The sequence below is a fragment of the Ictidomys tridecemlineatus genome, chromosome 4 (genome assembly GCF_052094955.1).
Source record: "Ictidomys tridecemlineatus isolate mIctTri1 chromosome 4, mIctTri1.hap1, whole genome shotgun sequence".
Lineage (NCBI taxonomy): Eukaryota > Metazoa > Chordata > Mammalia > Rodentia > Sciuridae > Ictidomys > Ictidomys tridecemlineatus.
Genome location: NC_135480.1, coordinates 30,499,044 through 30,634,259, shown reverse-complemented (window position 1 = coordinate 30,634,259; position 135,216 = coordinate 30,499,044). Strand labels below are relative to the sequence as shown.

The 135,216-nt window shown below is 39.5% G+C and overlaps 1 protein-coding gene, 1 long non-coding RNA gene and 1 other non-coding gene across 5 annotated transcripts; 2 read left to right on the top strand and 1 right to left on the bottom strand.

Moving 5' to 3' along the window:
• Positions 1 to 40,997: 40,997 nt before the first annotated feature.
• On the bottom strand, positions 40,998 to 94,280 carry LOC120889985 (uncharacterized). Of its 2 annotated transcripts, XR_013437630.1 has the most exons (6): positions 93,820 to 94,280; positions 83,552 to 92,481; positions 79,413 to 79,515; positions 56,165 to 56,214; positions 50,628 to 50,753; positions 40,998 to 42,386 (listed from the first exon to the last, which is right to left on the bottom strand). It is a non-coding gene; the product is annotated as an uncharacterized LOC120889985 (long non-coding RNA). The 2 variants fall into 2 exon arrangements; XR_013437631.1 differs by lacking the exon at positions 50,628 to 50,753.
• On the top strand, positions 70,631 to 70,698 carry Trnav-cac (transfer RNA valine (anticodon CAC)). The gene has a single exon. It is a non-coding gene; the product is annotated as a tRNA-Val (tRNA).
• On the top strand, positions 93,573 to 133,652 carry Caprin1 (cell cycle associated protein 1). 2 transcript variants are annotated; one of them, XM_005327422.4, is made up of 19 exons: positions 93,574 to 93,755; positions 94,274 to 94,489; positions 108,905 to 108,967; positions 109,071 to 109,157; positions 111,357 to 111,595; positions 111,692 to 111,774; positions 115,304 to 115,441; positions 116,977 to 117,029; positions 117,110 to 117,199; positions 119,584 to 119,739; positions 119,825 to 119,933; positions 121,993 to 122,054; positions 123,650 to 123,760; positions 123,947 to 124,096; positions 125,151 to 125,301; positions 129,043 to 129,237; positions 129,719 to 129,819; positions 130,162 to 130,225; positions 131,771 to 133,652. In XM_005327422.4, the coding sequence occupies exons 2-19, from the start codon at positions 94,274 to 94,276 to the stop codon at positions 131,833 to 131,835; spliced, it is 2,133 nt and encodes a 710-aa protein (XP_005327479.1). In that variant the 5' UTR covers positions 93,574 to 93,755; the 3' UTR covers positions 131,836 to 133,652. The 2 variants fall into 2 exon arrangements, with proteins under 2 accessions (XP_077902379.1, XP_005327479.1); XM_078046253.1 differs by lacking the exon at positions 117,110 to 117,199 and having other exon boundaries at positions 93,573 to 93,755.
• The last annotated feature ends 1,564 nt before the right edge of the window (positions 133,653 to 135,216 follow it).

Here is a 135,216-nt window from a genome sequence, read left to right as displayed (position 1 = left end):
GTTAAGATTAGCCAGGCTCCCGTATGTGCTGGAGAGGCCAATGATTATGGATTTAGCAGCCTAATGCAGTCATTTAAATCATCTGGCCGATGCCATAATCAGACCGGAGTGAAACGTTTCTGTTAATAACCGGACAGTCTGGCTGGGGTTAGGATTCGTTGCTAGAACTCAGCAAAATTGCCTTTGGCCAAGTTTGTGGCAATGCCAGCTCCTCTTCTCCTTGCTCTCTCCACCACTTTATGTGCCCCTGATCATCTTCCATCTCCAGTGCTCAGATTACTTCTTTCTTTCCCTCTCCGGCCTCCCTATCAAAACCTGCTTTCAGATTCTTCATTTATAGTTGGGTGTTATGATCCGATAACAGCTTTAAATGTTAGTGATCACAGCTTCTAGCTAAGAGATGAAGCTTTCATTATGGAATTTCAGACATTATCCAACAGGCTCAAGGGACAGGGTGGACAGTTTGGAGGCAGGGAGCTTCTCAACATCCCTAAAACTTTATCCAAGGGAAGTGGCCTGTTTTACTTGACTTACAAGGTTAACCCACTTGGCCGAACCCCATTGTTGGCCGATAGGAGAGACATCTCTGGAGGTCTTCACCAACTATAGATGTTGAATGGCCCAGGAGCTCTGGCATATTTTGTCTTAGCTTGGCCATCTTCTCTGCCAAAGTTCTAGAAGGCAATTCACAAATAGCTTTTCATCCTAAAGACACTGAGGAGAGAGCTGCTCATGGAGTGGGCGGGAGCACCTACATCTTTAAGCCTTCTGCCATTGTGGGTAGTGGACAGAATTATTCAAACAGCACAACACTCATTCACATGCAAATTTTATACATATAGATAGAGATGTGTGTGTGTGTGTGTGTGTGTGTGTGTGTGTGTGTGTGTAATTAGAAACAATAATTGAGCTTGTTGTCAAGGGCTCTCCTTGGCTTGACCAGCATCCCTGTCCCCCTTTTCCATGACTACTCTTACTGACTTTGTCAGGAACTTCTGGCAGCAGAAGACCATACCGTTTTTTCCCACTTTTGTGGGCCTTGTCCAGTTTCTGTCCCCTGCCTGTGCTCCTTTCTCTGCATGAATCCAGATCTCTCCCATCAGATAAGGTCAACCGGACTCCAATTTTTATCCTCAAAGACACCTCTGGCCACATGGTCTCCTACTCATCTGAATTCCTAAAGCAGTTACTCTTCAACCCGCCTTAGTCAGCAACTACCCTCCACGTGTCCAGTTTTGCTATTTAACATGGTGGGGGAGGGTAGGAAGCATTGTAGAGGGTCAGCCTCCCTCCCTCCGCCCTATAGACATTTGAGTCAGAAGGGGACCCTGGTCAGCTTTTCCAGACCAGAACGAAATGAAGTTCCTGTCTACGGTCCCACCCTTGGGTCCTCACAGGAATTTCCTGTTAACCAACCACCCCCCACCCCCCTGCCATTTCCTTTCCTCCAGGCCTCACCTCTGAATCATGAATTTCCCTGCTGCCTTCTCCATTCTCTCTCTCTCTTTCTACTTTGATAAGCATTACAAGGCTTTCCCAAAGGAAACCTTAGGAGGTCCCCTCATAGACCCAAACAAGCCACCTAGAGACTTTTTACTCTGATCATCAGGGAGATGTGGGGCAGCGACTATAACCCTTAGGTTGTCAGTCTGGTGTCATTCATTCATTTGTTCATTCAGAAAATATTTTCTGAACCTATCCACGTGTCATTGCCTATGCTGGTCCCAAAGGAGACAGCAATGAACAGATAGCCAGCCACTGCCCTCCTTCTTCAAGGTGCAGGTGGTCCAGCGCATGATCCAGGTAGGTCAATGAGCAGATTCTGTACAGTGGTGATGAGAGAGGGCTAATGTCTCCCATGCCCATGAAATTCTGTCTTGTTACCCAGTACCTGTCCAAAATAGGGCCCATAGTACTCTTCTGTAGCATTTCCAGAAGCTAAAAGTTCTTCAAAAATCTCAGGTTGTGGGGCTGAGGCTGTAGCTCAGAGGTAAAGCGCTTGCCTTGTGTGTGTGTGTGTGTGTGTGTGTGTGTGTGTGTGTGTGTGAGGCACTGGGTTCAATCCTCAGCACCACATCGAATTAAATAAAGGTACTGTGTGTTCATCTACAACTAAATAAATATTTTTTTAAAAATCTCAGGTTGTTCCCATTACCTGTTAAAATTAGCAGCAGTCTTAAGAGAGGGAAAAAAAAAGGTGTTGGTCACAACACTTAGAGGATTCTTCATGGATTTCAAGACAGTAATTGGGTCATGCATCCAGCCTTCTGCCAGGTGCTTTAACTGCCTAATGTTTAAAATTAGGTGACAAAGGCAGTAATTTGAGCACTAATGCTACAGCTATCACTTACTAAACACGTGTGTGTCCACTGTGGAGAACTTTGCATAGGTCCTAACTTTCACTTCTCATACAGGGCTAGCAGAGAGGGTCTGATTCAGCATATACTGGACCAGACACCTCCTTTGGGGCCTCTAGCCCCAGTTCGTCTACCAGTGAACTCCATTATTTTTGCCTCATCTGCCCCCACACCCTCCTCTTCGGGTGCCTCACTCACCTGCTTTAGATACAGACCATTTCACTGTCCTGTCTCCCTTTGGCCAGAGGGGAAATAAGTGACTGGAACTAGACACAATCAATGTCCTCTCCCTTGACCTTGAGTTCTGAGAAGCTTGGCTGGTGCTGATCTAGCCTCACTACTGAGTTCCAAACAGACTTTCCATTATATCTTCCTTTGCTTACGTCCACACAGTTGATTTCTGTTGCTCGCAACCAGCAAACCATAACCCAAACTGTCGCTAATTACAATGTGATGCTGACAAATACAAACCTCATCATTCTTGTTTTGTCCCAAAGAGAGAAAGCCTATGCTGTCCAGAATTTGCAAACTCCCCTTCAGTGCTTTGTGGGAAAAGGAAGGATCTGGCGCCAGGGCCGTGGACCGTGCAACGTTAGAGAGAAGAACTGCCTGACAAACAGCCAATGTGCCAGATGAACGCTTTCAGGGGAACAAGGGTTGCCTGAACACTATCCATGGTTCAGGCTGGGAGACTGGTTGTGACAGCTCGGCCTGCTCCCTGCGGGTAACACACCTCCTTGTCAGGCCTATTTTCCAGCGTCAGCTGGGAAATGGGAGACTATTAAGGAAGCACCTTATCAGGAACCAAGCTCAGCGTCACTGGGGAGACGGTGGCAATTAACATGATGGAAGCTGTGAAGCCACCCAGCTCCTCCTGGCCAGGTGCAGAAGAAATTAGCAGGAGGCTTCTTAACTGACAGGTCAGCGTAGGCTCCAATAAGGTAGGGGCCCTGGGCAAACGCTGCTGCTCCATTTTCTCTGACTGGGAAGATTCCCACCTATTCCTAGCCATCTTGTGATCTGCCTCCCACACACCTTTGCTGGTATCTATCTATATCACCCTGGTCCCAGTTGCAGAAGCAATAGTAACCTCTGTCATCTAAATGGTGCTCTCACAATTATGCCAGGCATACAGTGTGATTAAGGGCCCCAGCTTTGAAAACCAGAGTGTCTGGGACAGATGGGTGAATAAGAGAGACACAGTCTTTACTGGTGGGGCTTTCCAGCTAGAGGAAGCTGGGAGAGAATGTGTGAGCAACCTGTTTTGAAGAAATTCTCACACAAGTGTCATTGCTTCTGTACCCTCCCATTCCAAACACATACGATATAAAGGAAATAAAAGCTCATCTACAAACTGGGAGACCCATTTCCTGCCCTGCAGGAATTCACAGTGTGACCTCAGAAAAATCCCTTTGCCTCTCTGAGCTCAGGTTTTTCTGAAATATAAAATGAGGCAATTACTCGCTGTTCTCCGACTTAGTCTTCCTCTCCTAAGAAGCAGATGCTAAGAGGGGATTGGACGTGTACGGATGTAATGAGGGGAAAGGCCCGTGGGGAACTCAGAGAGTCGAAGATCTGAGAGAGCCTCAGACCATGACATAGGCCTGACTGTGAGTCACAAAGAAAGAAGGGGTAAGTGGAAGCACCTTAGACTGTCCTGTAGATGAAGAAAGGTTCAGCAAGGCTACCAGGGAGACCTTAAGCCAAACCTCAGAGTTCCCCTGCTGCACCCTGTGGTCTGCAGCAGCCAAGCAATGTGTGGCCTCTGAGCAAACACAGAGCTAGGTCTGGAGACCTCCTGTAGTTAGAGATCTGTAGGACGCATCCCTTTGGTCACCCTAATCTCTGTACTTCCTGGATGCTCTGATGTTCGACATGCCGACAGACCCAAGACCTATGGTGGCCTCCAAGGGTCTGACAGCTCACTGGCCGGTGGGTGAACTCTTGACCAGCCCCTGCAGGGCAGCTGCTCTCGGGCACTCCCTGATGGCAGAGTTGGCAGGATGTTTATGTTCACTTGACACTTTGGGATCAAATGCTTCCTGTCTCTACTATTTTGGGCCTGGCTTTGGTCTACAGAGAAGGGAAGTCAGGGGCTTTAGTTTTCCTCCTGTCGTCTTTGTTTGAAGTGAAGCCAAACAAAAGAGGCCCTTCCCAGAGCCCCCGAGCACCCCACCCCCAAGCCCTGCAGCTCCCATGAACGTGTTCACACGTAGGAACGTCCAGATGGGTCTGGGTCAGAAGAACCTGGACTTGGGTTTCTGGTCCACCACGTCTAACTGTGGAACCCTGGACACATGGCCATCTCAGTGAGGCTTCACTTTCTCATTCATAAAACAGACCCCTAGTCCCTCTCTCATAGAGGCATTTTGGAGATCGAATAAGGCCCAGAACATCTTTAGTACATGCTCAATGTACCACTTGTCAGTGGTGGCATTTCCTACATACTGCCTTTCCGTCTGATCATAATTACCTTCAATATTATCTGAGATGTTGCAGTCTCAGAAATTTCTCCTGTCCGTGGGAAGCGTGCAGTCTAGCACAAGAATACACACTGAGATTAGCTGCTGGGGTTTGGGGGGCTGGCTTGGAGAAATTTGTCACACTCAGATCCTGCCTCGTTCCTTTCTCAATTTCTGCAGGACTTTTCTCTCGTGTCTGCACCTCTGATCTCCTGTGCTCATCTCAGACCAGCACACGGTACCGTGTAGAAATGGGATCAAGGGCACTAAAGGTACAGGAAAGTGCCAGATAGGTCAGGATAGTGCCAGATAGGACGCATGACAGACAAAAGAGGAGCAAGAGGTGGGCCCCCAACTCCAGGTGATGAAGGGCCTTGTCCACCACAATAAAGAATTGGACTTGATCCGAAGGTAAAGGGGGTGCCGTGGATGGGTTTTGAGTAGGAGAGAGTGATGGCATCAGATTTGTCCGATGGCTTCAGGACAGTTTGCCAGTGTTAGCTCCCTGTCCTGAGGAGAGCTTGTTCTCTGGAGAGGAAAATATGAAGACAAAGTCCTGAGGCTGCCCCCACCCTTTAAAACCACTGCCTGCTCAAACTTTCCCTGACCTGTCCCATCTGAACAAAAGCCCCTGGGCCAGCTGGAGAGGAGCCTCGTTGATTACTTGTTGATGACTCACGATTCCCTTCCCGAGAGGACGGGCGCTGATGTGTTTTCTCTTGATAACTCTGGCTCCTTTCGAGCAATAGGACTTCCTGTCTGATCTGAGAGCAATTGCTATACCTCAGAGGAGAAAACGCTTTAAGCAAATCCAGTGATAACAGAGGCATTTGCTCAACCATTAGCACTGGGTTTAAGAATGAGCCTTGGGGCCCCTCATATCCAGACCAGTGTCTCTAGATCCATTTGGTGAAAGATTGCAGTGGCCAAAAGGAACCTTTCCCCAGGGAAACCAGGACTCACGCCCCTAAGCACTCCTGGCTCCTCTGATCCCACCCCCAGAGGCCAGCTCCAGGGGCCTGTGAACAATAACCCCAAAGTTTGGTCTTCCTGAGGCAAGTCTGAGCTACTCGGTTCAAACTGTGCCCCTGGATCTGTCTGTGTGCATGGGCCTTCAGGAAATCTGCATGAAGACAACAGCAGAGTAACAACTGTCTTTTTCCCTACCTTGAGAAATTTGGAAATAGAAAATCCCACCTCCAGCCAGGCACAGTGGCACACACCTGTAAACCCAGTAGCTCTGGAGGCTGAGGCAAGACCAGGAGTCCAAAGACAGCCTCAGCAACTTAGTGAGGCCCTTAGCAACTTAGCAAGACCCTGTCCCAAAATAAAATATTTAAAAACGGGCTGGGGATGTGGCTTAGTGGTTGAGTACCCCTGGCTTCAATTCCCGGTACTCAAAAAAAGAAAAAAGAAAATAAGATAACTGTACCTTCAAATGAGCATTTCTACCAGAGACCATTAGGTGCCAAAACTGTAAGTTTCTGGTATCTTCTAGAATATCCCTAATTCTTTGCTTGCTATGTTAAGACTGAGAAAAAGAGGGGGACAAGAACATTCATTGAACTTGCTTGGCAATATACCACTGTTCTAAGCTCTGTGCATATGTATGCTACAGCATGTAATCCTCCTGATGATCCCACCATACAGGTACTATTATTATTCCCATTTTAGATGATCCCACCATACAGGTACTATTATTATTCCCATTTTAAAATAAGGGAACTGGTCACAGAGGGGTTAAGAATCTTGAAGTTTCTAGAAGGCAGGAATTGTCACCTCACTCATCTCTGCCTCCTTGTCAATTAGCACCTAGTTGAAACTCAAGTATTTGCTGAATAAATACTATGATGTGCTGACCACTGACCAGACACTTGACCCCCTCAGGGTCTGTGAGCCCTGTTAGTAGCACACTCTCTCTCTCTCTCTGTTGCAATCTTTGTGCTCATTACCATTCTCACAAGTGACCCTTTGTGTCTTAAGGGGAGACTGTAAGATTCTGTGGTCTTCTTTAGCAGGAAGTTCTGTCCAAAATTAGATGCTTCGTCAGTGCTATTATCTGATTTTTATCCATTTTCCTTCATTCTGGGTGTGGTGAGTGAAATAATGCTCCCCCAAAATGCCCTAATCCACAGAACCCATGGATGTGCTGTGCTATATAGCAAAGGAAGATTACATGGAGAGATGGAATTAAGGCTGCTACTCAGCTGACCTTGAGCTGGGAGAATCTCCTGGACAAGGGTGCTTATAACTGAGCATTAAAGTCAGACCTGAAGATGGAACATTGCTGACTTTGAAGGTGGAGGAAGGGGCCATGAGCCAAGGAACTTGGGCAACCTCTAGCCTGCCTCCCAGGGACTTCAGAAGAGTGCAGCCTCTTATACCTTAGTTTCAGCCCCATGAGATCCATTTCAGTTCCAGAAGCCAAATACTTTTGTAAGAAAATAAACTCGTGTTCTTTTAAGCTGCTAAATTTGTGATCGATTTTTACAGTGGCCATAAAAAATAAAAATGAACACACCGCTACTGAATATATAGTGGTGAACAAAATACACAGGGTCTCTGTCCTTAAAGACAGCTGTTGGATATTCCCAATGTGTAGGGACCCTGACCTGGCAACAGTGCTTTAGGGACTGTTAGGTCCAGGAGCATTTCTGGGGCAGTGAGAGATCTGCCCTTTCTGGAGCCAAGAGCCTGTTGGTGGCATCAGGGTTCCCCTAGGCCTACCCAACTTCCCTACTGGGGCTACCATTATTATTTTCTATTTGGGTGAGACCACACTGAGTGTTTTGCATACATATCTAATTTCATCCTAGTCACCGTGGCTCTGAGAGAGAGATTTTAATTTCCATTTACCAATTAAGAAACTGAGGCTCTGAGAAGAAAAGTGGCTTTCCTAAGAGCATACAACTGGTAGGTAGCAGGTGTGAACCCAAGACATCTGACTCTTGAGCCACACAGGCAGACCAGCTCCTCTCGGCCTCCCCACCCCCATTCCCATCTGTAGGCAGTTGCAGGGCCCACTTGCCAGTTCCTGTAACAGGGTGGAGTCCTTTGTTTGGGCAAAGATTGTTCCCACCCTTGTGCACAGAGGGTGTTTTTTTTCCCAGAAGCACAACAGAAGCTAAGATAAGCATGATTCAGGATAGTTCATTGAGGGGCTGTTTCTGGATAAAAACAGCCTTGGGTAGAGTGGGTGGGCCACGGCAGCACCCAGCGGTATGGAAAGGCATGCCAAGCCTGTGACCAGGGAAAGGGGTTCTGTTTGTGGGAGCTCTGGCCCAGGGAATGGCCTCTAAGGAAGCCGAGACTGGGACCTACTCCTCACCCCAGGCTTCATGGCCAGCCAGCCTCATCCTTCCCCTGCCCTCCTCCGAGTAGAGTCAACCTGATCCAGCCCTCGGTAGACTTGCTTTGGGGAAAACAGGAGGGAGTCGTTAACAGTAGCAATGCCACCAATAAGAAGAAGAAGAACCACTATTTATTAAATGTTTATGCACATTAAACTAATTCCATTCAATCCTCATAGTCTCTGATCCTCCCCACTTGATAAATGGGGAGACTCAAAGAATGAACTTCCCAGAATCACACAGCCAGCGAATGCAGGGCCTGGTCTCCTTAATTCCAAAGCACATGCTGTCTTGGCGTTGGGGACACACTTTGGATTGCTCATATGAGACATGTAGGAGGGTGCTCCATTTCTCCCTCCATTTCTCCCATAATCCTGGGAGGCTCTGATTGCCCATTTGAGAACCTTGCTGTGGGACTTGGGACTCTCTGGCCAGCAAAGGGTGCCTGTGACTATGGGCTGAGCCACACTATCACACTGAAGTGGAGTGGAGAGGAAGTGACTCAATCATCAAAGGCCTGGTCTTCCTCGGGGAACTGTCCCTAATCACAATTATCCCACTACAATAATACCGTTTCAGAGAGGCTGCGAGCCGGGGCACTATGTAGCCATGTAAACTGCTTCCTGTATCTGCCAAACCCAACAGCATTCAGCAATTAATAGAATCCAGCTCGGCCAACTTCTCTGATAAGACCAGAGCCATGCTGCGGCCGGCCTTGTTGTTCTAATGACGAATCGCCCTCGTGTTGCAAAGTCATTCTCAGCAGCCTGGGGGGGTGGGGAGGCCAAGAAGAGCCATGCACATTCCGTTTGGTTTTGAAATTTCATGGAGGTAAAAATTATTTTCATCCTCCTGCTAAAGAAAGGTCCTGACTATGTGGGCCATCCCCAAGACCCTGGTGTTGAATGAACCCTGGGATTGAGCAGGACTTCTGCAGCCTAGAACACACACCCAGTCTTCACGAGGGGGTTCCAGGGAAGAAGGAGTTAGAACAAGTGAATACAGTGTGGCCTCTGGATTGTACCTGGGACATTCAGGATCCTCATCGTAACCTGCTTTTCAGGGCCTAGAGAAACACTGGAGAAAATGACCTAGCCCCACAAAAATTCTTTGTGGCGCTCTGGATGCAGTTGGAAGGCCACTTTCCCACAGTTAGAGGGCCTCATGGAATCTCCATTGGTTGACTAAAGATGGCAGCCGGGGGCGACTCTGCTGCCCAGAGTTCAGGGTCAAAGCTGGTGTGTTACTGCTACTCTTCCCACTTTCCTATTTTCCTTTGGTGACCAGCGCCCTCATTTCTTGTCACTGGGTGGGGCATTCTCATTTTCTTGTGAAGGGTCAAATGTCTACATTCTCTGGGGGGGGGGGGCAGCTGACTAATTAATTTGACTCGATTCAGACCCCGAGATCACCTTCCCACCAAGTCACGCCTGGTCGAGCAGAATGAGGGGTGACTCTGCCGGTCCTCTCAGGGCAGCTCTCAGGGGGCTAGCTCACTTTCCCCTCCAGAGAACAATGCAAATGAGGGCGAAGGGATTTTTGCCTGAGCGAGGCCCCAATAACCTTTGGGGAGGAGGGCGAGGCCCAGAGGATGTGGGTGTTTTAAAATTGGCCCTGGCTCTGCCGGAAGACTCTCTTGAAGTGATTTGCAAATAGTACCCAAGCAGGGTAATTTCCTCTGATTTAGGCCTTTTGTGTTGCTGTTCTGTGTTGAGCCCATTCTGATGAATTTTCTTGGTAGAAATCTCTCTTTTAAACTCTTTAGTTTTTCTGCCCTAGTAGAAAGGATTGGGGAAAGAAAGCAGAAGTAGGAGGACTATTTTTTTTTAAAATTTTTAGTTGTAGATGGACACAATACCTTTATTTTATCTATTTATTTTTTTGTGTGGTGCTGAGGATTGAACCCAGTGCCTTGCAAGTGCTAGGTGAGCATTCTACCGCTGAGCCATAACCCCAGCCCCTAAGGAGATCAATTTTGCATGATGAGAAGTCATTTGGCTGTTAGGATCCCAGTCTTGTGGATGTCCAGTGCTTTTTTTTTTATTTTTTTATTTTGATATAGGGCCTCACTAAGGTGCTTAGGGCCTCAATAAATTGCTGAGGCTGGCCTCAAACTTGAGATTCTCCTGCCTCAACCTCCTGAGTCATTGGAATTACAGGTGTGTGCCACTGTGCTCAGCTCCACTCAGAATTTTTGAGAGTGTCCTTTCCTGAAGTTGGCCATTCTCATTGGAGCCTGTCCCCACCCATCAATTTCATGGAAGGATGAGCAAGATCAAAGAAATCAGAAGACTCATCCAACTTTCTCAGCACCTAGCACTTGAAAGGCGCTGGGTTCAATCCTCAGCACCACACACAAAAAATAAATAGATAAATAAAATAAAGGTATTGTGTCCAACTACAAATGCTTTGAGAGTTTCATGTGTTTTATTATGGAGGAATCTCCGCTCCTCTGACAATCAGTTGGAGGTGACTTATGGGAGCTAGTTCTGGAGACCAAGCCCACCCCAGTGCCCCTTGATGGGTGGAACATTTCCTTCATCAAACGTACTGGACGGAGCTTTGATAGAAAGATGCAGGGGCTCTCAGAGGTAGGGCCGTGGCTCTGCTCCTCCAAGGCCAGAAGGTTGGGCCAGATAACAACTGGGTAGAGGCTTCAGGGAGCCACAGGAAGAGGAGCACTAATCTCTCAGGCCAGGTTGTGTGAGCAACTGGAAAGGGATCTGGAAAGGAATACTCTGGTCTTTGATGCCCTCTATTTGAGCCCAGAGGCCCTCCCACACCCTTCTTTGAATCTAACAGTTAGCTGCCTCTGAGAATGATCTTTAGACTCTATCACACCAAGTTCAAAGAGAAAGCCTGACTTTATGTTGCTACCTAATGAGAATTGCAGTTCAAATCCCTTGGTTTATGGTCATATTAAGCAATCATTACTATCACACACATTAGTGCCTTAAGTTACTTTGGTAACTTAACCTTAAGTTACTTTTTATATCCTGGGCACTTAGAAAAAAATCTATCCATCCATCTATCCAATCATCCACCCATTCACCCATCCATCCATCCATTTACTTATTCAACAACTTGCTTCTGAGTTCCCACTGTGTAACAGATGCTGTGGTAGTAGGCATGGGGTATTACAGTGAGCAAAACCAGACAGATTCCTGCTCTGACAGAATTTAAGATCTCTAAGTGTTGGAAACATTTATCAATCCAATAAGTATTGAAAAGTGTACAGAACAACAAATCAAATGAAGTGTTCTGAAGAAAAGAGACAAAGTTCTGAAGGAGCTATTCACAAAGGATCCTATGAGGTTGTGGGAATCAGCAAGGGTTTTGCTGAGAAAGCCCCCAAGGAGATGGTGTGTGTCTAATTCACTCATTTCCCATGTTTCCCAGAGTGTCTGGAATAGTCTCAGAACATGGTGGGTATTTGATAAATTTTGATGGTGCAGGAGTTCATGCATGTGTTGGCCATGTTGCTTGTTACTATGATTAATAGGCTGAATGAAGTTTATATCCATGTTACTCTCTAGAATTTATATGTTTTCACATGCATAATCTTTTGATCCTAGAAAGCCCCGGGTAGTAGGAAAGATGGGTATTTTTCTCCTTGTTTGATGAGTAAGAGAACTTACAAATTCCCCTGGGGTGGGGGAGTAGGGTGGATAAAATTGGTTTCTGAATATGTCTCTGAGGGTTTTGGTTTTTTTTTTTTATGAGATTGATGTATGAACTGGTTAAAGCAGACTAAGTAAAGCAGATATCCCTCTCCCATGCAATGGGCCTCAGCCAATCCATTGAAGGCCTCAACAGGCCAAAGATATAAACCCTCCTGAGAAGGACAGAGAACTCTTCCTGCTGACTGCCTTCAAACTGGGTCGTGGATTTTTCTCCAGCATTTGGACTGGAACCACACCATTAGCAACCCTGGTGTCGGGTCTTGACACTCACACTGGAACTCACACCATTGGCTCTCCTGTGTCTCCACCTTGTTGACTGCAGGTCATGGGACTCGTCAATTTCCAAACTTGTATAATTGTATAAAATAATTCCCTCTGACCTGTGTGTTTGCCCTCTCGCTCTCTCTCTGTCCACACACACACACACACACACATACACACACACACAATGGGTATATAATCTCTATATCTCCATATGTCTCTCTTGTCTATAGCTATCTATCTCCTACTGGTTCTGTTTCTTAGGTAAGTCCTAACTAATTTCCCTCCCTTACAGATAAGGAAAATGATGCCCAGCTCTTTTCAACCTATCCCAAACTCAACCCATCATCTTCCCTCCCGGCCACACACCCCTGGGAGCTGAAGGTAAGCATCCTGCCAGCCTCCCTGAATTTCTCTGATCTCTTAGATTTTGACATTATTTGTACTCTTCGGGGTTCCCCTTCCTCTTTTCGCTCCTGCTGCTGATCCCCACTGCCAGATCCTCAGCTCTTCCCTCTGGGTGGAGGCAGCATCAACTGAAGGACTTCCATAGCTGCAGACCCCCCTGACCACTCACAGTCAGAATCATCCTGACCCAGCTCCTCCATCTCCAGGTCTTGCCAGCCATCAGGGGCTTCGAGTACCAGGCCCAGGGCCAGAAGTTCTTTGCGGGGGCCCAGGGTAATGTTTTAGGTCTCAAAAGGTGTGTTTTAGCTGACACCAAACATGAAAAGAAGAATTGACATTAATAAATGTTCAGACAGGACTGGGGCTGCAGCTCAGTGGTAGAGCGCTTGCCTTGCATGTGTGAGGCACTGGGTTCAATCCTCGAACCACATAAGAATAAATAAAGATACTGTGTGTTCATCTACACCTAAATAAATCTTAAATTTAAAAATAAATAAATAAATAAATAAATGTTCAGACAATGCTGAAAAAAACTAATTTGCCAAACTTTATAAAATTTCACCTTAATAGAAAATAGGTTCTTTTTTTATCACTTTGAAAGAATTTCTGAGCATGCATAATGATTATTGAGTCGTTACAGATATATGTAAAAGAAATGTGTTTGTAAGTAAATAATTTCAAGAGTGACAATCACCAAAATCTTGTGTGCTTTTCCTACAGGAAACAAAAACATTTAACATGAGATGCAACATTCCTGGGGCCTCTTTAAATGCTCTCTTCATCTCCAGCCTTCCCTGCTTCGATACCTACTGCCATCATTCCTGCACACCCTGGGCCCCTGCAGATTTGCACCCACCTCTGGTATCCAGGGTCCTCCATAGTCCAGCCCCTCCTGCCCTGTACCATTCATTCATTCAACAAAGTCAGTTAATACTTGTTGTCACTTATCTTCTGACTTGGGCCTGGTTCTAAGAGGGATACAGCACAAAGCAAGACCAACATGTTTCCCACTCTGCAAAAACTTGCACTAGACTAGGGGGTCTAGAAGGGGGGTAGGACCAGCCAATAAGCACATAAACAAATAATGAGAAAAAAAACTATCAAGCTTATTTGAAAGAAAAATAAATAAAGGAAAGGAACTTAGGTTTGGTTAGAGGGGCAGGTGCTCTTTTTGCAGTGGGTGGCTAGAGAAGGTCTCTCCAAGCTTACCACCCTGAGGCCAAGACAAGGATGAAATCAAGGAAACTAGCCAGGCAAAGGTCTGAGGGGAGAGAGTTCCAGGCAGAGGGCACAGCCAGTACAAAGACCCGGAGGTAGCTATGGGTCTGGCAGGTTGAGGAAGAAAGAGCCAGGCCGCCAGGGCATCTGCAGCCAGAGTGAACAAGAGGCCAGTGTTTGGAATTGAGGTCAAAGAGCTGGGGTGGAGGACTCTGGTCAAGCCTCAGCTCCCCTGCTCTCCAGTATGTTCCTTCAGCTGCTCCACTCGCACATGCTGCCATGGTGTGGGAGGCACTTTAATGGCTGACTGGTTCATTAAGCAGCAGCAGCAGTTTGCAGAGCCACAGGGCATCATGGATCTGCCAACACCTCCCTGCGGCAGGCATCTCTGTGGGCTGGGCTAGCCAGGCACAAATTACCTCACTAAACAGCCACCACCTGCCAATTCCAGCGAAGGCTTTCATGCCCCCCCCCCTTGGCTTTGTTGCCGCAAGAGTCCCACTTGACGCCCACTAGTTTCCTCTTAAATGCCAATTGCCCCCATCGTGTCAGTCTTCACGACTAGGAGCCGGATGTCTTTTGCCTTGACTGGTATCACAGCAGACAGGCCCAACGTGGCTCCTTCACAGTCATATTCTGACTTAGTATTCGTGATTCTTAATATGTAGCAGGAGTTAAATGAAAGCAATAGAATTCAGCGCTCTCCTAGTTTAGAACTCTGTGGGGACTTGTAAATATTTTTTCCCATGGATGGAACACATTTGGCTTCTATCGAAAGGTGTCTGGGGTTGGCTGAATTGCAGCTAAACTTGACCAATAATATTTACAGAGCACCTCGGTGTCAGGCACTGTTTGAGACACCGGTAGAACAGTGACCATGACACACCAAATCCTTCCGGAAGGAACTTTCACACAGAGAGGGAGAGAAACAGCCAATGAACAAGTACATAATAAATGATGAAGCATGTTTCAATAGTGATAATCCCTGAGGGGAAAACGGAATGAGATGAGAGAGAGGCTGGAGAGTGGGGGCTGCCAGAGGTGTAGGCAATACTTAGATCCTGTGGCCCAAAACAGCCTCTTCCAGAGGATGGCCTCCCAGAGAAGACCTGAAGGAAAACAGAGAGCCAGCCATGGTCAAGACTCAACTCTCAAGGGACAGAAAGTACATACAAAGGCACTGAGACAGGAATGGATTAGCCCTCGGGGAACAGAGGGCCAGTGTGATTGGAAGGCAGTTAACACACAGGAGAGGGTTAGAGAGGAATCTGGCATGGGCACCCAGGGCTGGGTTGTGTAAGGTGGAGTGGGCAATGGTAAGAGGCTTGGATGATTTTATTTTAAGACAGGGTTTTGCTAAGTTGCCCAGCCTGGTCTTAAACTCCTGGGCTCAAGCCATCCTTCTGCCTCAGCCTCCCAAATTGCTGGGACTAACAGCATGGGTCACCTCACCCAGCTCGCATGATAAGGCAAGAGAACCCCTTGAGGATTTTTAGCAGATTTAGCTTTTAGCTTAGTGGTTTAAACAGTCTACTATGGCTTCCAGGTAAGAAGCCACCAACAATTGAAACTTTTATTCTTACAGTGCTTTATTATTTACAGGGACCTTTCGTGTTTGCAGTGCCATTAGCATCACATTACAAATGAGATGAATAGAATTCTTTCTATTTTATAATGGAAAACTGAGGCCCAGAGAGCTTTATGTGACTAAGCCACGTAAGAGAGCCAGCAAGTGGCAGAACTCAATCAAAAGTACTTAGTGCAGTGTCTGCTTCTTAGGAAAAATTCCATGGATATGGATTGGAAAGAACTTGACAAGCAGTGACAGTTCCACCCATCTGCTCTTTTACTGTGGCCAGAAACAGCACAAACATGACTGCCTTGTTCTTTTTGCATGGCTTCAGCCAGAGGAGCACTCTCCTCTTCCAACCAACCACCAGAATGTATATCAGGATGCTTAATCATGGTTCCATGGAAGATCCTTATACTTTATATCATAACCATGTTCTGCAGATGCCCATCCCCTCAAATTGTTAGTACCCACAAACACAAAGCTAATTCCTGGGCTATAACTGAGCATGTAATAGGCGTTCATATAAAACAGAAATCTTTCCAATGAATTAATTATCATTTCCCGAGTACTTCCTATCTTCCAGGCACTGATTATTAGTATCGTCCCAAAATTATTTCAGTTAATTCTAACAGCAACCATCTTTGAGAAAGGGACTATTATTATCATTTTATACATGAAGAAACAGAAGCTCCAAGATGTTAATAAGGCGCAAATGAGTCCAAAGCCCATGCTGTTAATCTCTGTGGTACTTCCTTCTTATTCGAGGTATGGTATCTCTGTTTTTTCAGCCTTGATACTTGGAACTTTAAGTGTTAGAAGTAGGACTCCAAAAACAAACAAAGTGTTTTCTGCTGCAAACACATGGAGGAGTACTGTGAAACCCTCTGAGATTAATCATCGGTCTACACATCTGTCCATCCATCCATCCGTCCCAGTAATCACCTTTCCCTCTAATTTATGTCAACACTTAGAAGAAAATATAAGAACATCCTACAGGGGCTGGGGTTGTGGCTCTGTGCTAAAGCGCTTGCCTAGCACGCATGAGGCACTGGGTCCTATCTGTGGCACCATGTAAAAGTGAATAAATAAAATGAAGGTATTGTGTCCACCTACAACTAAAAAAGTATTTTTTAAAAATAAGTACACCCTACAGATGGGGGGGGGACCACAGGGGAAAATTGAACAAGGTCTGATTCTTTCATACCACTTGCTCCTTCCTAAATTACGCCCGTTGCACTGCAGAAGAAACAGAAGATGGGTGGCAGCCATGTTGAAAAAACAGGCTCTTGACCTCCTCCTCTCATTATTACTGCTCCTGTCATCTGTGGGAGGGGTCTGTTTAGAGCCTCTGCCTAATTTGTCATCCCAGGAAGGCCAAGTGTATCTCAGAAGCTCACACTCAGACGTGCAATCTGTTGCTCATCTGGATCAGTGGCGCCCGGAAAAGCAGAAAGGCACACAGGTGCAGTGCAGTGCAGAGGGTGTCCAAGGACCTCATGGTGTCCTCCTCCTGCAATGCACCTTGACCAGCTCCTAACCTCCCAGCTTCAGTTTCTTCATTTGTTTAATAGACTATTAGGTCCGGATTTTCTTTTTCCCTCATCTCCTTTATTTTCTCCAACACAAAGCCTCTGAAATGAAAGAGGAGTTCTTGTAAGATAAAAATAAAGATGGAGGCTTTGTTAATAATGAGTCAAAAGGAGACAAAGATAAGTAGGAGTAGGCAATATTAACGAGAGGCAGGTTTGTAGATCCTGTAGGTTTGTATTCACCCCTAGACTCAAATGAGTAAATCAGAGGAAACAAACTAAAACATCTGGAAAGACCAGGCAGGTAAGAGAAATGAGTAAGAGTCATGACTGTCCACACAATAGGGACTTGTGAAGGCGGCATGGGAGATGTGACTAGGTAGGATACAGTACTCACACCTGCAGCTCAGTTCCAAGATTCAGTGCCATACAAGGAAGCCAGCTCAGTGCTGATAGATCATTCTGGCTTTTCAAGAAAATTCCTAGATTCTGATTGTATGTAAAATACCTTTTTTTTTTAACATTACCTGGTAAATCAACTTTTAAAACATGATATGGGTCAATAAAATATGATGTATTAAGGGAAGATACTTACTCCCTTCTTGATGACTCTTCATTAGAACAGACTCTATAAAGGCAACATTCCTGGCCTCTCCTGATCCTTCACTCATCCCTCTCCCAATGGGGAATAGTACCTTATGATTGGTGGGTTTGGCAGGAGAAACTGGCAAACCCTAACCCTAACCCTAACCCTAACCCTAACCCTAACCTAACCCAACTCAACCCTAACCCTAACCCTAACCCCTAACCCCAAACCCCAAACCCTGAACCCTGAACCCTAACCCTAACCCTAACCCTAACCCTAACCCTAACCCTAATCCTAACCCAGAGTGCCTTCCTCACCCCTTCCCTCTGGGTCCTGCATGCTCCCAGGGGACATGAGGTAAGCTCTGATGAGGGCAGCCTACCCCAGCCCAGCATGGGTAAGTCTGCCTAATTCTGGGATTCCACATTCAGAATACTGTTCACCTACAGCTGCAAGCTGTGTTTTCCAATATTTGTTTTCTTCCTGGCTAACTATCACCTCCATCAGATTGCTAGCTAGTCTTATTTCTGAGTTGTTTCATAATTAAGGCAGAGAAAAGGGGCTCTAATCATTGGCTCTACCTCAAGACTCCAAGAGTTAGCTCTGGAGAGGGAGTGTGTGGCTGGGGTTGTGGCTCAGCAGCAAAGCACTCGCCTAGCACGTGAGGCACTGGGTTTGATTTTCAGCACCACATATAAATAAATAATATAAAGGTATTGTGTCCACCCACAACTAAAAAAAAAAAAAAAAAGTTTTTTTTTAAGAGTTAGCTCTGGTCTCAGGTCATAAATATGTTCCCCATGGCTACAAAAAGAAACTTTGGATGCATAATCATAATAAGGACCTGTCCTCATCCATCCAATCATGGCAAACACAGAAGTCCTGCTTAGAGCTTTGAGAATCTTTTGGTGATTCTCCAGGATGGACCTTGGAGGGATGGGGTAGAAAAGATCCAAGAGATTGTGTAATATAGGAAAAGAAAAAGGGGGAATACAAAAAGGACATCAACATCTAGATAGCTATCAGAGAAGGACATTATATAGATTAAAAAATGACTTGTTGGACAAACAAAAGAATGTTTAGTTCCATCTCCTGAACATCTCACATATTTGGGATGACCTAATAATGTTATTTCCTTTTAAGTAATAGTCGATACCTATGCACCCTTCTTAAAGATAACATTAAAATAGTCACATCTCCCATGCCGCCTTCACAAGGTGAAAGGATCAAATGAGTTACCTTTCGAGAATCTGATCATAAAACCTTTGTTATCTGTTTCGTCAATAAAATAATTCAAGATGCCAAGAAGAGTCAAAATCACTTCTCCTAAAACTCACTTTCCAAAACCCCAGAGCCCTAAAATCATATGTTCTTTTCTTGAGATAATTTAACTGCCACTGGGAACAAGAGAAACTAAGACCAAGAACAAATGTTAAATAGCAAAAAAAAAACCATTTTGAGACTGATTCATCAGACATTTATTGAGCATTTACTACGTGACTGCAGCAGGTCGGAGAAATGGAGATGCAAAATTGAATAAATCCCCTGAACAAAGAGTTTAGAGCGGTGGCAATTTCCGGCAATTCAATGTGGTATGTTTTTGTTTTGTCTTATTTTAACTGAAAGTATATTTTTAAAGAATGTTTGGGAATTATAGCCCTACAATAAAATATGTTTTGTTTCGCTTCCTTTAGCTGTTATTTTATGACAGCACTGACCTTCTGACCAAAAGCAAAGTTCTGGCCTTTCTAAATATCCCATATTGGCTGGGCTTAATGGGTTTTCAAAATAAATGGATTGGATTTTTCAACCTGTCAAAATACAGAGCACAAGGGCTTTTTAAATTTGAGAGGCCTGCTCTGAGTGCAGATTCAGGGTCCACCCATCTGCGCAGGGGAGCGAAGGGCCAGCTTATCAGCAACCTGTTATTTTTGATGGTAGCAGAGGTGACCAGAACAAAGAAATGAGCTCAGGGAGGTCAGACCAACTTAAACAGGATGTCACCTGGGGTAATCAAGGCGTGAGATGTCCTGGACTCTCTCAGAAGGGAGTTTAGGAGGATTTTAGCTCAGACAGAATCCTAAGCTCCTGATAGCTCCTGCAGTACCAGCCCAGGAGGGGCCCAAGGAGGAGCCCGGGAAGAGGGGGGTGAGGCCGCCAGGAAGGTGATCTCAGTGCCCAGTGCACCTTAGATGCTCTGCGTTGCCAGCAATGGAGGGATGGAATTTGTACCCTAGCCTCACTACTTTCTAGCCACGGGGCCTTCAGGAGAGCCTCAATTTCTCCCTCAGTGCAGTGGAGCTGATAATAGTCCCAACCTTCTAGAACTGTCGAGATGGCCAATAGAACAACCAAGTAGGATAAGTCCTCCCATAAATGGACACCTTCTAACAGCCCAAGTGCTCCATGATCATGTCCAGGGCCTCTCAGAGGTCAAGGGGCTCTTTACAAGTGAAGAAACATAAAAGTGGGATCAAAGGGAAATCGTAATGTTTTAATGGTTGAATTCTGTCGGTGTGTCTTTGTGTCTGCATCTTAAGTTCATTTAGACATCATATATAGGACTCAAGATACAGCTCAGTTGGTAGAGTGCTTGCCTAGCATGCACAAGGCCCTGGGTTCAACTCCTGGCACCACCAAAAACAACAAAAAAAAAGTTGAATCTGGGGCCACTGGAAAAAGCCCCTCCCACCCTAAGGCCCTCTTTTCTCCTTATATACGAGGGGGCTTTATGACTCTTAAGTCCTCTTTCCTCAGATCTCCTCCCGCCCCCACTACCATATTTGCTGTATAATTTTTAAAGACTTGATTCCAAAGTACATGGAAAAGAGGAGGAGAGGATTCCAGAGGTCATTTATAATACCTCAAGGGACAGAAAAGCCTCACAAGGAGGGAGCCTCCTCTGCAGGAAGTGCCTTGACCCGTACCATTAACAAAGGGAAAGGCAACTCCTTCTAGAGCATATTTCTCCCTCAAAACCACAGGAGCTAGACCTCTCTGCTACCCTGAGGTTAAACCCCTTGCTCTGAATGAATTCTAGGAGCCAACTACTCTATGACCGTGTGCTTCCTCTGTTGGAACAGACTCAATGGTACTCTTTTTCCCCTTTCCACGTGGGCAAGGACTCTTGTCAAGATCCACGGGAAGAATCCTACTTGATGAAGACCTAGAGTCTTCATAAAGCGGGGTGGGTAGGGGATAAACAAGCCAGACAAAAAGAGAAAAAGGGAGGGAGAGAGAAAGGGAGCCAATTACTAACTCTGTCTGGCCACATTTAATAGCTCCTTCTTGCCAAATGGGTTGGGAGATCAGGAGCACGTTTCAGAAGGAGGCTCGTGAGAATCCTGCTCAGACTAGGCAGTGTAGGGGGTACAAGAACCCAGCAGGACAATCCCACATTTCTATTCTGCTGGCTCTGGGTCCTAGCAGATCATTAAATGAACATCAAGAGCTGTCCCAGGTGTTGGGAATTATGGGACAGAAGGGTTTCCAGCCAGGATGCTACATAAATCAGGGAATGGATGCCCACAAACAAAGGGAAGCACCTATCAGCGCTTGGCCAGTGAACAACCTGGGAGCTAAAACGGCATAAAGCAGAGAAGGTTGATGTTGCCAGTTTTTATTGCTTCTGTCTAACTGTTACTATGAATTGCGGGCCAGGGAGCAATGTCAGGAGCATATTGAACTAGAAAAGCATAGTCCATGATGCTCCCAAGTTTGTCTTCTTTTTATTCTTTATTATCCTTATCACCTTGACCTTCACCAGGAGCACGGTTATCATCATTATTGATCATTTCTATCATCATACCTTGCTGTGCACAATCTCTCACAGTTTATAGAGAACTTCTTCATCCACAATGACAATTTGATCATCACAGTAACTCTTTGAAGTGGAAAAGGCAGTATTAGTATCCCCATTTTCCCAAAGTGTAAACCAAGGCTTGCAGGAGGCAAAAGGCTAACACTAAATCACACACAAGTTCAGGTCTTTTGTAAACACTGACCATCTACAACACTAAAATTTTACTCTGCGAACATCAAAATATTTAACAACTGATAAGGTATGGGTACCAATCAATCAGGACAAATACCACGCACAAGTCATGGATGTGGCCATTCTGGTTCATGTACCTGAACGTCTCCCAGATGTTTGACCTGAGACCACTCCTCCAAACGCTGCCATAGTGTGTCTTTGGGTCCAACTTTCTCTGCCACTTGACATAAGTTCCCAAATTGAATGGCAAGATGAGGCATTAAGAGGCAAGAGAGTGGGTTATCCTAATAAAGAGGGGCCTTTCAGTCTGTTCTCCTTGACAGTCTTTGGACCAGGGAGTAAGGGAGGGAGGCATGTAGAGGGGGAGGGTAAGGTGGCTATGTCATGGGTCTTTGAAGTCTGAGTTCTTCAGAGCTGCAAAGTTGAGTTCACACCAAGCCTTAAGAGTGCCCTGAGGGAACCACAGGGCTTCAGACAGGAGAAAAAGCCAGGAATCCGGAGGCAGGTAGAAATGGGATTGGAGTGGGAGCCAGTCGGGAATGAAATGAGGAGCCTTTTTCTCATGGGAAAGTAAATCTGCTCTTGCTTCTCCTGGATCTAGAAATTGGATAGATATATTGATCTGGCTCAGATACAGGGATGTGGGTGGACAATAGGTAGTCAGCACTTTCATCAAAGCCAACAGAGAATGTGCACAGTATGAACTCAGAAATGACCGGAAGATAGTCAGCTTCAGAAGCCACCCCTGTTTTCCATTAATGTTACTCATTCTATTTTTATAGTTAGTTTTATCAACTCTTCCTATGTATATTCTTTGAAAAGGGTCTTATTCATCTCAAAAGTAATATATATTCACAGTGAGAAAAATTAATATAAATAAGCAAAAAAAAGAAAATTAAAACCATCTATAATTTCTCTATCTAGAAATAACAGCTTAATATGTTTATAGACATCCTTTGAGACTTTTCCCCATGCATAAAACGATCATCATCATTTTAATGATTTACAAAAATTTAGCTATTTTGTGCCTAATGTCTTGTCTACCTACTGTACCTGAAGTTTAGAGTCATTATCTTTCTTTGACAATGTGGACTTAATACCAGGAATCTGAAAATATTTTATTGCTTGGGTATCTTATTGATATCATAAAATCAGAGGCAGAATAATATTTATTAGAAATATCCAAGCCCAGGGCTCAGAAACAAATCGCTTGTGCCTGAGCAGCATTCTGTGTTTTCAAAGTGGCCATGTAAAACTCAAAGCTCAGTGGAACCATATATCACGACTACATAAACAATAATAACAATTCTTGATTTATATCTTCATATTTTCTGCCTTGTTCTTGCAGAAAAGTTGGTAAAGGCTGATTAGACTGTTACACCTACTTTTTTTTAGAAGATGGAAGATAGGAGAAAATATTACCACAATGAAAGGAGGAGAAAGCCCAAAGGAAAAATCTGTTTTTTAAAAATCGAGAACTTGTCAGCGTGATACACAGCTCTGAAGATTAGAGCAAAGCAAAACAAATGTGTGAGTTATTTCTCAGATCAAAAGTTTCAATCATCTTTTGGGCTCACTTCTTAGATATTTGGATATCTGTGAATGATAAGCAAGATGGCAAAGTGAAAAGAAAATTCCAGAATGAGCCGTTCAGGTGAAAGGGTCTTTAACCATGTTTCCGGCTGCGGTCTTCATCAAAAGCATTTCTCTCAGTGGGAGGGAAGTGGAGCTTAACATTAAGATGAAGGTGCGTTCCTCTTTTATGATGATAATCCTGCGAAATTGATAGGAAGCAGAAATGTGTGCAGAGATATGTCACCAAGTAAAGGGCCCCAGCCTCTCCATGTAAGCAAGCAGTCACCTGGAAGAAATTATTCTGCAGAGTTTTTTAGAACACATTATTATGTGATGACTTCTCAGAGAATTTCTACACAGAAAGCATTTGTTAATTTGGTTAATTCAATTTAGTTTGCCGAAGGGTTGTAACAATTTCCAAATCCATTTATTTGGAATTTATGACAATTTCAGCAAAGCCTACCTGAGTCTTAGTGACTTTTTTAAAGTGTTGATGATAAACCCCCTGGTATTTATTGGTGTTTGCTTGTCCTGCACTCAGCCAGTTGCTCTCTGAGGTGAAAAAAGAAATTCGGTTTATTCTGCATCTTCATTAAGCAGAAAAGTCTTACTCATAGGAAAATGTAAGAAAAGACCAAAAGAACGCAATGTTTAGTTTCTACTGAGAAAGTTTCAGAAAAAAAAAAAAAATTGGTGAGGGCTGAGGAGCTGAATCCGATACTGATTCTTACATGCTAAAAGCAATAAGGAGAGAAAAGAAAGAAAACTTTAAAAAAGCCAAAATCAGTTCTCTACTCCATTGTTTCATATCCCAGGAAAACAAGCAATAAAAGAAAACTCAGGCAAAAAAATCAATGTCGGGGGAGGCAATAGAATAATAAAAATCAAAAAAAGTGGGAAAAGATGCTGTGAATAGAAGAACCATTTGTGATGCTCATTAAAACAAATATTTACTGAGCACCTATTAGGTACTAGTGCTAGGCATAAAGGTGAAGGAGACTGGCATGGCCCTGGGCCCTCCCATGAGTGGGAGGGACACAAACCAAGTAAACAAATTTGTAGACAAGGTGAACATGGCCTTGGTAATTACAGTGCACCAGTGCATGGTGATGGGGAAGAAGAGGCAGAAGGGAACCTACTTTCAATAGGGTGGCTACAAAAGTCTCAATAAAGAAGGCACTTTTAAATCTAAAGAATGAGAGTATCCCCCGGCATTCTTGTTTTAGGTACAGGGAATGGCAGTGCAAGAACATCAAAGCAGGAAGGGGGGAGAAAGAAGACCTTGCAGTGAGGAACTTGGATTTTGTTCTAAGAGAAGTAGAATTTAGTAAAGAATTTCAACAGGGAAGTTCTGAACCTGGTTTGTGTTTTTAAAAGATCACGTGGCTCTACATCATACCATATGCATAACTAACTCAAAATGGATTGTAGGGGCCAAGCATGGTGGCACACATCTGTAACCCAGTAGCTTAAGAGGCTGAGGCAGGAGGATCCCGAGTTCAAAGCCAGCCTCAGCAACAGTGAGGCACTAAGCAACTCAGTGAGACCCTGTCTCTAAATCAAATACAAAATAAGATTGGGGATGTGGCTCGGTGGTTGAGTGGCCCTGAGTTTAATCCCCAGTACCCCTCCCCCAAAAAATGGATTGTAGACCTCAATGTGAGAGCTAAATCTACAAAACATTAGAAGAAAATACAGGAGTCAATCTCTGTGATCTTCGGTTAGGCAATGGTTTTTCAAATATGTCATCAAAGCTCAAGTAACAAAAAAAGAAAGAAATTATTATTCTCAAAATTAAAGATTTTTGTATACCTCACAGAAATGAAAATAAGGCCCATAAGATAGGATATAACATCTGAAAATAATATACCCGATAAGGAACTGTATGCAGAAAATTTAAGAACTCTTACAATTCATGGTAAAAAGGCAACTCAGTTTTAAAAATGGGCAAAGAACATCAGATATACAAATGGACAATAAGCACATGAGAAGGCGTTCCATGTCATTAATAATTAGGGAAATGCAAATCAAAATCACAACATAGCACCACTTTATACCTACTAGGGTGACTATATTAAGAAACACAGACAATAACTAGTGTTGGTAAGGATGTAGAGAAATTGTAAAATGGTACAACCACTTTGAAAAAAGATTTTGGTAGCCTCTCAAAAATGTCAAACATAGTTAGCTGGGTGTGGTGTTGCAAGCCTATAATCCCAGCAGCTCAGGAAGCTGAGACAGAAGGATTGCGAGTTCAAAGCCAGCCTCAGCAATTGTGAGGCACTAAGCAACTCAGTGAGACCCTGTCTCTAAATAAAATACAAAATAGGGCTGGGGATGTGGCTCAGTGGTCGAGTGCTCCTGAATTCAATCCCTGATACCAAAAAACAAAAAAAGGCTACATGGTCACTGAGGGGTAGGTGGAGGGAAATCATGGGATTTCAGGCTGGGTGGAGGGTGGTGCCATTTACCATCCTCCATCAACTACAGGATCAAATTTGGGTCCAAACAAGAAAACCTATATTGAATCATGTCCTTAGCCCTAAGAGGTGGGTATATTTATCCCCATTTATGATTTAATATACGTGGCTCAAAGAAGTTAAAATAAATACCCTATAAGCATCGGTACTGTGACTCCATTGTTTCATTGTTTCACACCTGATTCTGACATTAGAAATGGGGAGAGATTTTTAAAAGAGAAAAAGTAGGGAGAGAGAAAAAAAGGAGAGTTATACTAGAAGGAAGACCAACAAGGAAAGGTCAGGCATCTGTCTGGATCACTTTTGCCTCTTGGTTTTGGCCTAAACCTTGCCCACGTTGTTGCCAAGAACCAGAGGACCCAACCAACTTTTGTCCTTAGCTTCTAGTTTGCAGCCAGAGGCCGTTAATAAGTCTTTGCTGAATGAATCTTCAGTTAGTAGAAGATGGTTACTCATTTGTTCAACAAATATTTAAGGGCCTTCTGTGTGGCCCACACTGTTCGGGTGCTGGCACAAAGCAAGAGTCAGTCAGATGTTCAACCTCGCCCATGGTGAAGAACCCCCCTCCCTCTACATTCCCAACAGATGGCCATCCCACCTCTGCTTCAAGATGGAAGGTCACTGCACTAAAATGTAACACCTTTTAATTTTAGACAGCAACATCTTTTATTTTTAGATAGTTCCTAAATTCTTTTTTTCTAAAAGAGAGTGGCCTCCTCCAGTTTTCTATCTGAAGACACAAAAACCACCAGCAGTGATGGCCCATGCATTAATCCCAACAGCTCAGGAGGCTGAAGCAGAAGGATCATGAGTTCAAAGCCAGCCTCAGCAGCTTAGCAAGGACCTAAGCAACTCAGTGAGACCTTGTCTCTAAACAAAATACAAAAAGGTCTGGGGATGTGGCTCAGTGGTTAAGCACCCTGAGTTCAATCCCCAGTAGCAAAAAAAAAAAAAAAAAAAAAAAAAAGATACAACATTGTTCTAAAATTTCCTGCATATGACAACTTGTTGCATATTTGTAGATGATTCTTATGTCTCTCTGAGGTCTTTCTTCTAGTTTAAGCTAAATTCCCTTGGTTCCTGCATAAGTTCATGCTCTGATATTATTTCTACAGGAGACACTTTTCATTCTCTCATTCATTTAAACTTTACCAATGATTTGTTAAGATACTTCGATAGATCTCATGAATGAAAAAATGAAGGGCACTGTCCCTTCCCTCAACAAATGCACGTTTCCCTGGGGGAAAGAGGCATTTAAAGAAACAACGTGAACATGTCCTATTTTTATGGGGACACAGTGCTGCTGAATGGAACAGATGAATTTTAACCTGTGCACTATGGAATTGTTCTGTTTTGCTGCATTCATATTGCATAATGACCACCAGAACTAAAAGGATGGTAGGAATTTTTTTTTATATTTATTTTTTAGGTGGATACAATATCTTTACAATTATGTGGTGCTGAGGTTCGAACTCAGGGCCTCATGCATACTAGGCAAGCACCCTACCACTGAGCCACAATCCCAGCCCCAAAGATGATAGGAATTCTGAAAAAGAATACCTTCACCACCCAGATCTGAATGTTGTAAATCTACAGCTACAGACCAGGACTCTAATTAGTCAGTCCTCCAGTATCCATGGGTTCCACATCCTTGGATTCAATCTTCCATGGATCAAAAATATTTGAAAATAATAACAGTACAACAACAAAAATTATAAAATATAGTATAACAACTATTTATTTATTTTTTTTAAAGTTCCCACGGGCGCCAACTCTCCTGTGGGCGCCAATATTTCAAATCTCGCTGGCCGGGAACTTTTTTTTTTTTTTTAAAAGAGAGAGAGAATTTTTAATATTTATTTTTTAGTTTTCGGCGGACACAACATCTTTGTTTCTGTATGTGGTGCTGAGGATCGAACCCGGGCCACACGCGTGCCAGGCGAGCGCACTACCGCTTGGGCCACATCCCCAGCCCTATAACAGCTATTTACATAGTATTTGCATTCTATTAGGTGTCATAAGTAATCTTGAGGTGATTTAAAGCAACAGGAAGCTATGCACAGGTTACAGGTAAATACTATGCCATTTTACACAAGAAACTTGAGCAAACATAGATTTTGTATATGCAGGGGGTCCTAGAACCCATCTTCTATGGCTACCAAGGGACAATTTATTGAGCAGATGGCTAACTAAAAAAAAAAAAAACCTGATATTAATTTCATTAACTGGTATCAGGCCCATCTTGTACTAATGAAATGAGAGAGAGAGAGAGAGAGAGAGAGAGAGAGAAAGAGAGAGAGAGAGAGAGAGACCGACCGACCAATTATTTTTCATTTATTTATTTTGGTACTAGGGATTGAATCCAGGGCGTCTCACTTAGAGATATCCCCAGACCTTTTTATTTTTTATTTTGGGACAGGGTCTCACTAAGTTGCTTAGGGCCTCACTAAGTTGCTGAGGCTGGGTTTGAACTTTCGATCCTCCTGCCTCTGCCTCCCAAGTTGCCAGGATTATAGGCAGGCATCATGGTGCCCAGCCATTTTTTCATTTATTAATCTCTGATAAATACCTTCTCATTTTAGTCTGGCAAAGCTCTCAGATATAATACCAGGCCTCGGAACCAAGGTTCAGTTTCAAGTTCTTCTACTTCTACCTTCAGGACCTGCCTTATGATCTGCTCAGGGGATTAAAAGAAATAATAAATAAAAATATCTGGCATATTTTCCAGTCCCATGGCTTAGGGTCAATAAATGCTAGCAGTGCATATACATGGTTTATTGGTTCTTCACGATTCTTTAAAGCCTGGGTCTGGATACCCAGTGCGAGAGTTGGTGCCTCAGCTTCTGTCAACTGCAAACCTCAAGTGCCTTCCCATTTTCAATCACTCCACCCCAACTTGGGCCTCCTGGCATCTGCTTCCCCTCAATTCCAGGCTTTTCTTGGCCCACACTTAGGGCTCTCAGAAGGTCAACAAACCAGCATCGCCACCTGGAGGACAGCATGAGAATCTGGGTAGGAAAACAGTTGCGTGGCACCAGATAGAGCAACTCAGCTGTTTTGAGCTGGCGCTAACGAGGCCAAGTTCACAGGTTCATCCCCAAAGGGGCCAATTAACTTTACACTGAGAGACTCTTCAGAGCGCAGCCCCAGCCTCTGCCCTTGGCCCCTGAGTCACACGTGTGTGGCTGTTGCTTAGAAAGTGGATTCGTCAGGCTCAGACCATTTTTCATAATTTCTTTAAGAAACCAATTGTAAAGCAGAGTGGAAACAACCAAAAACGAACAAGACCCGCTCCCTACTCTTAAGGAAGCATTAGGCTACAGTGGTGTTTCCCCCAGAGTCCTACGACATTAATAAGAGTTATGTGAATAAATGGCTCCAGTGTTAAATTAGTTGGGAAAACATTGATCTAATCCAGGTCGGAGCTTTTGACATGCTTTTTACATGTGTCCTGCTAATTTTCCAGGAAGGAAGTATAATGTGCAAGTCTCCCAGATTTGGACAGCCACAGGCATCACCCCCCACACACTAATTATTAAAAAAAAAAAAAAAAAGAATCATTTGCCCAGAGCATGGCTATTTCTACCAGAATGTCTATTTTAAGAAGCAACTCATCCACCGGGAAAGGTTCATGGTCTATTGCTAAGATTAAAAGTTTTAAAAAGCAGATTATAGAACAGTATCCCATTTTGAAAAGATAGAACAAAGATCTATGTGCACTTGGGAAGGAAAAAAAAAAGGGGCATAAGTTGAAACGTTAATAGTGGTGATCATTTTGTTGGAGTGGTTGTTATTTTCCCATTTTTTCCCCAGTTTTCTGCAGTGAGCATGCATGTAAAGTTTACAATAACGCCACAAAGCAGGCATTCTAGGACAGAGTGCTATCTTCATATGATTATTACTATACAACACTCTAACATTTAGTGAACGATAACTAACCCATGAATTACCAGACTATCTCATCTCAACTCCTCATTTACCCAATATGCATGCTAGCATTTTTTGCCCCCAATTTAAAAATAGAAGAAAAAACAAGAAGAAACAGAAATAAACCCTCTAGAGCCAGAACTTGCACCCATTACATGCCTCTTTGTCATTTGCTCCCAAAGCCCAACAGCCATAAATGCACATGCACATACATATACACAACACAAAGAAAGGTGACATTGTTCCTCCAGGAGAGACAAGACGGGAACAACAAGATGGCCCTGCTACACGACTACTCACTGCCATTTAGTAAATGCTCATTCATGCCACAAAGTACTCTTCTTTGACATATATGAACATGTAAATAGATAACAGCTGGGCTCTCCTAGCTCCTTAAGATCTGCCTTCTGCAACATTGCTTGGGGCGCCTCTCTCTTTTCCTTCCTTTACTAGCCACCCAAATCCCCCTAGAACTATTTATTTCCCCCAGATCAATTCAGCCCTCTCCAGCCTCTCTGCCCACAGTCAGCTCCAGTCTCCCCTTGGTACAGCCCAACACCATCACTGTGCTCTGTTAAACAGCCGCTCTTGTACCCAAGCATATGCTAATTCCTCCCACCCCTGACTTTCTATCAATCTCTGGGGAAGGGCATAAAGAAAAATTCTATTTCCCTACTGGTATCAAGCAGGCCCACCTCCCTTAAAAGGCAGAAGTAACTATTGTCAGTTTTGGTTTAAAATGCTATTTTTCTTTTCCGTTACACATACCTTATGCAAGTAGATTCTTTCATTAATTCCATTCTACAGCTGAACAAACTGAGGTCAGGTAACTTGCCTATGGCCCAGCACAGGTTCATGGCTGGATCATTGTTTGAACCTCATGTCTCCACATATTACATCCTCAAGATATAGAGAACGAGGACATTGAGCTTCGGGACACAAGATGTAGCTGTTATAATATGAAAAATTCCTCGGTCGACTCATTTTCTTCAAAATAAGTTAGGATCAGCCAGTTGGGAGAGACCCCAAGTGCAGCAAGCACACAGCTCTTCAGCCTTCAGGTCCCACAGCCCAGTTTTTAAATGGTTATTTATGGTTTACCTCACTGACATAAGTGACCCATTAATAGAAAAATCCCTGCTTTTTCTTCTGCCCTCTGCCCTCTAACCCTATTCCTGTTTCCCCATTTGGGGGAGGGGAGTCATCATATCCAGAAGTCATGCAAATTCAGTATATTTAATTTTTTTTATTTTTTTTTAATGAGAGATCTTTTACTTGGCCCTTCTTGGGTCCAAGCAGAGATGGTTACCAGGCCCTTTCCTTCACTGTGTGTGGCACCTTTCACCCAGTCCAAGGCCCCAGATTCCTACAAAGTTGAACAAGCAAGGTTTTTTTTGTTGTTGTTATTGTTGTTTTTTTGTCCTTCCATGCCCTCTGGGTGAGCTTCCAGCCGACTTTTCCCATCAGCTGGATCTTAAAAGAGTGAGCTGGGCATGGGCAGAAAGCAGCACAAAGCCATCCTAGACAACATGTGTCATTACATCTGCAAAATGCCACCAGCACCTTTGACCAAACGCTAATACTGCATGACTTTGACATCTCGTGATGTAGCCGGAGTTTGAGAAATAAGGCTGGGGGTTGATTGGGGTCCTCAAAATAAATCTTTTCTATTGCCACGAAGCAGTTACAGTTGCACAACTGAAATACCAGCCCTTCGGAAAAGCTATCAAACCCACTCATGCAGTTGGGTAATAGCATCATCCAAGGCATTTTGTGGATGCCTGGTATTCGAAGCACAGTACAGACTGAGTTAAACAGACACAATCCATTATGTGAGACATTTCCAAGACAGGATATATGTTTCTGGTGCTTGCAGTGAAACGGGCTCAGACAGATGCCAAAGTACCCCTCTCAGAGGCCAACATGGTATATTATAATAATAACTAACATTTATTGGGTCCCTTCCATTTGCCAGGTCCATGCTACATGTCCCACATATATTGTCACATAATCTCAGAGCAACCTTTGAGGAAGGGGCTGTTATTACTCCTGGCTTACAGATGGGGAAAAGCAGACTGCTAGTTGTTAAATAATCAGCCCAAGAGGACAAAGCTAGTAAACCCTTGAGCAGATTCAAATCCAAGTCCCGGCAACCATGGTCCACACCTTGTTCACAGCAACACACCTGTATGATTCTGGCAGAGTGGCTCCAGAGTGAGCTTCGGAGTTGGATGGCCACGGATTCCAATTTGGGCCTCATGACTCCAACAAACCACATATATAATCTCTCTATGTTAGTTTGCTTTCTGTTTCTGGAAAAAATACCTGAGACAAATAGGTGGAGAATAGGCTTCAGCCCATGGTCGGTTGGCCCTCTGGCTTTGGGGCCTGTGTGAGGCAGCCCATCCTGGGAAGGAAGTGCATAATGCAGCTAAGCACTCATCCTCTGATTGGAAAAAAAAGAGAGAGAGAGAGAAAGGAAGGAGGAGGGTCCCACTGTCCCCTACAGGGCATGCTCCCCATAACCAGAAGACTTCCCAGTAGGCCTCACCTCTTCAAGTTTCTACCACCTCCCAATAGCACCAAGTTGGGGACCAAGCTTTTATCACATAGGCCTTTGGGGGACATTCCAAATCTAAATCATAACACCCCCTAAACTTTAATCGCTTTTTCTGCAAAACACGGTTACACTGATGCCTAACTTGCAAGGAAGTAAGCAAAGAGATATTTTTGTAACCATATTAATCCAAAGACCCACGTGGATCTTTCCCAGAACCAAATCCTGTTTTAAGTGCATAGCAGGATGAAAGAGACTCCTATGTCAAAAATTGTTGTTTTGCTTCATTTATTAAAACCTCTAATCCACAATAGGCACTCAATTATTTGTAGCTGTGATAATTCTTCTCTTTTTTCATTTTTTTAATTTTTAGGTTAAATCTTTAAATAACCAGCCCAACCCATCTAATTGAACCATTCTACATCTCCTCCACCATCTTTTCAGAAACTATATTTCTCCTCATTTGTGTCAAAACAGAACGGGGGATGGGTAGCAGCAATTCCACCTTGGCAGCCCCAAGCCATGTTTCTTTTCCTGTCCTGTGCACTCATCTCTCTGGTTTCTAGTCCTTGACGACACCTTGGATTTCAGCAGAGTTTCTGCCTTCCTCAGCCTGGAACCTGTTTGGATGTCACTGTCACTCAGCTCCCACTCAACTCCTGGCTCCACCGTTCCCTGGATTTCAGCACCACTCATACCTTTGCTTGAGAGACACTTTCTCTGTCATCCCGGGCTATTTCTCAGTGAGCAGGGTTCTGTTTGGGGTCAGCCAGCCCATGTGGGAACAGCATTGTACACTGGCCCTCTAAAATACAAGAAGACTTCCCCCTAAGAAGCCCACTTGGACCCCTGTGCCTCAAAGCAGCTAAAGCAAAAATAGAAATTTATGTCACTCTAAGGGGAAATTTATGTCACTGAAGAATCGCTCTTCTCAGTGATTTTTCCACATGCCAGGCAGCCAAAATCCACTGGGCTATCCAGATAACTGGACTTTGGGGATGTGGCTAAATCTTGCCTGACCAGAGAAATTGTCTCGCCCTGGAAGGATACTTCTTCCTCATCTCCATGGTGGCTCTCTAAGCCAGTCTGTCATGAGTGGGCTGTAGCTTGTTTCCTGCTACACAAAGAAAGCAATGAAGGTCAACCACCACTGCTACTAACCTGTATCAAACTCCACACTCAGTACTAGGTGTCAGGGCTCTATGTTCATCATCTCACTTAATTTTCACAATAAAATTAAGGTAGGTATTATCCCCATTTAACAGATGACAAAGCCAAAGTTCAGACTCAGTTGAAATAATTTGTTCAAGGTCGTATAACAAATGCACAGGAGTGTCTGAACTTCTGACTCCAAAACCCATGCCCATAATCCTTATGGGCTTAAGTATTTGGTTATGGGTGCCTTCACACACCCCATGCACACCAAATCACAGACTGCTTAAGGACCAGGACTTTTTTCTTGTTCATCATCCAGGAACTGACACTTAGATGGTTATTTTGTAAAAGTATTCCTAATGGTATTACATTAGTGTTATAATTTGTACACAACATAATTAATAGATTAATATATATATCCATTGTCATAAAGATACTCCGGTTATTGATGACTAATTCTGCTCCCTCATATGTTGAAGTATAACATTAGAGAAACACGCCGAGGCAAGCATATAAAGCAGGGTTTATTTAAACAGGGGTGACATAGACTTCTCCCGGGAGGGAGAAGGGGGCCATAGCTTGCATCCTGGAATCCCAAGAAGCAAGGGTGTTTTGCCTTTTTATATGTCCTAGGCTTCCTTTGTTCTCCTGCCCTCTTCCTCTTATCTTTTATGACTAGGCCTTGGAGATGCTCCTTGGGATGGCCAAAAGGTGAGAAGCAGATGGGGGGGAGGGCGCAAGTTGGAGTGATCTGGACAGGAAGGGGGCGTAATTAACAACTCCCTGTAGGAAGGGGCAATTCCTGGGACAGGTTACCTCAGCAACAGGTTGGAGCAGGGGCAGGTTCTTGATAAGGTTGGAGAAAGGCCTCTGAAGGAATTAGCATTGCAATCCCTCCATTCTCTGGATCTGACCCTTGCCTCTCTGCCTGTCTAATTCTGGCTTTATTAACATATCACTGATGGCTTTCCTTACTACTGGCCATTTAGACTATTTCCAATTTTTAGGTTTAATAGCTAATATATTAATTGGTTCTTACTGGAACATGAAACGGAGTGAGAAGTAGAAGATGAACCTAATAAGAGAGAAAAAAAAAATCTGCTTATTTCATGAAACTGTTTGGGGTGAATCCAATTGAGTTATATACTAATTACAAAAAAAAAAAAAAAGATAGAGAAACAGTTCTGAAATCATGATGACAAAATTACCTTTTCTGGTAAACTTAAATATCACAATTTTCATGAGAAAAATACTCACATTTAATATATTGTAAAATGCTCACATCCCTCTCTCCAGGCAAGATACAAAAATTGTTCACAAGAGAGAATGGGTCTACAAATTAGAAAGTGCAATTTGGTGGTGGGGGACATGGCCATTTTTTAGTAAACTAAATTTGATTAGTAATGTTCCAGAAGAGGGAGGGGGGGAGGGAGACTATATCACTTTAGATCTGTGGTTTCTAGCTCAGATTTTTTAATTTGGTTTCACGAGTGCTTTTGTTAGATAACTCTCAGGTACCCTCTAGTGGATGAGATGAAGAACACTTTGAAGCCAGAGGAACCATCTGTGCATTGTATGCCTCAAAGTAACCACAGCTCAGTTTCTAGGCTTATATATGTGAAGGAAACAGGAAAATTGATTATTTTAAAGAAAGATTTTATATGTTTATAGTTATAGCTGATGGCAGCATTTGATTTTAGACTTATTGATGTGAATAGGCTTTGGGCCTGTCAATTTTAAGTAACTGGTACTAAAAATTTCCCTTTGTCACAGCAATAATTAATACAGCAGAAGGCATTGACACATCTATTGTTTGATGTTAAGCCAGACATGATACATGATTGATATAATGTTTTTACTGATGGAAATTGCTTATCATACTATCCCTTTGTATTGTAACAATTAACACTAGATATCAAGAGAGGAACTAAGGACCTAGTCTACTGCTGTATATTATTTGCAGACACTGTTGCTATCCTTGGGCTCCCCCCTCAATCTGTGAGGTACTAGTCACATAGAGGGATACTATAAACTCATAAGGTAGAAACTCCACAACATCAGATCCATCCAGATAGATGTGTAGACACACAAACAATATGAAAAAACAAGAGAAAAAAAAAAACTATCTCAAATAACCTAGACTGCTTCAACAGTAGACTCCATTGACACCACAGTGGAAGAAATGTCAGAGATGGAATTCAGAACATTCATGGTTAAACTCATCTACGAGGTAAAAGATGACATAAGAAATTAAATCAGAAAATATAAGAAGTGAGAGATTATTTCAACAAGGAGATAGAGATCCTGAAGAACAATCAGTCAGAAATCCTCAAAATGAAGTGATCAATAAACTAAATAAAAAATTTAATGGAGGCCAGGCATGGTGGTACACGCCTGAAATCCCAGTGGCTCAGGAGGCTGAGGCAGGAGGATCGCCAGTTCAAAGCCAGCTTCAGCAACTGCGAGGCATTAAGCAACTCAGTGAGAACCCTGTCCCTAAATCAAATACAAAATAGGGCTGGGGATGTGGCTCAGTGGCCGAGTGCCCCTTTCAATTCCTGGTCCTGTCCCCCAAGAAAAAATTCAATGGAAAACATCACCAATAGACTAGACCCCTTGTAACAGAGTTTTAGACAATGAAGACAAAATATATAATATAGAAAATAAAGCTGACCATGGGAAAAAGATGTTAAGAGACCATGAACAGAACTTCCAAGAAATATGGGATAGCATGAAAAGACCAAACATGATTTATTGGGATAGATGAAGGATCAGATATACAAACTAAAGAAATGCACAGTCTTTTCAATGAAATGATATCAGAAAATTTCTCAAACTTTAAGAATGAAATGGAAAACCAAATACAAGCAACTTATAGGGCTTCAAATACGCAAAATTACAACAGATGCGCACCAAGACACATTATTATGAAAATGCCTAACATACAGAATAAGGATAGTATTTTAATGGCTGCCAGAGAAAAGCAATAAATAACATCTAGAGTGAAACCAACCCAGATTTCAGCTGATTTTTCAACTCAAGCCCTCAAATCCAGAAGGTCTTAGAATAATATATACCAAGCTCTGAAAGAAAATGGATGCCAGTCAAGAATACTATACCAAGCAAAATTAAGCTTCAGGATTGACGATGAAATAAAAACCTTCCACAATAAACAAAAGTTAAAAGAATTCATAACTGGAAAGCCTGCAGTATAAAACATATTCAATAAAGTATTTCATGAAGAAGAAATGAAAAATAAAAGTGAAAACCAGAAAAGGGAGAAACTAGAAGAATAGTCAATCAAAGGAGAGAAACTAATTTAAATTAAAAACCAGAAATAAATCAAAATGACAGTAAATAAAAATCATATCTCAATAATAACATTGAATTAAATGGCCTGAAAGATGTAGACTGGAAGATTGGATTAAAAACAAGACCCAACAGTATGCTATCTCTAAGAGACTCACCTCATAAGCAAAGACATCCACAGACTGAGAAGGTAAAATGAGGGGAAAAAACATATCATTCACATAAAAAATATATCATGGATCTTGGAAACAAGCAGAGGTTTCTATCCTCTTATCAGATAAACTAGACTTCAAGCCAGAGTTAATCAGAAGGGCCAAGAAGGACATTTCATACTGCTTAAGGGAATTATTCATCAACAAGAAATAAGTCATAAATATTTATGCCCTAAACAATGGAGCATCTTTGTATATCAAACAAACCCTTCTCAATTTCAAGAAGCAAATGGACCACAACACAATAATACTAGTGACTTTAAAATGTCCCTCCCATCAATAGATAGATCCTCCAAACAAAAACTAAATTAAAAAGCTATTGAACTAATAAATACAATTAATAATTTAGGCTTAACAGATATATATAGAATATTTCATCCATCAAGGACCAAATACACTTTCTTCTCTGTAAAATAGCCCATATCTTATGCCTCAAAGCAATTCTTAGCAAATATTAAAAAAGAGATAATACTTTGCATTCTATCAGATCATAATGGAATGAAATTAGAAATCATGACAAGATAAAAAGAATAGAAGCTACTCTAACACCCAGAGACTAAATAATACACTATTGAATGACCAATGGTAATAGGAGAAATCAGGATGAAATAAAAAAAAAAATACTTAGAGGTAAATGAGAATTATGACAAGACTTATCAAAATCTCTGGGACACTATGAAGGCAGTGCTAAGAGGAAAATTCATTGCACTGAGTGCATTCTTTAAAAAAAAATAGAAAGTCTCCATATAAATAACCTAACATTTACATCTCAAAGCCCTAGAAAAAGAAGAACAAATCAACCCTAAAATCAGTAGAAGACAGGAAATAATTAAAATCAGAGCCAAAAATCAATGAAATTGAAACAAATAAACAGGGGCTGAGGATGTGGCTCAAGCGGTAGCGCGCTCTGCTGGCATGCGTGCGGCCCGGGTTCGATCCTCAGCACCACATACAGACAAAGATGTTGTGTCCACCAAATACTAAAAAATAAATATTTAAAAAAATTTTAAAAAAAGAAACAAATAAACAAAAGAAAATAAAAAATAGATAAAACAAAAAGTTGATTCTTTGAAAAATAAATAAAATCAATAAACCCTTAGCCAAGCTAACAAAGAGAAAGAGAAAACTCAAATCATTAAAATTTATGATGAACAGGAAATATCACCATGGATACTATTGAAATTCAGATGATAATCAAAAAATATTTTTTAAAATCTATACTCCAATAACAAAGAGAATCATGCTGACATGGACAAATTTCTAGAGACATGATCTACCCAAATTGAAACAGGAAGACATGGAAAATTTAAGCAGATCAATTTCAAGCAATGAAATTAAAGATGCCATCAAAAGCCTACCAACAAAGAAAAGCCCAGGACCAGATGGATTGTCAGCCAAGTTCTACCAAACCTTTCAAGAAAAACTAACATCAATGCTCCTCAAATTATCCCATGACATAGAAAAGGAGGGACCCTTCCAAACTCAATTCTATGAAGCTAGTATCACTATGATATCAAAACCAGACAAAGATACATCAAGAAAAGAAAACTTCAGACCAATATCCCTCTTGAGCCTAGATGCAAAAATTCTTAATAAAATCCTGGCAAATTGCTTACAAAAGCATATTTAAAAGATAGTGCACCATGATCATGTGGAGTTCATTCTAGGGATTCCGTGTCGGTTCAATGTACAGAAATCAATAAATGTAATTCATCACTTCAACAGACTTAAAGAAACACATGATTATCTCAATAGATGCAGAAAAAGCATTTGACAAAATTCAGCATCCATTCATGTTCAAAAACCCTAGAAAAACTAAGGATAGTAGGAAGATACCTTAACATTATAAAAGCTATATATGCTAAATCCAAGGCCAATATTACTTTAATGGAGAAAAATTCAAAGCATTCCCTCTAAAACCTGGAGCAAGACAGAAATGCCCTTTTCATCACCTCTGTTCAACATAGTCCTTGAAACCCTAGTCAGAGCAATTAGACAAAAGAAAGAAATTAAAGGGATACCAATAGGAAAAGAAGAGCTCAAACTGTCCCTATTTGCCAATGACATGATTCTATATTTAGAAGAAAAACACTCATCAAAAAGCTTCTTGAACTCAAACAATTTCATCAAAGTAGCAGGATTAAAATTAACACCCATAAATCAATTGTATCCTAAACACCAATGACTTATCAGCTGAAAGAGAAATTAGAGAATAGAGAAAACTATCCCATTCACAATAGCCTAAAAAAAAAAACCAAAAAACCCTTGGGAATCAATCTAACAAAAGAGATGAAAACTATAGAATAGTAAAGAAAAAAATTGAAGAAGACCTTAGAAAATGGAAAGACATCCCATGTTCTTGGCTAGGCAGAATTAATATTGTTAAGATGGCCAAAATACCAAAAGCACTATACAGGTTTAATGCAAATCTCATTAAAATTCCAATAAAATTCTTCATAGAAATAGAAAAATCGGTCATGAAGTTTATTTGGAAAAATAAGAGGCCCAGAATAGCCAAAACAATCCTTGGTAAGAAAAGTGAAGTAGAAGGCATCACAATACCAGAGCTTAAACGTATTGCAAAGCTATAGTAATAAAAACTGCATGGTATTGGCATCAAAATAAATATGTGGACCAAAGTTACAGAATAAAGTACACTGAGATGCCGGGTTTCTGTTCTCTTGACTAAAAGGTTTAGGGGTCACTCTAGTTAAACTGGACTAACTGGGCTGCACGAAATAATCACACAAGAGACACAAATACCTTTTTCTTTGGGGTTGTTGTGATGGCTCCTCTGACCTTAAGGGTCCACAGAGAGAGAGAGAGAGAGAGAGAGAGAGAGAGAGAGAGAGAGAGAGAGAGAAGAGAGAGAGAGCATGCATTGACCCCTTTTATTGAGGAGAAGCTATTCAAATGAGGCAAGGGGTCAGGTATCAGGGGGCTGAGTCTATCTTCATGATGTCCACTGTCAGCAGGTTGACTGACACCTGGGTAGGTCACACCCAAGGGCACAGTAAGAGGAGGGGACACACACAAGGCACTTCCACGGAAGATTCTATCCTAAACAGGGCAAGGGGTTATATTACAAAGGAACAGGTGAGCATAGCTTCACCCATAGGGCTGTAGCAAGACACATCCATTTCTGTGACTGAGTGCCTCAGCACCCAGCTGGGAAGTGTAACTCAGTCACCCGTAAGGTTGGCCTCCCACACTGAGACAAACCTACATAAATATAATTATCTCAATTAGGCAAAGGCACCATAAACATACATTGGAGAAAAGATAGTCTCTTCAACAAATGGTGCTGGGAAAACTGGATATTCACATGTAGTAGATTAAAATGGAACCCCTATATCTTACCCTGCACTAAATTCAACTCAAAGTAGATTAAGGACCTTGGCACTACACCAGAGACCTGTGCATACTAGAAGAAAAAGTAGGCCCAACTCTCCATCATACTGTCTCAGGAACAGACTTCCTCAAAAAGACTCCTAAAGCACAAGAAATAAAATCAAGAATCAATAAATGGGATGGCATCAAATTAAAAAGCTTCTTCATAGCAAAGGAAACAATCAAGAACAAGAACAGAGAGACTACAGAATGGGGGAAAATTTTTACCACCTGCACCTCAGATAAGAGCATTAATCTCCAGGACATACAAAGAACTCAAAAAATTTAATACCAAAAAAAAACACAAACAAATAACCCAACCAATAAATGGGCAAAGGAACTGAACAGGCACTTCACAGAAGAAGAATTATATATATGTATGTGTGTTTATATATGTGTGTATGTGAATGTATATGTGAAAAAATGTATATATATGAAAAATGTTCAATATCTCTAGCAATTAGAGAAATGAAAATTAAATCACTGAGATTCCATTTCACACTAGTCAGAATGGCAATTATCAAGAATACAATAACAATAAAAGTTGGCAAGGATGTGGGAGAAAAAACTCATACATTGCTTGTGGCACTACAAATTGGTGCAAACACTCTGGAAAGCAGTATGGAGATTCCTCTTGGAATGGAACCACCATTTGACCCAGTTATACTACTCCTCAGCTTATACTCAAAGGACTTAAAATCTACATACTACAGTGATGCAGCCACATCAATGTTCATAGCTGCTCAATTCACAATGGCCAAGCTATGGAATCAATCTAGGTGCCCTTTAACCGATGAATAGATAAAGAAAATGTGTATATATATATATATATATATATATATATATATATATATATATATATATACAAAAATGTAATATTACTCAGCTGAAAAGAAGAATGAAATTCTGGCATTTGCTGGTAAATTTTGGAACTGGAGAATATCATGCTAAGTGAAACAAGCAAGTCACAAAAAAACAAAGGTCGAATGTTCTCTCTGATATGTGGATGCTAACACATAATAAAGGAAGATAGTGAGGGGAAGTATAGAAGTTCATTGGATAGACAAAGGGGAATGAAGGGAAAGGAGGAGGGATGAGAATAGGAAAGACAGTAGAATGAATCAGACATAACTTTCATATTGTTCATATATGAATACCGCTGTAACACCACATGCATTCAACATACAAGAATGGATCAAAATTGTAATGGATTGCACTCCATGTTCATATAATATGTCAAAATATACCCTACTGTCATGTTTACCTAAAAACAACAAATAATTTTTTTTAAATTTCCCTTTCACCACTCTTTTAAAACGTGAGTAAAAGATTAATCGGATGCTTTTAATCATTTAAATAGGTCATGAAGCATCTTTTCAAAGGACTCATATGTAGGTTAAAGAAAACTATTTTCATCCAAATGTAAGGGAAAAAAGTAACAATATAACCCAGTTATAATTTGTGTATTAAGAAAATGACATAGAGAAGATCAACAAAATGTGATCTGTAAGATATTTGTCCCCAGATGGTATGTTCTCTTAGCTGAGAGACTACAGAAGATTAACTCACCCCTTCTGTTTTGGTTTCACACTCAGATCATGAACTTCTAATAATATGTCTTTTTGTGGTAGTCACTCATGGGAAGAGAATGTTCTGGGCCACAAGGCACAAGATTTCCAGTTTGCTTTATAGCTCAGGTTATATTTGTGAATTTAAATGTCAGTATTCTTATTTATGCAAAAACGTGTTCTTGTATACACATTTGCTTGTTTAACTAGCTAGTTAGTTAATATAGTCATAATAACCACACTCAACTCTTAAGCATGTGTGTTTTTCCTCCCTTTTGGGGAGAGGGGCATGAGAGTGAATAACACAGGGAACTTTATATTTTCTCTAACACTTGAAATTTTTTACAACAGTCATGCTTAACTTTTAAAACCATAGATGCATTTAATTGCTGTATTCAATTATAAAAATTGAGAAGTTAAAAAAAATTCCTCAACAAAGTCCCCAAATGCATCTCTCAATATCCCACATGCCCAGACTAGCAGAAAGAAATTTAATTTTCCTAAGCACAGTCTATCCACCGGAACACCTATTTCTCTCCAAAAATCCCCTGCCTGTGCTGATATCCAGAGGACAAGCCCTGGCTCGATGCTCCTGAGTCCCTAGTACGGAAGCTTTGAGTGCCCCCTTGAGGCTTAAGTACTCCACAGCACTACCCAGCTCTGGCTGTTTGAGAAGATGCAACCCACAAAGGTGACTTGGTGTCACAGCTGAGACCGGACAGTTCCTTGAGATCATCTTGTCACTGCTGTTTTTGGTGACCTTTAAGTTCTTTGTGAAAATCGTTTCTCTCACTGGAAAAAAAAAGAATATAAAGGTCATCCTCATCAAACACTAAACTTCTACTAGTTCTCCCCCTCCCTCCTTCATCTCTCATCACCCTCCTTAAGCTTGTCACCCTCTCTCTCTTCTTCCCCCTCCCTCCTCCACACACATCATTGTTGTCCAGTATTGTAATCACACCGTCTAATTTATAGCTTCACCCTCAGCATGCTGACAAAAATCAGATTTCCACACCTACAGAATGAAGACCAGAGCCCAGGTCAGAACTAACTCATCAGAGTAAATGCCATCCCCTGGGGAGCTGGGAGCTGGGCAAATTCTCCTTGTGACATTCTCCTTGTCTCAATGTGCAATGAGAATCTAATCTCCAGGACGTGGTAATAAGCTAACATTTATTGAACATTTAACATATGCCAGGAAATGTTCTCTGAATTTAATTTTATATATAATTCATTTAAACTTTACAACATCCCTCCCTGATAGGTGCTATCCCTCTTTCCATTGTATGGATGAGAAAAACCGAGGTCCAAGGAGCCTCCAGCCAGGCCTTGTGCTCTGGTACAGGTTGATGCCACATGAGTTCTCAGCTTCTTATAAGAAAGGAGCATGAGAGCCAGGCACAATGGCACACAACTGTAATCCCAGTGGCTAGAGAGGCTGAGGCAGGAGAATCGTGAGTTCAAAGCCAGCCTCTCAGCAACTTAGCGAGGCCCTAAGCAACTCAGTGAGGCCCTGTCTCTAAATAAAATATTAAAAAAGGGCTGGGGGGCTGGGGATATAGCTCAGTTGGTAGAGTGCTTGCCTTGCATCCACAAGACCCTGGGTTCAGTCCCCAGCACCACACACACACACACACACACACACACACACACACACAAAAGGGTTGGGGATATGGTTCAGTAGTTAAGCATCTCTGGGTTCAATCCCTAGTACCAAAAAAAAAGTGAGGGGGCATGATATTTGTATGGGGTGATTCTGTCAAAATCACCTGCTACCTCTCATGCATAAGGCCCTGGGTTCAATCCCCAGTACCACAAAAAAAAAAAAAAGAAAGAAAGAAAAAGAAAAAAATCACCTACTAAAGAGCTCTGCAGTCTGTACCTAGAATAGGTTAAGTCCAGGCTTTTCATGCTGGGCTGCACATACTTCCTAGACAGGCAGAGTGCCATGGATTAGCCATGCCAATATGGTGCAATAATATGCATTATTCAGGAGTATCCAGGAGTATCAATTTTCCTTCAAGCTTTTTTTTTGAGAATTATTATTTTATAGTAAAACCAATTGATGAGTTAAGGAGTATAAATGCAACATTTTGTGTTTTTAAAATAAAAATAAAGGAAAAGGAAAGTGAAAACATCCCCCTGGTGAAGGGTTGTATCATGGAATCTTCTAGGACTTCTAGTTAACTTGCATTCCTGCAACTGTATCACCTGCTGGCAGGGTTGGCTTCATGGGTATGAGACCTGCGTAACTGTAAACATACTTACCATTTTGAAAATCTTTGAATTTTAAACTAGGGGCTGTGCATTTTCATTTTGGATTGGGTCCTGCAAATTAGACAGCTGATCCTACCAAGGGATCTTGTTAATTTGAAGGTCTTGATTGAGTATATTTAGGGTAAGGTGGAGTTTCTGCAATTCTGACAAGCTCTTAGTCATGCCTGCTGTTGGTCCAAGGACCATGCCTTGAGTGGCAAGACCTGGCCTTTCTCTCTTTTTTCCTATTTGTAGAATCAACTGGGGAAGAGAGGAGTAAATCACTGTGACCAAAGTCATAGAAATTAAAAACTTGGGTTTTTGCCAAGCCCTAAAAAACAAATGTCAAATGTCTTCTTTGATATAAAGAGAGCCACTAAGAATAGAACAGGAAGGAAGAGCATGAGGAAAAGACTAACAGTAAATTAAGACGAATGGGGGGAGAGAAAGGAAGAGAGAAGGGAAAACATATGGAAATGGTAGGAGACCTTCAGTGATACACAAAATTATAAGAGGTTATGAGGGGCAAGGGGGTGGGGGGAAAAAAGGGGAGAGAATTGAACAACAGCAGAGGAGGTAGAGAGGGAAGATGGGAGGGGAGGGGAGGGGAGGGGAGATAGTAGGGGATAGGAAAGGTAGCAGAATACAACAGTCACTAATATGCCATTATGTAAAAATGTGAGTATGTAACAGAAGTGAGTCTGTATTATGTATTTGGGGAGTTCAAAACCCAATTGAGTCGAATGTATGAAAGATGATATGTCTTGAGCTCTGTAATGTTTTGAACAATCAATAAAAAAAAAAAAAAAACTTGGGTTTTTATCACGACTTTCTCTGTAAAAAATCCACAAATTTATTATTCTCCTTATGGCTCAATTTCCCCATCTGCAAAATGCAAATAAGAGTCATAAGATCACTTTAAGGATTAAATGTGTGTGAAGCTTCTCACTTTCAGAGTGCTCAATAAAGACAAGTACTTTATGGGCTGGGGTTGTGGCTCAGAGGTAGCATATGTGAAGCCCTGGGTTTGATCCTCATATAAATAAAGAAAATAAAGGTATTGTGTTCACTTACAACTAAAAAAAAAAAAAAAGAAAAAAAAGAAAAATACTTTAAATGCCTTAAATGGTAGCTAAGCTTAAATCCCCAAAAGAAAAGAAAACATAATGAGGAAATAACCTCTTTCATTTTCCAGTCTTGCACCTGGGAAAAAATACTCTCAGAAACAGCAATTCTACTAAAGAGAGCTCATAGAACCTGCTTATACTTTATGGAAACACACTTTGCCCACTCCATGGGAAATGCAATCAGTAACAAGAGTTATAAATACTATGCGAGTTTGCTAGGTTTGTTATAACAAAGTGGTTCAGAAAGGGCAGCTTAAACAATAGAAATTTGTTTTCCATAGTTCTGGAGGCTAGGAGTCCAAAATCAAAATATTGGCAGGGTTGGCATAGCTCTGGCCTCTTTCCTTTACTTGAAGATGGTCGTTGTCTTCTTTTGGGATGTCATAACAGATTGGCATAGACTGGGTGTCTTAGATAACACTTATTCCCAAAGTCAAGGAAGCTGGGAAGTCCAAGACAACGGTGCCAGTAGACCCAGCGTGCAGTGAGAGCCCCCTTCCTGGCTTACAGATGGCTGTTTTCTCATTGTATCCTCAAATGACAGAGGTCATGTGTCCCTTCTTACAAAAGCACTAATCCCAAGGTGAGAACTCCACCCCCAAACTTAATTACCTCCCAAAGGCCCAACCTACTAATACTATCCCTGGGCATTAGGTTTCCAGCATGAGAATTCAAGGAGAAAAATAGACACTTGGTCCATAATAGTCACCCTCTTCCTCTGTCTTCACAAGTTCTTCCCTCTGTATATATCTGTCCTCATCTCCTCTTCTTGTAAGGACACCAGTCATTGGATTAGGGCTCATCTTTATGAACTTATTTTACCTTAATTGCCTCTTTCAAGACCCTATCTCCAAACACAGTCACATTCGAGTTATTAGGGATTGGGACTTTAACATATGAACTGGGGGTCAGGGAGATGGCTATATAATTCAGCCCATAACAAATACAGAGAACAAAACCAAATGGAAAAAGTATCAATGGACCAATGGGAAAGCCATTCTTAATTGTGGCATTCATTGCCACTTATTCTTAAGTGAACACTACTTATTAAAAATTTTTCTTTGGGGCTGGGGATGTGGTTCAAGCGGTAGCGCGCTCGCCTAGCATGCGTAAGGCACTGGGTTCGATTCTCAGCACCACATAAAAATAAAATAAAGATATTGTGTCCACCTAAAACTAAAAAATAAATATTAGAAAAAAAATTTTTTTCCTTCCGTGGTAGCATGTGCAAAGGGCTTTTGAGTCCAAAAGAGCTGGTTTTGATTCTCTGTTTGGTCCCTGATCGCTGAAAGCATGGGCAAATACTTTTTGCCTCTGGGCCTTAGTGTTCTTATAAAATGAGAATAACAATAATACCTACTTCATAGGGTTATTGTGAAGATTAAATTAAAGAATTTTTGTGTAACAATTTTTTTCCCCATTCTTATTTGGCAAAAGAAACTGTTGGCAGTTTGGCAGAGATGACCTTTGAAGATATCTTTACAGCTTCCTTACCTAGGGAAACATCCAGGGGGCCTGAGCGATGACCTTGGCAATGAGCCCACTAAGTGGGTGTGGCCCACCTTTAAAGTTTAAATAACAGAGGAGACTCCCTGGGAGGACAGAGCTAGGCGCCAGTTTGCAGAGCAAGCTCAAAGATATTCTCAGGGGAAAGACTATTCCCTTTCTCTCCTCCCAAACCTTCTCCCTGAAATGTAGAATTAGAGAGATATATTGGGAAGAATCTGGGCAACCCAAAGAGAGTTCCAAGAAAGAAAAGGCAATGGATTCAAGGAGGTAAGCAGATATGGGAATTGTAGCCAGCCTTGACAGTGAACCAGAAAGGATATTATCAGATGCTGATTCTGGGTCCTTCAAGGGCTGGATGCTTTAGGCCAGTATAGTTGATAAATAAACTGGTGGCTAAAAGCAACTTTAGAGGCTCAGCTCTTTTAAGGGTGACAAGGGACATCTGCACTGATGAAGACACTTCCCTGGAAAGCTGAGTGAGCCACTGAGTTGGTGAATTGGGGTCCCACTCCTGCTGCAAGGCTCTGACCCCCTATCACAAGCAAAAGAGACTGGGAGGCACATCAGCATCAGCCCTTCTGTGGCCATCTTGTGATGCTATGGAGAAGCTAGGGCATCTCGTCACCATTATGGAGCAGACTGGCTCCCTAAGGACATGGAAAAGAATAAGAATCTGGGATGAGAACCTTGGCGAAGAGCCCACTAAATGGGTGTGGCCCACCTTCAAAGAGTTCCTCCACCCCGTCAATCAGCAGATTCCACTCTAGCAACTGTGGTTATGTAGGAGCAGAGAACTGAGAACTAGCTCCTGGATTTGGCCACTGTCCACCATGGCCAGCTTCCACCATCCTCAGTACAATCAACCCAATTAAATAAAATCAAATCAATCTGAACTTCTCCACCTTGAGACACCTGTCAGGGTTCTTGGGTTCCAGGACACCTAAAGGAAAGGAGGATGGAGCCATGGAACCATGTGGACAGGGTAATTGGACTTCAAAACTTGCAGCTCTAGCCAGCAGGTGGAGCCTCAAACAATGCAAACTGGGAACAGACTGAAAAGATGATATTCAATCAGAGGGAAACTTCCAGCAGACAGCAACCTCTCTGACACAGAAACTAACCTTTGAAAACATGGTAGCTATTACTATGTGAAACTCAATTATTCATGCAATAACCTTCTGTCCCCTCCTCCGCCATTTAATTTTCACAAAATGAAAAGGAGGAAATTTCTCCCTAATAGTGGAAGAGAGAAACTCCAATCAGGAATAAAATTTCCCCTCAACTTTAGGGGATTGTGTAGAAGCTACGAAAAGTTCTCCCTTGCACTTTCTCACCTCTCCTTCTACCCCTACTCTTTTTAAGTTTAAGTCGCCCACCATAGCTATAACCATAGCAACTCAGCGGGTGGGAAATGATGGAGACTCCTACTCATTCTTTTAGATTCAGGTAAGTCTTTACCTTATCTGTGAAGCCATTTCCAATCCTCTCCTTCCGCCTCAGAGGAGACTATCTTGTGTGATCACATCGACAACGTCCCAGGCACAGCTGTATTAGGACACTTGTCTCATTGTTTGAGAACCCTGTTCACTTGTCTCCATCCCTGTACCACAGTCCCCTTGTTCATAGTTCACCTTCAGTGCAAGGAGGTGCATGTGGGCCTGGCTCATGGTAGATGCTCAGGGCATTTCCCACTTATAAATATTGGAAACTGAAGGGAGGAAGTGAGGTGACTATATGACACTGGGGTGGGAAGGACTGGAAGTCAGGTTGTCCCAGTAATGGAGCTGAGCCACAGTGGCCTAAGAGGCACTGGCAAGACAGCCAGGAAGAAAATGGAAATCATCCATAGCCAGTAAAAGGGTGTCTGGCACACAGGCAGGCTGCCTAGGGGAACAAAGGGAGGGAAGAAACTGGAGAAAGCAATGAAGATAGAAACCCGAGAGCAGAGGTGGGGGTGGGGCAGAGAGGGAGAAGCTGAAGTTCAGATCAGTCTACAGGATAAGAGATTCATGACTGAGACCTGGGGAGAGGGGGCTGGAGACCTGGTTTTAAATGGCACCAACTGAATTGTGGAAGGAGAGAGGGAATCTTGCAGGACTCCACGATAAAGTCAGGGAAAGACATCTGTGCCAAATGTTCCTCATTGGCTCAGGAAGATGAGAAAGGAATAGATTCTGTGTGAACACCTTATAATCACACTTGTAACCTTTTAAGCCATTACAGATGTCATCTAAAAGCAATATGGAGTGATAGCCAAGCCCACCTCAGCTCACATACCAGCTGTTCCACTTACTGTTGATGCAAATTTAGATAAGTCACCTCATGTGTCTGAGCTTCACTGTTTCCTATAAATAGAGGACATTAAAACCTTCCTCAAGGGCTGAGGTTGTGGCTCAGTGGCAGAGCCCTTGCCTAGCATGTCTGAGGCACTGAGTTCAATTCTCAGCAATGCATATAAATAAATACAATAAAAAGGTCCATTGACAACTTAAAAAATATTTAAAAAGAAAAAACTTCCTCAAAGGACTAATGAGAAAATTGAAGATAAGGTATGTAAAGTGCTTACCACAGGGCCCGACACAGGGAGTCACTTAACACTAATTCCACCCTTGCTCTGGTTCTTTCTTTTTGATGTCAGCCAGGGTTCCTCAAATGTTTCTTCCTAAATCTATTTAAACTGCACCAAAACTTAATCACGAATTATTTTTTAAATGAGGAGGGAGGTAAGTGCTCAATATGATTGCATAATCCAAAATTAGGACAGATGTTCCTTTTCAGAGTTTGCAGAAGACCATGTGGGTACTAGCTAGCTTTTGAACTCTATTCTTCTCCCTGTCATCTGTTAACCTGGAGGACGCAATGAATGCAATCTGTGCCATTTTCCCTCTGTTCTTTCACCTTTGAGTGATGAGGCAATAATCATTGCTGCTGGAGCATTTACTCAGCCAAGCTATTTCACCAGCTCTTCATCCTCAAATATACTCTTTGTTCCCCAACTGAAAATTGGGCTGTCTTTCATGAACAGAGATGACACCCTGATACTCTCCACTTTCATTGGGCTTTGTTAGCTTTCTTAGGATAACAATAGGTAGCAGTGAGCTGTCCATAAACTACTTCCCCTGGGATCTCAGCCTTATTAGTCAGAAACATGATTGGAAGGCTGAAGCAGTGGGCTAGAAATTTGTGCAATTACAGTGCCAACCTTAGCCATAAAACTGTCCTGCATCAAAGGATAGATGAGTGGACGCATAGACTGAAATTTCAAATAAGAAACCTCGAAGATGATATCATCTCTTTGTATGATAACCATCTTACCTAGGGATGGAGGGGACAGTCTCTTATATATTATATCATTATCTACTCTCAGCACATCACCTGTTGTTTGTCACTTGATTATAGTTAAAATGAGATTCTGTAAGCACACTGGGAGATATAAGGTCTACAAGGAATCAGTGTTCAATGCATAGCCAAACTAAGGGCAAAAGCCACATTTTATCCAGTTCACCACTGAGAGATATTTGAGGACACTCAGTAGCTCTCTTTTTGACACAAATTTGATCATTGAAAAATTACCCAGTGAAATGATCAGCATATCCTAATGAACTAAAGTCTACACATGCTTTATTCCCAAATGAAAGTGGGTCCTATGTGGATTTTGCCAGTTAGATATGTGATTTTAGGCAAGTCACTTAACCTCTCTGAATCTCAGTTTTATCTGTAAATTAGAAAAATAGTAATAAAATAGGAAGAGAGGAGTTTACAAACAAGGCACAAGTGTAATATTAAACAACAAATAATTAGAAAAAAAGAAAGGAGATTCCAGTTAAGGGGTTTTCAGTTCCTTATATTGTCTAGGAGTGAGAGATATTTTGCTAAAACATTTATACCTTTTATTGAGTAACCAATATAAGAATAAAAATAGAATATGTTATGGTTTGGATATAAGGTGTCCCCCAAGAAGCTCATGTGATAGATAATGTAGCAATGATCAGAAGTGAAGTGATCAAATCATGAGATTAATTAGTGAATTAATCCAGTTCATGGATTAATAATTTGAAAGGACTACTGTACTGGTGATAACTATAGACAGGTAGGGTGCGACTGGAGCATGTCTTTGGGGTTTTTATTTTGTCCCAGGTACCTTCCTTGCTCTCTGCTTCTGGGCTCCCATGAGCTGAGGTGCTTTCCTTTGCCATGTCCTTCCACCATGATGTTCGGCTTCACTTGGGCCCAGAGCAACGGAGTTGGCCAACCATGGACTGAACCTCTGAAACCATGAACCCAAAATAAACATTTCCTCCTATAAGTTGTTCTTGTCAGATATTTTGGTCACAGCAATGAAAACTGACCAACACATAGTATACTTTTCTTATGAATAGAAGAGAAAGGAGGGAATATAAAAAAGTCAACTCATGAAGGTAGGAATTGAGTAAAAATAAATAAACAAAGCTTAGCAAGAAAAACCAAAATAAGATGATAGATGTGATATTGTGAAAGAGACATTTGGTCTTCATTCTGTTTCCTGACATACAGCTCTGGAAATCCCGGAGTGATAGGAGTATCTTTTTTAAGCTAATAAGTCCACGGAGGTCGTGAAGACCTCTAGATAGCTTTGGGATGGGGGCTGGTCACTTGACAAACCAAGCAGCGATTAGAAGGTAGGGACCTTGAGCCCCCACCTCCAAACCTCCAGGGAGGAGAATGAGGCTGAAGGTTCAATTGATCACTGATGTGCAATGACTTAATCAATCATGTTTACATGATGAAACCTCCATAAAAACTCCCAAAGAACAAAATACAGGGAGCTTCCAGACAGCTGAACACATAAAGGTATCTAAAGAGTAGTGTGTCCACTCAAGAAGTGGGAACTCCGTGTCCCTTCTATGCAGCTCTTCATTTGGTTGTTTATCTGTACCTTTTGTAATAGCCTTTATAATAAATGGGTAAATGTAGCTAAAGTTCTGTGGGCTGCTCTAGCAGGTTAGTCAAACCCAAGGAAGGAATCATGAGGACCTCAATTAGTAGCCTGTTGGTCAGAAGCAGAAATCACAACCCGAGGCTTGCAAGTGGCATCTAAAGTGGGAGGGGAACAGTGTCATAGGCCTGGAATCTGTGGAATCTGAAGTTATCTCCAGGTAGACAGTGTCAGAACTGACCAAATTAGAGGATATACAACTAACTGGTGTCCTCTGTAGAATCCACTGGAAGACTGTTTGGTTTGTATGTGGGAAAATAGTCCTTACACATGGGGGTAAGTATTCTGTGTTGAATGTTGAATGTTAGGAATAAGGAAATATGGGTTAGGGTTGTGGCTCAGTGGTAGAACACTTGCCTAGCATGTGTGAGGCATTGGATTTGATTCTCAACGCTGCATATAAATAAATAAAATAAAGTTCATTTTGACAACTAAAAAAAAAATTTTTTTAAAGAAAAGGAAATATACCACCTTGGTTGGTTTTTCTTATGTCATCTTTAGCAAAAATAACTCAATACATGTCAGTAATAGTAATAAATGTAAAAGGATTAAACTCACTAGTTGAAATGCAGAGATTCTCAGATTTTTTAGAAGAAAAACCAACCATTTGCTTTTTAAAAGAAATATCTTTAACAAAACAAACAAACAAATAAGAAATATCATTTTAAAAGGATGGAAACTACCTACCTAAATAAGCTACCTAAAACTTGTGTGTGTGTGTGTGTGTGTGTGTGTGTATGTGTGTGTGTGTGTGTGTGTGTACACTTGCTGATGCAGGACCTCATGTATAGGACCTCAAGCACGCTGGGCAAGAGATTTATCACAGAATATACTCCCTCCTAAAACTAACACTTACACAGAAGTAAACTAAAATAAAACTGATGTAGGTACATTCTTATCAGACAAAACTGACTTAAAAAAGTAAAAGCATCACTAGGAAAAGACAGTATTATCTTGGAATGATAAAACAAGTAGTTTACTAGATGGTTATAAACATTCCTGAACTTTTATGTCCCCAACAATATGGCTTCAAAATATTTATGACAAAATGGCTAGATTTACAAAAATAAATTGATGATTTCTAATCATAACCTGGAAATTTTAATATGCTGCTTTCAGGAACTGGTCTGAAACTCATCAGCCTCTGCCATAGCAACCATTGAAGGGCAGCAGCCATGGCTCTGCCCACACCACAGTCATGGGTTTCAACAAGGGCCACAAGGAGACCAAGCAGTGAACAGACTAAGGCACACATGCTGCTGCAGGCACCTGATCAGGCACACACCAAGTATGTGGGGAAAGTGATCAAAGAAGTGTGTGACTTTGCCCTATATGAGTGGTGAGCCACAGAACTTCCTAAGGTCTCCAAGGACAAACAGGCCTTCGAATTCAAGAAAAGGGTGGGGACACTCATCTGTGCCAAGAGGAAGCAAGACAGCTGAGCAATGCCTGGCTGTCGTGAGGAAAGGAGCTGCCAAGAAGGGCTAACTCCCATCTCCCCTCTGCACATGATAGGTCCTTTACAGGAAAGAAAGAGAGAGAGAAAATGGAATGAAAAAGACTGATAAAGTGGACAAAAGAAAATTAGAAAGAATGTTTAAAATTTAAGTTGATTTAACCAAAAGACATATAATACTCTATACTCAATAATTCAATATTACACATTCTTTCTAAGCATTTGTGGAACATTTACAAAAGTAGACCCCAATCTAGGTCTCACAGAAGTCTCAACAAGCATAAAATCATTTCTTTCATCCAAACTACATTATCTGTCTAAAATACAACAAAATTAGAAATCCTTTAGCAAAAACATAACCACTAGGCGTGGTGGCACATACCTGTAATCCCAGTGACTTGGGAGGCTGAGACACAAGGATTTTGAGTTCTAAGCCAGCCTCAGCAATTTAATGAAGCCCTGAGCAACTCATTGAGACCTTGTCTCCAATAAAATATAAAAAAGGGCTGGTAGGATGTGGCTTGGTGATTAAGCACCAATCCTTATTAAAAAAAAAAAAAAAAAAAAAAAATATATATATATATATATATATATATATATATATATCACCTTATCACAGTTTTCCTCTAATATAGTGTCATTGTTTGGATAAATGTCCCCAGAGGCCTATGTTAAAGTCTAAGTCACCAACCTATGTAATTATTGGAAGGTGGTAGAAACTTGGTAAGGACTTGGTGGAAGCAAGTTGGGTCATTGGGGTGTGCCCTTGAACGGAATATGAGGATCCCAATTCCTTCTTCTCTCTTTGCTTTCTGGCTTCTATGAGGTGAGCAGCTTTCTCTATCACATGCTTCCACCATGATGTACATTCTGGCCATAAGCCCAAAAGTGATGGACCAACTAACCATGAATTGAAATCTCCAAAACTGTGAGTCAAAATAAATCTTATTTATTGATTTATTTATTTGTTTATTTGTTTGTTTGTTTGTTTGTTTTGTACTGGGGATTGAACTCAGGGGCACTCAACCACTGAGCCAGCCCTATTTTTTGTATTTTATTTAGAGACAGGGTCTCATTGAGTTGTTTAGCACCTCGCCATTGCTGAGGCTGTCTTTGAACTTGAGATCCTCTTGTCTCAGCCTCCCAAGCTGCTGAGATCGCAGGCGTGCACCACTGCGCCCAGCTCCAAAATAAATCTTTACTAGTTTTTATTAACTCAGGTATTTTGTTACAGTATCAGGAAGCTGACCAATACATGTAGTTAGATATCAATTAAGAAATTATGATGAAAAATGTTCCAAATTAGTAACTAAATGACAATCAAGTTACCATATAACAAAGCAGCTAAAGTGCTTTTGAAGGGCTGGGGATGTGGCTCAAGCGGTAGCGCGCTCGCCTGGCATGCGTGCGACCCAGGTTCGATCCTCAGCACCACATACAAACAAAGATGTTGTGTCTGCCGAGAACTGAAAAATAAATGTTTTTAAAAAAAAAAAAAAAAAAAAGTGCTTTTGAAGACAAATTTATAACTTTAAATTCATATGTTAGAAATAAAGTTTAAAAAAATAATTTGCACACAATTAAAGAAGTTAGGAAAAGATCTACAAGGTCATATCACGAAAAAAGAAAAGTCCAAAGACAGGCACAGAAGTCAGACATGGTAGTGCATACCTGTAGTCCCAGCTACTCAGAAGGCTGAGACAGGAGGATTGTAAATTTGAGGCCAGTCTAGGATATTTAGGAAGAACTTATTTCAAAATTTTAAAATTTTTTCAAGAAGGTGGGGAAAGTAGTTCAGTGGTATAGCACTTGGTTAGCACAGATAAGGCCTGGTTCAATTCCCAGCACCACAAACACACACACAAACACAAGGCACAGAAGTTAATAAAATAGCAAATAAAGAATAAGAATATTAATAACATAGACTTGTTTTGTTTTTGTTTTTTTTTCTTTTTGAAAGATTAACATAACAGACAATAATAAACAATATCAGAAGTGAAAAGATCTACATGATTGCTACAGTTCAGGTCTTAAATGTTCCCCAAAGGCCCTGAGTTAAAGGCTTGGTCTCCAGCTTGTGATACTGTTGGGAGGTGGTGGAACCTTTAAGAGGCCGGGCCTAGTGGAAATAGGTGAGGTCATTGGGGGTGTGCCCTTGAAGGAGATGATGGAACCCTGTCCTCTTCCACTTTCACTCTTTGCTTCCAGGATGCCAAGCAGTGAGCAGCTTTGTTCCACCACCATGGAACAAAGGCACAAGGACAATTGACTGTGTACCGTAACCTCTGAAACTGTGAGCCAAAACAAACATGTCTTCCTTTTAAGTTGTTTATCTCAAGTATTCTGTCACAGTGATAGAAAACAGTCTAATGCAATAATGGAGTAAATTTTAAAATAATAAGAAAATACCATAACCAACTTTATGACAAGATATATGAAAGGTAAATAATTAAACAACTTTTTTTTAATTTATTTTTTTTATTTTTATTTTTTTAATATTTATTTTTTAGTTATCGGCGGACACATCTTTGTTTTGTATGTGGTGCTGGGGATCGAACCCGGGCCACACGCATGCCAGGCGAGCGCGCTACCACTTGAGCCACATCCTCAGCCCAATTAAACAACTTTTTTTAATATTTATTTTTAGGTGTAGATTGACATAACACAATGTCTTTATTTTTTTATGTGGTGCTGAGGATCAAACCCGGATCCCGCCTGTGCTAGGCAAGCACTCTACTGCTGAGCCACCATCCCAGCCCCAGTTAAACAACTTTTTGGAAAATATAACCTACCATAATTGAGTCAAGAAGAAATAGAAAATATCAGGAGACTTCATAAATCAGTGAAAAGTTGAATCAGTAATTTAAAAATCTAACAATAAGAGAACATTGAGAAATTATTTCTTGGCAGTCAGATTAACCAAACTCAAAATCTCTGACAATGTCAAGAGTTGTCAAAGACAAAGGAAAAATAGAATTCTCAAACTCAGATAATGAGAATGAAAATTGGTGCCATCACTGAGAGAGCAATTGGCAATATGGCTAAAATTATACATCTATACATACGTTATGCCCCAGCAATTCTACTTCTAGGAATTTGTTCTAAAAAAAAGTCTGGCACATGCATACAAGAACAGATGCACAAAACTGGCCATCATAGTATCTTTTGATATGGTTTAAAAAAAAAAGAAAAAGAAAATAGAAAGTTCTGTTAATTTCTATTAGGGAACTAGATGAATAATACCTACAGTTAACCCTCTGTATCCATGGCTTCCACATCTGAAGGTTCTACCGAGAACTGAAAAAAAAAAAATTGAGAAAATAATTGCATCAGTAGTGAACATGGATAGACTTTTTTCTTATCATTATTCCCTTAACAATACAGTACAACAACTGTTTATATACCCTTTGTAGTGTAGTAGGTATTATAGGTAATCTAGAGATGATTAAAGTATACAGGAGGATGTGTACTACAACATTTTATATAAGAAACTTGAGCATCTGCAGATTTTAGTGTTCCTGAGGGGTCCTGGAATCAATCACCTGCAGATACCAAGAACAACCACATATGTATATGCATCTTACCAGATGTTGGGGGTTCACTACATAGTGGGGAAAATGAATGAACCTAGGGACATATTTCAACATAGATAAATCAATCTCTCTCTCTCTCTCTCTCTCTCTCTCTCTCTCTCTCTCTCTCTCTCTTTTGGTACTATATCCCCAACCTTTTAATATTTTATTTAGAGATAGGGTCTCACTGAGTTACTTAGGATCTTGCTAAGTTGCTGAGACTGCTTTTGAACACGCAATCCTCCTGCCTCAGCCTCCCACACTGCTGGGATTACAGGCATGTGCCACTGTGCTCGGCTCAACATAGCTAAATCTTTAAAATATAACCTTGAAAAATAAGCTGCAGGGCTGGGGTTGTAGCTCAGTGGTAGAGCACTTGCCTAGCATGAGTCAGGCACTGGGTTCAAATCTCAGCACCATATTTAAATAAATAAATAATGAAGGCCCATTGGAAAATGAAAAAAAAAATTTTAAACAAGTTGCACAGTGTAATAAGTATATAAAAGTGTTAAGAATACCCAAAATAATAATATCCCTTGTGGACTCAGATAAATAGATAAATACATGGATAGTTTTAAAACCTGGACTGGAAGATTCAAACCAGCTCAAAGATAGTAGATTCTCTAAGAAAAAGGGAAGGAAATGGGACGGGAAGGTATTCAATCACATCTCTAATATTTTATTTCGTTAAGGAAAAATAAACTCAAATGTGTCCATTCATATCCATGAGCAGTTCATGGATATCCATTAGTATATGTATTCCCTTCATGTGCTTGAAATGTTGTGACACATTTTAAAAATAGGGAAAAAGAAATAGTACCTGCTCTGTCTTCTTTTATAAACATCTAAGATATTTTTCTAGTGTTCTGTAAACAGCTGTCCTGACAGTGGATGTCCATGACAGAGCCTGGGGCCGGGTGGGGAGCCAAGCCTGAGCCTCTCTTGCCTGCAGTTCCCACAAGGTCAATGTTAAGATCATTTCTAAGAGGGACTGCTGACTTTAGCTCACATGTCATGTCAAAAATGAGTATAGTAGAAGTATGGACAGCCACTCAGGAGTGGAGAAAGGGGGCCAAAAGGAGGCACAATGTCCCGGGGAGATGAAAATGGGATCCCAGGGATTTAAAGACACAAAGAGGGAGGCAGTGAGAACAAATTCTGGAGATGAAGATGGAGGTCAGTGACAGGCAGATTGGTACAGCAGCTTTATGGGAAGGGTCCAGAAAGGAGCAGGCGGGAGGCAGAGGTGTCACTATGTCTGTGAGAAGTGTTACTTTGCAGTTTTGTGACATTAGTTTCCCTTGTTCCGGTGGCTTTATTGAGGATGCTTCTTGCTCTGGATTCTCAAACTCCCTTACAAACATTTCGCTTTGTGTTGCAGAGAAGAAGAAAAAAAGGTTATATTTGTTGTTGATTAAGAGTATGGACACCAAGGTCAATCACACTAGAAGCTGATTTCTGGCTCTAAAACACAGTAGCTGTGTGCTCTTGGAAAAGTTGTTTTAATTTCTCTGAACCTTCACTTTCTAGCTGTAAGATGGAGTCATAGAGAGGCCTCTAGCACAACGATGTTAAGGAAATAATTAGCAGCATGGTGCCTGGCACATGAAACACTGAATAAGTGTTGACTGTTTTCTGGGAAAAAATAATAATCATATCATGGCTCTATGTACTGTGAGTCATCTAAAAAGAAAGAATGCACTTCAGCAAATGTAGACTCTTTTCTTGTTCTAGAGCAGCCTCCGGAGAGATCATTCTAATGACCCAACTAACAAAAGGCAATTGGTCCTTTCCAGGCCAGTCCCTTTGCAAACAAATGCTCAGTGTGGGTTTCCAGGCAGAGGGCCCTTGCCTCTGCTGTTAATCATAGCTGATTACAGAAGCCTTGTCAGACCAGTCCATCAGGACACATGGCTTTAAGAAAACTCTCTTCGTTTCCTGTCTAGCCAAGTGTATAAACTGAGGTAACAGAGGAAATTGGCTCTAACACTTGATTTAAAAAAAAGAAAGAGAATTAAAAGAAACTATATTCTGGAACCAAATAATGGTGATGGTTGCACAGTCTTGGGAATGTATTAGATGTCACTGATGATAAATTTAGATTATGTGTACTTTATCACAATGAGAGAGAGAGGGAGAGAGAGAATGATGCAAAGTTTACCCCTGAAACCTACCACGTACACAGAATTGAGCTACAATTCCAGTAAAGAGCAGAGGAGATAAGTAATCTTGTGTGAACTAACAAGAGCTTAATAAAAAAATATCATGCATATAAGACAAAAGTAGAGCCGGGTACAGTGGTGCAACTCCAGAGGCTGAGGCAGGAGGATTGCAAGTTCTAGGCCAGCCTCAGCAACTTAGCAAAACCCTCAGCAACTTAATGAGACCCTGTCGCAAAATTAAAAATAAAAAGGGCTGAGCATGTGGCTCAGTAGGTAAGCACCTTTGGGTTCAATCCCTGCTGCAAAAAAAAAAAAAAAAAAAAAAAATTGTCTGGGTAGAATTTACATTTCTTAAGAGCAGCTTAAAATTTACCAACTCTCCTTTTCCTATTATTAAAGTCAAACATGGGTTATTTTTAGCTTCATATATTTGAATTGGAAACAAGAATGCGTTAATTAGAAAAACTTCTGACATGTAAGATCTTTTGCTATATGTTAAAGTATATCCAAAGCGACCAAACTTGGATTAGAATCTCACTTTTGACCTTCAAGGACTAGCTCAGGAAGGAAAATCTCTGTAAGGGAAAGGTCCCAACTCTATCTCAGCAGAGTCATGTGTTGTTTAACGAGGGTGATACAGTCAGAGAAATGTGTGGTTAGGCAATTTCGTTGTTGTGTAAACATTAAGAGTATACTTAATCAAACTAAGATGGCTATGACATGACTAGGCAATATAACCTTACGGAACCACCATGGCACATATGATCCATTGCTGACTGAAATGTCATTTTTCGGTACTCGATTATATATGCAATAGGCATTACTGAGAGATTATGCTGTGCCCAGCACTTTGCTCCACTCATTACAAATGTTATCACATTTCAACATCACAAAAATTGTATGGAGGCAGGTACTTCCGTTATTCACATTTTACAAATCTGAAGTTGGGAGCTATTAAGCAATTTTCCAAAAGTCTCAGTGGTTAAAAGCAGCAGAGGCAGGATTAGAATTCAGGATGGTATGATGCCAAATCTTGTGCTCTTAATACTAGCTATATGGCCTCTCTGTCCCCCCAGTGGAAAACTCAATTTAACCATTTTTGCTCCACCTCCTGGCTCTACTTCCCTCTGGGTTGGCTTTGTTCTTACTAAGGCTTTGTCCACCTGGCAGCAAAATGGCCCACCAGCTCTGGGATTATGTGGTTCTTAGCATCTGTAGTTTCCAAAGGGGAACAGGAAGAACAATAGTCCAAGGGGCACTCTGTGGTAGGTTCCCTGCAAAATGGTTACCAACAATTCTTTCCTTTCCTGTGTGGGCATGTTGCCCCTCCCATCAAAAGGGGGCATCAATTTCCTTTCTTCTTGAACCTGAGAGGGTTTCTTTGACCAATACTCCTCTGAGACTTCTGAGGCCAGGCTTTTAGAAGACTGGTAGCCTCTGTTTCTGCTGCCTTGGAACCTGGCTGCAGTGCCCTAAAGGAAGTCCACTCTACCACTGGAGAAAGACCACACAGGAGGCCTGCAGATGAGATGCCACATAGAAGGAGGCACACAGAAGCACCTCAGCTGTCAGTCATCACCAGAGCCTCAGACCTTCCAGCTCAGCCCAGACACCAGCTGAGCACAGCTGTGGAGTTTACCCAGCCAATGCCAAAGAGGGCAAAAGAGCACTCTGTCAACCCCTGGCATCATGAGAAATCATGAATCAATGTTGTTTGAGGCCACTAAGTTTTGGGGTGGATGGTTACACTGCAATTGGCTTGGCATGGGGGACGCACCTGTTTCTACCTATCATGGTTCTTGGAGCATGCAGCCTCTGATTTGGAAAAGATGTTCTTTATTTGTGTCTTCCCTTGAAAGCTCTGTGAGTATTCATAAAATGCTGGGCAGATGGAAGGAAAAAAAAAAGTAAAAAAAACAAAAAACTGTGTCACTTGTTTTCTGTGGGTTTCTGTTAATGCCGTAGAAAGAACAAGGACTTTGGGGTCAAAATACCAGAATGTGATTATAGGGCTCTTCCTCTTTCTGATATCACTTTTTTAAAAACTTAGAAATAACCTTAATTTTTCCCTTTTGCAGAGATGACGTAAGATTTATTGCACAAACATTCTCTGAGCTTTTTCCAGTAGACCTGACACTATCTATTACTTTGTAAGCTCTTTGAGGACAAGTTCTTCATGCCATCTCTTTTTCTAAAGTTCCAAAAATAATTTTTGAATGAATAAATCATGACAGATCCCGGTGACACAAGGATAAATGCAGAATTGATTTCTGAAAACTCAGAGTTCATGGCAAAGAATGTGTACAAAACTACAAAATGATATACAAAATTTAGTTATTATTGTTTCACCTTTTAAATACAATGATTCCTTAATTTATTCATTAATTTACTACCTCTTGCCACCTTATCCAAGACGATTCGCAGAAGCTTTTAAAAATATCCTTAAAGAAGAGGAAGTGAGGGGAAAGGGAAAATAAAAACAAGGGGGGAGAAATCAATTACAGTAGATAGGGTAGAGAGAGAAGATGGGAGGGGAGGGGAGGGGGGATACTAGAGGTTAGGAAAGGCAGCAGAACACATCAGACACTAGTATGGCAATATGTAAAACAGTGGATGTGTAACCGATGTGATTCTGCAATCTGTATACGGGGTAAAAATTCAAGTTCATAACCCACTTGAATCAAATGTATGAAATATGATATATCAAGAACTATGTAATGTTTTGAACAACCAATAATAGAAATTTTTTAAAAATAAAATTAAATTAAATTAATGTTTGAAATTAAAAATATATATATATCCTTAAAAGACAAAATACAGATAAGAAATCAGGGCAAAGGGAAAAGAAGGGTCAGGAAAATGTTATTAATCTATAACTAATTGCAACATACTGTGGCTTTTAACCTTAAATTTTTAAAGCCAACATCCATTGCATTATTTTTATTGCAACATTGATTGTTTTAAGCCGGTACCATCACTTAAGATAATTAATCTATTACTAGTGCCAAGATTTCTAGAAGCAACAAAGTCAGTTAAATTAGCCAATTGTAGTTGTGCCATAAACATTTCCACCTGGATTTCACTGCACATTTCAATTAATTTCACTCAGTAGGAAGGGTCCTGGAAAACCCACCTCTCCCCTAGCTGGGTTAAATTCATCTGTTCAGGCTAGGAATCTACCCACTGTGTATATAGGGATCAAACAGGAAATAGTAGAGGTTAGTAGGTTAAAAATGAGGAAGCACCTAGCTAGAAAACAAGCCTAAGACCCCTTCCTCTATCACTTACTAGATAGGTGACTTTGAGAAGGTCACCACTCCAAGATTCTTTCCTTGTCAGTAAAATGGGTGGAATAATAGTACTTATAAGATAGGTTTGTTGCAAGAATTAAATGAGATATTCTGTGCAGCATATACTACATTGCCATAATCATTACCTTTTATCCCCATAGTAGTAGAGAGAGAATGGATTACAGAAGGATCTTTGGTTCTTGGCAGCTGTAACTTTAAGTCTGAGCAGGTGGGTATTAATTAGGACACTTTGGTAGCAAGTGGATTGGAAGTGTTACTGGTAGTTTGAAAATTATTAATGGGCTTCTATATTTAGCTTGCCAGAACACATGGTTTTCACTCTAGTCTTCATGAGAATCCTTCTGCCTAGGAAGATTTAAAATGTCCCAGAAGAATGCAAAGAGGAAATCTAGCTTCTAGCATTCTGCACTCCTCAAGCTTTGCAATTCTGACCATGAAGGGAGGACTGCATTTCTTCCTGCACCATTGCATTATTTTTATTGCAACATTTATTTGTCAGGGTCCAGGCCAGTGTACTACAGAGTTCCATACAGGAGGATGAAAGTAGGAAAGTCTGCGTGCCCCTTCCTGGCATCAGAGGTATCGGGGAGGAAGGCTAAAGAAAAGAAGGCAAACCAAGCATTTAAATGTGGGTTCTAGTTTTCCCTTTCTGGGCTTCAGCAAATGTCTAGTGCTGCATCATCAGTTTGGTCTCCCGGGCAGAGACACCTTGAGGGCTGTTCTAAAGCAACAAGCAGAGTAGCCACAGCCCTTAAATATGGTAGTTCAGCTGCATCAGGCAGAGGGTTTCTTGAAGTTTAGGTTTCAGAGCTGCTCTCAACATCCAGAGCCTGCAAGAAACTTGCTGTGATGGAACAAAGCTATCCATTCTGTTGCACAAGATGGTGGACACTGGTGGGGATGGACCCTTGGCCCGGGGCCACAAGGAGAATGAGACAGAGGCTCAGAGGTCTGCAGCCAAGAATGAAGAGAGGAGGCCAAGTCAGCAAAAGGCCAAGTCAGCAAAAGGCCAAGTCACCACCTCCTCTACTTCTACCTCCACCTTCCAGCACCCTCTTCATAATGTGGTTCAAAGAAACTTGTTCCATAAGATCTTAGTTAGACCCCTTTCTGGGAGTTCACTACTTCATCTCTATAATGAAGAAATGGCAAAATCTCCAAATATCCCTCTAGTCATAAATTTTGATGATTCTGCAATTCAAGCCAACATCAAATCTTATTCTTATGCACATTCTTGCAGTATTAACACAACCTGCTAGAGACTTAAGGTCAAAAGGCAAACCTGGTGTCCCAAGAATTCCAGTAGCATTATAAAATCTCACATTTAATGAATCTCAGAGATTCAACCTCAGACAAACTAACCTCTGTTATTGTGTTCAAGTAAGAGATTATACGTAATTAACACAGTTCTACTTCATGAATTTCAAGGATCAGTTATTAAAACTACATTTCTTACTATTCAGCAATAAAAAGAAACAAATCATTGATTCATGTGTCAATATAGATGATCTTGAAATAATTATATTGAGTAAAAGTAGCAGGACATAAAAAAGTTCATGCCATCTGATTCCATCTGTGTAACACTTTCTGCCTATATCGACAGAAGGTAGATTAGCGGTTGCTTGGAAAGGAGGTTAAAGGACCCAGGGTCGATTACCAGGAGTCATGAGGAAATTTGGAGGTGATAGATGTGTTTACTATCTTGATGGTGGTGGTTTCATGGGTGTATATCTATGACAAAAACATGAAACTGAACACTTTACATGTGTGAAGTTAATTGTTTACCATTTGCCTGACAATAAATCTGTTCTTAAAAACATTAAAATTTTTAAGGTAAAAAAAATTATGTATTCCTTCATTTGTCAATTGCAAGAGCTAATATGTACTGAAATTCAAATGTAACTATTATACATAAGGGGAAAACAGTAAAAGAGAGTGCATGTGTGGGGAGAGAGAGGAAAAGTCCAAAAAGGACTGAAACCCTCCCCCTCCCTTTTTTTTTTTTTTTTTTTTTTTTTGCAGCACTGGAAATCAAACCTACAGCTTCATGCATGCTAGACAAGTATTTCACCACTGAACTACATCCGCAGCCCCAGGACTGACCCTTTAGTCTAGATTGGCTAGACTTGACTAAAAAGTGGTCATCACTTTAGAAAGTAACAAAATGTTATGATAGTATGTATCTTATATTTCTCACATATTCATGGTTCAGGATATTTAAAGTTCAAGAACTTAAAAAAAAATATTGTCATTTGTTTAGGTTTCTCATATCAGCAAATAAGATGCCTTTTTTTTTTTTAATGCTTTGCCTGCAACTAAAGTATGCTGTCACCAGTGAGCAGTTATGTCTCAGTTACAGCAAGATACAATTGGCAATTCTCCTACCTCAGGCATAGTTAACCAGGAAAAAGCAGGAGAAATGAGTACTCACCTTTAAAAAGACTAAATGAAAACTCTTAAAGGTGATGCTTATCAATATTGGTTATGATCATTTGTTTTAATTTAAATGGAATAAGAATTTTAGAAATCAATACTGATTCAATCAGTAATTGTGTTCTTTTCTTGCAAATTCCTAATTGTTTTATCTTTCAGTCCTCTCCTTCAGAAAGGAAAGCTTTTAGGAAGCAAGCACTATAACTCAACACAAAAACATGAAAAAAAAAAAAAAAAACTGTGTCAGAATGGCCCAAACAAAACTCCCTTGTTCTGCAGAGATCTGTGAATTCAAAAAGATTATCAGAAGACCAGCTCAGTTTATGTAAGAGCACGTACACACTGTTAGTGAGATATGCAGAACGCTTTCTGTCTCCAAGGCACTGAACTGGGATGCAGCATGATTAGGGTCATTATGACAGTGGGCCTTGCTTGTCCAAAGTCTAAAGTTGACTTTAGATTTCTTCTTTTACAGGTAGTGAGGTTTTCAAAGCCAAGTTTCAGGCCACATGGTGACAACTTTTGTGGGGATAGGCTGACAATTCAAACTATATCTCAAATTCAATGAAGGACCCCTTTATTCGGGAGTAGTCATTGAAAACGTAGACTCTTAAAGAGTCATCGATTATGACTCATCTTCCTGTCATTATGTAAGTACCAATGGAGCAGAGTGCAGTGGCACATGCCCTATAATTCCAGCAGTTTGGGAGGCTAAGGCCTGAGGGTGGCAAGTTCAAAACCAGCCTCAACAACTTAGTAAGGTCCTAAGCAACTTAGCAGGATCCTAAGCAATTTAAGGAGACCCTGTCTCAAAAAAAAGAAAGAAAAGAAAGTGCTGGGGATGTGGCTCAGTGGTTAAGTACTCCTGGATTCAATCCCTGGTAACAAAAAAAAAAAAAAAAACCAATGTAGACTGGGCCAGAGTACCACTGAGTAAGAAGATATAAATAAGGAAGATAAAATGTGAAGTCATTTCTTCTGGGATGGTGGGTGGTAAGGAGGCAGGACAAAGTATTTGCAGTGAACATTTCCTTTATGAGTAATAACTCCAGGGTATGCTTGTAAAGAAGCACTCCTCCCCTGTTTTAGTCACTTGGTTTGGGTTGGATGAATCCAGCTCCAATTCTATAATAAACCATGTGACTTCCTTAAGCCAGTCACTGTGCCCTAGCTCCCCTGGGTACCATGATCTTTCCAAAATAGGCCCACAATATAGTTTAAGACAACTAGACATAAGGAGACATGGGGACATCTGTACAGAGGAGAGTTTCCTTTCCCACCAGTGGGAGGACCATGAGACATCCTGTTCTCCAAAAGAGTGGTTATGAGGACTAGAGGTTTGACCTGGCTAGTGGTTTTTTGTTTGGGTTTGTATCTTTTAACTGAAAGCACAGAGCTTGGAGCTGCCAGGAATTCACTTTGTGGATAATAAAATCAGTGCAAGAATGGGAGTGTAGCTTAGTGGTAGGCAGAGGGCTTGCATAGAATACACAATGTCCTGGGTTTGATATTAAACAAACAAATAAAATCAGTACATCACAGGGCAAAGAAAAAAATATGGAAAGAAACAAGTTTTTAGTTGAAATTATTTGAGCTGTTGAATTAAAACATACCCTGAAGTCAATTCTACTGCACTTCCCTTAAGTAAACCATTAACCCCTCCTTCATTGTTTAAATGAATTTTTTTAAATGTGAACTTTTAGTAATCATTGATTATTTTATGAGTTGTGGACAGACCTAAAGATTCAAGACAAAAATGGTCAGAATGGTAAATTTTTATGTTATGGAAATTTTATCATAAATTGTTAAAATGCAACAACATCTGGAAGGAAATGATGCCCAAGTTCATGTATCTGGAACTCCTGAATACCCTGAGGTCCTAGAAAGGTCACACTGTTATTCCAAACCCACGTGTGCATAGTCCTCCAGGAAGACATTTTTCTACCTTAATGCAGTGGCTTTTGTTGTTTTATTATTTCTAGGCCATTTGGGAGAGTAAGAGTGCTAGCTTTCAATTAGGCACTTATTCTATACCAAGTACTGTGCTGAGTAGTTTCTGTGTATTATCCAAGTTTCTTTTTGTAGCTACTATGATTACCACCCCCAATTCTATAGCTGGAAACACTGAGGGTTAGAGGAGGTAAGGAACTTGCCTATGCTCACGGTTGGCAAGTAACAGGACTAAGATTTTAATTCCTTTGGGACCACGCTCAAGGGTAAGGGCTCCCCTATTAATGTTAGTTATTGGTGGAGGAAGCCAAAGAGGCTGGTCCAAAGCCTCTGAGGCATACAGAAGCTCTAGCCAACGTTTCCTCCTCTCCAGGCAACAAAAACAGAAAAACAAACAGTGGGTTACCAGCACATTTACTTCTGCATCAATTATATGGAACCCTAGAATCGTTTATTTCTGATAAAAAATTTCCCAAACAACTCTGCTTTTGGGCAGGAAAGCAGACAGCTTCTGCATTTGCTGCTTTCAGACTGTCGTTGTATATGCCAGATTGTGTCAGCTGTGGGTAAAGAAGATGGGGGTGAGGCAGGACAAGAGTTGGAAATTGGGACTGAAGAAGAGACTTTACAGATTCTGTCTGACTTAAAGGCTGTGGGTTTGGACATGTGCCCTGAGAACAAAGGTGAATGTGAGATGTGGCATAAGTTACTCTCCAAAGAGATGGACTGGGGATGCCCCAAATTCTAGAATGGGTTGATTATATAGCAAAGAATAGGCAGAGACTGGTGTCCAGATCTCCAAGTCTGTCAGGAATGGTCTATCAGAATATCCAGGCTGGGACTGTTAACCAAATGTCCTTTCCAGAAAAAAAATTGTAGGGAGAAATTGTTGAAATTGCTGCTAAATGTGAGCACAAGGGAATGTCAACAGCACCTAGTATTTGAGATTCATTTGGTGTGAAGTACCATGCAAGCTTTTTTTTGCATTATCTCATTTATTCATCTTCTGCAAGGTCCGTATAGGTGAGAAAAGTGAAGCTGGAAGAGTCAGTTAGCTCACCAAGATCTCTAGTCTCTCTAACTACAGATACCTGACGCTTAATATAATTTCCATGGGGAAGGAACTGAGCTGAGACCTTGAGACTGGGAATAGCATTTTGGCTTGTTGGTCCATGTATAGAAGCCTGAGACTGCTATGGTTTAACACTTATCAGAGTGGGACAGACTCTGGAGAATTGATTCTCTGAGTAGTCATAACTTTCATAATTTGTCAAAAAAAATAATTGCTAAGCCGAGTGCGGTGGCACATGCCTGCCTGTAAACCCAGCTGCTCGGGAGGCTGAGGCAGGGGGATGGCGAGTTCAAAGCCAGCTGCCCCAAAAGCTAGGTGCTAAGTACTCAGTGAGACCCTGTCTCTAAATAAAATACAAAAAAATAGGGCTGAGGATGTGGCTCAGTGGTCGAGTGCCCCTGGCACTCTACCCAGGATGGCTGGAAGATTGGGTTTGGCTAGCATGCTTTTCTTTTGCAGTCCTGGAGATAGAACCCCTGAGTTCAATCCCCAGTACCCACCCTCCAAAAACATTGCTGAGCTGTAATGGTAGCTGATTATCATAAATGATAATGGCTTTGAAACTTTTTCCATCTTTTGCATTACATGTAGACAAATTGGTTCATTTGACAAATGTTCACTGATGTCCTACTATGTGTTGAGCATTGTTCTTGTATCTAGGAATATAAAAGTAACCAGGATATTTTCTGTCTTCAGGGAGCTTATCATTTACTGGGAAAATAAAATACTATGTGCCAAGTGCTAACATAGAGGTATATGAATAACTCTGCCACAGAAGCGTCACAAAGATAATACTACAGCTGGGTCGTGAAGGATAAGAATGCTTCCAGAACAATACAGGAAGAAAAATTCTAGGCCAAAGAACCGGGGTCTGCAAGTATGTGAAAGAATGCAGTCTGTTTCCAGAATAGTATCATAATTTCTGAAGCTATAGCATGGGCTGAAGAAGGATTTGGTGGGAGTGGAACAGGATGGAAGAGGCACAACTCCAGGACAATTCATACGTCAAAAGGACTTTAAAATATATTCTCGATATTTTTTTTTTGATTGGCTGAGAGGTAAGAACAGGGTACAAGTTAAGATTTGTATACAGTTTGTGTGTAATCAAGAAGGAGAAACCATGTAGTAATTATAGCATGAAAGTTTAATATAAAAAATTATCAACTGTAATAGGGGACCGGAGTAACAGGGGATCAATAATTAAGAAGAGAATGCTAAGGAATGTAGGAATAGCAAATATATCATATAATAGCCATTCTTGAATAACTAATAGCCATTACCCCTAGGGCTGAGTTACATGAGAGATACTTGGGATTGAAATTGATCGAATTGTGGGGTTTTTTAAAAAATATTTTTAGTTGTAGATGGACACAATACCTTTATTGTTTATTTAGTTTTATGTAGTGCTGGGGATTGAACCCAGGGTCTCACACATGCTAGGCAAGCACTCTACCACTGAGCTACAACCCCAGATCCCCAATTGTGGGGTTTTTTTTTTAATATTTATTTATTTTTTCTTAATTCTCGGCGGACACAACATTTTTGTTTGTATGTGGTGCTGAGGATCGAACCCGGGTCGCACGCACACTAGGCGAGCGCGCTACCGCTTGAGCCACATCCCCAGCCCCCCCAATTGTGTTTTTATATACGTGTGAATATGCCACAATGAAACCCACCATCCTGAAAACAGATTTTATTTTCTTTCTTTTTTTTTTTTTTGCAGTCCTAGAGATAGAACCCGAGGCCTCACATGCTAGGAACATACTCTACCGGTAAGCTACATTATTAGTCCCGAAAGACACCATTTTATGTAATGCAACTGAACCAAATTAAAAAAAGAAAGAGTTTTGGTAGTTGGTCTCCAAAGTTGGCTCCATGAACCATTCCTTCCAGTGGCCACGCTCTTGCATAGTCCCCACCCACAATGAATCCAGGCTGGTTTTACTACTTGCTTGAATCAATGGAATGCAATGGAAGTGATACTGGGCCTCTTCTGGGCCTAAGACTGGTAATTTCTGCATCCTACATTGAGGAACTGTGAATTGCCATAAAAAGAATTCTGACTGCCCTATTGGAAAGACACACAGGGAAAGAGATGCCCTGACACTCTGTAGAGAAAGTGGCCAGGCCCTCCAGCATGCCAGCCAGACCCAATCTTCCAGCCATCCTGGGCAGGATGTGAGTGAGCCCTCTGAGACATGGTAGCTTCATGGAGACCCCAGATGATTACAGTCCCTGCTGGGATCCCAAGGAGCGAGAACCAACCAAATCAGCCCAATCAACCACAGAATTGTGAGAGCTTTAAAAAAAATTACTTTAAGCCATTAAATTCTGTGATAGTTTATAATGAAACAAAAGATAACTAGAAAGAGGCATCACAAAAATTATCAGAGAAGTCAGGCATGGTGGTGCCTCTCAAGTGAGGTGGGAGGATCCCCTGAGTTCAAGACCAGCCTGTGCAACACATCAAGATCCCATCTCAACAAAAGCAACACATTATCAGAAAGATCATCCATCCAAACATTCTCATCTGGCATGAGTTTATTAAAGACCTAAGAGTTTCTTCAAGAACACAGATTATTTGGGGGCTCTACCAGAAATAGGATCCTGGTCTCAACTTTTAGTTGGATATTCTTTTTGCTATATCCTGAAGTATGAAGAGAGGAGCCTTAACTGAGGGTTTTTTTTGTTTGTTTGTTTGTTTTTTTAATGATGAAGAGTAGTTTTGCTTGAACAGGACCATACAATTACTTGGGCTTTAACTTAATATTAATTTCATAAAAGTTGTCAGTTGAATTTTTTCTTGCATTTCTAAGTTTAATTTATGGATCTCATTTTAATTATAAATTTAGTAATGGTTTTTAATATTCACTTGGTTAAAATTTAACAGAGAAAATTCTCCCAAATAACTACACATGCTCCTTGACTGAGGATGGGGTAATGTCCCATAAACCCATCAGAAGTTGAAAATACTATAACTTGAAAATTCACCTAACACACCCAGCCTGCAGAACATCATGGCTTAGACAAGAACTTCAGTGTGATCAGAACACTTTCATTAGCCTGCAGTTGAACATCGGAAGAGTTTTTATGATATATTTAAAGCCTGGGAAAAGGTCAAAATTTAAAATTCAAAGTATGATTTCTATTGAACTCATATCACTTTCTCAACATCATTATAAAGTTGAAAAATCATAAGTCAGGGACTGGAAATATAGCTCAGTTGGTAGAGTGCTTGCCTCACATGCACAAGGTCCTGGGTTCAATCCCCAGCATCACAAAAAAAAAAAAAAAAAAAAACACAACAACCATAAGTCAAGCTATTTTGAGGCTGGGGTTGTGGTCACTGGTAGAGCACTCACCTTGCACACATGAGACCCTGAGTTTGATCCTCAGCACCCACATAAAAATAAATAAATAAAATAAGGGTATATTGTGTCCAACTACAACTAAAAAATAAATATTAAAAAAAATAAATCAAGATATTTTAAGTCAGGGACCATTTGTAGTAACTAATAATATTATAAATTAAATTTGCATAATACTGCCCCACTTCCCCAAGCACTTCAAATAATTTACAGGACAGACTTGCAACTCATATTTGCAAAATCTTCTTAAACACTTAAACAATTATTGTAATAAATCAAATAATTTTATGTAATAAATCAGCTTCTCAGAGAATCTAATTCTGTTAAAAATTATCTAATGTTCTTCAGTTTAAAATGACAAATCTAAATAAAGTACATATTAAAGATAAAACAAGATAATTTATGAGATTCTTTAAGATAAAACTGGCTAATTTGTGAGATTCTCTAATGTGCTTTAGACTCTTAAATATTAGACATAACATTGGTCAGAGTACTCTAGGTCATGCTGCAATAACAAACATTCCAAAAAATCTCAGGGACTTCACACAACAGCTTGATTTCTCACTCACACTAAATATTCGCTTTAGATTAACTGAGGGATCTGTTCTAGGTCCTGCTCCCTGTGGGACCCAGGCTGATGGAGAAGCCACTAAATAAAGCATTTAAGGTAGAGGGAGAGAAAGAGTATGCCAACTTGTGTGTTAGGTCTTAAAGCTTTCACCCCAAAGCCATGCGCATTATTTCTGCTCACATTTCTTCAGCTAAAATAAACAAATACTTACCCACCACTAACTCCAAGCAACCAGGAAAGTAAAGTTTTTAATCATATTTCTTAACTTATAATAAAGTGGAGACCTAGAAATACTTCATAAAAATATCACTAACAGGGGCTGGAGTTGTAGCACTTGCTTAGCACATCTGAGGCACTGGGTTCCATCCTCAGCACCTTTTAAGTCAGGGGCCATTTGTAGTAACTAATAAAACAATCATCACAGACATGCCAAGTAGGAAATGTGTATGTGATCATGAGAAGCATAACACTAAACTTAAATTATGTTATTGGTTTGACATGCCCAGTAGTGTGTTGAAGAAGCCAGTTTGTACCAGCTTGTTAGCTGATTGTTAAATTTTCAGGAAATTTGCAAGCCAGTTTTAAAGTCATTATTAAATATTAAATTATGTAGGGCTGGGGTTGTAGCTCAGGGGTAGAGTGCTTGCTTTGCGCGTGTGAGGCCCTGGGTTCGATCCTCAGCACCACATAAAAATAAACAGATAAAAATAAAGTTATTGTGTCCATCTACAACTAAAAAAAAATTTAAAAAAATTTTAAAAATAAATTATCTTAACTTATCATTAAATAAGTAACATTTAAAACAAAAGGCTAACAAATACCCAATATTTTTCTCTAAATATTCAACTACATTCTACTATTGTCCATGCTCTGAAGGTTATTTACATCTGTTGTATCTGTAATGGTACAAATATTTTATAATAGTCTTCTGTTGTACATCTCTTCCAATCTCTGTTCAGTGACATCTTATTGTTAGTTTACCTAATTAGGTATGGTGGAAATATTAGTTTTCCATTGCTATGACAAAATGCTTGACAAAATACTGCATACATACAAAGAAAAGAGATTTGTTTAGCTCATAGTGTTGGAGGTTCAAAGGGATGGCACTGGCATCCGATCTGCTCTGGTTAGGGGACCCTTGGATTTGTCACTTGGTAAATAACAGCAAGGTGGGAGTACCTGAGAGAAAGAGAGAGAGAGAGAGAGATAGGTCACATGGTAAGACAGGAAGCCAGGGAGTCTGAGGAGGAGCTGGTCTTGCTTTCTTTTAACAACCATCTTCCAAGAACTAACCAAGGTCCCACAAGGACTATATTAATTCCTTTCAAGGGCAGCACTCCCACTAGGCCCCACCTCTAGAAGTTTCCATCACCTCCTACTTTGTCACACTGGGGACCAATCTTCTAACACATGAACACTTCAGGGATAAACCACATCAAAACCATAGCAGTGGGAGTGGTTACATTATGGAAATCAGCAGATACCACAAGTCAGGGCTTGATTTATTATTATATTGATTGTCTAGACTCAAAAAAGTGATGGAGAAAATGTTAATAATACAGTTTAAAGTATGTGGTGTCTATAATGGCTTTGTTGTGGATGGCACAAAAGTTGGAGGGAACATTCTTCCGGTATTCCAAAACTACCATCTTGGCTGGGCACAATGGTACACGTGTGTAATCCCAGCATCTTGGGAGGCTGCAGCAGGAGGATCATGAGTTCAAAGCCAGCCTCAGCAAAAGCAAGGTGCTAAGCAACTCAGTGAGACCTGGTCTCTAATGAAATACAAAACAGGGCTGGGAATGTGGCTCAGTAGTCGAGTGCCTGAGTTCAATCCCTGATACCAAAATAAATCAATAAATACTATCATCTTACTAGGTAAAGAAGTGGCTCATGTCACTGAGAAACAAGTGGAGTTTGTTTCATTTTTTCTCACTGATTGATGTAAAGGAAAATGATTGACACTGTCCATATTGAAACTAGGCTTGCTACTTGTAACCACTGTAAGATTTAGGCAAAAATCAACAGAAGTATTTTGTGACAATCAATTTGCCCTATAGAATTTTAAATAAAAAGTACTATATGTCTTATTTGTAAGTTGTTTTTATTACATTAAAATATAAACATATGCACATATATACATATAAATGTATTTACAATATATGAGAGACACACATGTTCTAAGAAGATAGGGAAAAACAGTTTTTCCTATCCTGCTATCTCCTCTCATAAAGTCACTCAACACTTCTGACACCAGATGGGAAGTAGATTCCCACACACCAAGCAATTCTGCAGATTTTCCAGAAGAATAGCTGGGTCTCCTCTAATTCAATTCAATTCTAACAGTACCTAAGGATAATGTCAGATCCCACAGGTTGAGGCCTCAGTCCCATAAGATTTCCCCCACCCCAACTTCGGATACTAGTCCCAAGCACATATTGTGATCTGTGCTTCTAACCAATCAGCCATATAGTAGGGTTCTCACAATCCTTTCCTCAGGTTCAAAGGATACAGGTGAACAACTAGATAAAAAGATACATGGGGTAAGTTGTAGAAGTATCCCAAATGCAGAAACTTCCCTTCCAACGTTCAAGTGTTTGCCAACCTGGATGCTCTCCAAAACCAGTTCTTTTGGGGGTTTATGGCACCTTCATTACCTAAGCATAACCATGGACCATTGGGGATTAACTCAACCATTAGCACCTTTCCTCTCCCTACAGGTAAAAGGGTGGGGCTGAAAGTTCCAACCCTCTAATTATACAGTTAACTCTCTGGTGATCAGTTCCCATCCTGCCACTATCCAGGAACCACTAACAGACACCTCCCTAGAACAAAAAATGCTCACTCAGAAAATGACACTGTTCTTAGGAGCTCTGTGAAAGGATCTGAGGACAAGACCAAACATGGAAATGAAAAGATTCTCCTAGTGCCTTTACCTATGAGTGTTTCAGGGGCTCTATGCCAGGAAATGGGAACAAAGATAAAATATATATTTCACAATACTACACATGTGTATAAACTTTTCCCCTTGAGCGCCGGTTGTTAAACATTCACCAGCACGTTGCTCCTACAGTCTTAATATACCTTCTTGGACTTTTAATCTCCTGCAAAGGATTAAGTCCTCAACCTTTGTAGTGTAAACGTTGACGTTAATGAAACCTTCCAGAGTAAGCTTGAGAGACACAAAATGCCTGTGGCCAGAAAGACAATAATAATTATTATCATCATCATCTTCCTCCTCCTCATCATCACTGTGGCAAAACTTCCCAGGAAGATAAAAAGAATTGGAACAATGGGCTCCCTTTTGCATCATGCAAAAGAAAACTGAAAGTTCTAAGTCCATGAGAAGATTCTGGGTTTCAAGAAATGAAAGGGTCAATGACGCTGAGGAGCTGTGGCACAGGGAATCCAGGGTGCTCTTGGTTGAGAGCACCCTGGGTATTGACTATCAGTCCTGATCTAGAGACTACCCTGCCAGAGTTTGGGTGTGCAGAGAGGCCCCGCTCCAGGGCAACAGTGTTGAGCTCAGGTTTCAGCTGAGCAAGCAGGCAGCCATCTAGGAGCAGGAAAAAGCCAGGCTCAAACCTTCAGGTCTAATATTCAGCTCCAAAGCTTTGGGAGGCAAGCCGTGTTAATGCCCCAATTTCAGAAGACTTTTGGCTCTAAGTTTCAGTGTTAGCTGAGATTTGTTTTCTAGCGAGGTAAGAGAAGCTTAATTTTTGTAAAAAGGAAGAGGGAAAGGGGGAAGCGGTAGAAGACCAATCTTAAGCTGGGTTCAGGGGCTGGGGATGTGGCTCAAGCGGTAGCGCGCTCGCCTAGCATGCGTGCGGCCCGGGTTCGATCCTCAGCAGCACCACATACCAACAAAGATGTTGTGTCCGCCAAGAACTAAGAAAAAATAAATAAATGTTAAAATTCTCTCTCTCTCTCTCTCTCTCTCTCTCTCTGTCCCCCTCTCTCTCTCACTCTCTCTTTAAAAAAAAAAAAAAAAAAAAAAAAAAAAAAAAAAAAAAAAGCTGGGTTCAAATCTAGCACCATGGCAAAGAATGTGACAGTCAGTTTTAAGACAGAATGGAATGATAATGAGGGTTCTCACCTATACAAATCTTATCAGGTTGCCAAAGACAGTGTCTCACCAAAGGTAGGGAGATAGAGAATGTTTCCTAAAGGAAGGAAGGTACTTAAAACATAGTCTTTCTTTTAATTAAAAAATTTTTGCCTTCTAAATTTAGGTCCAACATCAGACAACTCAGATCTCTAATCTAAATAGTATCTCTAGATCTTAGCTAAGTTATTTAAATCTCTATATCTCCATTCTTTATTACTGGTAAAACTTTGCTGGGTTGTTGTGCAAATGGGACCATATTTGAAGAGCTCAGCATATAGTAGGTGGTCAATAAGTGGTAGTTTTAATTATTTTTACTTAGGCCTCTCAATCAGAATCAGACCAACAGTGTTTAATATTAGATTTTTTTTTTAAGCATAAGAAAGCACCTGACTTTTCTTAGGACTTATTTCTTTAATATTTTCCTCTAAAATTAGTAACTGCTTTAGTAATGATTTTGGCAGAAAGGTTATTTGGGATGTTATCAGAGTAGGTTACCTAGGATTTGAGGAAAACTGTCTGGTTGAACAGGTACTATCTTCATTCATCATTTTTATATTACCTAAATTTCAAACATTGTGTGTAGAAAGAAATAAATAGCCTCTGAAGGACTGTGCAAGGCAAATGTATAAAAATATCTGTATACTTTGGGAAAAAGTGCCCCTGGCTACTCTGATATGTGTCCATAAATATTTATTGGAATGAATGGATGTCCAATCCCTCAAGCCCCACAGTGAAGAACCTCTGGGAACATATTCAAATCCTGTTGCCAAGCTGTGTTTACTTGCCCTAATTTCCAGTTAACTTTAGCTTGCCCAGAGGGTATGTGGCACTACACTTTCACAGACCTCCTAAGGATTCCTGGTGGGTCCTTGGCTCTGCCCTAGCCCAGAGCCAGAATATACACAGGTATTTGTGGGTGGCCCGACTTGTTTTTCCACAGTCAAGTAAAGGGAAGGACCCAATATAAATCCAGTCTCATTTTTTTGGGGGGGGTGGTGGTGCTAGGGATTGAACCCAGGACCTTGTGCATGAAAGGCAAGCACCCTACCAACTGAGCTATCTCCCCAGTCCCAATCTCATTTTGAGAAGCATAGAAGTGGGATTAATTTTGCTCTTTTCATGAGAGCAAAACTTTGGGTTGTCAGCCTCTTTTGAAGACTCCAGAGATTGTTGTATCCTTTTAGAACTCTGGTGCCAGAGGGGGAATTCCACCCACAGTCCCCAAAGATTGACTGGGCTCTGACACAAAATGCCACTGATTTCTCTACTGTTCTTCCTCATTTTGATCAGACTGAATTTCTCACATTCTTCTTCTTACACTGTACTGTGTCTGCCTGAAGCACTGGACCCATGATTTGCCTCTCCACTAACAGGATCTCAGCAAATGATAGTCAGAAGTGATTCATGGAATTTCACTAATGTTAGGGGAGAGTGAAAGCTGAGAGGTGCCGTCTCACCTCACTCTCTTGCATCAACAACTCACTCTCTCGCATCAACAATGATGAGCTTGGAGCTTTGAAATTCTGGAGTCAAGGTTCACAAGATCCCAGAATTCTAAGCCAAGTGTCAATGAAGCTACTCTTGTTAGAATATTCCAAATTTCAGTTCTACAACCTCTTTCCAAATATTTTTGAGGAAAACTCTGGAATCCTGCTTGTCAACTGGGTAAGGTCTTAGAGCATCCAGATTAAAGATATTGACATAATTATGACTTCATTTATACTCTAGCTTGTGAAGTCTGAGACCTGAGAGTTATGGGTAGCTCTATGTCATTGCTGTTCTAGTCTAGTTGTCTATGCCTAGAAGTCCTTTTCTAGGAGTCCTTGGTTGCCACAAGTACCACTGCCACTTGTTAGCGGAGCCAGATTATATCACTGCTGAGATTTCACAGGCTAAACTCTGACAATCTCGCCAGGGTGCAACTTTAGTCTGATATCTGGATTTAGTATAAATACTCTTCGATTCACAAGGCATTAATGCTTTGTGATAGACTCCTAAAGGGATGTTGCATAGTAAAGATTTCTGGATCCACTGGTATATGCTCTGGAACTAAATTGGCACCATTGGAATTAAGAGCAGACCTTGACACCATTCCCAAGTTTAACATACTGAGGCCATTGGTGTTAAGTCAATATCACCTACAACAGACAGAGCCAAGCTCTGTCCATTGGCCCAGGGCCTAACATCCTTTGGGAGATGATTGGGACTGATTCACTTTTCATGCCTGTTTTCATTGCCACACTCGCGTCACTGGTCTTCCATCACATCAGTTGAAAGAAAGCATGGTCCTTGGACCAGCAACATCCATAATATTACTTGGTAACTTACAATGAAATCCTCAGGCTCCACCCCAGATCTACGCAGTTGGAAATTCTGGGATTGGGGCCTAAAAATCTGTGTTTTAGCAAGCTCTCCTTGTAATTCTGATGCACAGTGAAGTGTGAGAATGACTGTGACTATACCATGAGGCCCATGGTACTAGCTGGGTCCTGACTCAGCTTCTCACTCTCCTCCTGTACCACCCCTATATGATCTGGAGCACCTACTCTGTGATCCAAGCGGATTCCCCTATAACTTCCACTTCTTCCACAAATGTTCTCCATGCCTGCTTGCATTAGTTGAACCTCATCTCTGTGGTTGTAAATCTGTATGCAGATCTATTTACTACAGGACAGACTCTTATCTTCTTTTCTTTCCACCAATATTTCTAGACTACTACCTTTTCCCCATGCTTGTGAAAATTCCTATTCCTTTGAGGGTCCTGTCTTGTGATGGTAATTTTATGTGTCAATTTGACTGGGATGCCCAGATATCTGGTAAGACATTATTTCTGAATGTGTCTGTGAGGTTGTTTCTAGAGGAAGAGATTAGCATTTGAATCAGTAGATAAGAGAAGTGAAGACCTACCCTCACCCATGTGCAAGGACATCATCGAATCCATCCAGGGCCCAAACAGAACAAAAATGTGGGGACGAAGGGCAAATTCTCAAATTTCCGTCTTTCTTCATGAACTGGGACATTCATCTCCTCTGCTAATATGGTTCTTGGGACTTGGGACTTCAGGACTTATACTTAGAACTCTGTTTCTAGGGAAATGGGAAGTCATTGAAGAATTTTAAGCAGCTGATGCAAATGGACTTTTTTTGAAAAGAAAGAATTGGCTACTGTGGAGAAAATAGAGTGTGGGGGAGACACTGAGGCTGAGACATAGTGAAGAGGATTCTGTGGTGTGACAGGGAGGTGAAGGTGGTGGACTAGGGAGGGAACCGAGTGCTTTCTCAGTGCTTTTCTCTGAAGGCGTGGTTCTAGAACCAGTAGCATCCAACCTCAGGGCAGAGTCTCAGGCCTCGCCCCTTACTCCCCTCACCCATGACTTTCATTAAACTTCTAATCCTTTATGTCCTCTCTCATTCACAGCAAATAACCTTCACCTCTTACTTTACAGGAAAAATAAAAACAAAAAGAATCCATCATGCAGGAATTCCTGCCATTTCTAGCCACAATACCTATGAATAGCTACAAGTGATTTTCTTTGGTCCATTCATACTAAAAGAAGTATTGCTCTGACCATCACTAAACCCTCTTTCTGTGCTCACCATTCATGCATGCTCAAATCCCTGCCTACATATTTAAAAAATGTAAATAACCCTCCTCCACCTCCAGCTGTCCTTCTGTCCCAAAGCCAAACATCCTAGAAGAAATTTTATACAATTTACTTTCTTTACTCTCCAATCACTTCTCCAACCTTTTTGCCCTGGCTTTGGCTCCACTGGAAGATGTCTTACCAAGGTTTTTAATCAACTCTTTCTGCTAAAACTATAGAAAACATTCGGTCGTTCACACTAGTGTGCCCATACTTACTGTAAGTTGTTGAAATGCTTTTGTACCAGTTTTAAAAGGAACTGCTGTCCCAAATCCTTGAATACAGCTGGGCATGGTGGTACATACCTGTAATTCCAATAGCTTGGGAGGCTGAGGCAGGAGGATTTTGAGTTCAAAGGCAGTCTTAGCAACTTAGTGAAGCACTTAGCAACTCAGCAAGACACTGTCTCTAAAAAAAAAAAAAAAAAAAAAAAAAGTCAGGGAATGTGGCTCAGATGTGGCTCAGTGGTTAAGCACCCAGTACCAAAAAAAAAAAAAAAAAAAAAGAAAGAAAGAAAGAAAAGAAAAAAATCCCTGAATCCCTGAATGCCTGCTTCCTGCTCACTGTCTCAACATGCCCCCATAATTCCTCATCATCTGGTAAGTAAAGAGTTAAGGCCAGGCACAGCAAGGTTCCTTCCACCCTGCTCCTACATCAGGCTAACATTCATTCCAATTCGTTGGTGTCCAAGCCACACCAATAGATAAATATTTTCAGTAAAACTCACCCCAGCTAAAATCACCAGATTTCCCAGTCTCCATCTTGCTTGTTCAAAATTATTTAACACAGTTGATTCTTTGAAACAGTTTCTTCCTTTGACTTCTTTATGCCATCACTCCTGGTTTTCTTTTTTCTTTTCTTTTCTTTTTTTTTTTTATTTCCTTTTCCTGCCCTTCTGTTTCCTGGACTGCCTTATCCTATCCTCAGAACCTTTAAGAACTGGCATTGTCTTAAGTCCTCTTACCTTTTCTTTTTTGGTACCAGGGATTGAACTCAGGGGCACTCCACCACTGAGCCACATCCCCAGCCCTATTTTGATTTAGAGACAGGGTCTCGCTGAGTTGCTTAGCGCCTTGCCATTGCTGAGGCTGGCTTTGAACTCTCCATCTTTCTCCCTCAGCCTCTTGAGCTGCTGGGATTACAGGTGTGCACTACGGTGCCCAGCTGGTCCTCTTATTTTTCATATCTCAACAGCTCTCATTTATTCTTACCACGAGGCTTCAGTTACACTCTCTATTTGAATGAATCCCACACTGAATGTTTAACCAAGATCTCTCCCCTGAACTCTACGACCTGATTCAATAGTGTGCTTGGCAAATCCATTTGGATGTCTCATAACCCAACGAACTTAACGTGTATAAAAGTGAACTTCCATTTCCTAGCACCCCATCTGGTCTTTCTTCAGGGATGGTTCTACCATCCACCCAATGCACAAATCAGAAACCTAGGAGTCATCTGTGACTCCTCTCTCTTTCTCACCACCTTCCCACATTCATTCAATTACCATGTTCTATTTATTCCACCTCTGAAATACTGTATACATAATATATGTATATTAAATCCATTGAAATCGCGCCCTATGGTTCATGCTACCATGGTCTCTGTGATTATAGTGGCCTCTCAATATATATATTCCTGCATCCATATCTGCCTTCCTCTAATCTATTTTTTGCAAAGCAGCCAGAGTGATCTTTTAAAAATGCAAATCTGATTAGACCAATATATCCTGTTTCACTCTCCTGAGGTTCAAAATGAGGTCACATTCCTCTCAATGTTCAAATCAGATGACTTGGAGCCTTCAACTCGTCTCCCTTGTGTGATAACTTCAGATTCCAAAGGTTCAGGTTGTCTTAATAAATAGAACTGGAAAATTTGCTCAGATTCTTTTTGCTTGCTGTGAGAGTAAAACATAAGATTCTACTTGATCCTCTCTCCCTGTGTAGTCCTTATTTATTGCTGTGTGATCTGCTGTGACCAGACACAAATGTCCACCAAATAGCTCAGGGCAATCCTCATTCAGTGAAAGAAAGTATTTTGATGATCTGGGGGCCCGGCAGCATTTCAATACTACAAGTAGGAATTAAAATTAAAAAAAAAAAAAAAGTGTTACATTCAGTTATGATGGCTCCGTGCCATGGTAAACCTAGGATCCAAATGTTCAATCTCTTCCCTTACATCTCTCTTTTAGTTCCAACACAGAGATAAATCATGCTTGTAGGTGTCAGAATTTGTTTTTATTTTCCAAGACAAAGCCTTAATGGCTTTGTGAATTAGGGCACGCAGATTGATTTGTTTCTGTCCAAGTCTACTCTAGCAGCACACAAGGCCCAAATGCATATGGTGCCACCAGTGTCAAGGAGCCTGGACCCCAACACCCACCATCGGGAGGCACTGGAAGTCTATGGAGTCAGGGTGTCTTCCACTTCCTTCCAAGTAATTATGCCTCAGTTCAGTTCATTTTTAACTAAAATGTCTCTGGTGCTTCCTAGTTTCTGTCTTTAATTGGTGTTCTATTTTTTTTTTTTAAGAGAGAGAGAGAGAATTTTATTATTTATTTTTTAGTTTTCAGTGGACACACCATCTTTGTTTGTATGTGGTGCTGAGGATCGAACCCCGGCCACACATATGCCAGGTGAGCGCGCTACCGCTTGAGCCACATCCCCAGCCCCTTAATTGGTGTTCTAAAAGCAGGAATCCCACAAGCAACCTTCTGCCTCAGTCCTCACATGGAATCAGCAACCCCCTCCTCTTTTTTCTTCGCAGTGCTGGGGACTGAACTCAGGACCTAGCACATGGAGGGCAAGTGCTATACCCCTGACTACATGTCCAGCCCCTTATCTTGAAAACCTTACCTATGAATATCTCTAGGTTTCTGTTCTGATACTACTTACTTTAAGCCCTTTTCTGTTCTTTTACCATTTTAATCAGTTCCTATGGGTCATCCTAACTCAGTTTCCAATCTAACTTCCATATTGTATGCACTGGTCTTTCTAACTAATCCTGCCACTGTTCTTCTTGCAGCTCTTTAATTAATCCCTGTTATCTGTTGCAAAGAAAGAATTCTTATTGTGAGATCCATGAAACAGGAGTCCATACACAGTATCAGAAGAAACGTGAATTATTTCCAGACTTTTGTATGTGCATTTTCCCAGTGAGATGGCCCATAATTTTCTTGAGAACATCAGGGGAATATATTTTCATAACAAGGCTAAGGGCTACAGTTCAAGTTCAAGTTATTTAACTGGATAAAGGGGGCTTTCATGATCTTGTCATTAGTAGGTCTTATCATCTGTAGCTCCCTCCTGAAATCCCTCCCCAATTATTGCTCCAACAAAATAGAATTATTTGTGATTCCTAAAACATACTCTATGATTTTATGCCTAAAACATACTCTATGATTTATAAGCTTTAGGGCTTATTATTAGGGCTTACCTCTTTACTCACTTTTGTATGTTTATTTAAAAATAAATAAATGAATAAATATGTGTGTGTGTGTGTATTTACACACACACACACACACACACACACACACACACACACACATATCTTTCAAAGTCCAGCTCCAGCAACATTTCTAGAAAGTCTTTTTCTGATTCCCTTCCATAAAGAGTTAAGCACCCCCACTCATGTGCCACCGTTCCTGGTACAGGCTTTTGGTTTTACCCTTAAAAAATTGAAATACTTTGGGGCTGGGGATGTGGCTCAAGCGGTAGCGCGCTCGCCTGGCATGCGTGCGGCCAGAGTTCGATCCTCAGCACCACATACCAACAAAGATGTTGTGTCCGTCGAGAACTAAAAAATAAATATTAAAAAATTCTCTCTCTCTTCTCTCTCACTCTCTCTAAAAAAAAAAAATGAAATACTTTAAGTTGACATTTCAATTGAAGTATGACATACTGATACAAGAGTGCAAATTATAAGCAAATAGCTTAATTGAGTTTTATAAAGTGAATATTCCCGTATAAATACCACTCTGATCAAAAGACAGAATATTACTAAGACCTCAAAAGCTTCTCTTCTCCCTCATTCCAGTTGTTACCTAATCCTGGAGGTAACCACTGTTCTGATTTCTCTTGCTATAGATTAGTAGTTTACCCATATTGTATTGTTCTATGTTTTTTTTTTTTTAGAGAGTAGAAATTTATTAAAGGACAGAAGAAAAGACTTCTCCCGGAGGAAGAAGGGGACCCAAAAGGTGGAATCCGTGGAAGTGAGGTTGTTTCCCCTTTTTATAGTTCTTTCAGTCATGGAATGTAGGTTAGAAGGCCCCAGGGGTGGGACACAGGAGGGCCAAAGAAGTAGTCTGAGCAGGAAAAACTTCATTATAGAGTGGCGGCTGCACTAGTTGCGTTTAAGTAGCCGACGGGTGCCCACCTTACCCTCCAGAAAGAAAGAGAGAAAGATGCACCTCAAACAGACATGGGGTGCGTAGAGAGGCGCTTACCTCGGTGTAGAATATCTCGGTATGGGACTTCCAATATGTTACCGCTGTTGACCGGTGACGAGTTCTTGCTCCCCGATGTTGAAGAATAACACCAAAGAAGCACGCCGAGGCAAGGCCAGAGTAGAGAGTAGAAATTTATTAAAGGACAGAAGAAAAGACTTCTCCCGGAGGAAGAAGGGGACCCAAAAGGTGGAATCCCTTGTTCTATGTTTTTATGTGTCTAGTTTCTTTGATTGACATTATATGTGTTATGTTCCTCCATGTCATTGCTAATAACCATGATCTGTTCATTTTCACTGCTGTATAATATTCCACTAAACAAATACAACCACTTAGATCCTACTATTGATAGACATTTAAGTTGTTTCCATTTTTGGTTACTAAAAGGTCACAATGTTACTATAAAAATTCTTGTACATGTCTTTCAATAACTGTACATTTGCATTTCTACTAAATATATACACACATAGAATTTCTGTATAATAGGATACATAGAATATGCAATTTGAAGAGATAATGCTAAATATGATTCTAAAATGGTGTGAGCAGTGTACGCTCCCACCAGCAGAGTATGAGACTTCTAGTTGTTCTATGTTCCTTGTACATTTCAATTTTTAAAACTTTAACCATTTTGGTGACTGTGTACTGATACCTCATGCGGTATACTACCCTAGATTTTATTTCTTTTTCTATCTACCGTCTTCAACACTGATTTTCTCAAGGCCATAGTATTATGTCTTATTCATTATGTGAATCAACATGTACAGCCTGGCACACATAAAGTGCTGTTAAGTAGACAGATTTGCAGGAATAATAAGGAGCTGGAGACTCCTTCCTTATGCTAAAATCAAACTTTTAGGCAAGCAACTGTTTATCTTGCTTAAGTTTAAGTCAAGTCTGAAATATTAGACATGCTTGCATATCCACCCATTGCTGGTATATTTTCCTGGAACTCTCTTCCTAAAGTCTCATCACCTAGGTACTTTGTAGCATTGGCTGGCAGTGTAGACGTCAGAGCTGTGACAATCCTGATTTATAAAGTATAAGACCTTGAAATGTGATTCTCTTTCCCAGGTTTTCTGGCAAACTCATACTTAAACCACCCAAAGAAGGGAAGAATCTAACTCTTGTTTAAAAATAGCCAGCAAAGCAGATCTAAACCACAGTGAGATACTACTTTTCATTGTGATACACTCACTAAGGGCTGGGGATGTAGCTCAGTGGTAGAGTACTTGCCTAGCATACACAAGGGTTCAATTCCCAAACTAAAAGGAAAGAGACACACTCAGATATTCACTAGTACAGCTAGGATAAAAAGACAATAACATTAAAGGCTGTATGCTCACATTCTAAAACCTTAAAAAAAAAAAAAGACAATAAGAGTTGACAAGGATGTGAAGAAATTGGAACCCTCTTGTATGGCTGGTAGGAATAGAATGGTACAGTCACTTTGAAAAAGACTTTGGCAGTTGCTTAAAAAGTTAGACAGAGGGGCTGGGGTTGTGGCTCAGTGGTCTAGCACTTGTGGGTTCGATTCTCAGCACCACATAAAATAAATAAATAAAATAAAAGTATTGAGTCCATCTACAACTAAAAAAATATTAAAAATTAAAAGTTAAACAGAGTTACCATATAACCCAACAATTTTACCCTAAGTATATACCTAGCAACTTAAAAACATGTTCACAGTACAGACTTGTACATGAATGCTCACAGCAGCCTTATTCATATAAATCAAAAAGTGGAAATAATCTACAAGTCTATTAGCTGATGAATGGAGATGTGGAATTATTAGTACAATGGGCTATTGGTTATTGAATGAAATACATGCTTCAACATGGATGGATCTTGAAAATACTAAATGAAATCATCCAGACACAAAGGCCACAAATTGTAAGGTACCAACTACATAAAGTGTCCAGAATGAGTAAATCCATAGATACAGAAAATAGACTAGTGAAAACCTGGGCCTAGAGAGAAGGATAAACAGAGTGATTGCTAATGGAGTAATAATTAATTGGGAGGGATGATAAAAATATAGCAAAGTTAAATAATGGTGATAGTTGCTTTACCTTCCAAATATATTAAAAACTGCTGAATTGTACACTTTGGGTTGAATTTATGATGTGTTACATGAGAATAAAGTTGTTATACAACAGTTTTATTTTTTGCACAATTTATTTCTTATCTGAGTCATTTGCAATAAGCTTGTGTGACTTGCAATTCCTTAAAAAGCAGAGGTTTAAAAAATAATGTTTTTTTTTTCTGTGAAAAAGTTACACAAATGTATTCCTTGCCACACTATCCTCCCTCCCTTCTCCTCCTCCCCTTCCTCTTTTTCCCTCCTCCTCCTCCTCCTCCTTCTTTTTGTTTTTGTTTTTAATTTTCTTATCAAACCAGCCTGGATCATCTTAAAGGATTGTACTTTTTTTTTTTTTTAGGTGAATGGGAGCACAGAATTCAGCTTTACCTCAAAAAAACATGCAGTAATGTAATCTTGCAGTAGGATTGTCAGAGGCTTTGGGATTAGACAAGGAGGGCCTAGAGAAAAATTGGCTTGTTCCTTCTCTCATTGCCCTCTGAAAGCAAAATCTGGAGAGAGGATGACTAGCCTGTTTAATATAAAACAAAAACCAGCAGCAGAAAGTATTATTTTATAATATACTATTTATCTTGGATTACTTTGAAAAATATCTTCTCCTTAGATTTTTCCTTGCTTCTATAGTTAATATTTTTAAAAGTTTCTCTAATTCAATAGTTCTTAGAATGTCGTCCCCAGACCTGGAGAACCAACATCACTATAAAACTTATACAGGAGTCTTAAAGCACGTGGTATGCAAACATCGGCCCCGCCCCGCCTCTACTCATTCAGAAGCTCAGGGGGCGGGTCCAGCTAGCAGGGCTTTAACAAGGCCGGCCAGAGATTGGAGGATCGCCGCAGTCTAACTGCTCCAACCCGCCCTCCTTTTTCTTGCCTATCAGCTTTTCCAATGTAAGTACCTTAGTGCACTGCAGACTTGCTGAGTCACCCTTCCCTTCCCTCATCCTCACCTGCTATTCACCATTCTGAGTGCATTCTTTTCTCAGCAGGTCTCTCTCCACATTCTCTCCTCCCCCATCTTGGAATCCGTTTGTTTCTTCCAGAATCAGCACTTGAGTTTGCTGTCCTTTTCTACCTGCCTAGCCATTGTCAACCTGCCCTACTTAAGAGATTCTTAAAACACTCCCTTAGAGAAAAAAAGGCAACCATGAAAAGAATTTTGTTTGAATATTCTTGGCACTTATTTTTTTTTGTGTGTGAAAATGAGTGGCATGTACAGTCAGTCTTCTTATATGGAACAGAGATTCACAAACTTGAATGTGCAAAGGGGAATTTTTTTGTTTTTTCGGTTTTTTTTTTTTTTTGAGAGAAATTTTTCATATTTATTCTTCAGTTTTCGGTGGACACATCTCTATTTTTATGTGGTGCTGAGGATCAAACCCAGCGCCCTGCACATGCCAGGCGAGCGGGCTACCGCTTGAGCCACATACCCAGCCCCCAAAGGGGAGTTTTGAGTTTTAAAATGTATTGCTGTAGGTCTCAGATTCTTGAATGTAGATACTCTATCCCGGATGGAGTCCAGGAATCTTCATTTCAACAAGAATCCCAGGTGATTTTGAAGTTGGTGGTCCTTGCCCACTCGAGAAGCATAGCATCAAGGATGAGAACTAGTGAGGTTTATATACTTCTCCCCTTTGCAAATTTGAATCCATCGGAAATCTATACAAGTGGAAAAACCCCCAAATACAGGACCTATATCTTTCCATAACATTTTTCATGTCTTCAATGACTTAGTGCTTTAAAATTTTAGATTCTCAGGATTAAAAAAATAAATCAGCCAAAAGCTGTGGCACACTCCTGTAATCCCAGCAACTGAGGAGGCTGAGGCATGAGGATTGCAAGTTTGAGGCCACTCCAGCAATTTAGTAACATCCTGTCTCAAAAAATAAATAAAAAAGGCTGGAGATGTAGCTCAGTGCTCCTGGGTTCAATTCCCAGTACTGGGGGAAAGAAATTATTAATGCCTGAAGGGTAAACTATTACCTTTGGGGAAGTTGTGCTGTTAAATATTCTTATTCCTGAAATAATATATATCCTGACTAGTTGTACTTACAATTTTGAATAAGCTAATGACTTTTTATATTCTCCCACTGTGTAATTTTGAGATACATAATGTTTTAATCCTTATAAAATTTGTGGAGCAGTTATCACTTGAAGGGAATTATTTTTCTCCAATTATTGTTCACCAAGGGTTGTGTTAGTGGGAGTAATGATACATAGTATATGTGCTGCCTGAAAAAGACCAGGATTAGGCTGCCAAGATGGAAGATGATGATCTGTTCCTAGTTTAACTTTTACACTTTATTTTCCAACAAACTACCCGCCCCCCCACCCCCCCAATGTCATTTCAGTGTTTTTGTTAAGTGCTAGAATGAATAACTATTGTTTTTGGTCTCTTAGAACAGACATTCCCAACCTTGGCTTTATTGACATTTTGGCCTGAATAATTCTGTGTAGTTTGTTCTATGCATTGTAGGATGTTTAAGGAGCATCTTGGTCTCTACCTACTAGATGCAATAATACCACCCCCTCGAATTGCGACAATTAAAAAATATCTCTGGACATTTCCAAATGTCCCTGAGGAACAAAATCACCACAGTTTGAAGACCACTGAAATAGAAAGCCTGTTAAAACAATATGCAGTTCACATAAGTACATGGAAGATTTTAGTACCAATGACCAAAATATTTTTCCTCTTATGTTGAAAACATAAACAACAGTATTATTGGTTATGGTTGTGAATGCCTATAATCCCAGCAATTTAGGAGGCTGAGGCAGGAGGGTTGCAAGTTCGAGGCCCCTCAGGAACACAGCAAGCAAGGCCTTAAGCAACTTAGTGAGACAACAGTACTTTGTGAAATCTAAGAAAACTGAACTTATTCTCTACAAAATATGAAGCTCTATTTTTTTTTCTTAAAGAGAGGGAGAGAGAGAATTTTAATACTTATTTTTTAGTATTTGGTGGACATAACATCTTTGTATGTGGTGCTGAGGATCGAACCCGGGCCGCACACATGCCAGGGGAGCACGCTACCGCTTGAGCCACATCCCCAGCCCATGAAGCTCTATTTCTAAGTGTAATATTACAGTTAAGAGGTGGGTGCACCAGATTGGACAGGGGGGCATGGGTGAATGGGAAAGACAGTAGAATGAATTAGACATAACTTTCCTATGTTCATATATGAATAACTGCTGTCTTCCCCTTAAAATCTCAGGTTAGTGGTGGCTCATGGACACATAGCCAATTAATTTGGTGAAATTGTCACTGAAAAAGCAGTACTGGAAAAATTATGACAAACATCCACTGATGATTTGTAGTAAAATGACCGAAAAACAAATCTAAGATTTTAAGAGCCTTAGTTGTGTACGCATTTTGAACAGGTTTCTGTCAACCATAAGCAAAGATGCACTTCATGTAATCCAGATGAAAGATCTCCTCTTTTGTTACGGATAAATTTGGCATTAGTTGATTCAAGTTGAAGCATTGGACTATTTTGCCAAAACTATCAGGATAAATAGTTCAGTTATTCATTTGGTGGAGACTTTAGGGTGCTGTTGTCTATAATGAATTAAATTAGTGAATGTCAGTTTGGGAGACTATTTATAAACATTCTGTTTCTATTTATAAATATTCTGTTTTCCTACTTATTTGCTGAGAAAAACCTTTAAATGTCCTATTTCTACTATTGCCTGGCTTTGCATTAGGAACAGAACAAAGTTAAACTGGGTGTGCTGGCACAAGCCTGTCATCCCAGCGACTTGAGGAGTTAAGCAGCAATTTAGTGAGGTCCTAGTTTGCAAGACCCTGTCTCAAAATACTATAAAGCATAAAAAGGGCTGGGGATGTAGCTTAGTGGTAAAGCACCCTTGGATTCAAACCCTAGTACAAAAAAAGAAAAAAAAAGTTAAAGCATCAAGAAACTGACAGAAACATAGTCTCAGATCCCTTTCCCCTTTCTGACAAGTAGGAAATAGACAAATTTGGCTTACTGAGATCATGGCACTGAACTGTGCAGGAAGTCAGCCTAAAAACAGTTTTGCATTATATTTATTGGTCTTCTGGACCTGATGACACTGCAGGAATTCACAAAATCAAGGAAATGAAATCGAGATGACATACTATAGGAAGTGAAAGCACAATAGCTATGTATGTTCACCAGATATATTGGGTTCACCCAGTTTCTTACCAGGCATCTGCTAGAATAGCATTTCTTGATCCTCTTATGGTTGAAGGGGTAATGTAATCTGGCACACATTGCATGTCTGGACCAATTTGACTACCAGAGACACTCTCCTTATGGGCACAATTATTAGCAACTCCTGAGATATGGCTTCACCATCAGCTTGAATCTACTGAGTGACCACTACGAGCAAAGCCTTCGGTTGAACTGCGATGGATGTATGCCAATTATTGCTTTAAGCCAAGAATTTGTGAACTTTCTTGGTAAAGGAAGAGATGGTATTTTGTTATGCACACCCTACTGTGTCACAACTATTCAACTGTACTTTGTGTGGCATGCAATTGACCATAGAGCATTTCTTTATGAAGGGATGTGGCTGTTTTATAAAAACAGATGGAAGGGCCTGGGGTTGTGGCTCAGTGGTAGAGCACATGCCTTGAATGCATGAAGCACTGGGTTAGATCTTCAGCACCACATAAAAATATTATGTGCATCTATAACAAAAAAATATTAAAAAACCAAAACAGGGATGGGGTATAGCTCAGTTGGTAGAGTGCTTGTCTAGCATGTACAAGGCACTGAGTTCAATCCCCAGCACCACAAAAAAACAAAAACAAAAAAACCCCAAACAGATGGAGGGCCACTTGGACACAGGACTGTAGTCTGAGGATTCCAGTGTTAAGTCACAGAACTTTCAGGGTCACTACTGTGGAATAATTTAGCTTAGCTTGCTATCCTATGGGTTGTGAAATGGACCCACTTGATATCCTATGGGATAAGTTGAACCCCCAAAAGAGAATCTTTGTTTTCTGTGTTGACTCACTCATCTTCTCATCTTGCTTCCCCTTAAACATCTTTTTTCTTGAAGATCCTAATTTAGCTACCATCAGTTTTTACCTCTGGTAACTGCTACTTGGTTAAATATCAAGGAAAAGCAGAAGGGAGGGGTCTCTCTTAGGCACATCACAAACCTTTTTCAAATCAAACTTGAATCATTAAAAGTCTTTTTTAAAAAATAAATTTATATATAAAAATATATTTATAGTTGGACACAATACCTTTATTTTTATGTGGTACTAAGGATTGAACCTAGGGTCTCAGATGTACTAGGTGAGTACTTTACCACTGAGCCACAACCCCAGCCCCTAGAAGTCTCTTTCTCATACTATGACATGCACCAGAATCACCCAGGAGGCTTATTAAATCACAAATTGCTGGGCTTCACAGAAATTTCTGCAGGTCTGAGAATTTGTCTACTGGACTATATATCTGATCTCAATAACATTGGTCAAGTTCTGAGGAATCAGTTATTTTTCAAACTTTGATGTACATAATAACCTCCTGAAGATTTATTAAAATGCAGATTAACGCAGTAGGTCTGGGCTGAAGTTGGTGTTAAAGTGATAGTTGATAGTGGTTGGGTAGAGTATACTTGGAGTTGCATTTCTTGTAATCTTTCGTTCCAGCCTCTAGGCCAAGTGTAATTGTTTATCATAGTGCTAAGTATAGTTTAGGTCCTTACATCTTGAATAACCTTAGATCAACTTTCACTTCTCTCATGTCTGACATACAACTGGTTAGCAAATCTGCTGGCTCCACTTTTACAATACATAATGAATCAACCCTAGTCATGACCTTCACTGTTTGACCTTGTCCCTAGCTACTAAATTTGGGCTGGATTATTTCAATGGCCTCCCACTGGTTTCCTAGCTTCTGCTCTTGCTCCACCCTATCACCTCCAAAACACTTTCTGTTAATTCTATCCACAGCTGCAATAGTGGTTAAACCACAGGTTGACCAAGAAACTGAGACTCCCTATTTCACTCAGCAAATGCCAGTCCTCACAGTAGCCTATCAGGCTGTACAAGCCTGGCTCCTTTTTGTCTTGGACTTCACCTCCTATTGTGCTTCAGCCATGGTGGTCTCCCTGCTTATCCTCAGTTTAGATCTTGGTACTCTGTGTTCCTTTAACTGAAAATTCTTCAAGGTAATTGTTTGGCATTCTTCTGCATTTCCTTCAGCAGTCCTGGTTCTTATATCACTCAGCAAAGCTTTCCCTTTATCAGTTCAGACACCACCTGTCTTCCCCCTACTTTAGACTGTAAGCTTCCTGAAACTGAAGCCAGATTTGAGGATAGGTAGTTAGTGTAGTTAGGTAAATAGGGTCTAATATCAAATAAGATAAAGATAATGGAGGCTGTTATAGAGAATGCAGAGCAGCACTTGGGGAAATTGAAATGTTCATGTCCCCAAGGCCCCAACTCATCCTAAGAAACTGTTAATGAAACAGCTCCCAGCAAACAGGGAAGTGCTAATCAAAAACCGCCCCAGGCCCTTCCTGCCCAGATTTCTCCTTCAGCCCACCCATCTCCCACCTTTTGAGTCTTTCCACCTGCATTTTATCACTGCAAGATAAAAGGAAACAAAAGACTTGAGTATGGGAAAACTTACTATAAAAAAAGGGAAGATCTCCCTCTTCCACAGATTCTGCCTTTTGGGTCCCCTTCTTCCTCAGGGGAGAAGTTCTTCTGCTGTCCTTTAATAAAGCCTCCACTTTCACTCTACACTTGCCTCTGCTTGCTTCTCTGTGTTATACTTCAGCATTTGGGGAAGCAAGGACTTGTCACTGGTAAACAGCTGCAACAAAACTAGAGATTTTGATCACAATCCGTAGCACCAAAGAGTTCCTAGCATACACTAAGGTGTTCAATAAATATTTGAATGACTATTATAAAGAGACTTTGCAGCTAACTGTAATATCTCAAGGCCAGAGGCTGTTGTTTCCCCAGGATCCCTCAGGATGCACAGTTGCCAGCCAGTATTACACATTTTATTCCTTAGGGAACAGTGAGTTTGGTAGAACTTTCATCCAAATCTCCTTTTTCATGGAATTTAAATTATAAACTGATAATTTACTGTTTCTATACAACATTATTTTGCTGAATTTTCCACTGATTATAATCCTTTTAATACATTTCCCTCCAGCAGTTGGTTTCTCATTTTGTTTGCTGTCCACACCCACCCCACCCCAAGCCCGGAATAATTCTCTTGGAGGGAGAAAAAAATGGTATTCCATTCAACACTCTTTTTTAAAGTTTTAGGTAAATCTAAAACAAACGAAATGCCTAATAATTCATAATACTTAGGCTTATGAGACACATGTCAGCTCAAAGCGGCCGAAAATGATTTTTAACTTGAGCCCATAGTTTCAAGACTTCAAAAGCCACCAACCACACTCATTCCCCACGCATTCTACAGAGAACTCCAGGGTCACTGGGTGATTGTTTTGTGGGGAAGAAGCGAATTGTCCTTTTTTTCAAAAGACCTCTAGGGGTGAGGAAATTTACTCGCTCTGCATTACAAAAGGAATTCTAGAAATAGGGAATGCACCATCCACCCACCCCACGTACCCCCTTTGCTCCCACCCCCACCAAATAAGGGATCTTCCTGGGGCAGTCGCCAGCTCCACAGCAGATGCTTGACACCTATTGTCCCCGTTTGGACGCCAAGCGACTTCGCCTGAAGGACCCCAGCTTCGATTTTGCTCAAAACTCAAACACACCGCTACTCCGGACTCCGAGGTCCGTTCCGACCTGCTCCATGTGGGCGGCCCCCGGCTCAAGGGCTTAGACCGTGCGGGGAGGGGGCAGGACGGGCGCTTCCCGGCAGGCATTCGCGCCGGGCAGCCCGACGGCCGCGAAGGCCCCCGCGCCCCGCTTCTCCCGCCCCCCGCGCCCCGAGGGCTGGCTGGCTAAGTCCCTCCCGCTGCCGGCGCTCGCCTCACTAGGAGCGGCTCTCGGTGCGAAGGGGACAGGGCGAAGCTGCCTGCGCCCACGGAGCGCACGACACTCCTCGGAACGCAGCGCCACCCTCGCCCCCTCAGCTGCCCACTCGGGATCTCCAGCGGCTCCGCGCGCGCACGGTGAGCGCCACCCGGACCAAGGCGCTGAAGGGGAAGAGGGCCGCTGCACCCGACTGTCCTTTACCTCCGGACCGGCCGGAGCATCGCGAGGGGCTTGTCCTCAAGTCCTCCCCACTCCTCCAGCCATTTTCAGTTCCCTTCTCCACCCCTGGCCCTGACCTCTCTCTCCCCTCCCTCGGAAGGCGACGAGTCCTGGCCCGCCCCGGTGGGACCGTTGTACTGGCCGTTGGCGGCCGCGCTGGGAGGCCCCGCCCCCGGCCCGAGTACGGTGCCCCGGGGCGGGCGGGCCGAGCCTGGGCTCGCGCGGGGGAGGGGCGGGGCGGCCGGGCGCCCCGCTGGCGGGTCGCGCGCGCGCCCGCGCTCTCTTCCTGCCGGCGGCGCGCGCCGCCCCCTCCCCCACCACTCGCGCAAGCTCCCGCCGGCTGCGCGTTTTGTCCCGCGTCTCGCTCCGTCCGTCTCCTGACTCGCCGCTCTTGTCCTTCCTCCCGCTTTTTCTTCTCTCTCCTCTCGGTCTAAAGATGCCCTCGGCCACCAGCCACAGCGGAAGCGGCAGCAAGTCGTCTGGACCGCCACCGCCGTCGGGTTCCTCCGGGAGTGAGGCGGCGGCGGGGGCCGGAGCAGCTGCGCCGGCTTCTCAGCACCCAGCAACCGGCACCGGCGCTGTCCAGACCGAGGCCATGAAGCAGATTCTCGGGGTGATCGACAAGAAACTTCGGAACCTGGAGAAGAAAAAGGTGCTAGGAGTTGGCGGGAGAGGGAGGGCTTGCGGCGTCCGGGACCGGCGCCCCCCGACCCTGCAGCTGTAGCTTTGACTTCCTCCCATGTCTGGCGCTTCACCAGGTCCCGCGGCCCCCACGTCGCGTCTCCACGGTGAACCGGCGCTCGATGCCCGCAAAACGGGCTCCTAGGGGAGGTGCCTGTCACCTGATGCGGACTCGCGCTGCCCCAGGCCTCTTTAGTCCTCCGGCTGTGGGTCTGGCCTCTTGGCCTGCGGGGGTGGGATGCCAAGGGCGGGGGCCTGCAGCCAGGACCTCTCTCTCACCGAGGCCGGGCGTCTTTGATGGGGCCAGTGGGGAAGAAATGGAGCGGGCCGGGTGGGAGACTCGGGCTCAACCGACTGCCTCGTGGAGTTGGGTGGCCTGCGTCCCCTTGCCATGGGGTTTGTCCGCTCCGTTACCGGCTCCTCGAGGCCTGAGTGGCCCCTGTGCTTCCCCGGCAGCGAAGTGTGTTTAGAGCCTCGAGTAGGGTCGCTCTGCCGTCGGGCCCAGGTGGAGTGGGTCCTGGATTTGCGGTCCTCCGCCCCCCTCTGGGGGGCTCCCCTGCGTCTCCCTCTTTGTTTCAATTGTGTAGGTGCCCCCGGAGCCTCAGACCCAGGACTGTCGCGAGATGATTTTTTGCTACGACTTTTTGCCCCTGGGGGACTCTTAAAGGGGCAGGGGGACTGCAATGATTGAGATTCGCCGGGGGTGGGCCAAGGGTGGACTTGAGACGGTCGCTAGGTCTCCGGGCACATGGAGAGAGTGTCTAACATGGCGGCGGCTGCGGGGAGAGGGAAGCGCTGTACAGGAGCTGCATTGTGAGCACAAAGCGAAAGCAGAGGGGGAGGGCAGAGACCAGCAGCCGCCCGGACTGGCCTCCCTCGCCCCCCTCCAAAAAATCGAGCCACACCCACAATTTAAAAAATTTAATTATTTAACTATTCTAGGCCATAACGGTGAGATGTGTCTTCAAGTCGGCCTTTTGTTTTATGCTTTCAGCGCAGGACTGTATCAACTGTGTGTGTGTTTGTGTGTGTGTGTGTGTGTGTGTATGTGTGTGTAGAGCTAGGTAGAGAAAGGATCTTCACAGAGTAATTCAACTTTTCAGTAAGATTAGCAGTGGAAAGGGTGACACAAATAGGTAATACAAAAAATGGGGTGATTACATCTGATTATTGTACTAACTTGCCTTTTACCTTAAAAAGTAAAATATAACTTTGCTTTGATAGCTTCTAATTGCCTGTTTTTAGTGCATTTAGTGTAACATCTCGAATTGTAAAGAAATCACATTAAAATGCATATTTAGCCAGCCACCTGGCTGTTACTTCAGGTGTTGATAATGTTTGGCTCAAATTTGGGCTATGGGAAGTAAATTGGAAAAAAATGGCGATATTTAGGTCTCAGTTATTTTAATTGTTTATTTACTGATTCGTTTTACATTTTGGGGAGAGTTTTAAAACAAATAGTAAGCTTTGATATTCTTCTGTCTCATTTCCTTCAATGTTGAAGGTTGGGGATTTTACTTGAATTTCCTGGACTTTATTTGAAATTGAGAGAGACTAAATCTTGAAATCTAGTTCTTTTGATTATTGTTTTGGTATACAAATATGTCTTAATATATAAGTAATTGGAATACTAGATTTATGTATTAATGAGGTAAAAAGTATTTTAAGTAACTATAAAGGTGGAAGAGAGTAAGCTTACCTAAGGTAACTATCTTCTGAGTCTTGCCTTGTGGTTTAGCTTTTGCTACCCTATTTTGAAATTGAGACTAACTAGGGTATCTTTTTAAATTCTCTTTAAAAAAAATATTTTATAGTAGATGAACACAATACCTTCGTTTATTTTTATGTGGTACTGAGGATAGAACTCAGTGCCTCACACGTGCTAGGCAAGTGCTCTACCAACTGAGTTATAACCCCAACCTTTAAAATCCTTTTAATTCAGTAAACATTTCTGTTAATCTGGCTGATGCTTGAATGGCTTAACTTTCAGAATTTCCAGGAATTGTCTTATTTTCTTTTAGAATGGGAATATTAATGGTGTAATATTTTAAATATAGAAATGTATATTCTTCAAAGGCATTCATATAAAGTCATATACTGATTAGCAGCCAATCTATTAATAAGGTGACTTTTGGATACTAGTGTTTAGTTTATCTGAAAAAGTACCAGAAAGCTAATTTATAAGCCCTCAAGAGAACTTGAATCAAATGATCACTGGTGTATAGTTGTGTATTAATTACTATACATTGGCATCCTTTTTCCCTAAATGATGGCAGAGAAAGAAATGTATTTAATAATTTTAATTATAGAGATTACTGACAGGGCAAATAGTACTGAAAGATTGCCTTATAATGATGGAGATTCAACAAACTGGACAAAATTAACATATTTAGTATCTCAGTTTCTGTCTCTGTGTTTTGGGGTGCTAAATAGAGGTGGAAAGATCAAGTTACAGTTTGGTTAGACTTTTCTTTTAAAAAAAATACTTATTTTTTAGTTGTAGTTGGACACAATATCTTTATTCATTTTATGAGGATCAAACCCAGGGCCCCCGCACTTGGGAGGCACCACTGAGCCACAACCCTAGCCCTTTGGTGAGACTTCTTGATAAGTCACAGACTTACCTACTTGTTAAATAGTTGAGGTACCAGTACTTATATTTTTTACTTATACTGATGTATTTTACTTCGTGAGAAACTCAAGGCTTTCTCCTAATTTAAACACATGGTTTTTATTTTATTTTTTAACTAAATGATTGCTGTGTGAGAGGATTTAATAACTTTTTTTCAGAAGTGAGCCCTATTTCTAATGCAAAATAGAGGATTTGCCTTACAAATCGGTTTTGAATTCCTTTTTGGAAAAACTCTTCTTTTCAACTGGATTATTATTATTTTTTTAGTCAATTTAATTGCAACTTGTGTTTGAACTGTATCTCATTCTTACCAGTCAACACTGGAACCTTCTGGGCCAAAATACTGGATTGTAAAATCAAGTATGTTAAACAGAAATGACTAATAGATGATATAGTATCACTTTAAAAAAGAGAGTTGAAATGAGTGTATTTCATTTGAAAAAAAGTTACACATTTTCTAATTATTTGAGCCTTTAGAGGAAAGCTAAGCATCTGTTCAGTGAAAATGCATGCTTAACGTTGATGAAATATGATCCTATTACATAATGCAAGAAAATGGCTTGGTGTTTTTTTAATTTGGGCTAATAAAAAGTACAGGAATGTTAAGGAAGAGAAAAAATACAGTTGTGATAAAGAGAATCAAATGTAAAACTTGATTCACAAATTTTTTAACTGATTATAAAATACAGTAATATTGGATTGAGTGATTTACTACCTGGTTTTCATCATCAGTTCATTTGTACAGAATTGGGCCTTAGGCTATGCAAGATGGTGTTTTGAAACCAAGTCCTAATGTTAACTGAAAAGAAAATTCACTTGATATTATAAGATGAAATCAATTTTGAAGTAGAATAAGGGATGTGTGAGTAGATGACATTTAAATGTTATACTCTGTAAATATAATAGATTTATACTCTAGTGACTTTGGTAGATGAAAAATTAACCAGTGTTCTCTTGCTTAAAAAAAAAAACAAAAACCTCTAACCAATATGTAACCAAAACTGATGCCAAAAAGTAGTGTTTTTATACTGCTCCCTAAAGTCTTTAGGTACTTTATGTCTTTGTAGTTAATATTGTTTATGTAAAAAAGAATGTGAGTTTGAGGATACTTTTTAGAACATTGCCCTGTGCCTCTACTTAAAATTTTTGATGCAGCTGTTGTACAGGATTTATTTTAAGTATTTTGGAGTAAGCCCATCCTTAACTATTTTATAAGTAAAATCTTTTTTGGGGCTAACATCTGAATTTTCTTGACATTTAGGATCTCCAATGTATCAGCTTCTCCATTGGTTGCAAGAGCTATTCCTCTGCAATGCAGAAGGCAAGGTTACTTTGTTTTGCATTCACCTTGTCTCAGGAAAAAAAAGGCTGTAATGCTTAATTTGAGGACAAGATTACTTTGTTTTGCATTCACCTTGCCACAGGAAAAAAAGTTATATTGCTTAATATTTCTCTTTCTCTCCACATGTGTATGTATCAAGGAAGTATTTTAAAAGGTTAAACTGAATTTCTATGATAATATAGGTCTGTCTCTTTCAGAGGTGAGCACAGAATCAAGTATTATAATGGAATGGATTGTTTTTTTTTTTTTAACCTGGCCAAAATATTTTACTTTAGCATTCTTTGTGGCAAATATTCGAATATATTTTGTGTGATTTACAGATTGAGCTACAATTTACCATAATTTTAAGTAATTTCTTAGGGCTATGTGAAGATTAGTACTATTTCATATTTTAAAAAAGCATGTTTACTTATAAAAGATTAAACCACATTGTTATAGAATCTTTTTTTAAAGGAGCTGAAAAACACCCTAGAATTTAGCCACAGTTAATTTTATAGAAGAGGAAATAGAGATGTTTATATAAAAAGACCCAGGTTGGAATGGGTGATTTCCAATGTCTCTTGTAATGCTTTATGGGGGTAATTAGAATTTGTAGCATTCTACAATATTAGTGTAATTCTTAGTGTTTAATTGTTGTGTAGAACCAAGTAAGACCTTTTGCTTCAAATCCTTTAAATTAGAATTTCTTCGTTTTGACAGGCTCAATGAGGAAGAAAAATGCTTTTCATTTTCAAATGTTTTGATCTTTATTAGGGCTATGTGAAGATTAGTACTATTTTGATCTTTAGTAATATCTTATTGCTGAACTTTCTAGGTTGTCCACATAATGGGGTTCTGAGAACTTCAGTATGGTGAAGTCTGGTGTATCAGCTATTGTTGTGATGATACTTAACTTTTTATTATTATTTATTTATTTTTTTAAAAAATATTTACTTATTTTTAGTTCTCGGCGGACACAACATCCTTGTTGGTATGTGGTGCTGAGGATCGAACCCAGGCCGCATGCATGCCAGGCAAGCGCTTGAGCCACATCTCCAGCCCCAGATATTTAACTTTATAAAAAAGCATTTATTTTTTCTTATTAGTTGAAATTAACTTTTAAAGCTTAAATTGTGAAGTTTTTCTTCTTGAGTAGGTAAGCCCCAAATGTACATTTGCCAGTTTCCACTAAAGCGCCTGCTATATTGTAAACCAGAAAAATTTTGGGAAAGCATTACCAGTGAAGAGAAATAGCAGGTGTGACAACCTTTCCACCTCAATTCTTGTGTTCCAAGTTCCTAGAAATCTTCTAGTAAGTGGTTCTTCTCTCTCTTTTTTCCCCACCCTGGGGGAAGTAAATGATATACATTGGAGAAGAGAGAAGGGTCAGAAGGGAAGTTCAGCCAAAGTTAGAACTGAAAATTGTTTGGCTTGAGCTCATTTTAAAATTTTTTTCTACTAATGATATTGTTAGATAGAAATATGAGTGTAAAAACCACGGATAGAAAGAGACCTTTATTGGGTAGAGTTCAAAATTCATACTTCCCGAGGAAAGAGGAAGGTGAGCTTTTTGACTAAGCTCAATTAAAGTAGTCAGTTTCCTTTAATAACTTTTACTACCTATTGTCTCTACCCGTCACGTCCTTGACATTTTTTACTGCTTTATGTTCTTAACCTTGATGTTTTTCTAATTGGTGGTAAGCTAATTGAGGCCAGAGATTATCAATTTTTGTATTCCATTGTGTGTCAGACCCAGTGCTTTGTTGCACATATATGCTAGATTGTCATTACGAAGTTAGATTGTCATTACGAAGAGATATGTGTAGCTTCATTAACAAAACTCCTAAGATGGGAGGGAAAATCCATTAAAATTGATTAATCCATGAGGATAAAAATGCTTTTTGTACAGTTATTTACTTGCAGTGATTTTTTTTTTTTTTTAAGTTAAAATGGAATTTTTATTGTTTCAGGTGGGCAGCAAGTAAAATACTCTGGAAAATAAGCAAAATTTGGGAATAGTCATTTAGGAGAAACAAAGATAATGCCTTCACATTAGAACTGTCATAAGTTAGATATTTTTGCATTTCAGCCAATACTGTTATTTAAACATAGAATTAATTGTTATGTACTTTTTTTTAAAAAGAATTTTAATATTTATTTTTTTTTTTAGTTTTTGCAGACACAACATCTTTGTATGTGATGCTGAGGATCGAACCCAGGCTGCATGCATGCCAGGCGAGCATGCTACTGCTTGAGCCACATCCCAGCCCCTGTTATGTACTTTAATCACTAAAAAACCCCTCCTGGTCTCCATTTCGAATTAAGATTCACATCTTTTTGCATTGAACTCTCAAGGAATGTGTATAAATAACCTATGTGAAATCCTCATGAGTAGCTTGGTTAAAGCAACTAATAATTCAAAAGGTATCCTTTGACACTGTAATAATTTGTTTTTTCAAGTTTACAAGCTTTAGACCTTTTTTTGTGTGTGTGTGTGGTGCTGGGAATTGAACCCAGGGCCTTGTTTGTGCTGGGCAGTATACTTTACCACTGAGCTATATGCCAAATCCAAGCTTTAGATTTTTCTTAAAGTGGTTTTTTTTTTTGGTACCTGGGGTTGAATCCAGAGGTGCTTAACCATTAGGCCATGTCCCCAGCCATTTTTTTTTTAATTTTGTTTTATTGAGAGACAGAAATTTGCTAAGTTGCTCAGGGCCTTGCTGAGTTGCTGAGGCCAGATTTAAACTTGGCCTCCCTAGCCAAACTGCTGGGATTATAGGCCTGTGCCACCCTGCCCCGTGACTTTTTAAGATATTTATTCAAAATAGGTGATACTAGAACATATAATTTTTTTTAAGGTGGACACAATATCTTTATGTGGTGCTGAGGATTGAACCCAGTGCCTCACTCATGCATGCCAGGCGAGCATCCTACCACTTGAGCCACATTCCCAACCTGATACTAGAACTCTTTATATTTTTATATTTATATCTTCATATGTTTTTTTGAGAAAGGGTCTCACAGGCTGCCTGGGAATTTGTGATCCTCCTGCCTTACTTAGCCTCCCGATTTCCTGAGATTGCAGGAGTGCACCAACACACTTAGCTATCTTTTTTTAAACTCCTGAATACTTTTAACCTGCTTGAAAAATTATCCTGTAATGAGTTCTTAGATGACATCTAATTTAGCGTTCTTTAACTGTTCTCGGTGTTCAGATATCTGTCATTCCTGACAGATGTTCATTTATTCTCTGCTTTAACTAGTTTTCTAGGGCCTGGTAAAGGCTAATTTCTGAGTCTGTTTAAAATTTGGAGTTTCTTAAGTTGTTGACTTTAAGAATTATATTCACCCCCACCAATCTTAAATATTCTTTCCTGTATTCTGGAATAGCAGACACGGTACTATGTGAGTATGCTTCCAGCATTTGAAAATAGTTGTTAATGGATCTTCTATGAATTGCTGTGTATGTTTCTCTTCTGTTGTTTTAAAAGCTGATGGAACTTTTACTTATTATCTTGTCTCATGAATTTTATAGTTACTGAGTCTCATTTTAATTTGGGGAAAGTGAATGGACAGCAGAACTCAACTTGTCTGCTAAACTTGAGCAAAGTCAGAACTGATGTTTCTCTAGGTGAAGAGTGGGGTCTGCAGGCATTGATGACTTGAAATAATATCTGGAAAAGCCAATCAAGATTTTGGAATGTTGAGGAAAAGATCTTTATCTTTCATTGTCTGCATTTGTTTTTCTGTATTCTAGAAGCTATTTTACCTGAATACATTAAAGTATATCTAGGTGGTCTTCCTTTTTTATTTTAGACTTAATTTTTAATTATTGTGTCCTAGTTTAGAGTTCTCCTTAATCAAGAACAGGAGTTACATGGCTTCCCTGGATAACAAGATTAGTTTTTTTCAGATTTTATTTGTTTCCTATCAATCTTATGACTACGGTTACCTAGTTGAAGAATATTTATTTATTTATTTTTGAGTTCTCTCATCTCCCCATTTTTTTGAATGTATAATTTAAAAATATCCCATTCGTTTATGGAATTTGTTGGATATAATAGTAAAGGGGCAAAGCTTGGAAGGACATCTGTCTTGGATATCCATCTTGCAGTACTGTTTGAAAAACCCATTCAGTAATGAAAGTTTGACGATGAAAAGCTCAGGGAAGACCGGAAGATTGAGATGTACTGTGATTCAGCAACATAATCTAATTTGTGAAGGGAAAGGAGGAAAAAAGTGTGGCAACAGCTGGAATCCAGGGAGGGGTACTGAAGCACAAAAGGTTTTTCTGTGACCTTAGGCAAGTTATTTAACTACTCTTTCAGTTTAGGATAAGGTGAAATAGGATTGATAGTAGACACCCCTTCCCACCCCAGCCCTCCATAGGGTTAGCTGCCTGATAGTTTAAATTTGAGTGTAACTTAGTGAATCAAAATTTACAGTGGGACTAGGTAGTGGGGTAATTATTTCTTAGTACCACATGACTCTAAAGCCTTTTGACATGAATGTAGTCACATCTCTGTTTCATGATTCCTTTTCAGAGACTTGGTAATCTGGGAGATGATTTGATTTTTATCTTGCCCAGGTGATGCTATAAATCAATTTTTGGCCAGGATGGAGTTACTGGGATTGAACTCAGGGGCACTCGACCACTGAGCCACATACCCAGCCCTATATTGCATTTTGTTTAGAGACAGGATCTCAATGGTTTGCTTAGTACCTTGCTTTTTGCCGAGGCTGGCTTTGAATTCCTGATTCTCCTGCCTTGGCCTTCCAAGCTGCTGGGATTACAGGTGTGTGCAACATTTCTGAAGAAGCAAGTCTTTTTTTTTTTAATATTTATGTTTTAGTTGTAGATGGACAGCATGCCTTTATTTCACTTATTTATTTTTATGTGGTGCTGAGGATCGAACCCAGTGCCTCACATATGTGAGGCGAGAGCGCTACCACTTGAGCCACATCCCCAGCCCCTGAAGAAGCAATCTTATGCTAGGAAAATAGCTGGAGAAAAATTCTCCAGAAAAAAAATGCTTAATGTTCATTTTATGTATTTGATATGAGTAGTTGATCAATTTGTCTTTATCACCATTTTAGGCAGACAAGTTCTAACCTGGGAAAGAACAAAGCTGTGTTTGTCTGGAATTGTTTTCTCCTATCTTACCCCTGTTTTTGTTGTTAGTGTTGGACCTGTCAGTGTAACAAGCAAGTCCTTTTATGTTGACTTGTTTATACTACAAATTTTAAATCCAAATGGAAAGATTTTCTAATTGGGCTTTGTGTAAGTACTTGAATAGTCCATAACAATAGGAATTAAAAGGCCATAATAATGATATTGTTTCCGAGTAGTCTCCTCTTTCTAAGATGAGGCAACTTGTTGTATTTGGACCCACAGTGCAATGCTATATCCTTTCCCTTATCACCTAAAACTTCCTGTTTTGCAAAGCAGAAATTGGATGAATTGATTGTCCTAAAGAAGCTTTTTGTTTCTAGTGCAAATTTTCACATCACTGAATTTAATCATAAAGTATTTTTTCTGGGGTTAATTCACAGTGAAAAGATATGATAAAAGTACCACTTAGGGATACAGTGTAGTAACAGATCACAAGTGAATCTTATGCAGGTGTTAACTAGATTTATAAGCTGACTGGAAATCACCAGTCAAGTTTTCAATTTATTTATTTATTTATGCTACTGGAAATTTAATGAAGGGACACTTTACCTTGAGCCACATTCCCAGCCCTTTTTTATGTTTTATTTTGAGGTAGGGTGTTGCTGAGTTACTTAGGGCCTCACTAAGTTGCTCAGGCTGGCCTTGAATTTGTGGTCATCTGCCTTAGCCTCCTGAGTTGCTGGGATTACAAGGTGTACCATTATGCCCCACAAGTTTTCTGAATTCTTTAGAGCTGAACTTTTTTTTTTGAGAGAGAATTTTTAAAAATATTTATTTCTTAGTTTTTGGCGTTCACAACATCTTTGTTTGTATGTGGTGATGAGGATCGAACCCGAGCGCGCTACCGCTTGAGCCACATCCCCAGCCCCTAAAGCTGAACTTGCCTTGTGCTGGTTTCTAAGGCCACAAATTTTATCTCTTTTTTTGATATTAAGGATTGGACCCAGGGGCACTAAACCACGGAGCCACATCACCAGTCCTTTTTATATTGAGATAGGGTCTTACCAAATTAAGGCGTTGCTAAATTGTTGAGGCTGGCCTCAAACTTGAGATTCTCCTGCTTCAGCCTCCTGAGTCATTGGGATTACAGGTGTGTATCACTCTACCTGGCAGAGTACTATATGAGTGATTCAAAATAGTTTCTTACTTCTCAGTACTATTGGATTTGCTATTATAAGAGAATTATAATGTTTTTGACTTATGTGAGTGTTTCTCAAAATTAGGTATGCACAGTCACCCAGTAAGAGTTTGGTAAAACAGGTTGCTGGGTCTTAATTCAGTAGATTTAGGGTAGTGCCTGAGATATTGAATTGCTAACAGTTTCCCGGTTGATGCTCACGTTGCCGGTTTGAGAATTATCAGAATCATTGATAGACCAGCATAGAGTCTTTGCTGTGAAAGATCTGATTATATATTAAACAGTGGAGAGAGATCCTACATTATACTGGTAAAGAAAAAAACTAGTGTCCTTTAAAACAGTTTTTGTGTGTGTGTGTGTGTGTGATTCAGTTGTTTTGTTATTGAGTTTTGGTCACTTCTTCAGTGAGTGCATTTCTTAGTATTTTGGCCAGGCTTAGAAACCTACTTTTCTGAAGTGTGAGCAAGGTTCAAGGGATAGATAATAATTGTTAACAGAGAACTTTTGTAATGCTATGATGAAACTATTGTTATTAGAAAGTATAGCTGCATTCCTTTAGCTTACTGCTTTTTTTTTTTTTTTTTTTTTTTTTTTTAGCGGGGGTTGGCGAGTACTAGGGATTGAACTTGGGGACACTTGGTCACTGGGCCACATCCCCGACTTTGTTTTATATTTTATTTAGAGACAGGGTCTCACTGAGTTGATTAGCGCCTCACTTTTGCTGAGACTCGCTTTGAACTCAGGATTCTCCTTCCTCAGCTCCCCAGCCTCTGGGATTACTTGCATGCTGGGATTACTGCATTTTTTGATTGGGAAATTCAACTAAGTATAAGGAAGTGTGGTGTGCTTTTTGGGAATCCTATGTTAGAGATTTTTGAGATTGTTCAGTTATGACTTGACATACTTCTTTCATCATAGTTAACTTATTTGTTGTGGTTGTAGACATCCTTCTCACTTCAAGAATTTCAGCTTTCAAATTGTTATGGATTGGAAAGCAAAAAACATGTTAACAATAATATAAAATTTATGTGAGTTTAGTAAAATACGTCTTTGCTTTGGCAGTGCAGAGTTCTTTTTATTTTTTGTTTGGTAACGTTGGGGATTGAAGCTGGTTGTGCCCAGCCGCTGAGCTACATTCCCAACTGTTTTAGAAATTTAAAAATTTTGAGAGTGTCTTGCTGAATTGCCCAAACTAGCCTCAGACTTGCAATCCTTCTGCCTCAGCCTCCTTAGTAGCTGGGATTATAGGCATGTACCATTTTGGCCTTGCTTCTTTTACATAGTTTGCATTGACAATATTTCTTTACAGATGTTTGTACAGATGTTTGTGTACCAGGAAGCTAGAGTTTCATTGGTGGCTACTTTTCATTTTTCTTTTAACCTTGTTCCAGTTATTACCTTGTAACAGACTAATCCAGAATTTAAGGTCTTAAGACCATACATTTTATTATGCTCACAGATTTCTGCCTATCTCTCAGGGATTCAGACTGGGCACACAACAGGGTTGATGTCTTTGTTCTATATTGCCTGAGGAAGAAAGACTGACTTTTTTACTCATGTTGAATGTCTGGCCTGGGGTGACTTGAACACGGTATTGCTGACCAGAGCTTTTAAATGAGACCTCCCTTCAGGGCTTGCTTCATTTTTAGCATGGCAACCTCAGGGTTATTGGATTTCTTGTATAATGGCCAAGGGCTCCAAATACAAGTGATATAGTGACCAGTAAACAAGGCAGAGATGCATAGCTTTTATGGCTTGGCCTTGAAAGTCAGACAGGATCACTTATACTGTACTGGTTTGAGCCCATAAAGGTACAGTAGCAGGGGAATTGTTCTAGTTCTTAATGGGGGAATACCAAGGTCACATTATAAATCACATATGGGCCTGCAGATGTTGTAGCTATTTTGGGAAAATGTAATCTGTCATAGCTCTCAGGTAGGCTGAATATTAAATTTGTTATTGTGCGAAAAATTGAAGCTTTTTTGCTATTGATAGCTTATCCTACTATCCTAGTCATAGCTCTTGAAAGTCCTAACAATATCCTGAAATCTGTCCATCTTATCTTTCAAATTGCATGTAATTATAATCATTTTTATTGTATGTTCATTGCAGAATATTTAAAAGAGTACAAAACAAAACTACTCTGTGAGAAATATATAGTATACTGTTTTATTTCTAGATTTAACAAATTTCTTTAAAAATATATACTAATAGGAAAAAAGGAAGATAATAAATGAAGAAAATAATAAATGCAGTGTCACTAGCACGCCCTACCTTCTGCCCCATTGTACTTTGTTTAGTTCAGAATTTTTGCTATAAATTAGCACTGAATTTTAGGCCCTTCTGTTTGCAAATCTTCTATTTATCTGTATTTGTTTAGGTAATGGATATTGAACTCATAGGTACTTTACCACTGAGCTACATCCCTAACTCTTATAAATTTTGTATTTTGAGATAGGGTCATATTGCCACTGCTAACCTTGAACTTGTAGTCCTTCTGCCTCAGTTTCCCAAGTCACTGGGATTGTAGTCACTGGGATTGTGGGAGTGTGTCATCACACCTGGCTATTATCTGTACATTTCTAAATTTAGGATTCTTGACTATAACTCTTTTATTTTGGAATATCTTGAGTCATAAATTAAAAGCAGAGCTTGTTTAGTTTCTTGTTCCTAAAAAGAAAAACAGATGCTGCCAACAGCAGTGCATGCCTGTTAATCCCAGAAACTTCAGAGACTGAGGCAGGAGGATCACAAGTTTGAGGCCAGCCTCAGTGACTTAGTGAGACCCACAACAACTTTGTGAGACTCTCAGCAAAGGACTGGGGATGTGACACAGTGGAAAAGTGCCCTGGGTTAAATCTGTAGTTCCAGGGAAAAAGAAAAATAGCCTGTTCTTTCTAAAAAGGAATGGGCTGTTTTTGTTGCCCCTTAGAGTGTTCTAAGGTATTTGAGCACATCTTTTGCAATTGGGGTTATGCTCACCAGATCAGTGTAAACTATTTTTCAACAAGTAGACTTGAATTTTATACCTCTTTAGCTGATAGTGTGAAGTAGTTCAACTAAATAAAATTGCATACTTTCCGTAACTTTTAATGTTTTAATAATTATCTTGGTTTTATTTACACTCAGTGTGACTAATTGTGATACCTTTAAGTTAAGGATAGGGTGGTTATGCAAGTTGATTTGTTTCTGGTACAAAGAAAATGGATTATTTAACCTAACAAAAACAAAACCAAAAAAATTTCTATTGCTTTTAACCTGGTTTCTGAAGCCTCCTTATCAAAATGTTGCTTTATGTTTGGTTTTTTAGTTAGTGTTACTATTGGTAAGTAGCTATATATCTTCAAAATTTATTATGGTTATTTTTCCTCTTAGTTTAGATTTGTTTTATTTCCTATCTTCCAACCCTAACTGAATTCTTGACTCTTATATTACCTAAGTATCCTTTTCTTTAGGATCTTGTCTAATAGTAGTAGTTTGGAAAACCTTCAAAATTTTCAACTTAGTAAATAGTGGTCATCTTAAACCAGAAGATCATTTTTTTACCTTCATCTTTAATTACTAGCAAAGTTGTTGATTGGTATACTGCCCATAGGCGAAAATAGTAACTTCAAAATGTCTCATGTTGTTCAAAGATGCGTAGAGTGTATCAAAGACAATTTGCCCATGGATTTATTCAGGAAGATACCCTCTTTGTTCTATGTATTCATAAGGATCCTTTGAAGGAGCAGAGAAGGGAAGGGAGGCCACAAAAATTTAACACTATAAATGTCAGATATGCTTATTGGGTGGAAACGGAATCCTCACCAAATTGTGACTCTCTCCTTTGTGATTAGGAACCATATGCCTGGCCTATCTACCACTTTTTTGAGTACCCTGAAAGATAACCGATGTTGTTTCATTGATTTACAGGTATTTGATATCATTCAGCAATGGTGATTATTTAAATTTATTTTTTAGTTCAATATTAAATGTACTGTTTAATATGTTACTTAATCTGTAGTATATCTCAGGCATACTAACAGCAAAATTTGAGAAAAACTTTGAAGACTGCTTGGTTTTATCAGTTTTAACTTAAGCTGGTATATACTTTGTGAAATGTAATTTTTTTGTTTTTAATAGGGGAAGCTTGATGATTACCAGGAACGAATGAATAAAGGGGAAAGGCTTAATCAAGATCAGCTGGTAAAGATGTTATATTTTATTAAAGATTTTATGCTTACTATTTTGAAGAATTTTGCAGTTCTCATGATTCTAGTAAAGTTGGGTTCTGTTTTTGTCATTTTAGGATGCTGTCTCAAAATACCAGGAAGTCACAAATAATTTGGAGTTTGCAAAAGAACTACAGAGAAGTTTCATGGCATTAAGTCAAGATGTATGTAAACGATAATATATGTTTATGAAATGCTAAAAATAGGGTTAGTGGAAAAATTTGTCTTCTGGATTTTAATTCTTCCATTATATTTATAAGCTCTCTACGAGGTGAGAAGATTGGATTCGGTTATATCTTTTTTGGTACTAGAGATTCAACCCAGGGCTGCTTAACCACTGAGTCATATCCTCATTCCTTTTTTTTTGTTTTATTTTGAGACAGAGTCTTACTAAATTGCCTAGGGCCTCACTAAATTGCAGAGGCTGGTCTCTTTCTGCCTTAGCCTCCCGAGTCACTGGGATTGCAGTTGCGTGCCACCAGGCCCAGAGGATCCAGTTGTATCTAAGATACCTTCCAATTTTGTGTATTTTGTTGTAACACCTGAAAGATGTCTTTTAAAAGAACTAAGTTTTGAGATAGGACAAAAGTCATAAAATAGTTACCTTAAAAATCTCATTGGTGAGGCTGGAGTTGTGGCTCAGAGGCAGAATGCTCGCCTCGTACATGCGAGTTACTGGGTTCAATCCTCAGCGCCACATAAAAACAAGTAAATAAAATAAAGTTATCTCTGATTTGATAAAATGACGGTCTACTACTTGAGAAGTAATACAATGCAAGGATTAGGAGATCTGATTCAGGAAACAGATTGCCTAGGTTAAATCTGATTCTACCACTTGTTGTATGACTTTGGATGAGTTACTGTTCCTGTATTAATTAAGGTGTTCCAGAGAAATAGAACCAGAAGACAGGGAAGAAAGGCCATCATAATACATCAGTTTTCTAATCTATAAAGTGGTGATAGTAGTAGTCCCTGTTCATAGGATTGTGCCTAGAAGAGTATTTGATTCATAACTAATATTTTAAGCACTTAATGCTATCTTATTTTATTTGATGAAGGAAAAAATTTTGATGATTTGCCCCAAAATGTAATGTCTTAGTTTGTTTAGTGCTTCAATAACACCATAGACTGGGTAATTCATAAAAAATGAAAATTTATTTCTCATAGTTTGGGAGGCTGGGTAGTCCAAGACCAAAGCACCAGCCTCTGGTGAGGACCTCTTTGCTGTATCCTTTTATGTGGTGGAGGTGGAAAGGCTGGAGGGTGAACCCACTTCAATAATCCCTTTTAACAGCAGCATTTATCCATTGATTAGCTTTTAATCTTCCAAAATTTAATCTTTGTATTGAGGAGATTAAATTTCCAACACACGAACTTTTGGAGACTACAGTAGTTCCAGGTAGGGGTGTGTTCCACTTAGAATACAACATTTCTGAAACCACTGTCACTGAATAAATTATAATATCTGTATTCTTTGCTTTTATTTTAACAGAACTTTTGTCTGAACCTTTAACTTCATTGGCAGTAAATTTATTTAATATTCAAGAACTTAAACCTGGCTCTAGCCTACCTTTTCTGTTTTTCAACTTATTCCCTACTTGTGCTATCTTTATTACTTCTTTTTTTTTCTTCCTTTCATATTCTTGCCTCTTTGTGTTTTCTATCTCTAGCTACCTAAAAGAGACATTAAACTGCCCCTCCTAAGATTGAAATACCCATTTATTTTAATGGGTGTCACTTTCTCCTTGAAAGCTTTCTTGTCTATCCTAACTTATCTGTTCATATATATTATTCATTTACTTTCCATTTATTGGTAATGTCTCATTTGTCCACTCTGCTACCATTTATGTATTTGTCTTGTTGTAACCTTTATCATTTCTCCAAGGCCTCTTCCATTTCTCCCTTTAATATAGATTTCATATGCCCTCTGCCCTTTTTTAATTGTACTGGGGATTGAATCCAGGGGTGATCAACCCCCCTGAGCCACATCCCATTTTTTTAAAAAAATTTTGGGACGGGATCTGCCTGAGTTGCTTAGGGCCTTGCTAAGTTGCTGAGGCTGGCTTTGAATTTGAGATGCTCCTGGCTTAGCTTCCCAAGCTGTTTGAATTACAGGTGTGCACCCTTGTGCCTGGCTTTTTTTTTTTTTTTTTTTTTAATTTGGGTTAGTTGGTTCTTGTGAAGTTTGAGAAAGGAGAAAGGTGGAAAGGAAAACACTGCAGTGACTTCAAAAGACTAACCTTTTTGTATCCCCAAACTGATGCTAAACATTAAAAAGGAAGAGAGAAATATTTCTTGTAAGTTAGTGGAAGGTACTTAAAAGCTGTAATTTTGGTGTCTCATAGTTTCATATTCTCTTACAGATTCAGAAAACAATAAAGAAGACAGCACGCCGGGAACAGCTAATGAGAGAAGAAGCTGAACAGAAACGTTTAAAAACTGTTCTTGAGCTACAGTATGTTTTGGATAAATTGGGAGATGATGAAGTGCGAACAGACTTGAAACAAGGGTTGAATGGAGTACCAATATTATCTGAAGAGGAATTGTCATTGTTGGATGAATTCTACAAGTTAGTAGACCCTGAACGGGACATGAGTTTAAGGTATAGTCCTATTTGATAATAGAAACTTCTGAGTATTCAGTTGTTAATAACTGAAAGGTAATTAATTAGCTGTTTAATTATTATTTTTATTATAAGGCTGAACGAGCAATATGAACATGCCTCCATTCATTTGTGGGACTTGCTGGAAGGGAAGGAAAAATCTGTATGTGGAACAACCTGTAAGTATTAAAAATAATGTCAATTTTCTAACTTAAGAATTTTTCTTCTTAACAGTAATGTTTAAAATTTAGAAGTGCATAAGTTGCATTCATCTACTGTTTACTTTTATATTTCCTTTTTGCATCCTTTTTGGGCGTGTTTGTGATATGTGTTTTGTATAAGTCAGAACTAGTGACCGCTGGGCACTATTGCACAGGCCTATAATTCCTGCCACTTAGAAGGATGAGGCAGGAGAAACGCAGGTTCAAGGCCAACCTCATCAACTTAAGGAGATCTTCTCTGAAAATAAGTAATTAAAAGGACTGGGGCCATAGTTCAGTGGGAAAGTATCTTGAAGTTTAGTCCCTAGTACCCCAACAAATCCAAAAAACCACTTGTGATAGTCTATAAAAATAGAAGCCCTAACTTACATGGTTTTGTGTTTTTTTGTGGTGCTGGATGTTAATCAACTTTTTGTTACTATGACATAATTCCTGAGGTAGTAGGAAGGAGATAATTTCAGAGATTTTGGTACATGATTAGCTGGCTCTGTTGGTTTGGGACTGTGGCAAGGCCAACATTATGGGGAACCTGTGGTGGAACAAACTTGCTCACTTCAACACAGTTGGGAAGCAGATAGCCAGGAGGGCCATAGGGTACCAATATTTCCTTTAAGAGTACATCCCCAATGACCTAACTTCCTTCCACTAGATTTTGTCCCTTCTTTTTTTTTTAACCCTTATTTATTTATTTATTACTATATTTTTTAAAAATTTTATTTTTTTTTATGTGGTGCTGAGGATAGAACCCAGTGCTTTACACATGCTGGGCAGGCACTGGACTGCTGAGCTACAACCCCAGCCCCAGACTTTTCTCTTGATGGTTCCCATCTTATAGCACCACAGGCTGGCAACCAAGCCTTTACCATGGATCATTGGGAGATACTTCTAAGCCATTGCACTAGGTGTCTAACACAAGCCCTTGCACATTTTAGCTAGGCAAGCTCTTTAACCATTGTGCTATATCCAAGTCACTTGACATGGTTTTACATATAACTTTAATTGTGCTTGAACTAGATTTATATCAGATTGACTTTCCAAAGTTGTTGGTGTTACGTAGGGACTGGTTTTCCTTATGGCTGAAATTTTGTGAGAACATTTCATCTTACACATTTTACCCATGGTCATTGCTTTAGCTTTTACTCTTTAGTTCTTACACTGCTATTAATTGGACACATTATACCTCAAATATGCAGTGAGAGATTGTTTTTCAAAAGGTTGTTGAAGTTTTACTATCTCACTAAATCAAGTTTTAACTATGGTAAATCGGGGTGATTTTCTTTCTTTCTTTTTTTTTTGTGGTAGGGGCAGGTACTAGGGATTGAAACAAGGGGGCATTATACCCCTGAACTTCATCCCAGGTTTATTTTAAAAAGTTTTTATTTTTGATATCTGGGGTTGAACCCAGGAATGCTTAAGCACTGAGCCACATCCCCAGTACTTTTTATATTTTGTTTCTAGATGGCCTTGCTATGTTACTGAGGCTGGCTTTGACTCATGAGCCTCCTGCCTCAGCCTTCTGAGCTGCTGGCATTACAGGTGAACACCATTGCATCTGGCTTTTTAAAAAATGTTGAGGCAGGGACTCACCGAGTTGATATAGCTGACCTTGAACTTAGAATCCTCCTGCTTAAGCTTCCTGAGTTCCTGAGATTATAGGTGTGTGCCACGGTGCCTGGTTTAGAATGGAATTTTGTCTTTGCTGTTTAGAAGATTGAATTAGGGGATTACATTTTTGAACATACTAAGGCAAACATGTATATTTATACATTGTTTCTTAGCTATTAGAATTGACTTGGATTATTTGCTTTCATTGGCAAAATTATGAATTTTTTAAAAAAAATTTTAAATATTTATTTTTTAATTGGATGCAATATATTTTATTTATTTTTATGTGGTGCTGAGGATTGAACCCAGGGCCTCGCACATGCTAGGTGAGTGCTCTACTGCTGAGCCGAAACCCCAGCCTGGCAAAACTGTGATTTAATTAGCAAGATTTTAAATATATTTGCTTTAAGAAAATATGAAGTGCAATGCATTTCTGTCTTTTCATGTAAGAAATCATTTTCTTGATTTGTTAGCTTTTATTACATGTGTTTCTTTTTTTTTAAGAGAATGAGAGAGGAGAGAGAGAGAGAATTTTTAATATTTATTTTTTAGTTCTCGGCGGACGCAACATCTTTGTTGGTATGTGGTGCTGAGGATCGAACCCAGGCCGCACGCATGCCAGGCGAGCGCGCTACCGCTTGAGCCATATCCCCAGCACCCTACATGTGTTTCTTTATACAGCTCTTTGGCTTTTTAAATTTCGTTACAAATGTGGATTTAATTTATCATTGGAGGAGATTTGATAAATTGTTGGCTTTATTAAAAAAGTAGTTGTACCAATACATCAAGACTCATCAAATTTTCTTGAGCCTTATTGTGTGTAATAATAAGGATTAAATTTCTAAGTTTGTAGTTTGTTTTTTGATTACAGGCATGTACTGTACCTGGCTGATAATAGTTTTTGTTTTTGTCTTTAATAGTTTTTTTAGTTGTTGATGGACCTTTTTAAGATTTAAATGTGGTGCTGAGAGTGAAACCCTTCATACATGCTAGGCAAGCGCTTTACCAGGGGTTATCAACCCTAGACCCTGGAAATAGTTTTATTAGGATTACTTTTATAAAACTTTCATAACAAATATGTTTACTTTTCTGTACAGTGACCAATCAGGGAATGGCTTTATTATATACAGATTTATAATACAAGGCGAGGAAATCCAGAATAATTTTGTGTATACCTTCCTAGCTCCTTACTTTTCCAATATCCTAGAATACTATATAGACTCTTTTTGTTTGCCTTTTGAGTTTATCTACTTCTCTCTTTTTCTTCTACTTTTATGTCTTTTTATATAATACAGTTGCTTAACTGAATCTACTTCCTTTCCTCCCCTTGAAAATCTTTCAAAGACCTTGCTTTAATATATTTTACATGCATTTTTCCTTTACTTTTAGGGCATTCACAATGTGGCCTTTATCCAGTCTTCTCCAGCATCATCTTTACTACTATGCTTTTTTTTATTCCTTGTGCTTGAGTCACAGTGATCCTTTTCTTTGCTTGAATTTGGCACTCTTCTTTGCATAGGACTGTATAAATGCTCTTTCCTCTGCCTTGAAACACTTTGTGTACCTTTTCTCATCTCTCAGCTTTAGTAGCAGTTATAACATGAAAACCTTGTGTGGTCTGACTAGATCCAATCTTTTATGCCTGTGTGTATTACTTCTCATGATGTAATTTTACTGTTTTTTTTTTTTTTCTTTTTGGACACAAAGCTTAAATAGGTTCTTCTTTATCACTCTGTAATACCTTTCTGTTCTCAGTGAAATTTATAATCTTATACATGTTTTTGTGACACATGTAGGTGTTTTTCTTCTCACAGTATTTGTAGAATGTTGAATCATTGCTCATCTGATACTCTTAACTTTCTAATTCACATTCTTTTTTTAGATAAAGCTCTAAAGGAAATTGTTGAGCGTGTTTTTCAGTCAAACTACTTTGATAGCACCCACAACCACCAGAATGGGCTGTGTGAAGAGGAAGAGGCAGCCTCTGCACCTATAGTGGAAGATCAGGTAGCCGAAGCTGGTGAGTACCTAGGTAGATATGAACTTCTGATTTAGAGTTCTGAATTTTACTTTGTTTTGCTACAAGTTTTCTACTTATTTAGTTATAATATACATAAAAACAAATTTTTAAAGAAACTTTAAAATTTCTTTTAAAGTTGTTGGTGGACAAAATGCCTTTATTTCACTTATTTTTATGTGGTGCTGAAGATTGAACCCAGTGCCTCACATGTGTTAGGCAAGCACTCTACCACTAAGCCGCGTTCCCAGTCCCGAAAGAAACTTTTAAGTGTGACAAAATGTTAAAAGTATACCAAGAGTAACTCCCTCTCAGAGAAAAAACGAACAATAAAGTCCTTCCTTGAAATATTCACTCCATAATTTGTTTTATGATTTTGATCATCACAGTTACAAACTGGTAGTTCTCTTACTACAGAATTGATGGGCAGGAGTTTGGGTGAAGGCCACTTCTTGGTAGGGTTTTGAAATAGAATTTTGTCTGATGTGTCAGATTTACTGCTATTTATCATACCTGTCTATAGGGTGAATAATGCAAGTTTTTTTTTTAATTTTTTGGTATCTTAATTTTGAACTATTAATGTGTCAGTGACGCGGTCTTTTCTAAGTGGTTTTTAATACCTAATAGAATATTTTAAATTATGTTAGATACTGTGACTACTTTTAAAATGAGTAAAATTATGAGTACATTGGACATTGTCAGAGCATAAATTTTGTAATAGTAAAAGCATGAGTTCTAGAATCAAGACTATTTGGGTTCAAATCTCTGCTTCAGTGCCTACCAGATACAGAACTTTGGACAAGTTATTGAAGCTGTTTATACCTCGGGTTCTCCATTTAAAATGTAATATGCAAAGTGTATGAAGTACCAAGTTCATGGATATCATTGTACAAGTGTTAGTTATAAAGTTGAAACCAGAAGAACATTGTTGAAGCTGATAGTAGCAAATCAACTATATAGGGCAGTGTTTTATTTTTCCTACAAAATATGTTAAAATGGAGAATAAGATCTTAATTTGTATGCTGCTTTATACTTAAGAGAATAGAAGAGGAATTTAATGTGCTAGCTCCGTATTTACATTATACACCATGTAGAATAATCTTTACTAATACTAAAGTAATTTATTTTGCAATAAAGGGAAAGAAAATTTTCTAAATAGGTTACTATAAAAATGGTGAAATATAGGACCTTAAAAGATTGAGATGTTGAACTCTTATTTGGACTGTAAATAAGAATTGTTGGTTTTTTGGTATCATTTTAAAATCTGGAATATTTTTTAGAGCAATTTAGTTTCACAGGAACATTGAACAGAGATTATGGAGATTTTCCACTTAATTCTACCCATACACCAGAGTGGTACATTTGTTACAATTGATAGGCTGACTTTGGCATGTCACCCAAAATCCAATTGAGCATTAGAGTTCACTCTTGGCATTGTGTATTCTATAAGTTTGAAAAGATAAGAATCCACCATTATAGTATTAAACTATTTTCATTGAATTTAAAATCCTCTTTTTTATCATGTTTTAACCTTTTAGAACCTGAGCCAGCAGAAGAATACACTGAACAGAGTGAAGTTGAATCAACAGAGGTATGAATTTTTTCTTTTTATGCTACCTTTACCTTTCTGTGTGTCAAACCGACATCTCAAACATTTACTTTACTTTGCAGTATGTAAATAGACAATTTATGGCAGAAACACAGTTCAGCAGTGGTGAAAAGGAGCAGGTGGTAGATGAGTGGACAGTTGAAACGGTTGAGGTAAGAATTTTCTGTATTACAAGGTGATTGTTTTTGTCTTCAGTAATTTTTTTCTCTCCTGAGGACCAACTAAGATTTTTTTCAGCATTTTATTATAATAACAAATTCATTATACAAGACTATTAAAGATCACTCATTTATTCCTGTGTGTATGTACTAGAATTGTTGCTTACTGATTGATTATAAAAAATTGTTTGTTTATACAAAGTTATGAGTTAATCTGTCAAAAGTAGAGAATTAGGGTCTCTTACTTCAGATTGATCTGTTAAAATCTGATCTCCCATATTGGTATCTTCAAAAGAATCCACCTCTTTGGGAATAAGATGGGGTGTTTTTTGGAGGACTTCTTCGCCCTAATGCTGTTTTGGTCACCAGGCTTTGGATTTCCTCATGTTTCTTGGTCTTTTCTCTCATCTCATTAAACATTTTTTTCAGGTCCTCATCTGTAGTTCATTGGCCCTCTTCGTATTTCTTCTCTCTGCTCTCAGAATAGAGAACTTATCCTGGCATAAGTTAGAGGAAAAGCTAACTTAGTACTTATACTTGAATTTCCTCCTTGGTGTGCCTTGTTACTATAAGAGATTTAAAAAAACAAAAACAAAAAAACCTTACTGGTTGGTCCTAGCTCTGTGTGTGTGTGTGTGTGTGGTTGGGATTTGAACTCAGGGCCTTGAGAATGTGAGGCAAGCACTGGTCCTAGCCTTTTAAAATCTACTTTTAGTGTCTCCTTTATACCTCCAAAGTGTAGGAAATACTTTTAAGCTGTGGGTAGTGTTTCTCTGGTATCAGATTATTCTCCAAAAGTATAATTACATTAGTACCTTCAGGTCTATGTTGAAGTATCAAAATGCACTGTTGATAAAATGGGTAAAAGATTAGGCCTTGGGCCTGGGGCTACGGCTTAGTCGTAGTGCACTTGCGTAGCATGTATGAGGCATTGGGTTCGATTATCAGTACTGCATATAAATAAAGGTCTATCAACAACTAACATCAGAAAGATATTTAATAGGGATGAAAATACTATTCCTGTGTAACCCTAACAATAAAATAACGTATGTTTGCCAATAAGGAATGCATTTCAAAAATGTTACAAGAGGCTTAATAGTACAGATCAAAAAGATCTTTAGTGTTATGAGTTGTATAAGAGGTGTGCCAATTAGGTGGAATAAGTAGTTATATGTTTTAGTGGAGTCAGGTAATTGGTATGTTTTAGAATGGATATAGAAGTGGAAGTGAAAGTTGAGCATGGTGGCACACCCCTGTACTCTGAATGACTCAGGAGGCCAAGCACAAAAGCAAGACAGCTTTGGAAGCAGCAAGATTCTGTCTCAAAAATCAAAAATAAAAATGGCTGGGAATATAGCTCAGTGGTACAGCACCCCTGGGTTAACAGTGTATGTTTGAGGGTGGGAGAGAGTAGAAGTAAATTATTAGCATATTTGTTTTAATAACAAACAAGGATTTGTGTTGCTATAGGGAAAGGTTGAGAACTAATATGTAGTGCATTGAAGTTGAATATTTGCATTTTATTTGATATGCATATTATTGTACTTAACCACTATGTTAATGATTTGTTCTTAATATCTGGTCAGTGGGTCTTTTAAGGGCTAACCATATAGGATTCTGGGAATTTTTGGAACATCTGAAGTTGCTAGAAGACAGATAAGTTGGTTTTTATAATTAATAGCTTAGTGATTTTTATCTTAGTGATTTTCCTTTTGTTTATAAAGGAAATAAGATGATTTCTCCAGGCTAAACAGATATAATTTTCATGATCTTAAAAACCAGAGTATGAATTTGATGTAATAAAGTAGTAAGGATTTCTAAGCAGACTAGAGATTTTTTGAGAACCATAACCAGGAGAAGGAAATTTATTAGAATTGGGGGAAAGACTGGTAGAATGAACTTGGCTTTTGTAGCAGTTTAGGTTGGATGGTAGAGTTTCATCTTACCTTGTTAAATGGAAGAAGAAATTTAAGAAATAAAAATTTTGATGATAATAATAGCCAACACTTCTTAAATGCTATCATATATATATATACACACATATGATGTAGATATATATGATGTATATAATACCATAGATCAAGTTACTATAGAGGAAATAGTAGTTTAAGCAAAGTACATTATTTTTGGAATAAAGCAAAGGGAGTCTCTCTTTGGAAACAGTTCATAAAGTACATTTGAGATGCTATATAGTATCCTGTGAGATTGAGAATATGGTAGAAGTGATGCCATTAAGTGTGGTATACTGTTGTCTATTTGAGTAACTACCTCAAAGCCTGTTGTCTTTGCTGTATAGATGGCAAATGTAACTTGGGGACCACTTAATAATAATATAATGAGCGGAGTTTTATTCTTTCAACACTTTCTCTCCACTTTAGGTAGTAAATTCACTCCAGCAGCAACCTCAGGCTGCATCTCCTTCAGTACCAGAGCCTCATTCTTTGACTCCTGTGGCTCAGGCAGATCCTCTAGTGAGAAGACAGCGAGTACAAGATCTTATGGCACAAATGCAGGGGCCTTATAATTTTATACAGGTAAGTATGGTTTAGTAAAACACTATAATAGAAGATTTAAGGGTTCCCACTATTTGACTTAATTTCATTATATTCTAACTTACAGGATTCTATGCTGGATTTTGAAAACCAGACACTTGATCCTGCCATTGTATCTGCACAACCTATGAATCCAACACAAAACATGGACATGCCCCAACTGGTTTGCCCTCCTGGTTAGTAATGGTACATTTTTATGTGAGATAAAATATAGGACCCACTAGTGGTTTCAGGGTTTACAGAGATATTTTCTTTTAATGCTTGCTTAACTTTTTTTTTTTTTTTTAAGGAGAGAATTTTTTTTTTTAATATTTTTTAGTTTTCAGCGGACACAACATCCTTGTTTGTATGTGGTGCTTAGGATCGAACCCGGGCTGCACGCATGCCAGGCGAGCGCGCTACCGCTTGAGCCACATCTTCAGCCCCTGCTTGCTTAACTTTTGATCCTTCTCTTTTAATTTGAAGAGAAATTTCAGTTGTAATTCCTTAGTTTTTTAACTTTTTTGACATACAGACACAGAAAAATGCATGCTCATTTGGTGAGTTTTCACAAACTGAACTCACCAGCATCCAGATTAAGAAAGTATATTGTGTCCCCTTTCAGTTACTAGTTAACCTCTTCCCTAACTTCATGGGAACCACTCAATTTGCCTCACACATGAGGCAAACACTCTTATCACTGAGTTACAATTCCAGCCCACCCAATTTCTTCTTGACTCTATGGACCAGTTTTTCCTGTTATTGTACTTTTGCAATTTTGCTTCAAACTTAGTCATAAAAATAAAAGTGACTCTCTATGGAATCTTTTTAGGAGATTTTCTGAGCATTTTCCTATATCAACTCTTCACATTATTTGAACTAACACTAAATAGTGTCAGTACTTTGTATTGGGTTAAATGGATTTTCTCTCCAGGACTATCAGTAATTCTGAGTCTTCTTGTTTTTTCCCTCTAGAGAATATCAGTTTAGTGGTACAAAGTGGCAAACTAACAGTGTTGCATAATTCAAAGTGTCATAAAAAGTTGCTGAGTACAACAAGCATGTTCAGTGACATAATTTTGGTAAGGTAGTTAGGATTTCTTTATAAGTTAAAGGAGTTCTTATCTCTTCCAAGAATTACAAACAGTCAAAGGCATGCTAGAAAATAGCCACAGTTTTTAATGTTCATTTTCTGAGCTCTACCAGAAAAATAAGATGTGTACTGTTCCTAGCCTGTAAATTGTGCCAAAGTCAACACTTATTATATGGACACGGCTTATAAGACTGTTAAATATTCAGGTAATGCTGAGTCTGTTAGACTCTTCAGTGGAAATTGGTAGTTTCTAAATGACTAATCAGTGGTTCTTTTTTATTTTATTTTTTTGGTACATGTCTTATTTTCATATTGCCATTAATTTCAAAGTAGTATTGATTTTTGATGATCTATTTAACCATGGTTTAGGAAATGACAAGGGTCAGCAGTGGGTGTTATTAATAAGATGCAATTAGATATCTTTTTAAAGCATTTTATATTTTGTTTTTTCCTGTGGAGTGCAATAATAGGGATTGCTCTCAGTGCCTCATGCATGCTAGGCAAGCACTCTATTACTGAGCCCAGCCCCCCAAAATTTTGAAATATATTGTGGTTTATATTGCTAAGATTGTTAATTGAATATTATCTAAGTTCTTGAGTATGCTTAGTGTTCCTTTTCCTATACTAATAGGCTGTCTTATGGATAACACTGACAGTGATTCTTGTTTTTCTCTCTTTTCATGTATTTTCTTACTGACATCTTCAACTCTTCCAAAACACAAAATGAAAGCAATTTTGAGAGTAAACTGATAATCACTACCAGCAAACCCCAAAATGTTCTATTAAAAGCTAAAATCTCACCTGTATACTTCATGTCTTTTTTTTTTTAAATTTACCAGGGATTGAACTCTGGGACACTCGGGCTTTGAGCCACATCCCCAGCCCTATATTTTTGTATTTTATTTAGATACAGGGTCTCACTGAGTTGTTTAGCACCTTGCTTTTTGATGAGGCTGGCTTTGAACCGAGATTCTCCTGCCTCAGCCTCTGGCTTTACAGGCATGTGCCACTATGCCTGGCCTTGCATCTTCTTTTTGTCTTGACCAAAATATCATTAATAATTTGGTCATAGAAATTTGCCGTTAGCAGCCATAATAAAGGTATTTAGACATCTCTTTAAGAAATTTGATTTTGTGTAACAGTAGTTTTTGTTGATTTTTCAGTTCATTCTGAATCTAGGCTTGCTCAGCCTAATCAAGTTCCTGTACAACCAGAAGCTACACAGGTAAAAGTGATACATATTTTTCATGTTTTGTTTCTTAGGTCTCTCTCTTTCAGCCTATGAATATCAGGCATGCATTTGATTAGAGTTCAAGTTCTGTTGGCTTGAGTAGTTACCAGTCTTTATTTTTATATTTGTATTTATTTTTCTTTTGATTATTTTTTAATTGTAATTTTTGTGTTTATAATTGTTTATTAAAATGAAGTGTGCTTTTTAATTTTAAACTAAGCAGATTTTCAGAAGACATGATTCAAACATAATTGTAAAATTTAGAACAGGTTTTTCCACATTAGAATCTGGAAGGACATAATGAACTGTTTATTTTACTTTGAGATTTCAAAAATATATTTTTTGCAATTGTTAGGTTTTGTATATAAATTCAGAGATGGAGTCATTAATTTCTCCTTTCACAAGTGTATCAATTTTTAGCCCTGTGAATATTAGTGTTGGTTTATTTATTTACTTTTTAACACATTTATTTTTTGGTACTGGGGATTGAACCCAGGGGTGTTTCACCACTGAGCTACATTCCTAGTCCTTTTATTGTTGATTTTTTTTTTTTTTTTTTTTTAAAGAGAGAAAGAGAGGACTGGGGATGCTCAAGCGGTAGCGCACTCGCCTGGCATGCGTGTGGCCCGGGTTCGATCCTTAGCACCACATACAAAGATGTTGTGTCCGCTGAAAACTGAAAAATAAATACTGAAATATTCTCTCTCTCTCTCTCTCTCAAAAAAAAAAAAGGGGAGAATTTTAATATTTAATTTTTAGTTTTCGGTGGACACAACATCTTTCTTTGTATGTGGTGCTGAGGATTGAACCCAGGCCGCACGCATGCCAGGCAAGCACGCTACCGCTTGCGCCACATCCGCAACCCCTTTATTGATGATTTTTAAGGCAGGATTTTGCTATATTGCCCACGCTGGCCTTGAAGTTGGAATCATCATGCTTTAGCCTTCCGGTTGCTGGGATGACAAGGGTGGGTTACCACACTCAGCCTAGTTGGCTTATTTATATTTTATTTTTAAAATATTTTTTAGTTGTAGATGGACACAGTGCTTTTATTTTGTTTATTATTTTTTTTTATGTGGTTGCAAGAATCGAACCCAGTGCCTCATACATGCTAGGCAAGTGTTCAACCACTGAGCCACAATCCCAACCCATTTAGTAGGCTGCTTACTTTTTTTTTTTTTTAAATTCTGACTCCACTCCTTTTTTTTTTTAAATATTTATTTTTTAGTTGTAGTTAGACACAATACCTTTATTTTATTCTATCTATTCTTTTTTACTTTGTGCTGAGGATCAAACCCAGGGCCTTGCACATTTTAGGCAAGTGCTCTACTGCTAAGACATAACCCCAGCCCAAGTAGTAGCAGACTTATTTTTTTTTTAATTCTTTTTTTTAAGAGAGAGAATTTTAATATTTATTCTTTAGTTTTCGGCGGACACAACATCTTTGTATGTGGTGCTGAGGACTGAACCTGGGCCACGTGCATGCCAGGCGAGCACGCTACCACTGGAGCCACATCCCCAGCCCCGCAGGCTTATTTTTTGAAATTCAGTTTTGTAAGAAGAAACCTGATTTCTCAATTTCTTTCTAGGTTCCCTTGGTTTCATCCACAAGTGAGGGGTACACAGCATCTCAACCCTTATACCAGCCTTCTCATGCTACAGAGCAACGGCCACAAAAGGAACCAATTGATCAGATTCAGGCAAGTTCTACTATAAGACTATATAACTTGTTGAGGCATTTATTGATGAATTAGGCAAAGATACTTTATCATTCGTACTGTGGCCTTTTTGAACCTACATTGCTTTCATGAAATAGTTGAACTCTTGACACACACAGAAAGTTTTGTGTTAGTTTACCGCTAACTATTTATTCATTTTGTGTTTAGGCAACAATCTCTTTAAACACAGACCAGGCTACAGCATCATCATCCCTTCCTGCTGCTTCTCAGCCTCAGGTATTTCAGGCTGGGACAAGCAAACCTTTACATAGCAGTGGAATCAATGTAAATGCAGCTCCATTCCAATCCATGCAGACGGTAAGCAAATTATTTATTCAACTAATATTAATTACTTAGGTGTACTATGAATCATTCTATATTGTCAACAAAGAAGATTCATTTAACATCTTGAACCTGTATCTACTATAACTGCAGGGTTATATTTATTTGTTTATTGTGTGTGTTACTGGGGATTGAACCCAGGGCCTTGTGAATGTGAGGCAAGCACTCTACCAATTGTGCTCTGTCCCCAGCCCAGGGTTATATTTAATTAAACATCTAACTCTGTTAAAATTCTCAAAGGTAAATTTGAACATATTAGTTGTGTACTTGGATCTTCTTTTTTTTTTTGATATCGAGGATTGAACTCAGGGGCACACAGCCATTGAGTCACATCCCCAGCCCTGTTTTGTATTTTATTTAGCGACAGGGTCTTACAGAGTTGCTGAGGGTGGCTTTGAACTCATGATCCTCCTCCCTCAGCCTCCCTAACCACTGGGATTACAGCCATGTGCCACTGTGCCCAGCCTTCCATCTTCTTTTTGTCAGTTTTCCCCTTTTGACTTGATTAACAGAGTTTAAACATACAAAAAGTAGGCCAATACAACATCTTTACAGTCCTATCTTAGATTTAAGTAGTTGATATTTTGCTCTATTTGCTTTACTGGAATATTTCCAAGTAAAATTCAGACGTTATACTTTACCGTGATTCAACAAAGCATCTTTAAATTGGGAAATTTTTATAAAACAATGATAATGAAATACTGTAATCTGTGGGATACAGCTAAATCAATGCTGAGAGGGATATTTAAAGAGGTAAATACTTAAAGTATTAACTTGATTAAAACATGAATAAAAGGAAAAAATAAATTTATAATTTTCTACAAGTGATATTACATTAGGAACTAAAGTTGATCTTTCATATGTAAAAAGCTTAAGGCTGCTTTGCATGTTAAGTGCTGTATGGTAATATATGTACACATATATTTTCCCACATTGAGGTTCGTTGTGGGTTATTGTTTACTAGCATCAAGATCTGCCACATTCAAAGAAGGTAATAAAGGGAGAAACTAATCATTTATTCACTTAACAGGTGTTCAATATGAATGCCCCTGTTCCTCCTGTAAATGAACCAGAAACTTTAAAACAGCAAAATCAGTACCAGGCCAGTTACAACCAGAGTTTTTCCAGTCAGCCTCATCAAGTGGAACAAACAGAGCTTCAGCAAGAACAACTTCAAACAGGTAGTCAAACCTGTGTCACTTTTTTGGTTGCTTGCTTTCCAACACAGTTATTGATAGTATTAGGACAGTTTAAACTTCAGAGTACTGGTGGTCAAAAGTTTTTGTTTTTGGTAGTGGATCGTATGAATTATTTTTGTTGCTAATCCTGAGTTGGGTCCATACTTTGTGTGAATTTTGTGCAGTTTTGGAGGCCTTGTGCCTTTTTTCCTCTGATCACTGAGCTTTTATAAATATATTTATTTGGATAGCTTTACTGGAATTAATCTTGTTTGACTTTCTATAAATTTTTATCTTTCAGATCACTTATAATTGCTTATTGTTTAGACCCTGCTAGCATGCATGATACATGGCAATAAATCAATCATATAAAGTTGAATTGGGGATTGGTTTGATTTTTTTTTTTTCTTTTTTTATTAGTAACATTTGTGTTAGTGACTTTATTTGGTGACAAGGTTGAAACAATCCTTTTTGGCAAGTAAGTTCATAATATGGCCAATTCTTACGCCTATCATAGCAATAATGTGAATAGATACATTTAGATTTCTTTATATGTAAGATAGAGTATCCTCTTTAGGTTTTTGGTTAATTCCTAGCAATTTTAGTGGAATCCTTCAACAAACTAGCAAATCCTCCTAAAGTGTGAGGAGTTAATGTTTTAATCTTACCAGACAGTTTAAAAAAAATCCGAAATTTTCTAATTATTCTATTTCTTGATAGATCTAAATCAGCATTTTAAATTTTTTTTAGTATTAAAGTCTTAACGAAACCTATAATGTTCATACTTGTAATTAATATGGAGGTTGAATCATCTATAATCTGGTAGAAATTTGTCAAGTTATGCTTATGCTCAGCTTCTGAATGATAACCTAGGCTTCTTGATCTTAGGCTCCTTTATCTACTTATCCTCTATCCAGAAAGTTATGTGTGGTACAGGTTTATTTTAAGCCTTTAAATATTACAGAGATATACTTATGTTTTAGCCATCTTTTTGATGTGATGAAATTAATAACTATATCATTTGACTGGTTAATTTGCCCTTTGTAGTTGGATTTGAAACTCTTTCCCCTTTGTGTTCTATTTGTTACTTTCTAATTTTGAATCATTTGAGCTAGATAAACTTTTGTTACCATTTCGAAATACACATTTATAACATTTACAGTAAAAATGAAAATGAGTCCATACACTTTGCTTTATTGATTGATTGCAGATACTCTACTGCTGAGCCATATTAACTATTTTGTTATTTACTTTGAGACAGTGTCTTGCTTATTTGGTGAGGGCTAGCCTCAAACTCAATCCTGCTTCAGTCCTCCAAGTAGTTGGGATTATAAGCATTGTTAAAAAAAAATTTTTTTTTTTCCCGCACTGAGCATGTGTAAGACCCTGGGTCCAATCTAAGCACATGCTCTACCACTGAGCTACATACTCAGCCCCCATCTTGTTCTTGTGAACAATTTCATACCACCACTGTAATAATCATATCCTGTCTGGACTACTAGAGTTGTCACTTAACTTTTGACTCCTTGACTAACTACTCTTTTAGCCTGCTCTATTGTCCACACAGTAACCAGAATGATCATTTTAAAAAAGTACATCAGATGTCTCCTAATCAAAACCTTTCTGTACCTTCTCATTACATTTAGAAAGGATACTAAAACATCTTGGTTTAAAAGATTGTTTCTGATTTGGTCCCTGCCTTTATCCTAGTCTGTATCTTATGTATCTGTCCATTTTCTTCCTATATATCTACACCAGCCACCGAAAAGTTCTCTTTGACCCTTACACTTCCTTTCTTTTTAACATGAAACTATCTTCCACTGACAGTTGTATGGCTGGTTTTATTTCTATTAAAAAAAAAAAAGACATTTTTGTTAAGTGATCAAAAAATGTTTGTGTAAAACTATATATGTCATGTACATATACACATTGAAATGGCTAAATTGAGCTAATTACACATATATCGATCGTATCATACTTCTACCAGCTTTTGTGATGCGCACACACAGTCTACTCTTGATTTGCAAGAATACCATACACTCTTATTGACTTTAGTTACCATATTGTATAATAGATTTCTTAAACTTATGCTCTTGCATTGCTTTCTTCTTTTTTCAGGTCTGTGCTCAAATATCAACTCACAGAGACCTTTTTGTTACTGTTTCCAAACATAGCTCACTTTTGGCGACACATTTATCCTATTTTATCATTTCTCATTAGAAAAAAGCTTATACATGGAGAATTATAATAAGGAACAACATGAAAAAGATCTGACAAAGATCTTTGCGTTTTCCTTTTTTGTTCTTTATTTTTTTTAATTTTATTTTGAGACAAAAGTCTTGCTCAAAATTTGTGATGATCCTGCCTCAGTGTCCTGAATAGCTGAGATACAGGTGTGTGTCACTGCACATGGCTTGGCTTTTCTTTATAGAATATTAAGCTTATATTTTACAAATGCTTACATGGTAGCTCTGCTATTTTAAAATAAAGGTTACACTTGAATTGTTCTGCTGTGAGTTTCTTGCAGTGAGGTTTGACCAAAATGAATAAATTTCTTGTTGATAAATGATTTGAATATTAAATTTTTGACTACATGCGTGTGAATGAATGTTTAGATAGAAAATTTTATGTGTATTTGATATTTGTAATTTTAAATTTGAGGAATGTATTAAAAAGTTAATCTGTGTAAGAAGTTTATACCTTGAGTAGTATAGTTTAGGGCAATAAGGAATTCAGAAAGGCATGTCTCTTCTTCCTAGGTATTCTCTAGATTTTTCATTGCAAAATAGAATTCTAAAAACTAGAACTGTATCTTGAGTTTCTTGAGGGTATAAAATAGCTCAGTGAATATTTTCAAGAGTTACAGACCCTTTTCTCTCTACTTCAAAATGGGAAATCTCTGGCAGGCTGTTGATTTGACCATTGTTCCTATGTTGCGGGCTTTCCTTTGTCTTGTTACTACTATTTGTTACCTCCCAGAGGCACTTCTAGCAAATGTTTTTTCTTCCCTGTGAACATTGTCATACCAGATATGTGCCACAATATTTAGTTTTTGGAAATTTTTACATCTAGAATTATCTGTGGAAGGGAGGGTGTTGTGCAAGGTAATGTGAGCTTTTTAGAATCTTACCTTCAAGTAGGTTGAGTTGCTAGTTTACCCTTTAACTGTCTGGCTATACTTGTTATTGCGAAGACTTTGAAATGGGATCAGGCATCGTGGGTTATATGACGGAGGCATTTGCTAATTTAGCCGTGTTATTGATGATATATTCTTCCATATTGCTGCTTAGTTATGAGAGCATGGATTTATGCATTTCACTAAGTTCCAAGGATAATTTGAAAACAACAAAAATACTAATTAGGAGCTTTATAATGGAAAGAAGTATTTAAATGGCACACATAGTAATTACAGTGGATCCCTTTTGCTAAAGTGTAGATGTCTTTCAGAAGGTGTTAATAATACTTGCATTTTCAAATCATCTGTTTGAAAGGGTACAGTTTTGTATGTCTTGCTTTCAAAGATTTGGAATCATTGTTGGATAATTTTAATCCCCCTAAATTTAATCTGTGTGAAGGAGAAAAACCGGACTTTCATTAATGTAGTGTTTTTCCTATTAATATGTAAATTTTTTAAAAAGCAGAACTAAAATTTAAGGAGATAATGCTTACAGAAAGCTTTTGAGAGAACAGATGGTAGTGATCTGTGTTTATTGTACAATATTTAAACTATTTTTCTTACTATAGTGGTTGGCACTTACCATGGTTCCCAGGACCAGCCCCATCAAGTGACTGGTAATCACCAGCAGCCTCCTCAGCAGAACACTGGATTTCCACGGAGCAGTCAACCTTATTACAATAGTCGTGGTGTGTCTCGTGGAGGTTCCCGTGGTGCTAGAGGCTTGATGAATGGATACCGGGGCCCTGCTAATGGATTCAGAGGTAAAAAGGAAGGGGAAAAAAAGTTTGAAATACCTTTTACTGTTTCAAGTTCTTTTCTGATTTGTAAAATATATAGAAATATCATGGTTTTAAGGAAGGGTTATAGCCATCTCCACATTATCCTTTGGGTATAATTTAAACATTTGAAGTGTATATGTATTCAGTTATTTAAATGACAGAGTTGAGATAAACTTGTTATTTTCAAATCCTGTCAGTCTTTTGAGAGAGAATGGTCTTGTGTATTACTAGACCTTATGGGATTTGTTTTTTTTCCTTTAATGTGTGTATCTTTTCATATGTGGGTGAAAATTGCATGTTCTAAAGCAGTTGGTACTTACAGATACTTATAAAACATATTAGGTCAGCATAAGGGATTAGAACTAGCATGACTTAGGGTTTTCTAATTCTTCCCTTTGTCATTAATAAGAAAGTAAAAATTCCTTGTGAAGATATTATTATTAATTTTTGTCCTAAATTTTAGGAGGATATGATGGTTACCGCCCTTCATTCTCTAATACTCCAAACAGTGGTTATACACAGTCTCAGTTCAGTGCTCCCCGGGACTACTCTGGTTATCAGCGGGTAAGTAAACATAGGACGGATCTCAATAACTAATTTGGGATTAATTTTATAGTGTCCAAGATATTTTTTAATAGAAAATGATCACATTGACTTTTCTTAGCATTCAGTGTAGATCATTTAATAAAGTCTGACAAAGAATTTTGAGAGCAGAGGTATATATCTCATGGAATATTTTTGAGAATAATACAAGTACAGTAATTACAGAATAGCTTTTAGCTGTGATATTGGAATGTCTTCAAAGAATAAGAATTCTGTATTATGCAAATGTTAGATTGTAAGAATAGTTAGATGGGTAAGCATTTTTTAAAAAGTCTTTTCAGTACTAACTAGCTTGTCTTTTAGGATGGATATCAGCAGAATTTCAAGCGAGGCTCTGGGCAGAGTGGACCACGGGGAGCCCCACGAGGTAATATTTTGTGGTGGTGATCCTAGCTCCCAAGTGGAGCTTCTGTTCTGGCCTTGGAAGAGCTGTTCATAGTCTGCATGTAGGTTACATGTTAGGAATACATTTATCTTTTCCAGACTTGTTGCTAGGGATTAAATGAAATGCTCTGTTTCTAAAAAATATAATCTTGAATCCAAATTTTAATTTTTGAATGACTTTCCCTGTTACTATATAAAATTGTCTTGAAAATGAGAACAATTTCTCTTCCTCAGAAAAAGTGTTTTTCCAACTGGAAATTATTTTTCAGGTCCTAAAACCTGCTAAATGTTTTTAGGAAGTACTTATTAAGACATTTTTGTAAGACATTTTTGGAATGAGATTGAACATTTATATAAATTTATTATTCCTCTTTCATTTTTGAAACATGCATATTATATTTTAGGACCAGAACCCCTTTAATGGCCAAATAAGCCATAGTTACATTTAGAGAACCATTTAGAAATGGTAGAACTAATGAAAATTTGAATACCTTTTAGACCACTGTTAATGATCAAAATATCAAGTTATTTCCAACTTTAAAATGGAACCCCCAAATTCTTATTAACATAACTAAACTGTACTTAAAAATTAGGTTTTCAGAGTTTTTTCTGTTTTGTCTTTTACTATTGGAAAACTACTTCCTATTTGGGCAGGAAGATCACCTATTTCACAGTTAGATCTAGCATTTCATGTAATCTGAAGTTCTAAATGGTTCTCTGGTTTGAGGAACGTTAAACAACAAGTAAGTTTCCTCTAGCTATTGGCCATAACATGTATAAAATGTATATTAAAGAGGAATTACAAAGTACTTTGATTTGAATGCTATAGCAATCGGCCAGCAAAAAGGTGCATTTTTTTTTAAGTTAATGGATCACTCCGGAATTACTGACTTGACTAGAAGTATCAAAGATTATTTGCATGTGAATGTGGGTCATGTTCTTTCCCACTTTGTAGCATATTCTATGAAAGTTGAGTTAATTGATAGCCAAAAATTGTTTTAACAGCATGTAAAAAGTTATTTTATCTGTTACAAGTCATTATACAATTTTGAATGTTATGTAGTTTCTTTTTAACAGTTTAGGTAATAAGGTCTGTTTTCATTCTGGTGCTTTTATTAATTTTGATAGTATGATGTTACTACTGAAATGTAAGCTAGAGTGTACACTAGAATGTGAGCTCCATGAGAGCAGGTACCTTGTCTGTCTTCACTGCTGTATCTATTCCCAACGCCTGATGACAGTGCCTGGCACATAGTAGGCACTCAATAAATACTTGTTGAATGAATGAATGAATGAGTACTGGTGGAATACTCCATTAGCTTTACCCTTCCTTTAGCTAGAGAACATTAGCAAATTTGCGCATGACAACTTCCAAGAGGTGAAACTTGAACGCAGAAGAATTGACCTCTTAAACCTAATAATGTGGTGACAAGCTGCCCACATGCTTCTTGACTTCAGATGAAAATCTGCTTGAAGGCAAAACAAATAATATTTGAAAGAAAAATCAAATGCCATTTTTGTCTTCTAGGTCGTGGAGGGCCCCCAAGACCCAACAGAGGGATGCCGCAAATGAACACTCAGCAAGTGAATTAATCTGATTCACAGGATTATGTTTAATCGCCAAAAACACACTGGCCAGTGTACCATAATATGTTACCAGAAGAGTTATTATCTATTTGTTCTCCCTTTCAGGAAACTTATTGTAAAGGGACTGTTTTCATCCCATAAAGACAGGACTACAATTGTCAGCTTTATATTATCTGGATATGGAAGGAAACTATTTTTACTCTGCATGTTCTGTCCTAAGCGTCATCTTGAGCCTTGCACATGATACTCAGATTCCTCACCCTTGCTTAGGAGTAAAACATAATATACTTTACGGGGTGATAATATCTCCATAGTTATTTGGGTGATAATATCTCCATAGTTATTTGAAGTGACTTGAAGAAAGAAAGAAAACAAGTATGACTTTTTGACATTGGATAAAAGCTACAAATCGGCCCCAGAGTTATTTAATTCAATGGTAATTGACAAAACAAAAATATTTTCCTTGAAAGGAAGATGGAAGGAGTGGAGTGTGGTTTGAGAGAACAACTGCATTTCACAACTTTTTCCAGTTAAATTGGAGCACGGAACGTTAGATGCATACCAAATTATGCATGGGTCCTTAGTCACACATGTAAGGGTGGCTACCAGCTTTGACATAGCACTCTTCATCCGGCCAAACAACTGTGATTAAAAACACATGTAAACTGCTTTTTTAACAGCTGATACTGTATTAAGAAAAAGCCAACCTGCAAATCAGGCTTTGATTGGCACTTTTTGAAAAATATGCAACAAATATGGGATATAATCTGGATAAGCTGCTTCTGTACTTAATGTGAAGTATTTAGATACCTTTTGAACACTTAACAACTTCTTTGAGACAATGACTTTTATAAGGATTGGTAGTATATATCATTCCTTATGACATGCACATTGTCATCACTAATCCCTGGATCTTGTATCGTTACCTGAATTGGTACAGGTACTATGAAAATCTAGTGGATAATAGTAACACTCTTGGTCACATGTTTTTCCTGCAGCTTGAAAGTTTTTAAAAGAAAAGGATATCAAATGCCTGCTGCTACCACCCTTTTAAAATTGCTATCTTTTGAAAAGCACCAGTATGTGTTTTAGATTGATTTCCCTGTTTAGGGAAATGACAGACAGTAGCTTCAGCTCTGATGGTATAAGCAAAACAAATAAAAACATGTTTATAAAAGTTGTATCTTGAAACACTGGTGTTCACAGCTAGCAGCTTATGTGATTCACCCCATGTATTGTTAGTGCATTTTATGGTTATCTCCAGCAGCTGTTTGTAGTACTTGCATTTATCTTTTGTCTAATTTAATTCTAATTGAATTCCCCTTTCTTGGAGGCATTCATGTTCAAAGTGGTGATTTGATTCCTTAGATGCATAGGGAAGAGCCTCAAGTTTGATGGAGATGGTGGACAGTTTAGTAGTGAATTAGCCATATGTACTACATTGAATTTGTGCTAGCAGTTTGAGCACTAGTTCTATGTGCCTATGAACCTAATGCTGCTTGTTGTCCCATTCCACCTTGACTTCATGGAGAATTAATCCCACCTATTAAGCAAAGGCTACTAAGTTAATGATATTCTCTGTGCAGAAATTAAAATTTTATTTTTTAGCCTTTAAAGAATTTTTCCAGTAGGTACTTGGCTCCTTAAAAATGAAAATTATTCTCAAAACATTCATCATGAGACAACTGGAGTTTTTGCTGGTTTTGTAACCTAAAATGGATAGGCTGTTGAACATTCCACATACACAAGTTTTGTAGGGTGGTGGGTAATGGGGGAATCTTCAATGTTTATTTTAAAATAAATAAAATAAGTTCTTGACTTTTCTCATGTGTGGTTGTGGTACATCATATTGGAAGGGTTATCTGTTTACTTTTGCAAATGAGTATTTCTTTTGCTAGCACCTCCCCTTGTGTGCTTTAAATGACATCTGCCTGGGATGTACCACAACCATATGTTAGTTGTCCTTTAGGGGGATGGGTAAAATTTTCATGGTTCAATGGCTAATCCCTAGATGATGTGTGCTTGCAATCCTATGAAAAACTAAATTTGCTATCTATAGAAAATAATTTTGTGACATTTAAAAATCAAAGTAAATTTGGTGATCAATTAGTATTCAGTGATCAATTAGTATGAATCAGTTCAGAGATGGGAGAAATGCCTTCTAGGTTTCAAATTTCTATGCATTAGTGCAGATGTGAATGTGTAAAGGTATTCATAGTTTGGTAACATGTATTTTTAAAAAGAACTGTTTGTTCATTTCAAAATATTATAATATGGGGGTGGTGTTCTGTTATCACATTTTAAATGTAAACCTTTCATTTATTAATTCAGACCACATTTTTTAAAGGAATGCCTGATAGGGCAGAGAACTTTTAAAAAATCTCATCAGGATCTGAATCTTGGTACTCAGTATTCTGTATAATATGTGAATGCTTGTCTTAGCTGCAGAAGGCCTTCTATTTGCTCAAGTGAGTATTTTAGCAGTTAAAAGGAAGTGGTTACTATATAGTATCTTGGTATAGCAAGAACACATATAAAATACTTTTGTACGTGCACAATTTTAGTCATTCACAAGGATAATGAAACTTTTTTCAGAGTTTCACTAAAGGTAGAATGTCATTGATGACCTAAACTGATTAGCACAGTTTTATTTCCAGATCCTAATATTCATAAAGAAGATGGGAGAGATTTCTGATCATTGTATCTTGATATTAAAACAAGTGACTTCTCAGTGTTTTTTAATTAACTTTTAACAATTATTTTGTTTCCCTATACATACAACTTTGTTGTGTGGGAGACTTTCCATTTAAACACGAGACATGAAAATGTGTGCTTATTGTCAGGTTTACTGAGGTGCTCAGTTGACAACCAGTTCATTTTTGTAGAAGGTTATTGAGCAAGTGAGCTTTCTAAGTGTTTTAGGAAATTTATTATACTGTTCATTGTATTTTCAGTGATGTATTTAGTTAGAAGAAATGAAATGCAGATAAGCACTGAATTCGTACCCTTCTTTTCAGCCTTAAGCTCCCAGATCTGCAATCCATTGGAGTTCTTTCTAAGCACAGTTTTATTGACTTTAAATTTAGTTCAAAGAATCAATAATTGCCCCGACTTGTCCCTTTTATAAGAAGTAAATGGGGCGAAGAAACTCCTAGGAAAATTAAAAATAAATTGTTAAGATTTATTTCTCTGTCCTTTCCAAACTCCCAGGAAAATAAAGATAAATTGAGCCTCACCTCTTTTTCCCATTTTGAGTTCTATTAAGTTACTGGAAAAGACTAGTAAATGTTTTTAATCACATTAGATTAAATTATACGAAAACTTGTTTCCTCTTGTCTTTGAACAAAGTCTGCTCAGTTGTATGTACCATTTAGCAAAGCTCTAAAT

Excerpts from the sequence above, each read along its gene's own strand:
- Caprin1 (XM_005327422.4), top strand. The coding sequence starts at position 94,274 with ATGCCCTCGGCCACCAGCCACAGCGGAAGCGGCAGCAAGTCGTCTGGA. Across the intron at positions 123,761-123,946 it reads AACCAATTGATCAGATTCAG|GCAACAATCTCTTTAAACAC; the intron begins GCAAGTTCTACT and ends TTTTGTGTTTAG. Across the intron at positions 129,820-130,161 it reads ACTACTCTGGTTATCAGCGG|GATGGATATCAGCAGAATTT; the intron begins GTAAGTAAACAT and ends CTTGTCTTTTAG.